At 40.2% G+C, this 143,084-nt stretch overlaps 9 protein-coding genes across 13 annotated transcripts in view; 3 read left to right on the forward strand and 6 right to left on the reverse strand.

The window, feature by feature from the left end:
• Positions 1-286: 286 nt before the first annotated feature.
• LOC309697316 (pleckstrin homology domain-containing family G member 4B-like) lies at positions 287-27,699 on the reverse strand. 2 transcript variants are annotated; one of them, XM_082519155.1, is made up of 25 exons: positions 27,491-27,698; positions 18,762-18,959; positions 16,397-18,629; positions 16,101-16,304; positions 15,014-15,134; positions 14,766-14,859; positions 14,431-14,517; positions 13,587-13,703; positions 13,399-13,497; positions 13,137-13,288; positions 12,579-12,717; positions 11,768-11,890; positions 11,478-11,675; positions 10,560-11,275; positions 9,741-10,187; positions 8,535-8,784; positions 8,328-8,417; positions 6,363-6,689; positions 6,107-6,277; positions 5,773-5,950; positions 5,562-5,678; positions 3,543-3,821; positions 2,976-3,214; positions 2,703-2,765; positions 287-2,373 (listed from the first exon to the last, which is right to left on the reverse strand). In XM_082519155.1, the coding sequence occupies exons 1-24, from the start codon at positions 27,491-27,493 to the stop codon at positions 2,727-2,729; spliced, it is 6,621 nt and encodes a 2,206-aa protein (XP_082375281.1). In that variant the 5' UTR covers positions 27,494-27,698; the 3' UTR covers positions 287-2,373; positions 2,703-2,726. The 2 variants fall into 2 exon arrangements, 1 of the variants encoding a protein (XP_082375281.1); XR_014273789.1 differs by having other exon boundaries at positions 2,355-2,373; positions 3,020-3,214; positions 27,491-27,699.
• An 11,929-nt stretch (positions 27,700-39,628) lies between these two features.
• Positions 39,629-59,564, reverse strand: kif5aa (kinesin family member 5A, a). The gene is made up of 29 exons (XM_082519156.1): positions 58,960-59,564; positions 56,209-56,296; positions 56,045-56,118; positions 55,730-55,834; positions 55,487-55,535; positions 55,300-55,355; positions 55,122-55,209; positions 51,446-51,570; positions 51,186-51,290; positions 50,333-50,481; positions 49,499-49,647; positions 49,155-49,333; positions 48,869-48,937; positions 48,464-48,670; positions 47,038-47,184; positions 46,758-46,946; positions 46,444-46,561; positions 46,268-46,329; positions 45,570-45,679; positions 45,267-45,368; positions 45,075-45,135; positions 44,905-44,976; positions 44,272-44,376; positions 43,781-43,997; positions 43,514-43,688; positions 43,230-43,309; positions 43,024-43,063; positions 42,662-42,747; positions 39,629-42,198 (listed from the first exon to the last, which is right to left on the reverse strand). Exons 1-28 carry the CDS (start codon positions 59,086-59,088, stop codon positions 42,669-42,671), a joined length of 3,129 nt encoding a protein of 1,042 aa, XP_082375282.1. The 5' UTR covers positions 59,089-59,564; the 3' UTR covers positions 39,629-42,198; positions 42,662-42,668.
• Positions 59,565-60,300: 736 nt separating this feature from the next.
• Positions 60,301-78,166, reverse strand: mbd6 (methyl-CpG binding domain protein 6). 3 transcript variants are annotated; one of them, XM_082519621.1, is made up of 13 exons: positions 77,436-78,166; positions 76,585-76,802; positions 75,456-75,589; positions 73,591-73,693; positions 72,963-73,134; positions 68,828-71,254; positions 67,134-68,143; positions 66,494-66,602; positions 66,198-66,343; positions 64,661-65,428; positions 64,417-64,469; positions 64,173-64,239; positions 60,301-62,136 (listed from the first exon to the last, which is right to left on the reverse strand). In XM_082519621.1, exons 3-13 carry the CDS (start codon positions 75,569-75,571, stop codon positions 62,065-62,067), a joined length of 5,043 nt encoding a protein of 1,680 aa, XP_082375747.1. In that variant the 5' UTR covers positions 75,572-75,589; positions 76,585-76,802; positions 77,436-78,166; the 3' UTR covers positions 60,301-62,064. The 3 variants fall into 3 exon arrangements, with proteins under 3 accessions (XP_082375747.1, XP_082375746.1, XP_082375745.1); XM_082519620.1 differs by having other exon boundaries at positions 60,302-62,136; positions 72,954-73,134; positions 77,771-78,109; XM_082519619.1 differs by having other exon boundaries at positions 60,302-62,136; positions 72,954-73,134; positions 77,436-78,109.
• Positions 78,167-78,489: 323 nt separating this feature from the next.
• stac3 (SH3 and cysteine rich domain 3) lies at positions 78,490-85,060 on the forward strand. Its single transcript, XM_082518831.1, has 13 exons — positions 78,490-78,801; positions 79,458-79,498; positions 79,959-80,037; positions 80,458-80,611; positions 80,721-80,818; positions 80,952-81,012; positions 82,628-82,725; positions 83,073-83,142; positions 83,234-83,283; positions 83,415-83,497; positions 83,623-83,674; positions 83,762-83,899; positions 84,450-85,060. The coding sequence occupies exons 2-13, from the start codon at positions 79,491-79,493 to the stop codon at positions 84,555-84,557; spliced, it is 999 nt and encodes a 332-aa protein (XP_082374957.1). The 5' UTR covers positions 78,490-78,801; positions 79,458-79,490; the 3' UTR covers positions 84,558-85,060.
• A 17,503-nt stretch (positions 85,061-102,563) lies between these two features.
• On the reverse strand, positions 102,564-105,363 carry LOC309697754 (E3 SUMO-protein ligase ZBED1-like). Its single transcript, XM_082519865.1, has 3 exons — positions 103,910-105,363; positions 103,462-103,612; positions 102,564-103,356 (listed from the first exon to the last, which is right to left on the reverse strand). The coding sequence occupies exons 1-3, from the start codon at positions 105,178-105,180 to the stop codon at positions 102,910-102,912; spliced, it is 1,869 nt and encodes a 622-aa protein (XP_082375991.1). The 5' UTR covers positions 105,181-105,363; the 3' UTR covers positions 102,564-102,909.
• A 1,903-nt stretch (positions 105,364-107,266) lies between these two features.
• On the forward strand, positions 107,267-113,059 carry LOC309697154 (neurexophilin-2-like; the record flags this gene model as incomplete). Its single annotated transcript, XM_082518834.1, has 2 exons — positions 107,267-107,344; positions 112,137-113,059. 2 exons carry the CDS (start codon positions 107,267-107,269, stop codon positions 112,959-112,961), a joined length of 903 nt encoding a protein of 300 aa, XP_082374960.1. The 3' UTR covers positions 112,962-113,059.
• A 419-nt stretch (positions 113,060-113,478) lies between these two features.
• On the forward strand, positions 113,479-121,674 carry LOC309696571 (serine hydroxymethyltransferase, mitochondrial-like). 2 transcript variants are annotated; one of them, XM_082517844.1, is made up of 12 exons: positions 113,479-113,611; positions 114,578-114,781; positions 116,876-116,955; positions 117,579-117,779; positions 117,946-118,027; positions 118,134-118,256; positions 118,440-118,579; positions 118,714-118,876; positions 119,039-119,138; positions 119,555-119,710; positions 120,046-120,153; positions 120,403-121,674. In XM_082517844.1, the coding sequence occupies exons 1-12, from the start codon at positions 113,579-113,581 to the stop codon at positions 120,528-120,530; spliced, it is 1,518 nt and encodes a 505-aa protein (XP_082373970.1). In that variant the 5' UTR covers positions 113,479-113,578; the 3' UTR covers positions 120,531-121,674. The 2 variants fall into 2 exon arrangements, with proteins under 2 accessions (XP_082373970.1, XP_082373969.1); XM_082517843.1 differs by having other exon boundaries at positions 113,493-113,611; positions 114,617-114,781.
• A 4,764-nt stretch (positions 121,675-126,438) lies between these two features.
• On the reverse strand, positions 126,439-132,098 carry ndufa4l2a (NDUFA4 mitochondrial complex associated like 2a). The gene is made up of 4 exons (XM_082520141.1): positions 131,888-132,098; positions 128,496-128,581; positions 127,733-127,793; positions 126,439-127,633 (listed from the first exon to the last, which is right to left on the reverse strand). Exons 1-4 carry the CDS (start codon positions 131,930-131,932, stop codon positions 127,577-127,579), a joined length of 249 nt encoding a protein of 82 aa, XP_082376267.1. The 5' UTR covers positions 131,933-132,098; the 3' UTR covers positions 126,439-127,576.
• A 6,149-nt stretch (positions 132,099-138,247) lies between these two features.
• The window catches only part of actr5 (actin related protein 5), a 6,041-nt gene continuing 1,204 nt past the window's right edge, over positions 138,248-143,084 (reverse strand). Inside the window, exons 4-9 of the mRNA XM_082517573.1 lie at positions 142,689-142,906; positions 141,982-142,146; positions 141,467-141,571; positions 141,099-141,238; positions 140,753-140,885; positions 138,248-139,657 (exon numbers count right to left, since the gene is read on the reverse strand). Of these exons, the coding sequence (XP_082373699.1) occupies positions 139,337-139,657; positions 140,753-140,885; positions 141,099-141,238; positions 141,467-141,571; positions 141,982-142,146; positions 142,689-142,906 (1,082 nt within the window). The 3' untranslated portion in view covers positions 138,248-139,336. The remainder of the gene's footprint in view (positions 139,658-140,752; positions 140,886-141,098; positions 141,239-141,466; positions 141,572-141,981; positions 142,147-142,688; positions 142,907-143,084) is intronic.

Consider the following 143,084-nt stretch of genomic DNA (forward strand, 5'->3'; position numbering starts at 1 on the left):
AACTTAATCGGGACGCCCCCATCTGTCTGCTCCTCACATCAGTAACTCTGTTTTTAGTTATGAAGGTCAGAGAGACAACACTCCTTCCTTTTTTGTGAACTTTCATTCTGCATCTAGCATTGTGACAGACTCTCTTCACGACCTAAACCAGTAAATCATGTGTTAAAACAAACAGTGCTAACTCAGCAAAGTAATAGCAATTAGGCTCAGTTGATGTGAGTAAATAATTACACTACTACTTACTCACTAAATTTAAAGATAAAAACAAAAACAAGTTTTCCCCAAATCATTTACATCATATATTAATTTATTGTTGAACATAAAAGTATAAATTACATTTTACAATGTAAAACAGGAACACATCCCACTGACTTTTCAAATTAAGGGTAGGTAATTACAACACCAACTTTTGTTTGTTTGTTTTTAGCTCAGTAACATTAGGTTATATAAAAGCACTGATGAGGTTTTCCTCATGTTGCTTACAGGTCAGATGGTCAATATGAAATGGCTTTTGTAAAAACAACAAACAGACAAAACAGAAGACCACGGCTGAAACATAACATTAAAAAAAATCTAGTTTTTGCAAAATTATACTGTCATCAGAATATATCATGCACGTATGTAGGTAGCACAGTAAGTGTCTGTATCTGTGAGGATGTTGTGTGTGTAATAAGGAAGGGCTGCATTTCCTCTCTTTGCTCCTCACATGACTGAGTCGTTTAGACCTTAATTCAGGGTGGAAAGAAACAACACAACCCTACTGACCTTGAATAGGAAAAATTAAGAAACAGAACTAATTTACATCAACAAATAAAAAGTATAAAAGAAAGCAAGTCAGCACAAAGGAAAGGGATACAGATGCACAAAAGGTGAGTGCCATGAAAAACAAACATGCAAACCAAAGGCTACTGTGTTACTGCCTTAGCTTTTCCTGTCATGATTTGTATACTCTTTATATTTACATAGAATAACAAAACTTAGAAAATCATGACACTCATCACCGGTACCTTTAAAGAAAACACATTTAAAAATGTGTTTTAATGGTCGTTTTCATAAAGAGAAACTTGGTACATGGAGCAGATGTAACGCTTAGTGGACCCTAGACGGTAAGTGGTTTCTGCTTGCAAGATTAAGGCCTTATTCTATTCACTGCTTATTATGAAGTAGCTTTTCTTGCTTCCCTGCACACACACAGTCATTTAAATCAAGATATGAAAACACACGAGTGACTAGTCTCTCCGTACAGATACATCGGTGGGTGGAGGATTACTAAGAAACTTAGAGGCATACAGGTAAAAAGCATCAGTTTAAAAATACAGTGGCAGTAAAAGGACCCTCAAAAGGTTACAGTACAGAAGAAACAGAAATGTATTTACGAGTGTTATTTACTGTAGATTAATTAAATTAATTTTATATTTCAATCCATACAGTATCCACATTTCTCAGTTTATCCCCATTCATGTTAAGCCTGAGTTTCCAAGTAGTACTGGGCTCTGTGCGAGCGTATTGGCAGAACAATGTGGTTAAGCTGGCAAAAATACATGATTGCGATTTACTTCCTAAGCAATGCTTTGACTTTGACAAAAGAAAAAAAAAAGCATTAAATACTCTAGATTGGAGTGGTTTATACATGCTGCTCTGGTGTTTGTCTCACATGAGCTGCTACCTTTCAAGACAGCCATAAATAAAACATTATCTCTATGATCCCTGTTAATCAACAATTGTACAAGCTGTACAGGATAGAAGATCATACAAATCATATTTTAAAAAGTATGCAGTCATAGAATGCCTCCTTGCTATCTGGTCACCCCAAGGGGCTCTTTTATAACACAGCCTCCAGACATCAGCAGAAAAGACAAATCACACTTTAAAATATATATTAGTTATATTTCATGACATGAGAATGTTTTTCTGGAATTTTTGGTGACCTAATGTGAGGCAGCAGGTATAATTATTCCTATTCAACTGCATATTTTTGCTATGGTTTTAATCCACCACAGCTGTAACAGCAGATACCTGGTTCTTTATAAAGGTAAAACCTGCATTGGGGGGCATTAGGACGACTCTGATGGGCAAAAAGACTAGGCACACCTCGTATCACATATCTGATTGTGTTTATTAAAAAACTCCCACTGATGGCGCTACGTTTCACACTTCATGATGAATGTGTGACATCAGCATCACAGCCTTATCTTCTTCATATGATCAAATTTACCACATTTGAGTGACTGAGGTATGACACATGCAAAAGCAAACCCCAAACGCCTCTAAAATGACAAAGTCTGGTTGTACATAATATTTTTCATTCTGATAGTTCATCCATCTCTGCTGGGTGACCGCAGCAGGACTGACCAGCCTGAGTTGAAGTCCAATCTGTAAAAATATTAAAAGCACATATTATTCTGAATGCTGTGCCACTGATATAACCACATCTGTCACTATTTCTTTAAGAAGTGTCCTTAGGCTTCAAAGACTATTAAATGACCAACATAAGGTTAGCTGCTGTTATTCAAATTTAAAGGTTTAACAACAGAAAGTTTTATGGTGTATGTCTTTCAAGCTAGGGCTTGGTTTCGTAATTTTTTAAGGAATTTTAAATGCTGTCCCCCCCGTGTATATGCACTACCACATACACATGAATAGTATCCTTTTTTAATATAAAAAAACACAGAAAAATGACATAAATGTAGAATTTAACCTGCCTTTCTTCTGCTGGGGATTCAATATTAAACTTCTGTTGATTTTCCAATTATAAGTGCATCACCCTGCAAAACAAGAAACCACTCAAATATATTAGCATGTAATAAAAAAGTCAAAACATAACTGCATAACTTAAGTTCTTAATGACACTGAATCGTCATGTTGGAAAACTGCTGCATCAGACCTGCTAATGAACTGAGCTACAAAAACAACCTGAGAAACGCTGAGACCATAATTTTCAGCTCATTTACTAATTCACCAGGTTACACCTTCACCTGCACTTGAGAATTAGCCAGATGAGGAGGTTTGGGAGCTACACCTGGCTTCTTTCTGGTAGCTGTCGGTGAGCTGCTTCGCCTCAGGCTGGGTGTCCGACAGGTCTGTGGGTGGGTCTGTGAATTCTGAGATACACAGGAGGAGTCGTCCACTATTTCGCCACTGATGGCAGACAGACAGCTGTGCTCCGAGCTGCTGAAGAGATTCGTGCACTCCTCAGAAGACTCGGTGCTGTCCACTACACGGAAAGAAAACAGGTTTTTTGACATCAAACTGATATAAGTTAACATTTCATAGTGATGTTCAAGAAAAAAATAGAAACCTAGTAAAGATCGCACTGCAGTTTTTCACACTGCTGTGCCACTAGATTGGGCCAAACTAAAAGATAAACTTAAACCCTCCAGTGGATTTAAATATAACTACTGCTCTATGTTAGGATAATCACCATATGATTAGTTCTGATTTATCATTTAGTCATTTACTGTTTGAATACTAGTAAGTTAAAAAGTCAGCAGCAAACAAACACGTCTCTCTATAGGGAACAAAAAACCTTAAAATAAACTCACTCAGTGGATGGCGATCATTGCACTGCTCATAGTTAAGGTGATGTTGATGTAGGTGATGATTGTTGAGTTCATTGTCAGTCACAGCGTCAGGGGAGGAGCAGACAGCTGGATTGGCATCCACGCCCTGCGACAGGTTCCCGGGATGTCCGGCAGGGGGCAGTGAGCCACGGCCGGATGAGGAAGACGATTGGCTGAGGGTGGTGGAGGTGGTGCTGCCAGACCCAATGGAGTGAGGTCGGGGATAGTCTAAACCCCTGTGTGAACAACACGCCACAGGGACTGACGACATACATAGATATTAATGAGACAATAATGGGCTTGATTAGTGAGCAATGAGGACTGTTGAAGTACATGCACATGAAAAAGTATTCTCTCCGTAGCTGGATTAGTGGGCTTTACCAAATGTCAGGGCAATCAATAAAATCAGTGCTATAAAAATTTGTTTATAATAATAATGGATTGCATTTATATACCGCTTTTCGAGACCCTCAAAGCGCTTTATAACACGTTTAGTACAACAAAGACCAAACTGATGCACAGCCCCCCATTCCCCAAAATTATCTGTGATGTGATAGAACAAGAAGAATGAAATGATATGCAATTGATTAAAAACAATTCATTAAAGAATTTTATAAAAATACAAAAAAGTAGTTTTTGAGAGTATTTCAGCGCTTCCTCAATTATAATAGCTTTTGTTTGATGTGCTCTTTGTAAGTGATACATGCACAGTGGAGGAAATAATCATTTGATCCACTACAAACCAGCCAGATTTGTGGTTCCCACAGATTACAATCAGTGTATTCATCAGTTAATTACAGATACTCCTGATCTCAAATTGTTATGTGTATAAAGCTCTCCTCTCCACCACCATGGGCGAGACCAAAGAGCTGGCAAAGGACATCAGGGACAAGATTGCAGGCCTGCTGGCTGGAATGGACTACAAGACAATCAACAAGAATCTTAGTGAGAAGATGACAACTGCTGGTGTGACTGTTTGGAAATGGAAGAAATACAAATGACAATCAGTTGCGCTTAGTCTGCAGCTCCATGCAGGATCTTGCTTCATTAGGTGGGAGTGATAATGAGAAAGGTGGTGGATTAGTCCAAACTACAATGGAGGATCTGAAGGCAGTTGGGCAGAACAAGCCCATTTTATGTAAATGACTCAATGGGCGTAAAATCTTTGACACACCCCATACCATACCCATACTGTCGGGCTAAAGAAGCATGTTAAGGTCGTGGAGTGGCCTAGCCAGTCACAGACCTCAGCCATATACAAAATCTGTTGACAGCCAAGAAAGATAAAGGATTAAGAGTTTCTGTAAAGAGGATTGGGCCAAAATCCTGATATGTGTGCAAACTTGGTGACCAACTACCATCTTACTGCTGTGGTTGCCAACAAAGGTTTCTCCAGCAAGTGCTAAAGCTTTGCTTGGGGATCAAATACTTATTTTATTCAATGACATGACATGAGACTGTTCACTTACAAATTCTTACAAATTCAGCAAGGGATCAATTAATTATTTCCCCCACAGTAAGTTAAAGTTTTTCAAATAACACGTAAAGTGCCTTTATTGTCACATTTAACTTAAATATGTTTCAGGACACAGCCCTTGATCAGATTTCCTGTATCCAGGGGATCTTTACTAGTGTAAAGATTCCAATTGGAATGTTACACTTTGGTGGTGTTACACCAATTGCAAGCATATCAGCTGTGGAAAAGGAATGATGTTTTTTGGTTTTTTTGCAATGGATTATAGTGATTTTCAACTCAATTAATTCCTAACCATCCCCAGAGCCATGACACAATAATAATTACAACCTAATGTCAACCTCAAGCCTTTTGGGAGGGTTAAATGGATGAATTAAATGTTAAACTTTTAATTAACTGAAAAAACTAAAACTATAGTACAAAGGGTGGAAATAACACCAAGACTGCAAGAGAACTCTGAATTGTTATGTTATATCTGATAGATGAAGTGGAATTTAGTTTAAAATGTTGTATGTGCAGCTCCTTACTTCTGTCGGTAACAACACAGCTGACAGCTCGGTCACAAATTGCAGCATCACTGGGTTGAATATCCATGAATGGCTTGCGGTCCATTCCCATGAATACCCTCTCCTGCATGCGCATTTCTGGAACAAAACGTAGATTCACAATATGTTTTTAAACCTGTGAAGCACCGTGCACTGGGTCAAATGCTAAATAAAGACAGTATGTTGTCACAACCTCTACTATGAGCAGCCTGATCCCAGAGTATCCTCTCCAGGTCTGTGGTCCAGGCTTTCTTCACCTCCACGCTTGAGGCTCTCAGAGTGTAGGTGTCCTCACTTTTTCTCCTCCGGAACCAGATCTCAAAACACAGAGCGCTCATAGCAGAGTTATGAGTCATCCCAATGTCATTTGTCTGAAGAAGAAAATAGAAAGAGATGTAGAAATTTCTCATCCTGGAGGATTCAAGCAGCATTGACATGTAATTCCTTGTAAATTGTGTTTTAAGGTTCAAAAAGGGTTGACTGTTTAGGTTCTGACAACCCTTTGATGAGCAAGGACATGTGCAGACCTTGAATGACTGCTTGTAGATGTACACGTCGTTTCCGATGTCCGTCTTCTTGGTCTTGCTGAAGAGAATCAGATCTTCAAAGAGGAAGACGCGGCGGACACATTTCTTCTTCCTGAAGAAAACCGTGAACTCATCCTGGCGAATCAGCTGGCCTTGTTCTTTCAAATTCACCTGACAGAAAAAAGGGGACGCAACTGTCACTGTCATGCAACAACTGTAATTTAAGTTGACCCGGCCTCCCGTTTTAAAATCTTACATCACAATCCTGAATGGCATCCATGGTGAGTAAATCGTTGCCATGACGCATCTGAAATCGAATCAGAGCTGCGGCAGCCTGGATCTCGGCCCTCTCCCGCTCCCTCTCACTGCTCGTCAGGTCAGGCACATACACAGCTGGGCCGGACACGCTTTGCGCGCATATATTAGAAGTGCACAGTGCATCCTGGATTATATCTTTTGGCCTGTATGAGCCAGCCAAAGCTAACATGTCCTGGAGCAGAAGGCTGTACTTGCTAATTCTCTGGATAGGGCGCAGAAGGTAGGATGAAAGGTCCATCATGTCTCCCAGCTCCTGCTGCTTCTTCTGTGAAGGAACAAAAAAGGTAGAGCGTAAGTCTAAAAAGTAAAAGCATGGCACAAACACTCCTACTGTAGCTGTTGGACAATGGTGGGAGCTGTTCTTATATACCTTGGAAGGGTGCATTATTAAACATACTGCTACCCCTACGCTTCCTAGAAAATGCACTTATGGTACAAGTTTGAATATCCTAGGTGCCTAGGTTCCTTCTTGAGTTACCGCAAACACCAGATTTTCAGAAAACTCTGAAACTTTCAAAAGCCCCGATCGTGAGATCGAGGTCACACAGATTAGAATTTGTTTTTACCAGGTGCATCTATCATATCTAGGGATGGGTACCGGTGTCCGGTGCCTTGATGGCACCGGTTCTGACATAAACGGTAGTAACCAGACCGAAAAGCAGCGCACATTTCGGTGCTTTATTTCGGTGCTTTTTTTTCCTGAGCTGTGATACACTTCTAGCCAATCATTTTACGTTTCCGAGGATAGTAGGCGGGGCCAGGTACGTACGTTCTGTTAGAGCAGAGCTACAGATTAAAAATGCCCAAGGCAAAGCGGTCAAAAGTCTGGCTGTACTTCACAGCAAAATATGCAAACTCAGCAGCTTGCAACAAGTGCTTTAAGCTGATACTGTCAAAGGAGGTAACACCAAGAATCCGATTAAACAGCTGGCGACGCATAGCGGTTTTTTTTTAAAAGCCGAGAAATGCGTGGTATTTGATAGCTTGCTGCGAGACCTCACACCGTGCACGTCGGGTGGGTTGCCAGTTATCGGACCCGGAGCAACATCCCCCAAAAACCCGAAGAATAGAGTCCTGGCCCCTAGCCCTGCCAGTGTAGCAGAAATGATGAGGATGATGATGCAGCAGCAGCCGTTCTTCTCTGCGTGAGTAGCTTAATGTTGTTCGTGTGTAATTTACGTTGAGTAGGCTAACCACGTTATTACATTAATGCATGTAAGGTGAACTAGCAAACATCATCATAGCTACATGCGGCTGTCTTCTTGTTTGATGGCAGATACTCCCTTCACCCTGCCAAAAAGGCTAAAATGACCAAAGAAAAAGTGGAAAACAGTTAAACATGAGAGGTTTTTGGACAAAGTTTGTGTTTTTTCCATTGATTAAGCACTGCTTCCAGCCAAGAGTGATACCATATATGCCACATAGCTGCAGAAAAGGCACACATTGTTATCTTTTTACAAAAAAAACCAGCTGAACATGAGAGGTTTTTGGACAAAGTTTGTGTTCTCCATTCTTTAAGCACCGGTTCGAGCACCGTTTAAGCACCGGCACCGTTTCAAAAGTACCGATTTGGCACCGGTATCGGATAAAACCTAAACGATACCCATCCCTAATCGTATCGATTTGAAAATCCTACAGTGCCTCATTCTTGATTTATCATGTTCACATAGTTGGGTCTCCACACCTCCCTTCCACCTGCCAGTAACGGGGTAAGTGGGTAACAACAATAGCCCATCAGCCCCTTCAGCTGAGGGGTAAAACGTTGTCTGTGGAATACTTTTAATCACTCAGCTCTTTTAGAGTTGTAAGTTAGAGTTATAATAAATACAGTAAATCTCCTTTACATCATTAAGTTAGAAAACTGCTTTAAAAGTTTTTCATTGACAGGAAGACGTAAATTAACCTTGAAGATGTCATGGGGACGGTGCAGGATCAGGGCATCTGATTGAGGTTTGTTCTTGCTGTACAAAGCATATAGACCAAAACTCTCACTCTGTGGAAAAATACAGTTTAATGTAAAGTGAAAATTTTTTCTGAGAAGAAGTAAAAACATTATGTAGAATAAATATTGTATGAAAAAGTATAACGCAGTCACAGAGTTGTTACTCACGTGTCTGAGAAAGCAGCGGGCCATCATCGCAGGCTCCCTTGGACAGGCCTCCAGCTCTGGCAGGAAATAGTGGCTGTGGAAATCATAAAGCTTCTCCAGGTTGCCAAAGATGACCCCTCGCTTGCCCCTGAGGTCCTGGGGGATGTCTAGTCTGTCCATTAGGGGGAGGTAGTGGGTGAGGATGTAGCCTAAGGAGCGGACATACTCCCTCTCTGTGAACACCAACTCCTCCATGACACGCTGCAGCCTCCTGGTGACAGGAGGATATAATCATACAAAATATTCTAAACAAATGTTAACATGCTCAGGTAAAAAAAAAAGTGCAGACATCTTCTGATAACTACAGTACTGTGTAAAAGTCTTTGACCGGCCCTTATTTTTTTTATATTTTCCTACAAATATAGGTAAAGGTGCAGCGGTTTATTGTAATGTGCAAACATAAATGGGAATACAGTATATAAGGCAAAATCTGTGTGTACAGTTCTGAGGTTGAAAGGTTGAAAGTGTTTTCTTTTTCGGATGTTGGCTGCCTTTTGTTTTATTCTCTGTCAAGATGACCTCACACTGCTTCAATAATGTTGAGTTATCATAATGAATGATTGTGTACCAGTGTGTTAGTTATTAAAAAAATACAACAAACTTCTTTGAAGAAAAATACAAAGAAATGAGAGGTGGTCCAAGACTTTTTCACAGTACTGTACATTCTCGTTGTTACGCTTATCATCAGCTATCTTTCCCATTTCAGATAGATACATTATTATTTTGCTTCCGTCACGTATATAGTAAGAAAAAAAAAGCCAGCATTTGTGAATTATGGAAACAACCCGCTGGGCACAGATAAATATTTACACCACGAACCTACATTTTTCCCCCAACTTCTTCTGCATTGGGTTAAATGTAAATTTATTGCAAACAAAGTTTCTCAGCACAGTATTTAAGATATTCGAAATTTCCAGTGAGGTAATAGCAGCACTGATAGTCTGTGCTCAGTAAGCCCGTTCCATCAATCCATGACACAAAGATGGAAAAAACAGAGGGAAAGTGAACAGACAGTACCTGTAGCTCTTCATTGCCAGCTTAGAGACAGAAAAGAGTGCATGAAAGACTCACATGAGCCACATAAGATGAGCCAAATTAAAGTTAATCATCAAATATTACTTATTCTCTATAGGCCATAATGATTTCACCCACACACAGAAGACTTACAGGGCGCGGCTGGCACTCCCATGTGGACTCTCTAAACAACAGGTCCCCTCATTCCTCCCAGTGGGCAGGCTGGAGTGTTTGCAGCATGAAGTCCCTTTACCCCCCACAGTCCCGTGGTCGCTCATGCAGGAGTCTTCTGAGCAGAAGCTCCCATGGCGGGAGATCTGAAACTTCTGAGCTTCTTGGAGGATTCGACAAGACGGCTGACCATGGTGGGAACAAGATGATGGGGTTCGAACTCTCTGCTCTGGAGGAGTAGATGATCCTGCTTTTGCCACTCGTGTGGTACATGAGTCCTGACTCGCTGACCTCACCCCAAAACCCCGTCCCCATGGAAACCATTGGCAGCCGACAGTGTGGGATTGAGACAGAGCGGCAGTGTCTCTCTCGCTCCTAGCTCTGCTTATTTGTCTCCTCTTCACCTCTCTTTCTGTTCTCCTTTCTGACCTGTATAAAAATGACACAGAGACACTGTTACTACTTCTGTAGCACAGCCATGCTACAGAAAACCAACTCAAAACTGCCTTTAAGGTTCTTAATCATCTTAAATGTTTATTCAGATCCATAAATCTTTATTTTTTATGCCAGCGGAGATCCAAAACACTTTTTGTATTTTTTGTTTAAATTTTGTATACCATGACATAATGCACAGGGCATCTACAATTACTATAATTGGATTATAATTATTATTACACAGAGAAATTCTCCCAAATATTACAAATATTATCTAACAGAAGAGTGTGAGACTTGCTTTGGAAATCAAAGTGAGTTAAATATTTAATAAGAGGGATGGATAGACAACCAAAGAAATTATTTTACCTATGAGGAGATTGTGGAGCGACCTTTGACCCCTGGTAAATTCCAGCCTCACTGTAATCCTCAGGTTTAACGATGATGTTACAGCAGGCTACAGCTGTTGAATTAGCGCAGTTGTTGCCCAGGATCGGTCTTCTCTTTCCTAAATCCACCGCTCCTGACATGATGCTTTCCCACTGCGGATGCCGAGGCCCAGGGGTTGATTGTACCACCAAATTATGGCTGCCGGGAGAAGCTGTCTGAACATTAGTGCTCACCACGTCAACAAAATGACCTTCACACCAGCTGCTAGAATCTGGTTGCTGGTGATAAACCTCATCCACATTCTGCATCCTCTCCTGAAGCTGTTGCCGGGCTTCCTGACTTCTCAGCCAGGCAAAGTTCCAGACACGCATCCCCCGGGAGCCCTGCAGGAAGCTGGCCTGTGCCTTTACCTCCTGGAATTTCTCCGGGCTGAACTGTTGGAACCTGTCATGGAAAGCCTGGAGGATGGAGCTGTCGGTGCATGAGGGGGAAACACCGGTGGTGGTTGGCTGTGAGCCTTGCTCTGTATGGATGTCAAACTGACAAAGGGATGCAATGTTTGGACTAGAGTCTTGGTTTTGGAGCAGAGTGTCTCTTTGTTTAACCTGTGAGGCGCTTTCAAGGTCCTGCACTGCATGGATTCTGGACTGACACTGGTCCAGGTAATCAATGCATTCACTGGACAGTGCTGTAGCCTGTTTATAAAAGAAATGTCTATTTAAATAAAAGTAAATGAAAAAGACTTCTTACTACTTTTTAAAAAACGAGTAGTTCTAACCTAGAAAGTCAGATGTTAAAAAATGCAAAGTACAGGATAAAAAGTATGAAAGTTTGGGGTTCCCAAACAGGCAAAACATGCAGTATGAGAGCAACAAGCGACAAGTATCAAATACAAACCTGCTCACAAAAATCGCACACGTTGACCATGATCTGCAGCTCTCTGCCACACGCCTCTGCTCGGCATAGGAAGTCCTCCAGGCCTGACTTGAAGGTACAGACAAAATCCCTGAACGCCTCAGTCTCTGGGTAGGAGATCCCTCTCTGCTGAAGCCGCTCGGCCTCTGACACCAAAGACATGGCGTGGTGCCGTCGGTCCTGCAGGGGGACAGAAAGAGAGACTCAGAGAGCTGCACAAACAAACACAAATACAGGGAGAGTGGCAATCACAAATAAAATCTTAGACTGACATTAGCTTCAATTAGGAAACCAGTGAAGATGTTGAGGATCTGCTCCATTCTGTCTCCAGAGTCCTCCACTGACTCTGCCTCCAACAAATGGTGCTCTCCCTCCTCATTAAACCACTGCTGAATCTACATAGGGGTGGAGACACAAAAGTTATGTATTTGGTAATGTAGCATATAAGAAAACTGAATATGTGCAGACTCCAGTGTGTGCATATGCATATGCATATTCAGCTGCAACTAAACTGAATGTGCTGCTTTTCATTTCTCAGTTAAAAGCAGCACTGAGTTAATTAAAATGTTTTAGTGTCTAGTTTTTTTTTGTTGTTCATTCGCATTATAACACAAAGAGAGCAGGAATAAAATATAAACTGTTTGCATATTACCTGTTTATATAAATATATATATATGTATATATAATATGTATGCATATATACATATATATATATATACACACTGAGGTGTGTATATATATATATATCAACTTAGAGCATAAATAAGTTACCATCAGTGCCTGATTTAAATTTGTAATGAAGTGATATTAAAAGCCACAAACTAGAGGAAATCTTGCACAAGCCCTCGTTTTTTCTTTTTAACACTATATTCTATATGATCAATTACAGCTAAATTATACTTTCAATTTATTTACACACAAAAATCCTGAAATTCTACACTTCAATACAGCCACCTAATTCCTTGCTGAATCAGTGGCCTTTTGTGATGTCAGGATCACAGGACCTACACCAACTTTAGTCTAAAAATACCTTTTCAAATAAGAAACCTTTAACCTTAGTAAACAGAACATCAGTCAACGTACCTGTGTGAAGTGCCCCTCCATCTCTCTGAGTTGGAGCAGGTACTCCAGGTGCTCCAGCGACACGTTGGACCGCTGCACGAGGACGTGAGCCTGCTCCTCAACGTGGTTGTACAGACCTGTCACTGAGTCCACTGCATCACTGTATTGAGGAAAACGTAACATCAAAGGCTTCACAAAGAAGTTGATAAAAGTAGTGAATGTCATTTTAAACATTTCAGTGTACTCCAGCACCCCCACTGAAGATGAGACCACACTTTTAATGTAACTTACCTGAAAAGATAAAGGCCAGCACCTACTCAAAGTGTAGGAAAACACTTACTTATAAATGAATCAGTGTGTCTGGCCTCATGTTCTTTCCTGTACCTGTTGTTTCATATTCAATAAACTACGGCAAATGTGATGTTAAGATGACACTTTGCTATTCTAACAATGTTTAATTGCCAGTTATAGAAAGATACTGACACTTGTTGTTTCACAGCAAAACCTGAATCAGACTGTAGGACAACAGCTGGGATTTTCTACACTTGCAAACATAGCATTAGGATGATTCGTGGTTACCTAAAGTCCTCACAGTGGGGGTATTTGAGGTCGCTCTGCTTCCTTAGCCTAGCCAGGATAGCTCCACCCTCTCTCTGCAGGCTGACCAATCGGCTGTCCTCCAGAACATCCCTCATCAGAGTCCTCTGGTCTATCATGCACTGCTGCACACCCTGTTACATAAAGACCAAACAAAGAAGTAGTTACTGAGGAGAAGGTAACCTCAATTTCCAAGGTCCAAATAACAAAATGAAAAACCAGTCAAAGGCAAGTGTTCAAGTACCTGTACAGTATCTGTCCTGCGGGGCTCCTCGAGCTTGCTGATGGCTCTCAGGAGCAGGCTGGAGGCCACATGCAGATCGTAGACAAATGGGAAGAGTTTCTGCAGAACAAAAGATGTGGCTAAGCAGTGAAAAGGCAGACAGTCATGGACAAATGGAAACAGTTAATATCATAATGTGACGGCCTCACCTGATGTAGCTCCTTCCAGTCAACGTTACCACGAGACAGTGTCCCATCCAGGTGTGAACTCAGCTGACTCACCTCCACCAGCTTCAGCAACGATTTAACTGATGTCACTATATCAGTCTGTCAAATTACCAGGAACATATTTAAGTCATTACTCAGTATTTAACCACAGGAGATTGTTCACTTATCACCTTTAGCAGACACATTGTAGATCTTTATGTAATCTGGTTTATTAAATCCTTCAAATTCTACATTTTTTGCTTTCATTTTAACTAATTAGTGCACGGACAAAACTGGAACTTTGGACCTCTCGTTGTGTTTGCTGGTATTTGATTTAGATGATTGTCCTTATAAGATCAACAGCAGATCGTTTTGATCTATTTAGTTTTGTAATTAGTTCATCTTATACACCGCTGAAAACAAAACATCTGATAAAGAAAACTTATCTTTGATTAAAGACCTGTTCTTTCCTTCAACAGCTGATAGTCATGCAATATGACATATTTTACTCTCTTAACAAAATATTTAGCTGTTGCTAGTTGCAAACACATATAGGAGATTAGATTTCATTCACAAAAGAAAGAAATTGTCTTCTGGGGAACAGGACTGTAAATGCAAAGAGTCTCAAGATGTAAGATATTTGCATGGCTAGACACACATGCTTTTGCACTCTTAGAAATAATGCATAATATATACATATATGGCATGTAATACATACACACAGATGTTCAGTGAGCTGGATTAGCGTTTGTGCTGAGCTGATTCTGCCCCCTGGGCCTAATGTTTAACTCCCCTGCTTTACGAGGGCTTTCTTTTAAAAATGGATGTAAAGAGTGAAAAAGCTGACCTGTATCCCTGGACACCTTTCTGGTCTGAAGTTGTTCTCTTTGTCCACCAGCATAACCAAACTGCTCACTGCTTGAGGGCGCTGCTCCTGCAAGGATTTAACACTCCACTGAGCTAATCATGACAAATAAATCAACAGATGTATACTGAAAACTAATGTCATCTCTTGCTCTCTTGCAAACAAGCAGGGTGCTGATGCATTTTAGGACTTGATCTTTCACCCAGTATTTATGATCTGCAAACAGGAGCACTCAGCCAGAGATTAACACATAAAACATCAATTACCTGTGATCAGCTGTAGCAAGCTGTAATAAGGAAAGTTTGTTTGCTTCATACCTGAAGAGTCATCAAAGCTTTATAGAGGTGCGGCTGAGGATTAGTTTTCCTCGCATCGAACACTAGTGTCATCCCACTGTCTCTGATTTCTGTCCTACAAAAACAAACATTCCAACTAGCACACAGTATTTCCACAAATAAAACAGAGACAACCACATAAATGAGAAAACTCCTGCTTTCCAGCAGGTCTGTGAATGCAGAGAGGGTCTATTTTAAGTGTTTGGTTGAATGATTTATTCATTTCTTACCTGGTAATAGAGTGGAAGTAGAGCAGCATCTGGAAGATCTCCTGGCTTGTTACAGCTGTTCGCCATCCCGGGTGGTCACCATACAGTTCAACTACTGCCCTGCCCGTCCTGTCTCTGCCGCCTGGAGGGGTAAGAGAAAGGAGAGATGAGGATAAAAATAAAAATAAAATATGTTGCATACGCAGGAGGGTTTTCACAAACGAGCTGATATATTTTCAAAAGTTTAAAAGTGAGAAAAACTTTGCAAAATAATACTGCAGCTGACAAAATAGTGAGGACCAAAGTCTAGAATAATAATAATCAAAAAAGAGAGAAGCAAACAGATGGTTCAATGTTTTCTAGGTACAATGCATAGTAGTGAAGGCTTCTATTAGGAGTAATGGGTTACGCAGCAGTGTTCATATTTAAGATTTCATCATTGCATAATGACCTCTAACTACAGGTCAGTAGAGTCGCCTGCTTCACATTTACATGAGGAGTCCAACAACACATTGCAGCAACCAAAGACAAACAAACTAGACCCGAGCAAGGTCATTCACATTTTCCTGTAGAATTCACTTGGTTGAATTCTGAAACCACAGAATTCATTCTGTTAGATGCCTCCAAGTTAAACACAACACTTTATAAGTGAATTTCACAGCAAATGTTGCAAAGCAAATGTTTTCTATGAGCGCAAAAACAATAAAATATTTATTTTCATAAATAAATAAAATCACAGATACAGACTCTCACACTGAAATAATGTCATATATTAGATAGCAGATGAGATTTTTATATTGATGCTTTTACACTGCAGCTCTGAACCTTTCTAGACTTTATCCAACAGAGGTGCAGTCAGGTCATTAAGCAGTCTGATGTGTAACTGCACCCAACAGTCTAGTAAAGCCACAGCTAGCTACTGGACTTCTGGTGTGCCGCATACTGCATGCTGTACTCAGAGAGCATACTTGCATAAGGCCAGTGGAGTATTTTTTACAGTGGTATTTGTGAGAAAGAGCAACAATGTTCCAAGATGATTCTTCAATCAGTGCACATGGATATTAATGGATAGCTTTTTATTTTATTTATTGTATATCAAATTGATTACCTGTAAGTGATGCTACTCCCAGATAGAGGGGGTGGGCTCCGGGGTCTGGAGATCCTAGAGGTAAGTGGTCAGGTCTAGGACGAACAGAGGGAGGCCGGGAGGTCTTCTGTGTCCCTGCCACTAGAGGTGTATCTGTCTGTGATGGTTTCTGTGTTTGCTGGCTGTTTCTACTAGTTATGGAAGCGCTGCCAGGCTGATCACCATCTGAACAAAGTTTGAAAACAAAATAAAATGAACCTAACAACACCAAAATGACCGCAAAGACAACTACAGAGAAGAATGACTTAAGTATGTACCTAGAACAGCCATGTTCCTCCTGTTGATCTTTGGTGAAACTAATCTGAAGGCGGTGCTGTTTTTACATTTAACCACATGCAGCTGGGGAATCTCTGCACAGGAGTTGCTATTTTCTTTCCTCCTGACATTTTTACCATCGACGATAACCAGTTCACACTTCTCTGAGGTGTCCACAACAGCAGTGGAGAGGGATGAACACCTTTTATTCGATGTGCATACTTGTGTGTTTTGTGATGCTGTGAAAGGGCTCCCCGCAGAACTTGTTCTGTTTGGCAGCTGCTCGCAGGGTTTGAGGGTCACGTGCTTCCCAGAAATTTCATTCGAACTAAATAGTAATCCGTGGTGTTTGGTGGAGACACGTGACTGTCCATTTGAGCTCGACTGAGCTTTAGCGTTAGTCATCTGTGTTTCTACTGTTGAATTTGTTCCATTCACATTGTGTGTACTGCCATAGGCAGAGTTTACATCCAGTGGTTCCCTAAATGGCACTGTGGTCCTATCATATGTCTGCTCTGGTAGCTCACCAAAGTGACAAGCATTTATTCCCCTGTAATCCATACAGGGGGTGATGTTTATATCTCCTGGTTTCCAATACGGAGCTGTGTCATATTCTCCCGACTCCTTACAAACAGCTTGAGGACGGTGGTTTTGCATCCCAGAGTCACCATACATTCTTTGAAAATTAAAACACAGATCCCTTGTTTCATTCTCAAGTGGCCCCTGTCTGTTTTTACACAGTGAGAAATCACCATCCTCCTCCACCACAGCTAATGCAGCTCCTTTCTCTTTCTCCTTTCCAAATGTGACGGGATTTTGCAGCGCAGCCTGGTAGGAGTCCCTGTATCGACACCTCAGCTCCTGAGCCCTGGAAACCTTTCCGCCCTGTTTTCTTCTCATGCATGGAGTACAGGGTTTCTCTGAGAAATGCACAGTCCGGATACACTCAGAGGGATCAGTGAAGTCAGAGTGAGGGTGGTGAGGCTGGGAAGGACTGAAAGTGGATGGAGGTCCTTTTTCTGCAGACTCGTTGGGTCTAAGATGACTTTGCGTTTGAGGTTTTGCAGGTAGCTGCACTGGTGCTTGCCACTGTGTGGGAGGTGGCATCCGTGTTGCCGTCTGCCCTTGTGTTTGCCTGTGTGAATCCTGTGGCTGGATTTGTGCAGGTCTCTGCAGATATCTCTGCATTTGTCCCTGAATTTGTGCATGTGGTTGGATTTGTGCCTCTGATTTTTGTTTTTCTTCTTTAATTGACTGAGCTCTACCGAAAAGCATAGTGGCTTGAAGGATATCAATATATTCCCCTTCTGCACCAACAATGGGTGCTGGCTCACCTCTACTGGTATCTTGAAGGTTTCTATCTTTACCTTTATCTTGCGCTGTGATTTCAGCACCCTTATCTTGACCTTTGCATACAATTAGATCAGTATTCGTAGGGGTCCACGTATCTGAAACAGTGCTTGGTCTTGTGCTTGTACCTTTCCCAGTAAAGCGGCTATCCCACGTGTTAGGGGACACCCAACCTAAAGGCTTAGGCTCTGATTCAGTCTCTGTAACTCTGATCAGCCTTGACGAAGAAGCAGCACTAACATCAACCAAGCAAAGCGACACAGCAATACCGTGCTTTGCTGGACATATTCTGGTCTCCACGGAGAAGGGAGAGGGATGTGAAGAAGATGTTAAAACTGAATTTTGAATGGTTAGAGGAAGCAGTTTGAGTGCAGATTCCTTTGAAGGAATAAGTGGTAAAGATTGATTAGATGAAGAATTAGAAAGAGGTGAAAGGAGAGGAAGCGGAGATGGCAAAGCAGGATATGAGCGAGGAGCAGAGGCCATACTACTCCTAGCACTGTGTGGCCTGTCGGCAAATTCAGGCACGGCCACCCGTTCCCATGGTAACCTCACCACGCCCTGCTCTGTGGCAAGCAGGCATCGGCTGAGAGGCGTTCCCTGGCGGCCGTTGTTGAGCTCATCTAACCAGTCGAGGCTGAATATGCAAGGATAGGAAGTTTCAGGAATTGGGGTTTCCTCTACTAATTCCTCCAATAACTCCTCGTCTTCCAGGAGGCTGCAAACCACGATGCGAGCTGATTGGTCACAGAATGGTGCCACCTGGAGATAAAAATCACCCGGCTGAAGTAGCACTGGGTCGATGGGAGCAAGATGGACGACAACTTGGTCACATAAGCACAGAGGCCAGCCCTCATAGACGAAAAGAACACCAGAGTATGGAGCCTAAAGGGGACAGGACATGGGCAACAGAAAGAAGTGTACTCAGTATTCTGCTCTATATTAACAAAAGTGCTGAATGTACATAAAAGTCTCTTTAGCTTAGCATCCCACTGGGGTTTACAAACAATGACTTACACATGCAGCCTGCTGCACGGTGTCTAAGATGTGCTTGGCTGGGACCAGAAAGTCCAGCAAGCACCGAAGGGCGTCTCCCTGATAATGATTGTCGATGACTTGGAAGAGCTGGCTGAGAAGCGTGGGGGCGGTGGCCTCAAAGGGCGGGAACAGCACAGACAGAAGGTTTTGGATGGATCCCTCGAGAGAATCAAAGTTCTGGAAACATAAGAGAGAGCAGAAAGCTACAGATGTTACTTAGCAACAAGTTTTTGAAACTTCATACCACTGATTTCCCGAATTACATCATGATGTCAGTGACAAAAAAAATAATCAAACACCTCCATCATTTTTACATATATTCATTCAGCTGCTTAGAAGTTGAACCTTAGTGCAGGCAATCAATATTTCATTCTCAATTTAAAAATAAAATTTTAAACTTTTTTGATTTTTATCATCTGAAATCATATTTAGACTAAATCTGTGCTAGCCAGTATTTCTAACCTTTGAGATGCTGGGATTCTTGCTTGATAACTGATTAATAAAATATTCTGACAGTCAACTGATCAATTTATCAGGTATCGAAACTGTGACTTCACGTTAACCGCATAAAATATTTACTTAGTGCAGTGCAAAGTAATACTAAACAGCAGTAAAGCAGGAGTCAGCTGCTTCCATCTGCCTGTTGTCCACAGTAAATTACAGAGGCCTTGTCCTCATGCTCACAGAACAGCTTCACAAACACACAAACACCTCAGGCTCATCAATGAATATCGAGGCAGCCGGCCTGACAACAAACATCCAAGCAAACATAGTGTGTGATGCCTGGTCCCGAGGTTCACAGGCCTCCTGGTTTATAGTTTCACATTCCCTTTGACCTGAACTCATGGCCCACTACCCACTTTTAGGCCCTTCTTTATTTAGACCAGCAAAGGCCACAGCACCAGACCTCTGGGGTTCACATACAGTATATACACGTACATGGGGGCTATATGGCTTAGAAGAAAAGTGATGTGTGAATCTCCATGCAGAAGTTGGATCTTATTACAGCTGGATATAGTGAGCATAGTTGTTTTGCCAGAAAGAAAAAAGCACATTTTCATACATGCCAAACCAGAATGTAAAAGTCACTGTCCACTGCATATTTTCATTAAGATTATTTACCACTCAGCTCAAAGATTCAAAGCTGGAGTGACAGACATGGATAAGCAGAGATGGAGACATAGACGTGTTTTGGTGTGATGAATTAGCGCCTCTGACACTGATACTTGCTCGCTGTCTCGTGTTCAAACCAATTCAGTTCAGTTGTATTTTTATATAGTGCCAAATCACAACAACAGTGGCCTCAAGGCCCTTTAAGTTGTAAAGTAAAGACCCTACAATAATACAGAAAATCCCCCCAAAATTAGATGACCTACCATGAGGAAGCACTTAACAGTGGGAAGGAAAATCTCCCTTTTAACAGGAAGAAACCTCCACCAGAATGAGGCTCGGGGATTGGCCACCATGTAAATGAGAACAGGCAAGAGATATCATGTGTTCTGTATCTTTTTCTTGCCACTTCTATGAAGGGCTGTGCGGCACTTTTGGTCTTCATTAAGCAGTTTAACGCATTCATATTTGCATTTTCTCAAAAGTGACTTTTTCAGTTCTATGCATAACGTGCCTAAAGGTTTCATCTTATTTTATTTTTTTGCTGCTGCCTGTTCTCATTTACCATGTGGCCATCTACCCTCTTCATCTCATCCCCTTACATTATCATCCAAGGAACGCTGGAATCTCCACCAGTCCATAGCGCCTACAGCTTCAGAAACAACACTGTGACTCAGAGCTGTTTAGTCAGCTTTGACACATCCTGCTGGGATACAACACAACAATGGCTACTGGGGTAAAAAGAAAGAAAAGGATAAGGGGGTGTTTAAAAAAAGTGGTGGTGGGTGCTAAATGAGAGAAGATATGGATGGGTACAGACTGAAGCGCTTTATGAAGTGTAAGCAAATTCAGCTCATAGCACATACATTTTAAATGAAGGGTTTTCCTGTCTTAATCACCAAGAAAAGCACACCAGCTTCATCAACTCTTAAATGATGCCAGTGAAAGGGTATGCTGGTGTGGAGGTCTATATACAAGCCTCTGATTCAAGCTGTGCCTGCACTGCTGGTGATGGGTAAGCTGTGAGAAGCAGGACAAATCACCATTTACTGCATGTGCACCAACAAAGATGCCTATTTAAGCAATTTTTAAAATGCGTGTTTTTTAACTTATGTGTTTACTGGTTAGCCTGCCACCAGTATGCGGCGTATTAGCGGACTGCGCAGGCATGTCTCTCTGGCTAGGCAGATTCACATGGCTCTATATACACACCCGGATCTTTCTCACTCAGCCACTGAAATAAATAACGAGGCTCACATTACTGTGGATAAGATGTCCCAGTGCTGGAGCTGAGGACAGTTTGAATATTTATGTCCAGTATCATTATGAAGCAGAAATAGTCCTTGAACATTCCTGATGTCAAGGAGGTTCCTGTCTGGACAAAAAGAAGATACTTAACACTAAAGAATGAAAAGAGTGCACAGTGACATCCCTGTAGTCCATGTGCTTCTTGGGGAATTTTTCCTTTTTCATCAGTAGTCTCTGGTGGCAAGGGACAAGAAATGAAGAACAAGGGAATACAATGCACCAAAGGTCTAGGGTTGGATTTGAACCAAGGACAATGCGATTACATGCTGTCCCTCTTTGATCCCTAAACTAGGACACCAGCATGATCCCAACTGTGCCATTGTATGAAAATCCAGTTTAAAAAAAAGAGTGTCCAGATTGGATCATTAATATCCATTATTCCTGCTGACTGACATAAACAAACTATTTCTTGGAATGAATGAAAACATGCAGATATTTATTCTTAGGTTCAGCGCAATGACTTTAAGGAATACAGAAATTGAAAATCAACAAGAAAATGTTGTATTTGTGAACACTGACATCCTTGGAAAATTTATTTGAATCTTTTCTTGTTATTAACACAGTCAACTATTAACACTATTATCATTATCCACTCAAATATAAATTTTTTTGTGATACATTATAAGCAAAGAGCCTGAGAACTATGTGAATCCCAACAAGTCCGGCGTCTCTGATAGCAAAACCTCAAAGTCTCTGCAGACACTGACACGACCTCTAAATAAGCATTAAAAGAATCAATTTCCTGTGTTTATGTCTGCGGTTATTCATCGAAGCTGATATACACAGATTCTCTTCTGGATTGCACGAACTATTTAAAATGGTTTTAGTGCTGCCAGTTATAAGAAGTGCTGTGGGAGAAATGTGGATTCCTGTCTATTCCCAACAAGAAGGAGATCTTTCATTCCAATTCATTATTAGAGCTCCTGGAGATGCTGTGAAACTGTGTTTTTTAAAGAGGCGTCACCACTACAACAGATAACTAAACATATAATTTTCCAGCTGCCTAAGCAGCGGTCAGAACGAGTCATGTGTGGCTCCATTCATGGCTAAGTGTAAGTGTATCATATTTGATACATGAGTTTTTGAGACTTCTATATCATCACAGGGGATTTTTCCCCCCCTGATACAGTGGGCCACATTCATGTAATATGCCAAGAAAACATTTCTGTCACACCTTAAACTGTGTTTGAAAGTGAAAATTAAATCAAAATTTGGCAGCTCAGTTAATTATGCCTACAGGGAAAAATTAATTACTGCACAACTTCATTATTATTATTATGCTTTAATATGCAATGTTTACCTTCTGTTGCATCTTCTGCAGTACAAAGCATTGATATGCACTGAGTCCACTCTGTGGAGAAAACATTTGGGCTAGCTGAAAGTGTCCTCGTGTTATGCCTCAGCAGAGGACAAAGCTGAGAAAGCAGGAAAGCTCAGTAATGGGATCTTTAACCAGCTGGAACAATCTTAAGTGATACTAGATGCTGAATCAGTGACAAACTGAGGTCAGTAAATTCTTATTGACACCACAGTCATATTCTCCTGTACATAGTCTGTGACTTGCTGTGGAGAATTGACAACATTTAAGCGTGTACTTGACCGACGGAAAAGGGGGGACTCTCCACTCCAGGTTAGGGACGAGTTAAGATAAGATAAGATAACCTTTATTAGTCCCACACGTGGCCCAAGTTGAGGAGTTTAAGTATTTCGGAGTCTTGTTCATGGTTGAGGAGAGAGGAGAGTGGGAGATCGACAGATGGATTGATGCCGAAATTAAATGAAAGAACAAGATTGCAGATACAAGCCCTGGAAATTAGCTTTCTGAGGGGTGGCTGGCCTCTCCCCTAGAGATAGGGTGAGGAGGTTGGCCATCCGGGAGAGACTCAGAGGCCACTACTCCAAATCGAAAGGAGTCAGTTGAGATGGTTCGGGTATCTGACGAGGATGCCTCCTGGGATCCTCTTGGGTGAGGTTTTCCAGGCATGTCCCACTGGTAGGAGGCCCCGGGGCAGACCCAGAGATTTTATCTCTCGGTTGGCCTGGGAACGCCTTTGTGTTACCCCAGACAAAACTGGAGGAGGTGGCCGGGGAGAGGGAGGTCTGGGCTTCTCTGCTTAGGCTGCTGCCCACGCAACGCAGCCCCGGATAAGCAGAAGAAGATGGATGGGTGTATTTAACAATAAACATTTACCAATGGTTCACAAAGAAAAGCTTTTCACCTCACCATTCGTAATTTTAGAAATTTCCAACTCTCCAGGCAGCTGAATCCTGTCTATCTGGTTGTCAGCTGACCGTCCATCAGGAGGGGAATTTTCTTGGATTTCTTTCTCATTGTATGTAGTTGTGTGCTTTCTGTGTGTTTCTTTACAGCAGGAAGGGCTCCCTTGCTCACGTCACGCTATGATAAAATTGTCTTCAGTCTGCAGCTCTGTTGACCCATTCACTGAAAATAACAAACCAGTGAATGATGACAAAAACACTCAGGCTGACCAACAGATGCTTTTAAAGAAAGGCAACCTGACATATTTAGTCATTTTAAGGACAATTCAATTGTGCTGTAAATAGATTAGCGCTGACGCAGAAGCTGTGCCGTGACACACCACCAGAACAATCGATGGCACACAGCAGAGGCTCAAACCAGCCATGGGAAAAAATGTGAGGTCATGAATGTAAGTGTCCTTGTGAAAGCAGTTCCCTTTAAATAGAACTATTTTCTTTCTTTGTTTTTTAAATTATGATAAATTAACTTTTATCTTTCAGCAATGACCTGCAACTGAAAATCTTGCAAATCTGTGAAACTGAAATTGACTGTTGACAACGTCTCCATTTGAAATTACCGATGCACGTAAATCTGCCAAAAGTCTGAAGAGCATGTCTTTGCTTTTTAAATAATTGGATGCTCACGTTTAGACTGTAGCTGCTCTGGACTGCTGTTGTCTCGTACAAAACAGGAAGTTATTCCTGCTGCACAAAAGCATCTCTTGGTCTTTTTTAGAACATTTGTTTGCATTAATAATTTATTATCTGATGCTATTTACAGCTTGGGAATCTGAAGCAGAAAAAGAGTTTACTCAGAGAAAATGTACCAAATTCCATCCTTTGTCAGAGCAGCCTGACTTTTAGGAGTAAATGGACGTACCTAAAAGGTAAACTGTTGAACCTTTTAGTGTAAAAGCTGCACCTTGACACTAAAAGGTACAAGGAAAAGAAAAGCTAACTTTTTTATTATATATATATATATATATATATATATATATATATATATATATATATATATATATATATATATACACACACACACACACACACACACACACACACACACACACAGGTTCTTTTACCTAGTGTGACATATCGTTCCTCTCTACCTCAACACACAGTGACACCTGAGCTGAAGCACAATGAGATTAATGAGAAAAACACAGCCTTAAAGGAATCACAATACACGACCACTACGGCATCGAGATGGCCAGACATCATATTTACTAGCCCTCACCGGGATCAGCAAATCGGACCTTGTGGAGGGCAAACACCAATCATGACAGCCTTGATAAGCAGGATGGCATGAAGGTGGCTGTAAAAGTAGCAGTCAGGAGGCAGCGAGACCTGTGTTTAAGTCATTAAAAACACGTCAGGGGTTTATGAATGAGCTGAGACTTTAAGCATGTCCTTAAACTCATCGCAAGTGAGTTGACGTGTCTGTGCTGTGTGCACATGAGGTGTGTTATTATATCAAAGTGTGGCTTAGCATTCACTGACACACTCGTCTCATCTGTAATTAGCTCACAGCTGCGCTTAATGTAACTCACACCAGCAGATTTCATAACAAACATCCAGAAATGACCACACAGAGAAAGAACCACCTGTCCTCAGACATCCTGGTGAACTTCTATCGCTGCACCATCGAGAGCATCCTGACCAACTGTATAACAGTCTGGTACGGGAACTGCTCTGCCTCGGACCGGAAGGCATTGCAGAGGATTGTGAAAACTGCCCAGCGCATCGCTGGAGCACCACTTCCTGCCATAAAGGACATCTACAGGAAGCGGTGTCTGAAAAGGGCTGGGAAAATCATCAAAGACCCCAGTCACCCATCACATGGACTCTTCACCCTCCTGCCCTCTGGGAGGCGCTACAGGAGCCTCCGGACTAAGACCACCAGGTACCGGAACAGCTTCTTCCCCAAAGCTGTCAGACTCCTGAACTCTGCCTCCTGACATCTGACCCACGTTAACACATGGACTGGACATACACACACCCACAACCACCTACACACACACACACACACACACACACACACACACACACACACACACACACACACACACACACACACACACACACACACAATGGACAACTGTACCCTCAAACACACAATAATAACATGGACTGAACCACCACTCACAACCACTAGCACTTTATATAGCCTCTTAACTGCACTACTGTATAGTTCTGTGTAAATAATCATACGATAATTTTTAATTCTACAAGTGTTTACAACTTGCATAGTTCCCATTTCTGTATAGCTGTATATCTCATATTTCTGTATAGTTCTTTACTTCATATTCTGTATAGTTTTTCATATTTATATCCTGTTCATAGCCTGTACATAGCTTGTACTCACTACAGCCTGTACATACTTATAGTTATAGCATATTCATCACATACTTCATACCATGTACATATTACATACCATAATAGACCCATTTCTGTAATATACTTACATATCTATATTATTGCTAATATATATTGTAATATATCTATATCACTAAAGCACTTCTGGATGGATGCAAACTGCATTTTGTTGCCCTGTAGCTGTGACATATGCAATGACAATAAAGTTGAATTCTATTCTATTCTATTCTGTTCTATTCTAAAACAGGTGAAAACATGGATGAACCACACTGAACATTAAAACACACAATGCCAAATTAAACCCAAAGATTTCTTTCACATATGCAGAACAAACATCTGAAGACTTAATGGGACTTAATGTGTGTGTGTGTGTGTGTGTGTGTGTGTGTGTGTGTGTGTGTGTGTGTGTGTGTGCAGCTCTGCCGATGTTCAGACAAATTTGGGGCAACATGCTCAGAGTTTCTGTCAGTTAGTGGTCTTTTAGTATCATCAGTAATGTTTTTGTGTTTATAGCCAAAGCAACACATACAAGTGGGCTACCCAGGTAAAGGTGTGGTGCTGATTTGTAGTTTTGCAAACAGAGTTGTTGAACTGACTGTTACGTATTTTCCATTGAGTCACCAGGACAGGACAAGACGTCTTTCAGCTGAGAGAAAAAAGATGCTCTGTGTAACCTGGTCAACACAGGAACAAATACCCAAACATTGAGGTCACTCCTTAAACAGGAATAGTCGGGTTAATGGACTCTGGCTTCAACGACATGGCAAAAATGCAGGAAAGAGGGCGGGAAAATCACAGTAGTACACACACACATATATGCAGAGGCCTGCCAAATAAAACCTACAGGAGAGCTGGGCGGGCATTTTAAAATTCAGCTCTCTGCATAACATCCGTGCTGTTGGTCTGTGCCAAACTAAATCCACTTTAGAAACTGGACACACCCTCTCTCCAGCCCAGGTAGAGACGTGACAACGCTCATTCATTTACTTCTGCTTACAAGACATGCAAGCTGAGACTCTTACATTATCCCATCGCACCTCTGAGGTTCAAAAGATCTGCTGTCTGCTCTCTCGGTGCTCGCATGACTCACATCTCACATACCAGTGAGTGGAAGGAGGCAGATACAGTGGCTGGTTTGTGAAATCTGCCTTAATGCTCAGTAACCTGAGACCTTCACCTTGAGTCGAAACACGGAGGCAGAGCGGCAGCCAGTGCATGCTATGGGAGCTATGCTATACGTTAGACACACTCAGAGCACATGCATGTTACAGCATAAAGGGCTACTTGTCAGGACATAATAAATATGTAACTTGGCGATACTACTTAAAAACGAGACATTGCTCTACCTATCTACATGTCTATCTATATGTGAGGAGAGAAAACCGTATGTGTTTCATTTCAACTCTGTTAAAAAGGAAAATATACTAGAGTTGCTACCAGCAGTCATTTAGCTGATTAAATCTTTTGATAACCAATTTATAATCCAAAGATTTACAAGTGAAAAATTGAGAAACGCAGCAAATCTTCACATATTAGACCCTGGAAACAACTCATCTTCATCAGCGCTTAGGTAGAGTGCATAAAACATTTAAGATTAATTCTTCACATGTTCACTCTGGATGAGAAACAGCACACACAGCAGACTCTCACATTACCATCTTCCTTTCTGGGTTCTGCCTTTTCTGGTTGTCACAACATCGGCAATTTCTGAGATAATCCAAAAGGAACGGGAATCGTCTACAAAGCTGCTGCTCCCGCACGCTGTCTGCTGAACCAAAATAAAATCCATTCTGCACAGACACTCGTTCACAGCTGAGTGGCTCAGGACAACCTCAAGCAAGCTGGATGAGCATTGGTCAAGTATTCAGCTGGTCCACACGCAGCCTGTGATTTGTCCTGTTATCGCTCCCTCTCTCTCTCTCTCAGCGCAAACTGTGTTTTCTGCATCTGTTTTTCCGTCTCTGTGTTTGTTCTCTGCCTCTTGCGGCACCTCAAGTGCTGGCCGTTATGTTCCAGGTTAGTCTGCGTGAGGAAACATGGCCAAACACGAGAAGCGGTGAGAGAGCAAGAGCGAGTTGCTGTTTCCTACTTTTCCTCTGTGGTATTTGTGACACACACTCACTAACACACACAGACAGAAAGAGAGAGTGAGCAAGAGAGGGCTCAATATCACAGTCATAATTGGCTTATAATACCAAAGAGGAACTTGATCCTTGATGCCACCCAGCCACTGTCAGTCGAAACCAAAAGACACGGGACATGTGTGCATGTGTGTGTCTGTGTGCGAAATACACTTCTGTAAGTACTCACTGGGAGACTAAAAGCTGATAGTACTTTTATTACTGATATTACTTTTATTTTAAGAAGAGCAAAATCACCTAATAACTCTTGGAAACTTTACACTTGATATCATATGATTAATACTGATACAGTAACAAAAGCATTAAGATCAATTATAAGACGCTGGTGGGGCTTTCAGCTTATCTTTTGAGGAAAAATCATTCCTACCGTTCTCTGTACATCATTTTGTATTATATCTTCATGCAGCAGTGTTTCTTAGATTTATAGATTTAAAGTATGCAAATCATTTATTAATGCAGTTTTCGCTACTCTCTTATATAACGTCAGTCAGATGTACACAACGCTTTGCCTGTGGCCGCTGAATCACCACCGCCTCACTCCACATATGACAAGACCATCCTAAGGACAAACTACGAGATAAGATGTGACAATGTGAAATGAAAAATATAGGAAGATAAGAAAAATTTCAATTAGTGCAACAACGGAAGGTGACAACAATGATTGCTCTTTGAGATCAGGGAGATAAATACAACATTGTGATTAATGGATATTTAAAAACATGTCATTGCATTCAAAGGCAAATCACAACACACAGCTTAAACCACAGTTTACACTGAGACACTCATGTGGATCTTCAGACTCATATAGTACCGAGACATTTTGGCGAGGGGAGTTGAAACTAACAAGACAGAGAACAGAGAACAGTGAAGACATGAGGAGGAAAGTGGAAAAGGCAATGCTACTAGGTGACATACCATGTTGGCAGCAGCTGTCGGGAAATGGTAGCAAGAATATCTCACACGTGTATGTCTGACCTGCTTGTCAAAGCTGAGACAAAGAGTGACAGAGAGAGACGGGGACAGTGAAATCTCTCTCTCGCTGTCTCACCCAGAGTGTGAGGCAGCGCATTCCTTTTTCAGCACTTGGCTCACTTCATCAGAAGGCCACAACCTGGGTTACAATTAGTGTGCAGCACAGACAAAGGACTCACTCACTCAGTGAAATGTTGTTTGCTTCGCTATACACTTGCGGCCACTTCATTAGTTACACCTTGATAGCACCAGGTTGAACCTCCTTTAGTCTTCAGAATCATTTTCATTTTTCATGGAGCAGATTAAATAAGACATTCTCACAAATGTTGGTCCAATGGATACAACAGTATAACACAGATGTCAGCTGCACCACCACCACTCATCAGACCTGGCAATATTTTTACAACTGTCCAATTCTGATGAGCCCAGGTGGAATATCGCCTCAGTTTCCTGTTCTTAGCTGACACTGCTGTTGCCCCCCTCTGCTTCAAGGTTTGCATTTTGTGGATTTAGAGATGCTCTTCTGTAACAAGTGGTTATTTGAGATACTGTTTCCTTCCTATCAGCTCGAAGCATCAACGAGGCATATTCGCCCACAGGGATGGACTGGCAATCTGTCATACTGGACATTTTCCCTGTGGGCCGACACACTTTTGGGCTGATCGATCGGCCTGAAGAGCCGCTGTGCTCTGGCAGCAGCCCATTTGTTCATTTTCATTACTGACACTGGATTGCCCAATCAGATCTCTTAATGCGACAGGCTACACCTCTGTTTGCTCAGGCAGCTTGTAGAAAAAGTTTAGTGTGGAAGAAGTGGCAAAAAATGGAGCCGAAAAGCTGAGAGGAAACAATAGTCAAATTAACCGACATGTTAGCTGCCAGTACTGCTGCACTGTGAACAGCCACAACTCCTCACACTCACAAGAGGCTGCTGCTGCTGCTAGCACCAGCTGTGGAGCAGTGAGGAAGATTAAATTAACATGGTAAGAAAATGATGGAGGAACATAATTAAAAAGGGAGAGGTTCAACAAATCAGGTAACACAAATGACTGATTTAACTATGAGCCACTGTTAATAGCTAAAGTGTAGCTTTTAATTATTGTCACACGCTGAGGTGTAACTAAGAAATGATCCAACAACAACTGTATCAACCTGATTAAACCCTGTTTCAATATCTATAATCCAACAAAAGGAGATAAATACAGAGTATGCGTACGCTTTATATATAATCAAGAGTCAAATCATAGACGTGAAGTTTCAAAGGTGAATAGCGCTACCACAGTGCTATCCAGCAGCTAGTTTGAGTAATCATGGTGGGACGATTTTTTTTTGTCCCAGTCTTGTCCTGTTCACCCAGAGAACTGGTGCTCACTGGATATTTTGTCTTTTTTGTACATTTCCCTGTAAACATAACTAAATGCATTGAGTTGCTGCCATTTGATTGGCTAATTAAATATTTGTATTGATGAGGAGTTAAACAGGTGTACCTAAAAAAGTGGACATGAATATATATATATATATATATATATATATATATATATATATATATATATATATATATATATATATATATACATATATATATATAGTTTTTTTTTTTTGTTTGTTTTTTTTAATCAGAACTCCAGCACACTGAATTCCAACATGTAGAAAGCAAAGAGAAGCAACAAATCCTCACACGTGACTTCAGTGGAACAGTTATTCATTTTATGTCAAATTAAGTGAAAAACATTTAGCACAAGCTGTACTAAAAGCAGGGCGTCATCTTCACTGTCTTAAAAATTGTCAAACCAGTCCTCATGTATGCAATGCAAGCGGATACACTGCTCAGAAGCAAAGAGTGCCAATGCGTAACCACAGGAATCTAAGAGAACATCGGCTGTATCTTAGCCTGCAACAGAACAGCTTGTTCACCATAGCTATCGGAGTGCAGCGTGCCCTGTGCTTCAGCTCCAACAGATCAAGTGTTGTGATGTTATTTTGTTTTTGTTGTCGTACATTTGAGCTATCATTGTTGTCCTCATGATCTACCCCTTGCTCTCTGTCTCGCTCCCTCTGCTGTTCCTTCCAGCTCCATTAATGCACCCACTCTACTGGGAGACAGAAGGAATGTGCAAAAGTCAAAAAAGGACACTGAAAGAAAGATAGGCAGAATGGGGGGAAGTGGCACAGAGGAGCTATGAGGGATAAAAAAAAACATGCGTGTGTACATGTGTGTGTGTCAGCATGTCTGTGGCATTAGGCTTGAACAGAGTGAGCATGTCCTAGCCAGAGGAGAGAAGTCGTTGAATCAACTGGTCGCAACCAAGGCCTTGTCGCCCTTGTCCTCATCTCTCCGTCTCCCTCTCTCTCTTTTTCCTCACTCTCTCCCTCAAAATCCCCTCCGCTCATTCAGCAATGCATATTACAAACAGGACATTTTACTTAATCCTGAATCTCTCCCCCTCCTCCCGGGCTTCTTTGTCAGGGCACCATTGTGAATTAGAATAACAGAACCGGCTTTAAAATAAAATTCTACATCAAGTGCATAGCGTTTGCAACCAGGAAATGGCAGGTGAGTCTGAACTAGAGTTAGTAGATATTTTCATTTGACAGACTTTCATAGTTTATAGTGAGCTTGTAATATGTGGGCTGGATATTCAAGGTTTGATGTGTGACATCTCCCATGAGATAAGACATACCACAAAGAGCATTTGCACCTTGTACTTGGTTTAGCCTGACATCTTTCTACTCAGTCATCCTCACTGCAAATGTCTGTGCAATACTAACAGCTGCACACACAAAATCAAACAAGCTTGTCACTCCAAATGTAACGCTCGTTTTCTGTACTTGGAAGCAGCGCTATCAGTGTCAGCATATTTGAAAAAAACAATTTTTTAAACGTGTGTGTGTTCAGAATGGAATGCCGTGTTTAGAGGCCGCTAATCCCAAGCAGGGACGGAAACAAATGTACCTCAAGCTTTAGCCTTCTATTTTTGCCTCCAGTATCCTCAGCACTTCAAACATGCATCGTCCCAGGCTCTGGCTTGGGCAGCTAACACCTCATTACCATTCTGTAAAGCAGTTAACATCGCTGGACATGGATTTCCTCCAATGAGTAAGTCGGGGTCAGAGGTTCGTATAAACTAAATTTTTTGGTGACTAAAACAAACGTAAAACAAAAATAAAGTGTGTTAAGCTAAAGAGGGAGTGCATTTATAATCATCAAATGAGGCGTTTAATTTAGCAGATGTTCTTTTAGGATATAAATATGTCTTGTTAATTCAGAAAAAAAGGGGAATTTTTGTCAGGTGAATACATTGAGCTTTCATATTTTAGACACTGAAGTTTTCTATTTTTTTTTCTTTTTTAAGCTATTTAAACACACTTTATTACATCTAATGATCAAAAACATATGTGCATCAGTAAAAGGCACTAAAAAAAACTATCTCTGAAGTGAAATGAAGAATCTGGAAGTTTTATTCTCACAACACAGTCTGAGCAAGCAACTGAACACCTGTCACCAAAATTACGCAAGTTATAACTTACCAGGCTCCCAATTTCTTCATGTTTCAGTTTAGCAGTATTATTGAAGATATGACGACAGAACTAAAGTACCCACAGCATCACACGAAATGCTATTATAGTCTCTCAGCTCTATGAGTAAAGCTGATATAAGAAAAGAAAAGAAAAAACATGAGACTGAAACTCACATTCAGACTGCTTTCATTCCTTGGGTGTGTTTTCATCTGTATTCTGTGGTTGGTGGAGCAGCAACAAACTGGCAAAAAACCCTATGGTTTATCGGCTGCAAAAGCTCACTTAACCACCAAAACAGATTATTGAATCCAAAGTGCAAGGGCCTTAAGATGAAGCATCCGAAACATAAACCATTGGAAACAAAAATAAAATCCCCGATCTCTTTACAAGCTGAAATCCCAATTATTTGGTTCACTTCCCTTTTGTATTGATTATTTCACTTAGATGTACCATAAATGCTTCAACAGAGGGGTATTTTGTGCTTACCTTTATATTTGCATATTTCTGAGTACTGTAGTACTTGAGGCCCATGCATTTTCTAGCTTTAGGTCAGTTCTTCTTGGTAAAACAACTCTAGAGGTGTGCTAGACAAAGATGGTGCAGAAAGGTTCAACAGGAGGACAGATTTTACTGTTATGAGGTGCTTGTATCACAAAAACTGGTCTGTTTTCTACTGGATGCTAATGTTGTAGCACCTCAACCATGTTAAAGTCTAAACCATGCAAAACACTGAGCTACAGAAAAACTGAAAAGCCTCAGAGATCTAGGTTAATTCAACAATTGCTTGCAAGAGACTGCTCTGGGCTGAGACAGATGGAGTGACCCAGTTGGGGAGAGAAAAATCTCCATCGTCTTTGTCATCCCTCTGACTGTGTGACTCCTCTCTGTGTCCTCTGGAGCCGACCCCATCAGTCACCATGAAATGACACAAATTACCACGAGCTGTTAGTGTCAGTCACAATGAACTGTGAGGACTTTTTTTTCTTATTGTTTACATAGCAGCAGAACAACCAAACAAAAAAGCCAGCATGGCATAAGAAGCTGGAAAATTAAAGAAAATAATCAACAAAGGAAAATAAAAGCAATGAAAAGGGGAAAAGGGGGTTCATATCCTTCCTATTCTGTTATTAAATTTGTAATCTCCAAACTAAACAAGATCAGTGTACAGCCTTGACTTAGCTTTCCTGCTTGGCAACGTTTTAAGGACTTTACATCTAGTCATGCGGTACACGTCCCCCAACCTTGCTCTAATACTGACTTCCACATGATTCACATACTGTGCTGACTTTCACTGTTAAGTCACCAATGACACACAGCTGAGATGCAGATGGACACGTACCTGTTGTGCATTTTTCTGAAGCTTCACTTAAGAAACGCCTAATGGACTTGGTGCAGTCGTTTGTCATTAATGTCAAAATCAAAAGGAAAAATCATTTTCTTTCTTTGTTTCCTGCTTTCAGCAGAGCCTGCTAGTTTCCACCAAACAGCAGCTGATTACACACAAGAGGGGTACTGAGCTCGTCAAATACAGCATTTCTTTGTAAGACAGCACAGAAGTGTAAATTATACTAAAATATAGACAATGTAATTTATATAGCATCTGCGACTTCCCCAATAAGGAGCAACAAGTCAGAGTTTTGTAAAGTCATGTGCAAGTTACAGATGACTTTCTGGTCTGGGATCCTTAGAAGGAAAAAAGAACTAAAGGAAATCATTTAAAGCTTTTTTTTGTATTCTTCTTGTTTTGTCTTATTGTTGATGTGTTTTCAGCTGCACAGGTTTGTATAGAAACAACCAGCTTTTCTTTAATTGTATATAACTGTGTGATTTCATCATGATTGTTGTTCAATTCTTTCTTATTATCAAATAACTTGTATAGAGGATTATTTTTATTTTATTTTAGTAATATGCCAAAATTTAATCAATGTTAATGCAACAACTGGGAGAAAAAACAATGTGTGACATCACTATCAGATAAAACACACATTAACTCCCAGTGATGGTATCAAGATCTCTGTGTGATTCAAAAAACAAAATAAAAATAAAAAAACAGCTGTGAATTTAGGATATTCACCTTTTCAGATCATCAAACAAATTTTAATATTAGACAAAGATGACTCAAATAAATACAAACTGCATGCAAAATGCAGTTTTTAAATGATGATTTCATTTATTAAGGGGTCACATCAGAGGGTTTTAAGGCATGAACTGCCTTTTTAAGGCCATGCCAAAGCATCTCAGATTTCTGTCAGGACTTTGACTAGACCACTCTGAAATCTTCATTTCATTCTTTTTGAGTCCTTCACAGGTGGACTTGCTGCTGTGTTTGAGATCATTGTCCTGCACCAGAACCCAACTGTGCTTGAGCTTCAGGGGATAAACTAATGAGCAGGCCATCTACTGATCGGAAGGTTGGTGGTTCAATTCCTGGCTTCTCCTAGTCTGCATGGCAAATATCCTTGGGCAGGATACCAACCCCAAGTTGCTCTCTGATGCATCCATCCATGCAGTATGAATGTGTGTGTGAATATTAGTTAGAAAGCACTAAGAAAATGTGCTGGTGTAAATGGGTGAATGCACAAGTTGTGTAAAGCGCTTTGAGTACTCAGAAGAGGCTCTTGTCTCGTCAGTCCACAGAATTTTTTGCCAAAAGTCTTGAAAATCACCAAGATGTTTTGCGCAAAGGTGAGCCGAGCTTTTGTGTTTTTTTTGGGCAGCACTGGTTTTCTCCTTGCATCTCTTCCATGGATGCCATTTTTGCCCAGTCTCTTTATTCAATCATGAACTCTGACCTAAACTGAGACAATGAGGCCTACACTTCTGTAGAGTTTGTTCAGGGTTCTTTTGTGACCTCCTGAATGAGTCGTTGATGTGTTCCTGGAGTAATTTTGGTGTATCAGCTGGGAAGGGTCACCATTGTTCCAAGTTTTCTCCATTTGTAGATAATGGCTCTTCGCTGGAGTCCCAAAGCATTAGAAATGGCTTTATAAGGCTTTCCAGACTGACAGACATCAATAACTATTTTTGTCAGCTGTTCTTGAGTTTCTTTATATTGTGACATGGTGTGATGCTTTTGCTGGCCCAGGCTTGATTACTGCTTTTGTTGCAGTAATCAAGCCAGGATGTAGATTATGAAAATAAACTCTGCTTCCAAAAAAGAATCTGGTTAATCACAGTTAATTCGGAATTTAACAAGAGTGTAATTACTTTTTCACATTGGGCCAAGTTGCACAGTTTTTGTCCCCTCAAAAAATTAATAATTTAAAAACTGCATTGTGTATTTACTTGGGCTACATTGGTCTAATATTAAAACCTGTGACAAATATGCAAAAAACTAAATAACAAAGAAATAAGGAAGGGACAAATACTTTTTCACTGCACTGTAAAAACTGTGCAAGTTGAGCTCTGTATGCAATTGTAACTGCTGGTGGTCATCCTTGTAAAGACAAGGGAAATTTCCCATGCTCCTTTTTGACTAGGCCAGCACATACATAGATGTTTATAGGGTATAATTCATCTCACATACCCAAAGATCGGAAATAGCATAAAAACCTCAAAATATGGGTTAGTATATCTGGAAATACTTTTTTACTCTGGGTCCAGCACTCACTCAGGAGAAAAACCTCCAAAACCGAGATTTCTACAAGTCATCGCAATAATAAAGGACAATTTACAACCCCAAATATCTACTATATATCAAAAGTAAAAGCAAACAAGAGTGCATCACATTTCAAGCTTTTTTCTGCTTTCCTTGGAAGCACTTAAAGGGTAAATGCCACAGAGTGGTACAAAGACACACACAGAGATTAAACACATGAGACAGGTGACGCTGACCCAACACAAACAAACTGAAACCCTTGAGGTAGGAGCCAGGTGGTAAGTGCTAGCAGGGTGGCGGAGAACCTTGAAACAGGCCCGAGAACAGCATCTAGAGGTCAGTACAGGGAGTACACCTGCACTCGGAGGAGACAAACAAACCTCCACAGCAGCTGGTTAAACAACACACGAGCACTCAAAAACCTCCGGCCTCTTATTTATAACCTCGCCCACACAGCAAAGAAGAAGACCCCGAGCAGGGAAGACGCAGCCACGCAGACAGACAGTAACAGCTGGTTACAGGCCACAGCGTTCAGGTTGGAGTTGGAGTAACACTGAGAGAGCTGGTTAGTGGTTACTGAATGTTTAACCTATAACAGGCCTATTCCACAGCAGTGATTTTAATATGAAAAGTAGATAAACACACGTGTTACTAATGATGTTAATGAAGGTTTGCACTATTTTGGTACAAATCCCTGTACCTATAATATCACTGGTAACTACTATTTTATGTGAAAATGTATGCTGTGAAAAAGTTTTCCATCGAAAAATAATGATTAGCATCCACTGCAGATTTGCAGTTCAACAAAATAATGTTCTGAATGAAAGCAAAGATCTTCTGTGCGAATGATTGCGATTTAATTTAAATTAATTCTTTGTTCAGTTCTTTAGTTCAGTTCAGCTGGCTTACACCAGATGATAAACAAATGCAGGCTGATCCAAGTAACTGAAATATTTGGTATTGATAGTGAAAAATTTCATTGGGCCCCGTTTCATCATCTTTACGTTGCTTTGACGAGTGACAAAGATGATGAAAATGCAACAAATGCATTTATTAAAAATTTTAAAATAATGTGTATGTAAGAGTTCAGGCTTTTCACAAATCACTTCTTTAGTAACAAATCTGCCTAAACTTGAGTTGCAAAGGCTACTATCGAGTATCAGCCCTTTGAAGAGGAGTAGTCTTCTAAGATGCTAATTTTGATTCATGAGTGACACTCATCCTGTGTCTGTGTGTCATCACACCATCAGTTTTAAGCTTATGTAACTGCACCCCCAGAACAAACAGCTAGGGAGGTTATCAGTGCCTCCTGAGCTTCTGATTCAAAGAATTCAAAATAATAATAATAATAATAATAATAATAATAATAATAATAATAATAATAATAATTTGTTTAACACACTTCAGTCGGCTATATACTGATCTTGAAAGAAAGTATCGATCCTATTGCGCTAATATCGATCCATACCAAAGGCACTGTTGGTATCTATACTATCAATACTTGGATCGAGCGGTTCACCTCTAGTACTTAAGTATGTTCAAAAATAAGACGTAGCCTATGCATTTATGAGCAGTGCTTATAAGCTTAACCTGTTTCTGTGTGATTAAATTATATCCAATTATTGACTGAGCTCAAACTCAAACGTCTTCTTGGTGACCCTCGAAGAGCAACACACTGCACTCCATGCAAACATCTGCTTAGGTCAAATAAATCTTCAAACTATTTAGACGATTTTGGAATCAAAATTGTGATACGTGCAGATTTAGGTAAAGTCACCCAGACCTATAACGTAGAACATAGCTAACATTATGAATTTGAGCTCTGACTGTATCTGAAACTGAAGTTTTATTGCGCGTGTGAATGCTGCTCGCCAAAGGGTAAAATAGTATTTACTCAGCTTGACACCATCAGGCGAAAAGTCCATTAGTCACTACTGTGCTAACTTCAGAGTTCAACCAATTCATTTCATTGTGGCATTCTGTCTGCTTCTTCATTTTGAGATTAACTAAATTACTAACAGGATATATTAACCAGGCTATTAACCAGAGAAAAAAAATAACTTAACGAATGTGGTGCTTTGTACCTTGTGGGTCGGGGTCGCTCAGCTTGTCCAGCCTGCGGTGTTGAACCTGTGAGTTGTCTCTCTGTCGGTGTCTCTGCGTATCCTCCTGGAGGTGTGGAGGGTTCCTGCCGGTTCCTGTTGACCGGGTCAGTAGCGCACGGTCCTCCTGGTGCTTCAATCTCAACTGATCCACAGGGGAGCGAGAACACGCAGCGGGCACGCGCACAGGGTAGCTGGGAATGAGAAGTGGGAAGGAAAAAAAAGATTCTCTGCGCAGCACTTGTCCACAATGGCTGTGGATGGTTTTAGTCCTTATAAGGATAATCAATCGATGAAATTTAGAATTGATTTTATTTTTCATGCACACAAGCAGTCGTCAAAAAAGAGAAATGAAATGCAAAACAAGCATTTAATGAAATACCTTCAATTAACATGAGAATTTATCTTTTTATTTCACAAGGCGATTTATAGATCGTGTATAATACTAATCCCGATCTTTTCTCTCTCTCTCTCCCTTATCCCACTATGTGCTGTGGTAAGTCCCTTTCGTGATGTCATTTGAAAATTCATTTCCTCTTTAGGTCAGAGGTTGTAGAGGACCCAGCACGCATGCACACACCAACAGCAGCACTCCCCCCACAGTTTTGGTAAATGGCCTGCATTTGTATAGCGCTTTACTCAGTCCCTAAGGACCCCAAAGCGCTTTACACTACATTCAGTCATTCACCCATTAGTTTTCCCACTAAACGGTGAAAATATCACAAATGATAATAACAATAAAAAAAAACCTTTATTCCACAAACTGAAACAAGTAAAAAGCGCACTGAGTAATTGTTTACCATTGGATTTCCCAGATTAAAGTGCACTTTAATCTTATGTGATCTGGTGCAGATAAAAGTCACTTCACCATCAACTGAAGGTGTATTATTATAAGGACATCTCTCTCTCTCTCTCTCTCTCTCTCTCTCTCTCTCACGCACCCCGCAGTACAGTCTGAAGATGCTTCACATGCCACTGCTGTTTACATCACTGCTTCCTTTCTCGTGGGAAAGATGAACAGCAGCTTATTATAAGAGTCCACAAAGGAAGTTTCTCTGCACAGTGAGCTTCCATCACTTGAACAGAATTTGACAAATGTGTGTGAAGCCGGGTTCATACGGAGAATATCATCTAAACGACAATACAGTCGTTAGCGAATTGATCTATACTGACTTTACCATGACTCCACTGAGCATGGTTTTGGTGTTAGAGGATATCAGTGCTTCTCCACTTTTTTCCAACTTCCAAACGTCATTTTCATATCATTGTTTTTGGCAGAGGATCCTTCCACAGTGACTTCATTTCCTCTTCAGGTCAGAAACAACTCAAAGTAACATCAACCCATCTCAGTTTTCACACAGAACAGTGAAAAAACAAGTTGCTTTTCATTCCCCTTTAAAGATCCGTTTCCACCCACTAGGTGGCGCCATTTTCGTCTGTCAGTGTGGGACTGCCTCACACGCTTCCCAAACCCAAATGACTCGCTCCGACACACTCCTTTCTACAAGTTTATTGAACTTTTTACTACAACACATACAATATAGCATAGTGATGAGTCGATATATACAGAGATGTTTGCCCGGTGATTCTTCACATATTCATGTTGACGCTACACTATAGGCATACAGAAATAAATAAAACAAACATTTGTCTGAACAAAGAGCGTGCGCATTTCTTTTGCATCTTACTATGTCATCTGCACGCTATTGTACTTACAGGATTAACAATATATAGCACATGTATTTAGATATGTTCAAATCAGATAACAGGTAACAATATAGTACACACTCCCCTCTAAATTCTGATTTATTACACTTAAAACATGATGTCCAATAGAGGGTCCACAGTAGGGTCTGACCAGGAGATTATTACATTTTGAATGTAATGTGTGAGAAAAGAGATGTTGTATGTACAATTCTGTTATGTTAGAGTAAGATTTATCTTTTAATCCCCTTCCTTTGCTTAGCTTTCACTAGGACAAACGGATCTGATTGTTTATCAGCAGTCATATAGTTTTAAGTCTAGGGTTAGGAGGAAGACAATGGGGCTGGACCACGGTAGCTATGATTGGGAATGTGAAGCCCTGAGATGTTGTTAATGCCGGTAAAAGCATCAGGCTGAGTGGTGCTGTCACGAATGATCACAAACATGAGAAAGATTAGGGATCGCATAAATGAGAACACTCCTGCTTGGATATTTTACATTGGGAATAAATCTGGTTATATTAAAAAAACAAAAAAAAAAACATAAATAAATTAAAATAAAATGTAGGATTAATTACCCTGTAAAGTGTGACACCAGATTCACTTTAATCCCTTTTATTCTGCTAAAAGCATAAAATCAAACTAACATTTTCAGTTTTTACTGGTTTTATTCAGCGATTCACCTTCATGCAAAAACATCCACTTGTCCGTTACACGCCAAAGCAACGCTGCTTTCTTCCATCCTGATTGGCTGGTCAGGATTTCTCACAGAAGACTAACAGCACAACCTGTCAAAGTGCTCCAGACTGGTGGCTGCTCAGCTGGAGACTCACCTGCAAAACCTCCCCAACTGCTGGATTTTTGAAACAAAAATGAACCACTAAATAGAATCCATGGATTTGCCAAATGTTGATATGTTTTCACATCACGTTTAGAGATCCGAATTCAAACAAGGCCTGTAGAACTTTAAATTAGAAGATGTAAACAGCATCTTAATCTAAATGATTTTTGCGAGCCCCTATTTTAGCCCAGCTCTGATCCTGTGACAAGATGGAGACAGAAAATGGGCATGAATGGAAGAGATAACGACAGCTCTGATCAGACATTTCAATCTACTTACAGGTGGGGTTTTCTAAAGTTGCAACTTTCTGTAGAAACTCTAAGATCCGTCCTCATTCTGCATTTGCAAGGATGATATCTTATCATAAAGTTATAAGTTTATATAATAAGCAGCTCTAGAGGTAGTAGTTACAAATGTTTGCAGAGAATGTGTGTGAGTTTGATCATGAGAAGTCAATTCATATTAAGGCTTGGTTAGAAGACTCATAAAGTTTGACGTGGGGAAGGGGCCACATTAAATGGAACGTGGGCATCATTATCCAGAATGAAAAAGTGCATCAAAAGACTCCAACCTCATTGTATCCAAGCATTTACAAAAGGATTTCTCACTACAGACGGTTTGATTGAGCTGGGTTTCCCCTCACGTATTTTTTCTCTACTCATCTCTTACCTTAAAAGAAAGGATCCAGGTATCATTTTTGCAATATAATGTGTTTAAAACACAATGACAACATCAAAAAAACGTCTTGGACTCAGATTTTGTTATCAAAAGATAACCTAAAGCTCTGAAACCACAATCAGGATTAATGGAAACCCGCTCTCTCTTTCTGACATCTGTCGAAGTCGATCAGACTTGACTCGCAGCATACCAGCTCCCCGAATGGACTCATGACACAGGCAAAGATTGGAAAGCTAACCCGCTAAGTGACATGCACGCAGTGTGTGAGTCTTCTGTTACAAGCTGGTGTTGCATACTATACTCTTATTTATGACAGAGAAAAAGGTCATGTCTGCCTACAGTATGTCATCCATATGATGCCCTTAAGAAGATGTGTGCAGGGAGTGGGGAAGGCTGTGCATTCACACAAACAGTTGCTGGTCAAAAACCTCTACTGGAGTATACGGCACTATTATTTACAACATGTGTGTACTAACTGATCAGATATGGGGTCAGCCCCGTTTCAGTTCAACCACCCCGAGAGGTGATCAGCATCAGTGGCATGTGTTGAAAAATTGATTGCCTGGGGGCGTTCCTTGATTAAAAATATCGGATTTAATCCTGATTGAACTGAAAAGGACCGGACCCCAAACCTGAGGGCAAGTGTTCACCATTGGAGCAGGAAAGGGCTTCAACTAATTAGAAGACTACAGGGCTACAGATCTTGGTTGTCATCATTATCGGTGATGCAGTGCAGGGTTGAGGGGGCCAGGCTGCATGCAAATGGGAGGGGGAGGGTCCGGTGGACGGGTACAGTGTTTGGTCATCTTCTGCAAAGAGACAGTAACAGGAAGTTAGAGTTCAGAGAAACAGAAGTCAATTCAAAGCTCTACTGATGATTAGGAACTAACTTTTAGGAATTTTTGCCATTAAAGCACATTTGTTGTGTTTGTTTGAACACATTAGATCAATATGATTATCATCTATTGTGCATCTGCAACCTATTATACAAACAGTAAAATAAACTTGTAGACTGATTTTCTCAGCTATGATACTCAGGTTTTACCCTATCTACAGTGGTGGACTAGTTAGGAAGCACGTGCAGTTGTAGCAAGGAGGCCATATGCTGACATTTCCTCCTTTTTCTAGGATTATTTTATCATAATCCCTCAAAAATACAGTATACTGATGAGGCTTTGAGTTATGACTGTTAAGGTAGGGGATTTGAGAATGAAGTGTCAGCGAGTGTCTGCAGAAAATTGTGTTTATGACTCAGTAGACTTTGTTAGTTACCAAGGTATTAACTTGCAGCAGTCTCCTGCTGAATCATGTAGTGCCTGTTTGAATCATCCACCTCGCTGCCACAGTGAACTTCACTCCTGTTAACGCAGATACACAAAAACAACACTGCATAACCAAATATATATCATCCTTATGTACCATTTATCACTCCAACTGGTTCATCCAACAATCCACAAAAATCCACATTAAGTTAATTTGTGATTCTGGCCCAGTGTAAAGCTGGGATGCACAGTAGCCATCCTGTACTCGATAAGAGGTTAAGAAAATGGATTGCACTCAAACTGCACACACAATTAAATAAAAATAAGTAAAGCAGCCAAACTAACAAGAGAAACTGCGACTGATGTCCTCACCTGTTATCATTAATGTCTCTGCCTTCACTGATGCTGTTACCTGTTGGAAACAAGACATAGTTTTATCAGTTTGTTTGCAGTAGCATAAAAAATAAGAAAAACTGAGCTGCTGACAATATTTGTATTGTGTTAAAGCACAACTACCAGAAGTGCCATAGTAGGTGCAGGCAAACACACACACACACACACATTTAGATTGTACTTACCGTTGTCAATGTTGAGTGGGTAGGATTCCAGTATGTCCCCATTATATCTTCCTGCTCTGTAGCCCAGTGCTGTGGAAACTCTGTGGAAAACCCCACAGAAGAAACCATAGAGATGCACAATTATACATTTGGCCACACATTCAGCAGCAAACTTGAACAAAACAGGATGCTTCATTTTTAAGATCAATGCAGATTCTCAGTGACCTTAAAAATCAATCATAATAATGTGTGTTTACTATCTACTATCTGCCTGGAAAAGATGAAGAAAACTGATTTAAACCCACGTGTTGTTCTGGACAGAGTTGGGATTGCAGCTGACACTGGTGGACTGCTGTGGTGTCACGTTACTCTGGAAGAGGGCATTGCTGTAGGTGTTGGCGTGTTCAGTAGCACGGATGTAGGCGTAGAACGGGTTGGTGGGAGAGCAAACGGTCAGCTGTTTTGGTCTCACTGGCTTAGCTGTCGGGATGAAAAAACGATGTAAGACAGGGTACAGCTGCAAGGAAACTGGGTCACTGGGCTGCAGAATTAAGCATCAAGAAGTGCAGTACCGATCTGTGCTGCATGGGGACGCCTCATGGCATTCTTTGCCCTCATTGCATCTTTGATGCGGTCAACCTCCTGCTGGTAGCGACGGCGGTCCATCATGGCGCCCTCTTTGGCATCCCTCAGTGCAGTCTCCAGGGCCTTAACTCTCTCAGCAGTAGACCGAAGACGTTTCTCCAGCTTTGGAAGCTCACAGCGCAGATCTGCATTGTCACGAACCAGCTGGAGAGAATTTTCAGTCTGATTAATTCATTCACAAACTGTGCCTTTTGGACATAACACAGTTCTGTGTATTCAAAATCGCATTCTATGCTATATGCATTAAGTTTCTGTACAAGAATGTGCAGCTTGTGCAGGATTTTAATTATCTTCCAAAACTGCTTTGTGGCTAAGAATCAAACCACCACAACCGCAACTGAGATCTAATCCAAGCCCGTCTGCAGCGCAGGTTTGCATCAGTAAAACTTGTAACTGCTCTCATTTCTGGGTCATTCACCTGTTTGTGAACCTTTGTAAGCTGGTCCAAGTTATTCTCAAGAAAGGAAATCTTCTGCTTCTGGGTGCAAGACCCCCCGCTATCATCAGGTTCCATTTCGGAACTCTGCAGAGGAAAACAAAAAATGGAGGCAAAGGGTGAGATTTTATTTTGTCCCAAATGGCTGTAATACCTGCAGGGGTTAAGGCAGGCTGACAGAAGTTTTTCATTTAAATTTTAGTTAATCTACTGCTAAAAGAAGAGCTTAAAATTGGGTTTGAAGCTGTCTGATCTCAGCTCTCTGCAGGCCTTTTGTCCCAGCTGTTCTGCTTTTTTAAAAGCTTAAGAATTTTTTTTAATCAGTACAAACTTTAGTCGGAAAATTTACATGATCTGACCAAAAACATGAACAGTTCATTCCGTATGGCGACACCCAATATTGATTGTTTGACTAAATGCTTGTGTCTAGTTTTACCCAGAAAGGACATTTCTTCATGCAACATATCAAATATTGAAGGGGATTAGAGGGATTAAGGATGCTATTGTTTTTCCTACTCAGGTTTAGCAGGCAATATTAAGGTCACAGACCTCTTAAAACCCTCTTAGCGTGTTTTTAAAAAAAGAATTCCTTTCATTTATTACTCGATGCCTTACTTTTTTAACTCGCGACGTGAGGTCTTGAACGAACAGCTTGCGCAGGTTGTGGAGGGTCTGGAGTTCGCGGGCCTGGATGACAGACAGATGGAGAGGAGGTTAGATAGGTAGACATCTGTGGATGATGTGAAATATGAAGCAGAGAGGTAGTGATAGTCTGTTTTACTCACGACAGTCTCCTCCAGACCCTTCAAGTCCTGTTTGGTCTGCTCATGGCGCTCGTGCAGGAATCTGACAGAAAAAGCAGAAGCATCATTAAAGATAAGAATAAGTCTTATCTTTATCATAACAAATCATATTGATGTATTGTTTTGAGTGCACTTTATAGGAATCTGAGAACAAAATGACCCCTGAACACTTACGAGAGCTCCTCCAGGCGTTCGCTCTTGGTACTGTCCTGGCTCTTCAGGCGTTCGAAGTCAGCGCGGATCTGAGCCAGCTCCAGTTCCAGTTTGGAGTTACGACTGCATGCATGAGGTATAAAAACACAAACAAGAAAAAAAACACATGTTCAGAGACAGCAAGACAAACAGGAAACAGCATTAAAATACTTCATCAATACACACCAAACTGAATTGTTTTAACTGTCATCTTTAACAGTGTTAGCATGTAAGGAATAAGAAATAAAAAACATGTATGTAAAACAAATAAAGAGGACTACAGACTCATTGAGATCATCAATAATCCTCTGCTTCTCATTGATCTCATCCCGCAGGCGGGCCAGCTGCTTGTGGTGGAGACCACGGTGGGACTCTCCCTGATGACGAGGAGCTTTCTGGAAAAGGAAAAACAAAAAAGGAAGAGCGCCTCTTTAAAGATGCTGACCTATAAAATCTCACACTTTCAAAAAGAATGTGTTAAAATCCTGCACACACTGTTTGTGTCATTCACACATGTTGTGTTAAACTGTGCCCTAAATATGGTTTAAATAAAAGACAGAAAGAAAGAAAGAAAGAAAGAAAGAAAGAAAGAAAGAAAGAAAGAAAGAAAGAAAGAAAGAAAGAAAGAAAGAAAGAAAGAAATGAGACCACTGACAAACAACATGTGTTATATTGTCATTATTGTGCTGCTGTCTTCAATTGGGACATCATTGCCCTTAACTAGATATGCTGATGATTAAGGACAAAAAGTAACACATCTGTTCTGAGAGTGCAATATTTACTTCAATCACCTTTGCATTAAAAACTGAAAATGAGCAAAAAGTCTCTGTTAAGCACAGTGAGCGCGGTCACCATAATAGATCCCACTAAAAGTCCCAAAATACCAGGTCAGACTGGAATAATACTTTGAATGTGTACTGGACCCAATGTCAGAAATGTACTCACTGCTCTGCATTAAATTCTTTTCTAAGGAGGCTTCTTACCTTCACATTTCCATCCTCAGTCTCACCCTTCTCTCCATCCTTCTCCTCAAGCAGGGAGTTATCTTATAGAAGCATAAAATAACAAATTCAACCAGTATGAGCAATTTCAGCAAAGGTTTTAGTCACATATTAATATTTTTACACCATGATTTTCTGTGTGTGTGTTTCTGTGTTACCCTGGTCTTGCAGCTTGGCCAGCTCCTCGCTCAGGGAGTCGTGGCTCTCCTCCAGCTGTCTCTTCTTCTGCTCCACACTCTGCATGTACTCTGTCAGAGAGCGGATCTTTGCCTCATGCTGTAAAAAGACAAGTGTCGCCCCACCCCAGGACATCAGAGACATAATAACTCAATCTCTGCTAACAAGAACAGATATCTTAGATATATTATTTTCTACATTCTGTCTGTTTCTTTTTATCTCACGCCCACATATGTTCTCATAAATCATCAATTTCATTCTATTTTGTGATGCCTCATCATAGCCTATCTCTTACCTGAGAGATAAGGAGCTGGCAGGAGGAAAGCTCCCTTCCAGTCTCTTCCATCTTGCGGTGGCACTCCAGCTGCATGTTCTCCAGCTGACGGCAACGCTTCACCATGCTCTTCACCTCCGACTTGATCTTGCTGATGTAGAGGCGGGCCACAGTGAACTCCTCCTCGATTGCACCACTGATCTCCACTGGCTAAGAGTGAAAATGAAAGCAATATTTTGTTAACAAGAATTTCTCCGTCGGTGCTTGATACTCTAAATGAAACCTCTGTGATCGTGCTCACCAGCTTTATCTCCCCATTACCCACGATGGAGCTGAACTCGCTGAGGTCCCTCATCAGCCCGTTGAGGACCTCAGCTATGCGTTTGCGCTGCTGACCGCTCACCTCCTGCATACGAGACAGCTCTGCCTCCAGCTCCATCAGACTGGCCTGTAAAATAAAAGAAGGTGAGCACCTAAGGAGAACTAAAGCCTTTTAATTGCATCTGGACCTTCATTAAAAATACACAAATGAAAAATCAGCAGACTGGCTGAAAAACTTTGGGAGAAAGTCAAGATTAAGATTAAGATTTACTGTATGAGAGGAATACTAATGAGTCATACTCAAGACCACAGAGCTCTAAACTTATCGTATTGCTGTGGTGCCGCCTACTGTTTAGTGTGAGATACATTAAGGTCCATAAATACTTGGATAATGACTCAATGTTATTATGATCAGGATGTGATTGAAGTGCAGGCTTTCAGCTTAAATTTACCTAGTTCAACAAAAGCATTGCGTTTACTTTTTAGGAATTACAGCCATTTTTATCCAGTCCCCCACTTTCAGAGGCTCAGAAGTAATTGGACAAACTAAAATCATTTTAAACCAAAGCATTGTTTTTAATAATTGGATGAAAATCATTTCCAGCCAATCACCAAATGCTGTGTTTCCTTCCTTGAGATGCTCTGTCAGGTCTTTACTGCAGCTTCACCTTCAGCTGCTGCTTCGGGTCATTATCCATTTGTATTGTGAAAGGCTGTCCAATCACCAGAGAGTATAGGCCTGTAGACTTTTGGATTCATTCTGCTACAGATATCAGCAGTCACATGATCAATAAACACTAGCGACCTGGTTCCACTGGCAGTCATAGCATTGGCCTCAGAGAGAATATGATGTGGCCTGAATCACAAGTTTGTTTCTCTCCTTCATACTTTAACTGATGGTTAATTTCATGAGTTTTCAGCCTAATTATGGCCTTCTTTACTTGCACTAAAAGCTCTCGGGACCTCGTATTGAGAGTTCCAGTGAAAAGCTATAAAATGTAATTCAACACTTGGAATCAGCGCCATATATTTAATCAGAAAAGTGAATAATGAGGGACTAGGCTTTGAAAAGGGGGTACTGTTAGTTTTTTTAAACTCTTGGCATTGAAGTTGAAAGTCTGCACTTTAGTGCCAACTAGGTTATTTAATTTTACATCTACTATGGTGATGTACAGAGAATAATTACAAAAATTATTTCACTGTTCAAAATCTTTTAGATTTAGAAATCAAACCATTTTTGACTCCTATACAACTGCAGTGTTTTCCCCTCACAGTGCTGCTACAACAGGTGCTTGTCTCTGCAGTGCAATGAGGAAGCAAGCGGATCCTTCTGGTCCACCTCCTGTTTCTGAATTCAGACACCGTTCTGTTTGTCTCAGTAAATCTGTCGCACTCCAAACATTTACCATTTTCTGGGACAGTTGCTCAGCCAGCAGCTGGTTTTGCAGCCCCTTCTCCTCCACTTCCTGGCTCTTCTGGTCATAGTTGATGGCTAGTTCCTCCAGAGCTTGCAGCACCTCCTTCACCTCAGCCTTGGCGCAGTCGCTCTCCACCTGCAGCCTGCCGAGTTCAGCCTGGACTTTGTCCCCATCACCCCTGGATGAGGCCAGAAGCTGAAGAATGGGAGGTAATAAAAAGAATGGGAGATAACAAGGAAGATAGAGGCAAATGTGGGCATTAAGGTAAGATCTTAGAAAGAAAACAAGCTGCTTAAAGCTTAAATTTTAGAATTAACAAGTATCCTCACACTCACAGCATGCGCACTCATACAGTGTGGATATGTTTGTGTGACTGAGTTTGTGTGATCTCACCTCATCCTGGTCCAGCATCTGCTGCTTCAGTTTCTCCACCAGCTGGCACTGAAGGTTGATCTCATCATCCTGCACACACATGATGGTATCATAAACACAAAAAGTCCATACTCTGTCACTTGGATGTCTCCAATATATAAATCAATAATTAAACATTAAATGGAAGTGAACAGGACCCCGAAAACATTTTGTTTCAATTATAAAATGTACACCATTGTTTTTACCATGCAGGTAGTAACAACAAGCAACAGAATGAAGGCACTGTGTGAGGAATGTATGCAAGAACCTTATCATCCAGCTGCTTATACAGCTTGCGTATCTCCTCCTCATACTTCTGCCGCTCCTCCTCAGAAATGCGAACCACAATGGAGGAGGTGTCATTGTCCAAAATGGGACGCTCCTCCACAGACTCGATACGGGTCACTATTTCCGATGTAGTCCTCTCAGTCTCGGGCACATCTTCTCCTAAATGGTAGGAAAAAGTGAACAAAGAAGACACATTACAATGTTGCACTTTAGTTTGTAATGTCAGCACAGAAGAGTTGGAGGTACGCAGCCTTGAAGTCCCCACCCCACACACACACCCCCACACCCCACCCGTGACCCACCAACACCTATATTTGTTCTAACCGTTTCTCCAGCGGTTGAGCTCCGACTCGAGCTTCTGAATGGTCTCCTTCAGGGTCTTGTTCTTCTCCTTCTCCTTCTCATATTTCCTCTTCCACTGCTCTGCTGTCAGCTCCAGGTTGATTGAGGCGGTGTTCCTGATGGTCTTGGCACTGTGAGAAAGAAAGGGCTGATTATGTTATGTTCAACAGTCCTACTGAGTCCAAAAACTGTCCAAAAACTCAGCTTTACCGTTGTAATATGACCCCAAGGTAACATGAAACTTAACAGTCACAAAAAGCAAATAATGCTTCACATTTTTTTTAAAATATCAGGTAATAATTTGGTCTTCAGATCCTTCCTTGGCTTTGTGGAATAAAAACAAATGTACAAGAGCCACATCAGTAGGTATCTGAGACTGTATTGTTTTTTTAGGTCATGCTCAAAATAGTTTGTTGCCCTGATTTTAAAGGATAATCTTCCCTGCTGAAAAATGTGACAACACATAAACACAGTATAAACACATAGTTTACCTGCTATTTTAGGAGTTAAATTATCATATTTACCTGTTATTTTATCTGTCCCTCTACTCCTTGCTGAACCTGAGATTGGACTATTTAACTATCATGTGTAAATCTACATTTGAAGTCAAGCATGAATATCATATCAAGTAGGTTAAGATAAAAACATGTTGCTGAAATCATGTTTTCCAGCGCTGCTTTTGAAGGGTTAATGTTGTATAACTACACTACTTCATGCTAAAAAATATGTCTGCATGTGAAGAAGCAAAACACATTTTAGTGGTTTAGAAATAAACATCTAACATGACGTGTGATTTAAATCCACAGAGGCATCTACCGTTGTCCAAACATCAGAGTTGACTTGGTCTCAGTATCGTTGTAGCTGGAGGGAGAGCAGCAGATGAACATGGTGGTGCGACAGTTACCGCCGAGGGAGTCCTGCAGGATGCGGGTCATTTTGCTGTCACGGTACGGCACGTGAGTTTTCTACAGGACAGAGTAGGGATGATGAGAAAGGGTGATTAGAAGAAAAGAGAAAAAGATCAAGAGAAAACCGAGCAACATAAAGCAAAGGAACTGCCAGAACACTGCTTCATTTACTTTTGCTTCTTGATTTAATTTTAATCGTGCAAAAATTCATCAGCATAAATTCAGCAAACATTGCCCCTCAGCTTTTGGATTCTTAACCAGGACTGGAACTGCTTTTTAACGTGCCAGATTGGTTGTGCCATATCCAACTACTCTGAAAATTAGCAGGCATAGTTTTGGCATTTCATGGCCAAATCTGGTGAGCTGGCAGGAATGAAAGAGAAAAATCATGAGTGTGGGTACTGAGCAGGTCAACAGGCAGACAGTTGGTGTCCATGTGTGTTAGAAATGAGGTAAACAAAACACTTTATAATGTAGAGAGTGAATTACACATGTTTCAGTTTATTTAAAGTCACTAAATTCTAGAATAAAAATAAGGTTCACTGGTGGAAAACCTAATTATTCTTCTCTGTATTTAAATTTCAGTTTAATTTACTCCTTAAATATAAATCGTTCTTCTATGTTCCTAAAAAAGTTTAACATCGAAGTCAAAGGAGCAGGAGCCCAGCTTAAAAATACAAATCCTTTACTGTAAATCACAAACTGTTATTTTTGAGGCACACCGTCCCATGGAGATAGTGGAAAGAGTGAAAGTAGCTCACCGTGCCCTCAGCCAAGGCAGAGATGACATTTCCGAGAGCCGAGAGAGACTTGTTGATGTTTTTAGCCTCATCCAGGACGGCACCTGCAGCTCCGGTCTTACTGACCTGGATTAAAGAAAAACAGGGAGCGAATGAAATCAAAGAACGGAGAATGTGATGGAAAAACAGGCTTACTCATTACCTAAAACTGCAATGTAAACAAAGAATAATGTAAAATAATCACACAATAGTCATTACAAGCATTTACAAGTCTTTCATACCTTCTCACTGCCAGCCAGATCCACCAGGTACAGTTTTCCACACAGCTTCTGCTCCGTCTCCACGTGCTCCTGCTTGATGTTGATCAGGAAGATGCTGTGGCTACGAGAGCTGTGCTCATTCATGTCTACACAAACAACGACAACACAACATTCAGAGAAACATCCATTTTCTTCCGCTTATCCAATTCAGAGTCACAGGAGGGCTAGAGCCTAACACAGAGAGACAGCCAACCAGTCACACTCACAACTACGACCAACTGAGAATCAACAGTTAACCAAACTACACTAACTACAACTAACTGAGTCTATTAAGTAGAAATGCAGAAAATGGAATAAACAAAGGTCCTAGAATTGATTTTTTTTATCTATTTAATAACTACAATACTGTGACTCATCCTTTCTGCTGATGGAAGACTATTACACTTCAGTCCTAATCATGCTTTAATGACCAACAACATGAATTTAAAAAATGTGGCTTCTAGATTTTTATCCAACATTTTGTTCAAAAGTTGTCTTTGTACCAAGAAAAAATGTGTATTATGTGCTATATGTTATTATAACACAGCAACTCAGTCAAGGAATAATACTTTTGTGTTTTACACGATGGCTACTATGATATAAACCCCATTTTAGACAACTGAGTGCCACTAAAGTCACCGCAAAGGAACCCATCAGTAACACTGCAGGACTAAGAATGAACAGTTATTTAAAAACTACCTTGTCAAAACCAAGCATGACCCAGAACCCAAGCTCATCACTGACTGCTGAGTCAAGAATTTGTTGGTGATAATTAATATAGCCCGAATTTACAAACAATGGGCAAAAAAGTTCTGGTAATTTTGTATACTGTATACTAAATTTGTATATTGTCTTCTCAGGCTGACTTCGCTTCAGGCATTTCAGTGCATTTCATTCTCTAGGGCTCATCTCTTTATTTTTTAAATAACCAATCAATAAAGAATAATTCAGGGGTGGATCTTAAATCTTTCACATTTTGTCAACCAGACCAGCCATCACTGCAGGACAGTGGTATCAGCATTTCACAGAGAACAGGCATCAAACAGCACTGATCTAAAAGCTTCTCGCCTCTCAGACGGAGTTCAGGTTTCTCTGCAGATGATATCTGAGGGCATGAGCTCAGCGCAGTGCTGAGTGTCGGCCCATCCAACTGTTATCAGCACACCGTTCTGCAGCACAGTGAGTCAGCAGCCATCGACAGGAAGCAGACAACACTGTGGTGCTCAGCATCACAGGCTATAGTAAGTCCTGTCCACTGCTGTTTCCACCCAGGCTGTTTTACAGGACAAATTGGTATAAATGATCATTTTCACCCTTTAAGACTAGTGGACACACTATATTTTGCTATGACTGATGTCTACATTCTTTTCATTTAAAGTGCCTCATAAGGAAATTTGCTGATTATCTCTCCCTCAAACAACCAATAATAAACAACAATAGAAAGTCCACACACTATTTTAACTTGTACTATGTACTGCTGTTATTAAGCTGCTTGAGGATGCTACATAGATAAGATTTAAAAAATGAGGAAAAAACAAGTTTTTGTCACTTTTTGTTTGAGTGGAGGAACTCTTCTGACAGAGCGCAAGCTGCAGGTCAGTGGAAAGTGTGTGTGTCGGGTCAGACAGTGTTTTATTAGCCTGTCTGCTAAGAGACTGCTCACAGATCAGCTCAAAGGATGGATGACTGAAGCCGTCGATACTATGGAAAAAGCAAGAAACTAGCTTTTTGACATGTACTCCCTGGTTTTATATTGGCAGCTTAAAATGATTTAAACCGTTTGAATGGAGAGACTTTGCATTTTGAAACAAAGGATGAGAAAAGGCTTATAGAGCAGGGCAGCACAACTTTTTGTTCTGCATCAGACTATTGATTTGTTTTTTCATGGAGGTTTTTAAGTCCATTTGCTACATTATCACCCCAACAAACAGCCTTCAGCTTTATTGACTTTCCAGAAGCTTTGGACGTCTCAGGGCTCTATAAAGTGGCCCAAGATGCTTACCTCTGTATTAGCATTGAAAATGAGTGAATTAGATTTCTGGAATATTTTACCATGTTTGCAATCTGTGATAACTGCATACACAGACCTCTTATATTACTGTTTTTACAGGAATTATCATTTAACTGAATTTTTTCAGTTAGATGATAGAAAGTCTGGGTTTTTTTACCCTTTTTTTCATTTGTTTTATCACATGGCATATTTAATTTATTTTATGATGAATGGGACTTTTTACTCTGACCTATTTTCATATTCTTGCTACACTACCTACATGCTGAGATCATCAGATTACTATTTAAAAGAAGGCTGACTGCAGTTAATTAAAGGCACACACTAGGAAGGAGGAATGTTAAAAAAAGACAGAACAGCAGATTAAAATGTGAACGAATTTGTATTCTTCCACATCACTAGATAAAGTGTTTTTGACCAGAGTACAGCTCAATTAACTTTATAATATCGGTTTAACTGATATTCTCTGTTTTAAAAAAAAAAAGCACTAAGATTGGAAAAATGTTGGCAAATGTTCTCCTGAAAAGTTGGAAATGATCACTTCTAAACTTCAAGTATTCCATTTTAACAAAACAAGATGGCTGCTTTTTTAGTCCACGCTGTCTCCCAGATTTTTTCACATTTACAGCAAACTAATGGATCAGCATACAAAGGTACTGCTTTATTTCTGAACTACAGACGATCTGCAGTAGGTGGTAGCTTAAAAATCCATTTCAATCACTTTGCAGAAAAGCCCATTTTCAAAAGATTTCACAGAAAGACTTTGTGTGTACTAACACACACACACACACACACACACACACACACACACACACACACACACTGAGGCACGAAATGCATTAACTCTGAATGGCGGAGATCTGTGCAGGCTGAGATTTATAAGTGTGAAGCAGTGCTGATGTTTTTTGTTTGACACAGAATCCCAAAGCAGATCTGACCTCATTCTTTTTTTTTTAGTCTGCAGTGGAGTTCAGCTCTGAGTCAGCACACAACCCACAGAAAAGCAAAACACACACACACACACACACACACACACACACACACACACACACACACACACACACACACACACAGTTGTGATTTTTTGGAGCGATATTTATCAGCAGGGTTTCTTTATTATTGTAATATTGCTCGGTAAAAATCTATACTGCTAAATATTTAAGACATACTTACAATCCTGCAGAAAACCAATTAAATTTACAGGAGGAGCAAAGTGCAGCAGCTCCTGATGCTTGTTATGACTTTATTAAAATAAATTTTTTCTTTCCCAATTTGTTATTGTCATACAAACCACTTCATCTCTCACAATTGCATCACATTATGAAATGCATATAACAGAACCTCATTTCTGCGAAAATGAGTGAGGCTTTTTGTGATAATGCACAATAACATGCTGATTACATAACACATTAACAGGCCACATGAACTCAGCTGCCATCTCATGCATCACTAACAAGTCCTGAGAGCTAATATTAGCAACAGTGAGAAACTAGAACTGGTATTCTGGTACGGAGCAGTAAGAAATCAGAAACGTTACAGAGTAAACATTCAGATTTGTCTTTTTGTTACAGTATTATATATAAAAATTATGGGGGGAAAACATCAGTCAGGACTGTACTACTCATCTGTAACGCAAAGATAAAGACTCACTAGTCACAGCAACGTGGCGGTTATTTTTGCCCTCATCAATCACATCCATAACTTCATCAGGGCTTGAAACGAAGCGCTCAGTGCATCCCTAAGGACAGGAGAGGAGAGGAATAGGAGACAAGCATATTATCATTTACCTGATGCAGCCCATGAACAGATATTCAGGTAGGACACCTACCTTCACATATGGCACCCTGTTCTTATCCTCATGAACAGACAGGTTGGTCTTTGTCACTAAAAAGTAAATAAAGGAAAATCAATGACTTTTTTGGAGGATCTTTTAGAGCAAACAAAAAATGCTGCACTGGTTAATCACAGTGGTAAATCAAAATAAATTGACGTGAGTTATTTATTCTAATACTAACCGTCCAGGAGATCACGGATTTTATCCATATAGATCTCAAAGTAGGAAACCTGTTGGAGAAGAAAAAAAAGTTTCCTCATATGGGAAAAAAAACCTTTAAGTGAATTATTGTTTGAAGCGGGTTTTCACCCTGCAGAAAATCACTTATTAAAAGAAGGCATGTCCAAACAAAGCATAGCACAGTGAAACAAAAACATAAACATAATACAAGATAAGACATCAACGCATGTAACAAATGTGACACCTTGATGTGGAATTCAAGGTTTTCATCCATGGCAAAGATGTGATTGAAAATGTCCTCGGCGATGCGAGGAATGATACCCATCTGGTGAGGGTCGTGCAGCTTGCCCTGCAACAGGAAATTGTGCATGTAATTACATGTGAGACACAGCCACACAGTAAATTCTAGTTTGATATATTTCCTTCATTATAATAATGCCTTTAAATTTCCATAAATTCTCTGGTAAATCACCATCCATAAGAGGGAAAATGGGTATGTAACAAAGAATCAGCATAATAGCCCAATGCTCAAAAAAATGAACATTAAAAGAAAATTTACCTCCATAGTGTGAGTCTTCCCGGAGGAGGTTTGTCCATATGCGAAGATAGTGCCATTGTATCCACACAGCACATCTATAAGCAAGAAAAAACAAGAAAATGAGGTTACGCAACATGCGTTCACTAATTTGAAGAATTGTAATTTATTTAGCAGCTCATCCATACCTTTCACGATCTGCTTGGCACAGGTGTTGTAGACTTGCTCCTGGGTGGTGTTGGTTGGAAACACCCGATCAAACGCATAGGACTTTCCCTGCATAGACAAGGAACAAGAACAAACAGATCATAAAATCCTACTGAAGTACAACTAATGGTTCAAATGAATGCATCCTTTGTTCCCGACCAAGCATTAAGGAAGAATGATGGTGCATTAAAACATAAAAACTTTAATAAGAGTTGCTTTTTCCATGACATTATCCATACTATAACTGGGCCACATCTGTGAAGGAATGTTCTAAATTACTCACGTACAAATTAGATAACAGAGTCACCGAGTGCTGAGGTGCATAGTGCTTAAAAGTCTCTAACACTCTGGAGGTTTGGAGCAGTTACTAAGTCATTAATATCAGCACAAAACTGTGTGCCAGGAGCTTCGTGGGTTTCCATTGGCCGATCAGGTCCTGTAGGTGTACGTGTGTAAATCAAAGGTGAAACAGAGTCTGAAATGCAATTGTGTAAAAATGCCTCTTGGTGGATGTAAAATAGTCAGAGACATATTTCATCCTTGATGTAGCATCTTCATATTACTGGCTGGGCGTACTGAAATGCTTCATTTCTAGCATCATGCTGTATATTGTACTACATACGAAAACTAAAATGTAAATATGAAAACTTCTAAGTGGGTTAAGTACTAAATTAATTCTTGGTTGGATACAGCAAATTTCTTAACAGCTGACGATTACAGTTGACAGTTTAATGTTTGAACAGACCAAGGCTAGCTGTTTCGCCTCCAGCCTCAGCATCGACCTGCTAAATGGAACAAAACTCTAGTTAATAATTCCAGTTTAATTGCTGAAAGTGATAAATGCTCAGAGTTTGCTGCCCGGTAACAGAGATTCATCACACTCTGAAACAGAAAACAGGAGCATATCTTATGGCTTATTATAAAGGTATTAAATAAATGCAAGCATAAAATCTAATGATGAACAGGTAGCTGGACACAATGTAAAAAAACAAGGGACAAAAATCATCCAAATGAAGCTCATATCCTGTTTATACAAGTCTAAAATTGAGTCTGTATTTTGTATTTTTTAAATGTTGTCCTCATGATAGATCGGTTCCTCCTAAAATCCACAGTCACTGTGTGAGACACTGACGAGTGACTCAGCCCAGACAGGCACGGCTGCAGAAACCAGGCTAATAAAACCCTGAATGTCACCATCCCATCTGAGGCAGAGTCCACAAAGCAACGCAGAATGATGCTGCCAGAACATGAGCCGTAGAAAATGTCATTAACAAATTGACTCATCTGCAGACCACCCCCACGCCAGCATGATTGAACAGAGAGACAATTCAGTCCCGGGATGAGGGAGGTTGGGAGGGATGAAGGAGGCACACAAAGAGGCATAAAAATGGAGATGGGAGGACAAATGGAGATGAGCATTGAGACAGTAACGACAAAAGACTGAGAGAAAAACACCAAAGCGGGATGAGATAGTTGATAAAGCCAGAATGGGAGGCACAAAAAAAGGTGCAGCCAGAAAGGAGATAAAGCAGGTCAGTCAGAGATGCCTGAGCTCACTGAATGATTATTGATCATCTCTATGGGCAATTAGAGGGATCAGTTTCTGGCTCTACTGCATCATGCTGAGGGGAGAGAGGAAGGTCAGGATGAGATATTTCCATTACTGGTAGACATGATTTCAACATGATTCCTCCCTCTGCATATTAGATACGTCATTTGTACTTTAATTAAAATACTAAAACTACATAAATACATTGAAAAAGCACAAATATTTCTTTGAAGTCAGCGTGTCGTATACTGAATATGGCAGACAGTTAACTTTCTAGTTTCCAGTGGTTTCTTTAAACTATGTAATTTTCATTAGACATTCAAGCAGTGTTGTTGCAGGCACAAGGCATAAGATGACATTGTTGGATATAAAAAATAATTTTAGGACATATTTTTTGTTTGTTTAACCTCAATAAAAAAAAATTGAAAACAGCAAATGAGAGATATGCGGCTTGTTCAGGTTTGGTTCCACCCAACAACCCTTCATCTGTCTTCTAAGCTGAAACATCTACTGCTTCGAGCATCTGCTGAGTAATAAACACAACAGAAATTAATTCAGTCTTGTGTTTTGCATATAAACAGGCCACGTTTTCTACTTCAGCACAGCAAAAGAAAAAAATGATAAAAAATAAGAATAGAAACATTTTAAATCAATAAATAAAATGAAAAGCAAAGATGATTCTGGGCAATACTTTACATTTATTTCCCATTTATATACAGGTAACAGTTTAACAATTAAGGGCTCTTATATCTCCCATGCAGGAAAATAACTACCGGTATATAGGAAAATAACTAAAATGTGTATGTCATATACAGTTTGGAACATGTTATATAACCATCTATGCCTCTTTATAAATGTACCATAAAATGTTTAATGATGGTAAACTAAAGTAAGCATGATGATGGGCCTGATGTGTGTCATTCATAAGCTGCACGGTGCAGTCCTCAGTCAGCTGATGTAGGAGGCCAGAGTGCGCATTTAATCAATATTAGCTACATAAAAGCCATGTGTACTTGTTATGCTAGGTGAAAAGACAATTTAAGGGTAAAAAAGGAGGGGGGTCCCCGTTCCTCCCCTGAATATTGTGTTTTCCTGCTGATCTACAACCCAAACAGATGGGCCGGGCTGATGATTTATTGATGGAGGGCCTTCCTGCACAACAAAGCGGCTTCTTTTTACTCACCCCGACGACGACGGTGTCATCTCCTTGGAATTTGGGTAGGAACTGGTCCCCACGTAAAATCTCCGACTGATTTAGAGGACGAAAGCGACACAGCACTTTTATGTTGCATTCCGCTGGGGCATCGGCCATTGCGCAGATTCAAGGTGGAGGATGCTGCTTTCTGCTGAGAGGAAAGATGCTGCTGACGCTGGAGGCGATTAGATCTTGGGCCTGATCTGTGCGTCTGAATAAGCTCTGAGTGATGCGCGCAGGATCCGGTCCTTTTATATCGAGGCGGCTCTGAGGATGGCGGATAGGTCGGCCTGTTTCTTACCCTCAGAGAGACGATAATAAATTTATGCGCAGCTGGACGGGTTTTCGTGTCGCAGTGAGGCGGCCAAGCTAAATTGGATGTCAAGGCGCAAAACAACCCCCTACATCATTAAAACAATGAGCTCTGAAGCGAATCGATTGCCCCTGCTTGTTTGTTTCTCGCTCGTCGGTTCCTTTTGTGTTGTTTCGTCCTTTCCCGTGCAGGGGCGGCGGTGGGTGTGCGTCTGGCCGGTTGAAGGTGAGATGCTGCTGGAAGGGCAGTGAGGTAAAGCTGCTGCTTGATCGCCCTCCTTTGGTCGCCACAGCGCCTCCTATCTGTAATCCGAGGAAGGGCGTGGTCTGCATCCGCCTCTTTAAAGTGGTACCCACAGCCTCAGCATCACCAAGGCCCAAGGTGAGGCGTCACATCTGAACAGAGGATCGAGGAATAACTTTGTTATCATATACATCACAAATAGTCGTTGGCTCTCATCCAAGGAATGACTGTACTGCTTGGAAAGCCATATGAAACCATTTGGGGAAGAGAGATTATTGATTAAGGGATGATTAGGCTTCAGCTTAAAGTGGCATTACAGGCCAGGGTGATGCAGCAATATGTCAAGACAGCACATTGAATGTCAGAAACCTGTAATTAACACTGAAAATACAACTACTATGGAGTTGGGTTTTAGTATCATAAAATATGGGCTGTCTGCAGAAACACAGGAACCATCTATATGAGCTATTTGCAGGGTTCTGGTATTGTGCAAACAGACTGAAATTGAACTGTGGGTTTTCTTTTAGAGTGGTCACGTATGTTGCTTATGTATATATATATATTTTTTTTTTCTATGTTTATGTTACATCTATCTATCTCTAGAATTTTTTAAAGGACATTAAGAAAGTCTTTCCAAAAAATTCAGCAAAAAATTCTGATTTCTCACTATAACGAGGGCAGGACTGTGTGTGCGACCTGAAGGAATATTTAAACACATATCATATTCAAATATTCAGAACACAAATCAGCACAAGGTACATGTATTTTTTGTAAATAGTTTAATATTAAATAAAAAACGACTCCCATATAAAAAAAAGAAAGCTACAGTCCACAATTTAATCGTCTTTTTTTAACATAAGTATTGAAAGCAAGGGGTAGAATGAGAAAAATACTTAATTACAATTCCCAGAAAAAATTCACAATTCATTGTTTTCTCTCATCTGTCTCTAACAATATAAAATCAAAATAAAACACATTAACTGTACATATGTACAAATCTCCAAGTGTAGAAATTGCATAATCTGCTTTCTTTTTCACTTTTCTTTATTCTTTTTTTGTTATTTTATTTTAAATACAGCTAGAGATGCCAGTACTCTCAGGGGCAGGGCAGTGTGTGGAGGAGAGTTCAAACAGTGACGGGGGAGACAGAGCAAGGATATCACTCCAAATCCACAGTAACACACGGACTCAACAGATCCACATAAGACATTATCGCTCTCTGTGTTATAAGTATTCCAGCCATCCATTCATCCAATCAAAGGACATACAGTACTTTCTGTAAACACCTGGTTCCTGTTGAACTTCAAAATTAAGCCTCTTTATTTTTTTATTTTTTTTTAAATAGACTTATCTCTTGCCTGGGTCTCATCCCATGTAAGTCACCAGAGCTACATGTAATTCTTCACAGCGTCAAGTAACACAGCATCTGAAATGTAAATGGGTTGTCAAATTATGACAAACGACACTCGTGAGTTGCACTAGATTTGTTGCCGGTTTTGCAATTTTTACAAACATCAGTATGGTTAGTCACTGGGAACCCTGGAGCATTGCAAAATGATTCAAGGTTGTACAAAACAACTTCAAATTAACGTTTTCTGTTGGTTTAACATGGAAACCAATACATCTCACATGATATGTGAAATTATATTCAATGAAAAACTTTCCTGTTTGTAATCAGCCACTGATATAAACTACCTAAGAAACCTGATTGAGTAAACCACACTAGTTCCTTGGTTTATCCCACATAAAGATTATATCATACTTTGAAAAAAAGGGGGAGAAAAAGTCAAGTTTCTTTCCTTCCTGTAGTCTCTTTCAGCACCGCCTGAAAACCTGGAACATTTCTCTAAAATACAAGCACAAAGAGACGTTCATCTTACTAAAAAGACAAAGTCTCACTGAAATGAAAAACGTCCTGACAGTGGGGGGCTCAGCAACAGCACTGTTGTCCAACACACACACACACACACACACACACACACACACACACACACACACACACACACACACACACACACACACACACACACACACACACACACACACACACACACACACACACACACACACACACACACACACACACACACACTTTCAACAGAGAGCATCGTTCAAGTAGATGGGCTTCGTCCTGACTCACAGTAACACACTGATGAGAAGAAAACATTACTCGTTTGTTATTTTCATGTTTTCTCATTAATATAATTCTAACACAAACCTAATTGAAAGATCATTGTTCACAATGTAACGCAACCATTATTTTGTGACCTAAGAGAAAACACAAGTGAAAAAAGTATCCACAAAATCTCTCTTCATGTTTTTCACCTTTTGAAATAAACTCAGACTAGATCTTTCTCCTATCTGTTCATAGTGGTTGCCATAACAATGGTTGACATGACAGCATCATATTAGTGCAGTTGATTTTTTTTTTAAGGTCTAAAACAGTAGTGATGAGGTTGGAGAGATGGAGGGGTATACAGAGGCATCTGGTTGCCTTTCATTGGTGAACAGCTCTGAATGATGGCACCCTCCACCAATCACTGCCTTTGAGACCTGGCGCCTCGTCGCCGCCTGCCGCGCACTGACCTCTCAGGCTTCAGCAGTGCTGTCTGGAACGAGATAGAGTGTGAGAGAAGAGTCACATCAGGCTCATATCTTTGCAGCTGCCAGTGGTGGAATGACTTTGCACTGCAGTCAGAACTGCACAATCATTGAGAAGACTCATAGCACCAAACAGAAACTGCTCCCTTCAGCAAATCCTTTACACTGAATCCTGCACAGCAAGCTTGCACAACCCAAGCCCCCCTCATGTCTTGACATTATATTATCTGATATTATATGACATAATGTGATATCATTAAAAGGCCCTAACACCAGAGTGCTGAATATTTTTCTTAAATGCTGGTTGTTAGTGGCATTTCTTGTGCCGCATTGTCATTAATGTGGTATTTCTACACTTCAAGGATGAAAAAATTAAAATACTTTGATTCACTGCACACCACCTATCTGATGCTATGAAGATGTCAAATAGCATTATATTAGCTTCATTGTTCTTTACACCCATGCTAGCAGCTTTGAGAGGAGTCAAAGGATTTTAACGGTACCATTAGGTCTGTGTGATATGACCAAAATCTCATATCCCGATTTAACACATCTATTGTTCCGACAACGATATAAATCACAAAAATGTAAAAATTTTCTGTAAAGTCTGTGAATCTCGGGCAGCTCGACTTACGTAAAGTGTTTTTAGCTGGGAGTCATGTACCTGAAGTCAAATGTTTGAACCAATGCATGAATCTATACATTTTTAGACATAAGTTCTGTGTATTTATTACACAGCGTGCTGCGGGGAAAAGCCTGTTCTAACGTTTGAGTCTAAGGTTTATTTTTTAGCACCTGACGGCTCTTTGTTGCTTCTCATCCGTAAACACTTTGCATACTCTTTCACATGATTCACTTTATATTGAAACGTCTCAACAGGATCTTGAGCTTTATTGTGAAAGGTTTATGTGGAAAATAAACAAGCGGACGGCGGAGCCACGCGATGGTTTTACCGTTGTTGTTGCTAACAACAACGCATAAAAACAGTTGCCTGTCTGTCCGTAGTGTGGTTATATTAAATATAAGAGAAAGAGAGCATTTGACGAAATTAATATAGCCACTACAGTGACTATCAAAACGATGAAAAAACATTGCCGTAAACAGCTTATTTTGCGACACCACGAAACAAACAATAGCGTAATATGAAAGATTTTCATATTGTCATCCGATATATCGTTATATCGAACAGCCCTGGGTACCATGACTCTGTGATGAATGCTTATCGATCAATGGTTCTTTACTCATTATATAGTTTTACTTTATTACATTTTGTATTCACTCATATTATAGTGCCTCTCTTCCATTCTTTACCTAACAAAACAAAACTGAATACATGATTTACTTTTATGCCATTTCTTCTGTGTGGTTTTGAGTGCCTATTCCACAGTATACAGACTTTAGGCAAGAAAAGATATAGTGTATGATTAAGTTTTATTCGAGGTGTCGAAAGATTGTTTGTGTTTCCAGCCTTACATACAAATGATGTTTGGCAACGAGCACTGTTACCATAAACTCTATTGAAGTCAAATCTCACTTCAAAGTAAATGACTTAATGTTCGTGGAGATCAGTTTGTGAGATCAAATGTCTAAGATAGCATCAATAAACAGGAAATCTATTACTTTGTTTCTGCAGTACTCAGAGAAGAAATAAAAATATAACACCTTGTTGATACTTGGGTCTGATTAGGCCTCTGGACCCACTTGTTACCCGGTTTCAGGTTTCCCTACAGACTGTTTTAACAAGTACATGTGTCAGTGCTGCCAACTCAACAGCTGTTGATGGATTTTCACCAGAAGCCATGCATGTTAACCTCAAAGTGTGTTAACATGCAAGTCACATATAGTCAATTAAAACATGCCAAACTGTGGAAAGGTAACAGCAACAGCAAATACCAACAGCTGGGGGAAAACAAGGGCCGTCTTTAAGACTGCAAAGAGTCTGACTAAGAACATTTGAATAGAACTGGTGAGAGGTAAACAACAACCAGCCCTTCTGCTAAAGAACAATAAATCCATAAGTCATCGAGAGGGAGACAAGTCTTACTGTAGCCTTGGTTTCCTCTAGTGCTGTAGCATCCACGTCTCTGAAGTCTTCTAACACATTCTGAAGCCTGATAAAGTAAGAAACGCATTAGTATGCACTACAGTATGCCAAATACACCTGACAGGACAGTTATTATAGAACTGCATGTGGGAGACACTCTGATTTTTACTGGAAATTGAATTATCCAGGCAACTTTCTGTATCGAGTACAACTGAGAAATTAACCATCTTAAAAGGAGTCTTACGTTTGTTTCCTTTTCCTTCCTCTTCTGGCTCCAGCCGCTGCTCCTGCTTGGTCCTTTGTGTAACCAGAAATCATGTTACAAGGTTATTATGATTAAATCATGCATCATTGTTTTACATTTCAGCTACTTAAATTCATCAAAAGCCTATAACCAACCATTGTTAAAGTCCACATTCTGGTGTCTAAAAGAAGCAAAAACATTTTTGCCTTTGAGTATAAAGGAAACAGAAGACTTGGGCACTCACCATTCCCTGTTCAGAGTGCAGCAATGTCCCAGTTGTCTCTTCAGTGGGCCTACTATTGCATCCATCCCCAGGACTGAGATACCCTACTTGGGGAAGATGCCCCTGCCTATCCACACCTGGATCTACATAAGGGCACATAGATGCAGCAGGCCCAGCACAGTCTGTCTTGGCCTCCTCCAAGTATATAGGTGGAAGAGGAGGTTCTGGGTGAGTATGTCCCTCTACCATAACTGGTTTCCTTTGTAAGGGGGACACAGACCCATCTTCAGTGGGTTTGGGTGTCCCTTGGGCTGGAGAATGGGCTGCTGCTTCCAGACTAAGTCGGGATAAGTCTGGGTTGCGTAGGGAACAAGCCCGCCGTGGGCTAAGGGAAACTGGGGCACTTGCCTGTGGCAGAGTTGGGACAGTTGTGGACGGTGTATGGTGCTCCACAGGAAAAGAAACTGGAGGTAAGGCACAGAAGGGTGAAGTGGGGTCAGATGGCCCCAAATGGGCCCCATCTTCCTGCTCTTTAGCACTGACTTGAAGAAAAGAGGTATAAATCGTGTCCATAAAAGAAGTATAAGGATCAATGACAGATCTGCCCTCAGATCCTCGCTGAGAGCCTGGAGTGGATTCTTGGGCAGGAGCTGGAGCTAGAGCTGGAACAGGACTTGGGATCACTTCAGGAGTGATTTGACTGGCTGGTATGTCTTCCTGTGGGGCAGGGCTTTGCACTTCCTGCAAGGATACTGGCTTCTCTCCCTCTGAGGCTGGAGCAAGGTTCAGCTAGAGGAGCAAAAAGAAAACGATATGTTAAGTAACTTTCAAAGATCCAGAAAGTATTAGAGAATTAAAAATGTGTTTTCTCTTTGTTGCAAAATTGCCTAAAATTATATAATCCTCCATTTATATATGAACATTCAACTTTAGATTGTCTTTATATTTCCTTAAAGCATCCAGGAGGAAAACAAATCTAAATCTTTCAACATCTGATGATGCTGAATTCAGTCAGTACAATGTAACACTTGTCTGAGCGTGGATTTAATTTTTCACTTACAACCCCCCCCCCCCCCCCCCAAAAAAACAAACTATTTTTACACGCTTCCAGATCAAAACACAACAGGGCTTTTTTAAAATAAATGATAACATCTGTAAAGTATTGATGCAATATGAGAAGAACTCAGATGTGAAGCTTTATGACACAGATGTTGCAGCGGATATAATCTGCAGCTGCTATAACTGAAACATTACAGCCATTCCCAGAGAAAAGTTAGTGTCTTAACTTTTTGGACACCATAGTTCACTGAAGAAAAGAAAAAACAACAACATATTTTTAGTGAATCTAGGAAACACCATTTCTCAAATTGTGGCACATTATTTTGTGCAGCACATATGCATTCACATTCACCCACTTAGGATTTTCTTAACAAATGCAACATGGTGTTTGCAGCCAGAGGAAGGTTATTATGGAAAACAGCAAATCCTTAACACTAGTATGTACAGTAAAGAAAGGATAAAAATGCTGTGTTCTCCAGACTTCATGCTAGGTATGTACCTGTATGTTGTTGAGTAAGTTGATTGCTCCATCATGGCCCTGTAGCAGTGGCATCCCCAAAGCAGAGGCCTGGACTGGTGGTAGAAGAATGGAACCAGCTCCAATCCCCACAATGTTATGGAGGCCTGTGAGGCCAGGAAGATCTCCTATAAAGCAAAAATTACACTAATACACAGTGTATAAAAAATACTGCAATAGAGTCCCTGCAGAGTTTAAAGTTTAACACTGAAAGGAAAATAATATTTATTCCTAAAACAATGAGAAAGACATATAACACAGGGTGTGTGCGAACTCACCTAATATAGCAGAGTTCAGCAAAGTGGGGAGTAACTGTTGGAGGATGGGGTTGTCCTTGCTTTGAAGAGATACGGGTATGAGCGTGTCAACACCAGCATCTGTGGGTACCTGAAGTGGATATAAAGGTTTGGGGGTTTCAGACAATGAATTATAAAATAAATAAAGTATGGCTGAAAAAACCAGGAGACATAAATTCTTCACATATATTAACTTAGTATTTCAGTATAAAAAAAAAACTAAACAAAAAAAGTTTTGGAGAATGCACACATTGCATTTTTGCAAAGGCTGAAAGGAACACCTCCCACTCCTCACACATTATCATCATCATCATCATCATCATTATTGCGTTTCTTCTTTTAGTTACTGTTGAGTGTTTTTTCTATGTTCATATATTTGAACTATAAACAGGATGAAAAACTATCCATTCATGCCACATGCCAATGGGTACATTAAAACAGTAACCAAAACCAATTGTAAAGTGTGAGGGTTTTATTATAAAGCAGGGTAGCAAAAAAGGAAAGAAATTTGGGAAACTAATACAGTAAAAAACAATGGAGGAGTTAAGGAAATGAGTTTAGTTTTTCCAAGGGAAACTAGGATGACCTCAGAGGAAAGAGCTATAGGAAATCGGGAGCGTACCTGAGGTTGGGTATGTTGGGTTTGCTGTGCAGGAGCTAATTGGGTATTGGGAGGCGGGTGGAGCTCAGCAGAGCTCAGGGCAGCAGTGAGCAAGGCAGGGCTGAGGGGCAGGAAGGCTGCAGAGGGAGGAGGAAGAGTGGCGGGAATGAGTAGAGACTGAAGGGCTTGGATAGAGCCTTCAGCTCCTGCAGGAATAGGAAGGAGGCCCTGAGTGACCTCCAAGAGCCCTGGCCCAGTTAGGGTTGATGGGTCCAGCAGGCCAGAGGTCTTATCCAGACTGAGGCCCTCTAATGTAGTAGAGATCTGCTGTGACTGCTGAATAGGAACTTCCAAGCTGACCTGGCTCAACTGACCCAGCGCAGATAGAGGTAACAAGGAAGCCTGCTGTTGCAACAAGGAGGCCATTAGCAGAGCATGAAGGTTGGGTTTTTCTGTCAAATCAGCCTCCTGCACTGCAGAAGGGGCTGACGCTGGGGCTGGAAGTGGATTCAGCAGCCCTAAAAGGTTCAGAGGGAACTCCCCTTGGGCACCACTCAACAGGGGCAACAAGGGAAACAGATGATTGTTGTTAATCTGCAGTTGCTTTTGTTGTTGGTCTTGGTGTTGCTGCTGTGCATCTTCTTGCTGTGTTATCAGTAACTGCTGCTGTTGCTGCTCTGACTGCTGGTCTGACAGATTATGTGGTGGCTGCGGTGCAACACTGGCAGGAGGTACTTGTGCATGTTGTCCTCCCAACCAAAGGCCCCCTAGGGGCAATGAAGCCAGGACTGTGGGGTCCAGGACAGATGGTACTCCTCCTGTAGACGACAGCAGCTGGAGCAGCTGCTCTTGGTTCATGAAGGGAAAGGCCTCTGCCAGACTTAAAGGAGTGGCTGAGTCACCTACAGCTGAAGGGTTAGGAGGACTGTGATTCTCTCCTTGACGAGAGGAGCTAGTGAGCCCGGGACTGGTGGCTGGAGGTTTGGTCAATGTGAAGATCTTTGGGTCCCCAAATTCAGACTCCTCCGTTCCTGTGGGAAAAACAACAATTATTTAAATCTGTTTAAAGTGACTAATCATTCAACACATTTTTATATGGATCTCGTGCTGGATGGTATGCATCAGTTATATCAGTTATCACTCTGATTCAGAGCAACAAGAAAAAAAAATAATGCACCCCTTGTTCTTGACATATATTGCTCAAAAAAATAAGGAACCATTTGTTTATCACAGTATAACCAAGCGGTTAAAATTTAGGGATATCAATCTCTCCAGTTAGACAGCATAAACCAATGGAGGAACAAAAGGACCAAGTCCAGTGCCCCACAGACTGTCAGAAAGAGACTCTAGAAGCATGAGGTCCCTACCATCCTTTAGCAGGACCACCAGAGAACACGACAACTGGCAGACCTGCCACTGGTGCCATTTTCTTTTCACAATGGTTGCCACTTCTTAACTGGACAGATTGATATTCCTGAAGTTTAACCGGCATGTTTTACTGTGATGCTCCCTTATTTGTGTATTTATTATCTTGTGTAGAATAATCTGTAAAGCCCATTTAAAGGGGGAATTCAGCTACAAATACAACTCACATTAAAAATAAGAATGACAAAAACAAAGCTGATGTCTATATGTGTAGACAACCAAATTAATTCAATAAAAATTACAAGTTTAGGCTGTACTTGTAAAACTAAAACCATGAATAACATCCTCACCTGCAGTTTGATTTCCTGGGGAAGACGTCTCAACATCAGAGGTATGGCTGGAAGAGTTGCCCTCCCCTTGGGGAACATTAGAAGATGCTGCGAGAATGGCCAGGACGTGGTTGCTAAGATCTAGAGGCTTTGGGGAAGTGGATACCCCTACAGGAACACTGCCTTGAGGATGACTAAGGTCCACTGACGTAGGTTCGTTCTTACTAATAATCTCTCTTGTGACAGTGCCCTGAGGTGAGGCAACCTGTAAAGATGAATGGGAAGCAGGATCTACTGAAAGAATGTGATTATCGGTTCGTTGATGCTTGCCAAAGGGAGATGGGGGTGTCTGCTGAGATGGGCTGCTGCTGTTGTGGAAATCTGAGTTTGGTAACACTTTGCACGAAGAATCTTTTTGAAGAGGAGTTGACTTAGTGGACTGACGATGAAGATGAGACTGCGCTGATGTGAACTGAGAGGAGGGGGGAGGAGGAGACAGTGGCTGTGGACTCAACGGGGGAGAATTAGTGTTATCTGTTCGGCAAGGTGACCGAGTCGACGAGTCCCTGACATTAGACTGATGGGTTGGAGATGAAGGTGACTGCTTGGGGCTCTGTTTATTAGTGTGTCCACCTCCTTCAACAGACACAGATCCAGACTGAGCTAAGGCAGAGCTGGATGCTGAGACTGTGGCCTGCGCATTCTGCAAACTGAGCAGGTGTAACAGGGCAGACAAAGGCTGGGTTGGAGGATCCAAGCCAAGAGGGGTGGCTGTGGGTGTCGGTCCTGTAGTGAAGTCCAGGGCCTCATTTGGGCGCAGAGGCCTGGAAAGCTGTGCCGTCTGTCGAGGAGCAGGGAACCTGGGCATCTGCCCAGAGAGGAGTTGATGATGGTTATCCAACATGATGGCATTCTGATTCTGCACAGCTGAGGTAGAGGAAGAATGCAAGGAGGAGGAGGGGAATGAAGTGGACGAGGAGGAAAGATTGATAACTGTAGCAGAAACAGCATCTTCTGGTGGGGTCTTCCGCAGCCCATTACAGAGCTGCTTGGTGTCTGTTAGCATGCTGAGGACTGTGGGAGATCGACGCTGCCGCTTCCTATACGATGTGTTACGCTCTGCTGATTGTGGCAGATGGGACGAGGAGGAAGCCAGGGACTGGACCAGAGAGTGGGATGGAGGAAAGAAAACAGTCGAGGCTGCTGCAAGGGAGGGATGGGGAAGCCTAGAAGAAGCAATGGAGGAGGGAGAGTGGCTGTTATGTAAAGTGCTGTTTGTTACCTTTGATGCCTGTTGCTGCTGTGCCTCTTTCAGGACCTCCAGAGAAGAGGCCAAGCTCACTGCATTGCTGGCCACATTTGACCTCTGGCCCTGGGTTATCTGGTTAGCCAGCTGAGCCTTGGCAGCTGCAGAGAGGAGGCTACTCGCAGGGAAAGAAGCTGGATGTGGCAGCTTGCCCTGATGGCTATGGTGGTGGTTCAGATATGGCCCCAGAGGTAAACTAGAGGGCCCTGCAGAGTTCAACCCAAACACTTGTGATCCTGCAGTGGAGGTTGGAGTCTTTGAGGACTTTGAGGAAAGACCATGAGGGTTACTACTGCTTTGGTTGGTCAGTAAGGAGGGATTATTAGGGTTTAGGAGGTGGTGATTATTAGTGCTGCTATTGCCTGAGTTCTTGAACTGCTCCAAGATGTCTTCCAGCTTGTATTTGGGAAGCTGGGGGCTGGGGTTTGGAGAGCCACTGGGAAGTGGGGAGTGTGGAGAGGAAGAGGTGGATTTCCTTCTCTGAGGCAAGTTATTTCCCATCAGCGTTCCTCCTGCTGCTGGTAAGCCTCCTCCCTGCTCAGACAGAGAGGATGGAGAAGCTGATGGGTGGCAGGAGCGCTGGTGTGGAGACATAGACATGTTATGGACAGAGGGAGAGAGGGAGGGTGGGGTAGAACCTCCCACAATTACAACATGAGGATGATGAGGGTGAGTCTGTGTTCCTCTTCCTCCTCCACCAAGGGTAACAGGGGACGAGGGGGGAGGTGAAGAGAGGGGTCCTAGCCGAGGAGAAACAGGAGTCTCTGGGGTTTTAGGTGTTCTTTGACTTTGACTTTTGCTTTGAGGAGTGGGAGTACAGGGTGACCTCTGGGGGGTGCTGTACGCTGGAAATGAGCTGGAGGAAGAACTGGAGGATGCTGAGAAAGCAGGATGGTGAAGTCTTCTCAAGGCATCTAGTGGATAGTGAGAGTTTGTGGCTGGGTGAAGGACAGAGGAGGAGCCATTGTAAGGATAAATAAAATGGTGAGAGGATTTAGGACTGGTGCAGGGGTTTGGGTGAAGGTTGTTCTGGGGTCGAGCTGGGACTGGATGGAGTTTGGGACAGAAAATGCCACGGTCCTCTTCTTCACGCTCTGTGGATTCGCCCTTTGTATCACGACCGTCCACCCGATTGCTCATCTCTGGAAGTGGGAACAAAAAATACAGCTTGTTACTCAATTTTCCCGAGCCCACTAAATGGTTTACAGAGTAATTATTGTGAAAGACAAGTCTGGCATAATTTCTTGTCCCTTTAATGTCTGAACTGTGATATAATTGCCAGAAAATTCTTTTTTAAGGAATGTTTATTGAACAGTCTGACAAAAAAAAAATATATATATATATATAAATTTGCATCACTTTTAATTCGTAAATTTTTTACATCTGTCAATTTTGTGCAATTTAATTGCTTAAAAAAGTATTGTGAGATTTATTTAGGTTTTTCGATACATTTGTTGTTAAAGGCTGTAAGAAGCATTTAAACAACCAATTTTTAGTAATTGAGGTAAATGGTGTGAAATTTGTTTTTTTCTAAAAATCAAACATTGAAATTATAACTAATATGTGAAAAAGAACATTTTACTTTTGTTATCCAATGGTTGCTGAATAATCGGAATGGAGGCCAAGCTATGCAATACAAAAATATCCCAAAACCAATTAAAATTAATAATAATCTAGAGAAAAGCGAGCAGTTATCTAACCAACCAAAATGAGAGAATTATGCACAGATGTGCATTAATGAAGGAATATAACTGCACAGAGTGCATAGGAAAGGCCTGGTTCAACAGTTGCTCCTCACCACCCCATGTGGCTCTCCAACTTGTCGTGTATACAAGGAGTGGTAACACTAATAACACCATACTAAAATATCCAGTTCACATGACTTGAGTCAGAGCAGCTCTACCCATTCAAATAATTCCTATTTTACCCAAATTTTTAACAGAATTGAAGAGAGTTGTGTCTCAACACTGATTTTTACCAAAATACAAACAGTTTTTGGGTGGAAATAAGATACAATAAACTCGAGGAAACAAAGCACGCCAGAACTGGAAATCTTCATTTTCCTAAATCTCTTCTGTTCTTAGGGTGAAAGGACATCAATACTACAGCAGTTTGAATTCTGTGTGGCTGACAGCTGCTGCATTCAACAACACAAATGCAGATCTACAAGAAACAAATTTCCTTTCAAACTACACCTACCAGCCCCCACAGGATTTCCGGCAGTCACTGGCTACTCATGCAGATGGTCAAATCCACTCCCACATGCATCTCACAGTCAAACACATGTGATCCATAATATGGATGCAAAATTATGTGTGTAAGTCTGTGGCTTAAAGTGTAATAAATTGCATCGAAACATTGTGGATTCTGTTAGAGTTTCTCTGATATTCTACTAATCGAAACAGAGTGCAAGAGAGTAGAATGGTGAGCTAGAAGGAACTGGATTTGAAGGCTGACTTGAAGACACTTTATTAATAACAGCCTCTTAATTTCATAAATGAAATTTCATCTTTAATTGGTTCTACGATCATGGTAATACTTATCATGTATTCTCATGTAGAAATGTGTGCAAAGTCCTTTACCTGATGTTACTGCCGTGCACACAACACTGTCAACATTAAAGGCTGTGAGGGGAACCTGTCAACATCGTCCATAGAGACTTTATTCAAAGAAAAATTAAAACCCAGCATTTTCTGATTTTCAGCTTTTCTTTTTAAGGAAATATGTAGAAATTAAGAAAAAAGTATCACTCAAATGTTTATGTTTTTTTATTAGATATTATCTAAGAGCAAACTGATAAATGAGTACCATGTCTCAAACCTACTGCATGTCATTGCTCACCTTGGTTACCTGGATGATGAAAGCTGGCAAAGGGCAGCTGTGAAGCCTGCATACTCCGACACAGGGCAGCCATTGCCACCACTTTCCTGCGATGATTACAGAGTTTGGTCATGTCCTGCTCTGCTTTGCCCAGTGGCTGGCTGTGCTGTTCCACCTTCACACCCACTGTGAAGTTGAAAACCTGCACAACAGCAAAAAGGAGGATTAGAACAAATTCAGACAAAACTTTATGGAGAATATGTAAATAGATTTTCTCTGTACTTTTATGTAACTGTTACACAGTAGTTTTTGCTTCTCTTAAGTATGTGAGGTTCTGTTTTGGTCAGGATGACGTAAATTTTGTTATCAGAGGGTGAAAGCGAGACCCTGTGCAGACATCTGTGTCCCAATCAATTTGTTGTGACTACTTGAACAGACAAATCTAACTAGACATGCTTCCTATAAGTATTCTCCATGCCAACTAGGAAAAATGTACAACAGCTGCTTAGCTGTGATCCACAAGTATATTTGTGACACAAGAATGAGAGTGAGATTAACACCACAGAGCTTACTGAATCTAAAACTCTGTTGTGTATTGCCAAACCTTACTAGAAACACACAAATCAACAGCACAAACAAACTGACAGACTGACAACACCTTGTTGATGATGAGAGGACACTCGAGGCCACATTTGCAGGTGCCATCAGTCATCAGATAGGTCTTGACCTCTTCCAGATTGGACAGGGTTGTGCCACTGGGACTACAGGAAGAAGGCAGAGAGAAACTGTAACAAATGAGACACAGTTAAAGCACAAACTCTGCCCTGGCTCTGAACCTAACACCAGCCAGTGCAAAATGTCAGAAAAATGCAACTATGCGTAGGGTGTAAAGGGGTGGACAATGATGTATGACAGGAGTTGTTCAAGGCCAGAAGAAAATTGAGCGTGACACATAATCGCAAGGCATAGCAGCCACAGAAGGAATTTTTCCTTTCAAGAATCATTTGTAGGCAGCATTATGGTGCAACTGAGCCAAATCAATTTGAGCTCAAGCTAAAGCTGCAGCTCTCAGAGCAGAGACATGTATACTGTTCATTCTAGGAAAGCGTTTGCCAACCTTTAATATCAACAAAGTCATTCATGAACAACTTATGGGAGACCAGCCATTTATGGGTCTACATCCATACTAGCCACTGGTAGTGAGGTTCAGCAAAACTAGGAGTAAGGTCTCAGCTGATAAACATAAACTACTTGTGCATTTTTCAATTCCATCATAACATTCATGCAGTTTGTGTTTTTTTTCCTGGTTAGAGCCATGGGGAGCTAATGGAGAAGGGCAAGAGAGCTACATGCTTGAGACTCCCAGTCAATGAGTAAAAGTTTCCCTGCTGACTGTACAAATGTGCAGAAGATAATTATGAAAAAAGGTTTGATTCAATCCAGTTCAATGAGAGAAACCACTAGTGTCATTTGCAAACACTGCTGACCCATACGAGAGTCTGAAGGACACAAATCCACTCCTGTGGTGCTTCTACACCTGTAAAATGCACAAACTGGCCCAATAATTAAAAAATATTCCATGGAGAATTGGCAACATATAGCACAACCTCCTCTGAAGCGTTAAGTCTCAATCAGGGTATATCTAACAAAAAGCAAAGTTTCAGAGTCTTGCTCCAGGGCTGGGGTGTCTGGCATTAGATAGGTTACTAGTTAGTAATGCAGGTTATGGCTAACATTAAAATGAACAGTTTAAAAAATAAATAAAAAATGAACAGTTAATTTCAGCCAAGTTTCTTTCCAACTCAGTGGCTAATAATGAGTAATACAAAATTTCATATTTACAATGTCACATTTTATGTCTAAATTCAAGCGTGATCCAAACCACTGCTCAACAAAAATATTGTTATCCAAATGGAAATACTTTTTTCTCTGCCTCAGCTGCCCAGTATTTTAAGGCAAAGGGAATCCTTTCACAGCAAAAGAAGAGGGCAAGTGTGGAGTGGAGCACAACTGCAGTAAATCTAAGAAGTCTTTAGGTGATCTTCAGGATGAACGACTGATAACAAAGAAAAAAGTATGTTTCTCTTTGGTAGAAACAACATAATATATATAAAAAGCCTAAATCTGTCACTTGCTTTTGAGCCCCCACTAAGACCTAGTATGCTTGAAAACACAAGTATTTAAAACCACCAGAATAAGAATAAATAGAACCAGAATAAGTGCTCACCAGAATAAATAGAACATTATAATTAACACATTTAATTTTACTCACTTTGCACTGCCTAAAAGTGCATAAAACATTTTCTTGTCTTCTTTGTTGTCTATAGCTAGAAACAAACTTCAAAAAAACTAATCCAAAACCGCAGTCATCCTGCCAGGTAACATCCCCCAAAATATGTTTGCAAAACCAGTACTGTCATTTTTCAAGAATACATTATGTAACAATTATTCAGTGGTGTGCTTTCAAAACCTGTTGCCCAACTATTAAAAATCAGCAAGTTCATGTGTGTGGAACCAACGTACCTGACATAGAGTACCTGCCCTCCTTCCACTCTCCTCTGCCAGCCGATGGGGACGTGTATTGCAGTGGTGTGGACCCCATCCTTGTCCCCACTGACAGTATCACTGCCTCCCATCATTTTGTAGCCTGCCAGCACCTTGAAAAGCAGGAAGTGTTAACACATCTTGTCTTTTAACATAAGGAGGGGGGTAACATGAAGGTATCATGTAGTAACAGTTCAGCCTGTCGAGAGTGGACCCAGGGACTGTGCTGCTAACAAAATTTTAACCATTGTGGTATCCCCTACTGCACAACTTTACTTAAACACAAAGAGAAATCCAATGCTAAATACTCTTATAGGGGGGAAACAGTTGTTTAGTCTCAGCATCTACTTTAGGTTTCAAGCCATCTATCCTCCCCCCTCATCCTGCTATCTCTACATTATACGGGTTGTCAAGGGTGTCTATACTAAAGCCTCTATGAACCAGATGCTTACTCATCCCCAACCCTTTCATCTGGGACTTGTTGGAGTCTAACCAGAAAAATAGTTCAATTTTTCATGCTTATGCTACAATAAATTTTGCTCATCTCTTCTGAAAGAGCTTTCCTCATTTAACTGTATATTGTGCACGTATCAGGGAAGTTCACTAAGCCTGAGTGAGTCACTGAAAAAAGTAAACACACAAAAGATGAGTGAATCTTTCTGCAGTAAAGATTTTGCAATCATTAATGTTTTATTTCAAGCAACCTGCATGCTTAATGTTGAGGTCACATTCAGCTTATTACACAACATCAAATATCAATCTCGGATATCAAACATTACAAAATGTACCCTATGCATGGTGATGAAATCAGCCAAGATCTGAACTAAAGTAAGCAGCATGAACATGGGAAGCACTGCAAATTAATTCCACTCTACTAATTCAGCATCATTTCCTTTACTTTTTAGCTGTCATCTGTGTGTCGAAAAGTTCTGGGAAAGTACCCAGCAGTTTCTTTTCTTATGTCTGTGATGAAGATAATACAAGCCCCTAGAGAATGAATGTGATGTAAACATGTTGAAAAGGGGGAGTGGCCACAGCAAAAGAACGGTTTTTGGTTTATTATCAATGTAAAAGTAATACCAAGACAAACAAAAAGAAAGTTGCATACCTTGTCATCTTTGGGAAGCCAGGATCTGTTTTGGCTAGAGTATCCACTGTCCAGTGTACATGCTGGTGGGTTAGAAGCACACTGCCAGTAAAACCTGACTTGCCCAAACACCTCGACTTTCTTCAGCTATGAGGCAGATCCCTCTCTTGAAGGATGACTTCTGCAGATTTATTAGTTCAGTTCACATCAGAGTAGGGATGTGGGTGAAGGTGGAGAGCCTGCAAAGAAAGGTGGAGGTGGATTATGTAATCTGGCAGCGACCCCCGCGGTAAAGACATCGTGCAACAAACCTATTCTGTAACTGATATGATCTAAGCGTGTTTGAAAAACGACGACATCAGATGTATTAGTCTTCCCCAGAAGAACTTCAGAGTAAGCTCTGGCTGCTTTGAAGTAGAAGGGTGTGTTTGCCTAGGCCCGTAGTTTACTCAGTGTTTAGCGACAGTATAAGCAGCTGCAACAACCAACTCCGAAGCGAACACGCTGGCACATGAAAGAGCAATTAATATAGCTCTGAACTGAAGTATCCTTTTTTTCTTAATTTTGTATCATAAATAGCGTAAAGTATGAAAAAAAAACATCCCACAAAGTACACGGCTCATACACGGCAGCTAGCGTCCAGGCTAACAGCTAAGCTAGCAAGCCACCCTACTTTGTACTGTGTTGTCGTGACAGCTGTCAGGCGCACAAAACACTCCAATACAAAACTCTTGCCCGTTAGCTGCAGTAACAACACACGACCCATGCACAATACCGCGTTGTGAAAAAACCTCTTATAAATCGGATACCTACATCACACTTTACTTATTGATATCCGTTAGCTAACGTCAATATTAGCAGGTCCTACCAACCTTTTCTCTGCGTCAGGCTCTGTGTTGGCGAAGTTTTGGAGTCTTGGCTTTTCTGGCTCGCGGGAGAATCAAGAGTTAGCTGGCTAGCAAACGGGCTAGCCAGATAATGTTTTGAAAACGGCTGATACTTTAATAAATGAGCGCAAAATAAGTCACTGTGTAATCCAATTCCCGTAGCGGTGTGCGCATTCAGCTCTCAGCATTCATACAACGTCTGCCAGTCCGACTTAAAAACAAAGGGCAATAACGCTTCATTTTACTGCGCCTGGGATCTCGGAGCTAACGCTGCAACCAGCTAGGCTAGCTAGCCAGTCAGCTAACTGACTGAAATTTACTTGATTGTGGAGTGTCCCGACAAGACTGAAGGCTGTCCCGCTCCCGGTCTGCAGCTATCCAGCCGTTGCTTTGCTTTCTCTTCTGCTAAACCGTGGAGCTTTCAGGTATATTCCCACAACCATAACGGCCCATGTAATCCCCAATTCACAGTTGCCCACTGTTTTTTTTTTTTCTCACAAATTCCGAGCAAAAAATAATGGAGTTTTTACTGTTGAGCATGCGCATTAGACGCTTAAGGAATATTGTACCCGACATGCAACGGGACCTTTGTAGTGTTCCAGACAGACCTGAATGAAGCTGTGTTCAGCTCCTTGACAGAGGACATGATAATGACAGAATAATAACATGTGTTCACTTGACAATAGTGGATTCACTTCCGCCTGTCTACACTGCATTTGTGGCCCACATCACGAATTTTATATGAAAAGTTAAACATACTCTAGGCATATATATATATATATATATATATATATATATATATATATATATATATATATATATATATATAGTAAAACATAGTAAGGGGCATATCATAATAATTCATATGCACACAGATACAGCATGATATGGAAAAAATATGTTTATTATAAAGGCCACCGGCATTGTTAATTTGAACAAGTGGGACAAGGGGAAAGAGATGTATTGAAGACAGAAGGAGAAATTGTATCTGATTTCCCCCCGTCATCGGTGCTCAGTCCAAGGTCCTCAGCTGTTGCAAAGTGTCAGCTTGACATAGGACCGCTAAGCCTGGCATGCACACAAGCACACACCCAAAATCATAGATACACATCTCCAGATATACACTCAAACTACAACCTAAAGTCACTTTGGAAAATATCTAAAAAACACAGAGGGACCAGACTTTTTGACAGCCCAGCATCCCGAGGGCCCGAAGTGAAGCTGCTTTGTAACATACTGACCATACAGGGCTCTGGTCATTGCCAGCAGGTGAAAACCCATTCACTGAGATTTTGCCAGCACAACGGATTTATGATTTCTTCAGTGCGATCTGTACAAATTTAGACAAAAGGTAGGCCAATACTGTAGTTTAAAGAATGTTTTTAATGAAAAAATGTTTGTGCATGACCTGTGTTATAATCACTCAGTTTATTTGAATTAATTTGAGTGAAGTTCCATTAGTTTTAAAACACGAGCTAAACAACCCCAACTCTGAGATTATCTCTGTCACTTTACAAACTCAGATTTTTTTTATTTCCATAACATTTTTTTTATTTTTTGTTGCTTTTTTCCAGGCTGACAGAGGCAGCCAAATTTAGCTGTGATGAGATTAAATTTCACAACCCTAGAATAGTATAGAAGACGAGCACATTCTAACACTGCGTGGATATGCAAGTGCATGTAGCGTTCACACAGACACAGGAATATATTTTCTATTGTATTACCACATTTGATACTTCTTAAATACATTTTTAATCAAAACCAAATGCAGGCTTATTTTCTGATATTTCTTTCAACTTCCCTCTAAGAAGTTCAGAAATGTGTATTTAACTTTTCAGTAGCACCTACTTTGAAAACAATTTGACATAATAGTGGATATGGGCTAAGTATTTCAAAGTTTTGAGTAAACAAATAATTAGTAATACATTCTCTCATGATATAACTTTTATTAAATTGTCTCATAATCTTTTGGGGGGAAAAAACAACACCTAACTCTTTACTTTCTAGGTGGAGGTGAACTAACGCTGTCTACATCAAACCATGGAGCCGTAAGTATAATTCTTAAAATCAATATACTCGCCTCTTGATACTCATTTTATTGGCTTAGTTGTAGCACTTGTTTACCATTTAAGTCTTAATTCCATTTCCTGTTTACTAAATACTGCACTAGCCCATGCCATAAAAATATTCTAGAGCATCATGTCTAAAGCAGCTCTATGTCCACTTGAAAGAATGTGCGGCAAGGATATCCTTAAACAAATTGAGTCTTATATTGCCATGATTCTACTATTTTAAGGTGGAATGGCAGTTTCACTTTTACTTGTGTTTGGTTTTTTTAAAGATTGTTTATATGCAAAACCTTGTTCCTCACTTTATATGCTTACATGTTCCTTTAGAATTAAAAGTGATCATAATGTTGAGAATAAACAAAATAACTATCTATAGCCGCACCAGTTAACCTCACTCATGGCTGAGTGTGTTTTTTCTTTGTGTGTGTGTGTGTGTTAGGGACGATGACAAAAACTCTGTGGATATCCATGACAACCCCCCAGCTCCTGACAATGTAGTGAGGGAGGACGGAGACACTGTGAGTGACAGCACCATGTCAACCCCCCGCCATTAGCAGTGCAATTCTTGGGCTGTTTAAAATAGCCACCAACTGGGACATGGTTGCAGTGCAGCATCAGCTGGAAACAATATGAGCTTAAGTGTCCCTGTCTTATACAACCTTATGGAAAAAAACTGAGCACTGCTGGCTGATCTGGATTAGTCATCGAAATGTTATTCACTAGGTCCTGAAAAGCTAAATGTAAGACAGAGATCAGGTACCAGCTGATAAACAAACAAGGCAAGACACTAATGTAATACTTTACAACACTGTGTGACATTGACACTGGCAGCTCAGTATGTTTAACATTTAAAAACTTTAATAACAACTTATATAACAACTCTATCACATCTTTGTTGTTGGGTTTTTTTGTCTGACATATGTCCCTTGGGTCTGTAGGTCTATTTCATATATGAGGAGGAAGTGGAGGTGGAGGAGAAGGAACCAGAACCTCCTTTAGAGCTTGTCCGGGTCAATGACAAACCCCACAAATTCAAGGACCACTACTGCAAGAAGCCCAAGTTTTGTGACGTCTGCGCTCGCATGATAGTCTGTAAGTGCTGTTTTTTTATATTAATGATATAAATAATCAATCATCATATAATCCCATAGGTATTTGTTCTAAAAATTGAGACTGTTAATTTTGGTTCCTCATCTTTCAGTGAACAACAAATTTTGCCTGAGATGCAAAAACTGTAAGACCAACATCCACCACTCATGTCAGTCGTATGTTGAGTTTCAGAGGTGTTTTGGCAAAATTGTGAGTTTGCTGATGTGCACTGAATATGAAACTATATTTGTAACATCTGCAGTTTCCTTTTACTGCCCTTGAGAGTGAGAGAGATATATTTTTTAAAACTTTTTTAAAAAACTTTTTTTCTTCTTTCCTGTAGCCGCCTGGATTCAGAAGGGCCTACAGCTCCCCTCTGTACAGCAGTGACCAACCAGACCCAAGTGAGTCCACTGAATCTGGAACGGCAATATATCTCTTGTGTATATAAATTTCTTAACCTTAAATTCAAGGCTGCTATCGCAAAGGAAACTAAGCACGGTGTCTGCATTTTCTCTTTAGCAACACTTGCAGTCATTATATTTAACAAGCTGCATTTAAAGATTTTTAAACTTAAATGTGCTTGAAATGATTAATTTAATGACAGCAAAATTTAAAAAGAAAAACATTTTTAAAGGACAGTGCAAAGCAGACGTTCAAGCAACATTCTGACCTTTGTGTTGGGAAATAATATTTCTTAGAAAAACAGCAGAATGTGTTGTGTCACTATAACCCTGATCCTTTTATCCCAGTGCGTCATACATTTAGTTAACACTAAAATAAAATAAAAAAAACAAGTAAAGTGAAACAGCAAACACTTGTTTGGTTATTTTCCCTCCATAATTCACATTCACTTACCTTCACTTTGTTATTTCCCCTGGTCCTCCGTGCAGCAACTGAAGTGGCTCCAACTACTAAATATCAGTGATTTAATAAGAAGAAGAATTTATCACGATGGTCACGGTAATTTTAGCATTTTAATTCTTTGGTTTGTTCTTGTTCCAGGGGGAAATGATTGTACAGTATACACCCTTAGTGACTTGAAAAAAACAATAATTGTGTACACAAGTTTATAATCTATAATCTATACAGGGGTCAAAAGTATACATGTGGTCTCAAATATATACATACAACCCCACTAAAAATTGGTTCAGTGTCTCTCAGCAAGGTATAACCTGACCAGAAAAAATGGTAGTCATCAACGAGCTTCTGACATAATGATACACTTGACCATTCATCTTGGCAGAATTAGTATAAATTTGTTGGCTTCCTGCTATCCAACCAGCCATGTTTCAACCATCTAGCTGTTGATTTGAGGTGAATTTGAAGAATTTGTAGGTAGTCCTCCTTGTTCATTATTCCGGCCGCTTTGTACACTATAACAGTACCACTGGCAGCAAAACAGCCCCAAAGCATGATGCTACTACCACCATGCTTAACAGTTGGTACAGTGTCCTTAGGTCTGAAAGCTTCACCTTTACTCCTCCAAAAATACCACTTGTCATTGTGGCCAAATAGTTATATCTTTGTCTTGTCTGATCATAACATTTTTCTCCAGGAGGCATTTGACTTGTCCATGTGGGCTGCTGCAAATCTTGACCAAGCTTGAAAGTGGTGTTTTTGGAGCAGAGGTTTCTTTCTTGGTCAACACCCACTCCGTCCAGAGTGATGTAAAAGTTACTACACTGTGGACAGTGACACTGGTATTTGAACAGTTTCAAGTTCATGGCAGGCTTGAATCTTAGTGGTTCCTGGGTTCCTTCACTCTTCTGCAGGTGACATTCGAGTCTTCTTCCAGATCTCGGCAATCTGGTGACACATTTGAATAACTTATGTACAATTGTTTGAACTGATGATCTTGGAATCTGCATATGTTTAGAAATATCTGAATGAGTAAATATAGTTTTCCTTTTTAGATTAACTCTTCGGGATCTTGAAAACATAGACTAGTCAATCTAGTGCAGTGTAGCAATTCTTATACTCCATGTTGATTTTGTGTTTATCCCTGTCCTTAACCAGACAACCCAAACCGGAACGACCCAGTTTTCGACACCCTGCGGGTTGGCGTCATCATGGCAAATAAGGAGCGTAAGAAGAATGAAAATGATAAGAAAAATGTAAGCATTTATAATAATCTTAATCAAAACATAAAATCTATGAATTTCAACAGTTTTCAGGGACTGACTCACTACAAACAAAATAAATACAATTTATGTAATCAAGAAAATGCAGTGTTTGAAATCATTTTAAGAACAGATTTCATGTTTTATATATAAAATATGAGATCAGTGCTGGTTTTTTTTTAAACTTTTTATTTTGTACTATTTCCAATTTTATAGTACATGCAAACAAAAATATGAAAAAAGAACACAAAAGAAACAAACTAAAAGAAATAAAGGACACCTAATCTGTGGAAGAGGGGAATCAGTGATCAGTGCTGTTTTAACACTGCTGTGTCCTCTAGATGATGATGATGATGGAAGAGGAGGAAGAGGAGAACCAACAGCCCAAAGAGAATGAGGAGGGAGGAGAAGGTAGAGTTAAAGCAAGAGCTTATCTCTGTGGTGTAAAATATGCAAGTTAGTCATAAAAGATATGATTGTGTGATGTCTGATACTCAAACAGGGAAGCCTGATGATAAAAAAGAGAAAGGAGGAGACAAAGCAGATGACAAGGTAAGCAGTCGATTATTTCATACATGTAACGCTTTGTTGCTAAGTAGCACCATACGTGCATGTTTTGTTTTTAATTTAAATTTAATAACATTTGCCATATAAATTAGCATCCATGCTTTTTTTGTCCCTAGACTAAAGGCACTTTCTCCCAGTCCCACTATTACCTGGCTCTCTACCGCTTCAAGGCCATTGAGAAAGATGACCTTGACTTTCAGTAAGAAAATCACAATCAAATCTGAACACTAATGAATAATTATTTCTATTTTGTTAAATTTAATCAACTTTCAGTTTTAATATAAAGCCAGTGACAAAAGCACTTACTGAGAATGTGTTTACTAGCCCTGGTGATCGGATCACAGTGTTGGATGACTCCAATGAAGAGTGGTGGAGAGTGAGTTAAAGTTCTTAGAGGTTTACAAATGCTGTTTCAGTTTGTGCTATTGATGATGAGTACACAAATTCTGCTCTGTGTTGTCAGGGAAAGATGGGAGAGAAGTCCGGCTACTTCCCCGCCAACTACCTCATAAAAGTCCGAGCATCAGAAAGAGTTTACAAGGTGACGCGCTCCTTTGTGGGAAACAGAGAGATGGGACAAATTACACTTAAGAAAGACCAGGTAACTTCAGTATGTGTGTGTGTGTGTGGTTTAAGGAGCTTGGAAAGAAAAGCATCTGGGATCTTTAAGTTTCCTTGAAGATGTTACACCTCTCATCTGAGAAGCTTCTTCAGTTCTAAGAGCAATTGGTATGGAGTCCCATATTTTAGGATCAACAGGGGGTCTGTGACCCTCTTGGGGACACTCCCATAGGGCTTAAAATCTGGAACGCTTTCCTTTCCAACCTCTTTAGACTACGATGACCTGGATGACTGAGAACCTTCACAGACAGGTATGTGTGTGTGTGTGTGTGTGTGCGCGCGCGCGCGCGCGCACGCACGCACACACACACATAAGATAGTGCATTTTCTTTTCTGCAAAAAAGTGTGTAAAACCACTTGAATTAAAGTCAAAAGTCTGCACTTCAATACATTTCTATTGTTTGATTTGAAATCCACTGTGTTTTTGTACAAAGATGTGTCTTTTATAAATTATGACCCAAATTGTAAATCAAAGTTCTTTGTCTTTATAATAAAAAGGTTGCTTAATCTGTTGTCACTCTGTGTTTCAGATTGTGGTGAAGAAAGGAGATGAGAAAGGCGGCTACTTGAAGGTCAGCACTGGACGCAAGCTGGGCTACTTCCCTGCCGATCTGCTGCAGGAGATCACTGTGACTTAATCAACCTGATATGAAATGGAAAATCCATTGCATAATAACGAAAAGTATTAGCGAGAACTGGAGGTCCTGATTTTCTACATTTACTACTAATAGAAAAGCTAAATATAGCTGTGCCTTTGACATAATGGTTTAAAAGTCATTTTCACTAATGCCTGCAATGAAGAAACATTTAGCTGATTTATTGGTTTTGCTGTGAACGGCGTAGTTATGCAAGTGTTTGATTTAATTTAAAGTTTGAAAAGAGCAAAATTTTCTTTGATTGGATTTGTAAATAATTTCACATGTATGACTCTGAAAACCTTAACCAAGATAAGAAAAAATCTGTGTAAAAAAACATCAGTGCTATACATTAAATTGTTTAGTGTGTTTGCACCATTTAATACAATTAAGTGGGTGTAATGCTTGTAGTGCCTAAAGAATTAAACCAAAAATGCTCTTAAGAACTGTCTGTGATGCTTTCTTTAAAATGTAGAAAATAAAACCTCATCTGAGAATAAATGGTATATTTATTTTTTCTATGGCTTGTATTCTGTATTAGTTTGCCGTGAAGTGACCATTTCCGAAAACAAGGGGTAGTCAGCAGCAATGACTCTTCCCTGAAGTCATGTGCCATTAAAAATCCATCAATCAAAATTTTTTATAAGCAGTTTCATAAAGAAACTTTTTTCCTCAGTGAAAATATTATTTTTTTATTTATATTTACTGCATCATATCATTTAATCACAATTACTAAAAGGAAGCTTTTTGGTGGCACATAAGTTAAAGAGAGCGTTACACTTCAAGACAGAAAGCCTAACTTTTACATATAAAAATAAATATTTTTACAGATAAAGACTTTTATGGGATTACCAAATCCAGATAAAGAAGTGCTCTTAATATGACCTAACATGTCTCCTACAGACCTCTCACACCCTTGTTTACTGTAAGTTTGGTCAGTGCAGCGCTAAGGGCCTGGGTGCACATAATCACAGACGAAAGAGATGGGTCATCTTGGCATCCTGAATGTGTTACTTCCTCAGTTTGCTCCAGGATTTTGACTATAGCCTCTGTTAAATCAACTGATGCTAAGACATACCCACAAAGATCCATCTGTGCACACTCTGCTCCTGTATCTCTGAGTTTAGCTTGTCAGTTTGTCAGTATTGGTAATTTGCCTGGCAGCACTGTCTACACTAACCACAACATGACACCCTTCAGTAGCACCTGTCACTATTCTGATGCATCCATTATTAGGGACGAAGAGCTCAACAGTAAATCTGCGTGGAGCCATGCTCTGCCACTATTCAACAAATGTCCTGCAGCTGTTGCAAGACTTCTATAGGAGTGTGAACTCTTTGAGGAACCTTCATACTGAGCAATGCACTGATAGGCTTGTGTATACCATATCCACCCCCTGACAATCCAAGACAGGTAGGAGTCAGCTGAGAATTTTATCTTCCAATTATTAATGTGCAACTCACAAAACTGCCTTCGGTGCTCCCAGGGTCCGCTTTCCTTTTTGTTTACACTCTGGTGCAGTTCTCTTGAGACTTTGTATCTGAAGTGAATGCATGTGTGGAGCATTTAGTGAGGTGTGAGTTTGCATAATCATTTGTTCTCCACAAATGGATATGGAAAAGGTCTGTGCAAAGCATCATCAGAGATGCTGATATAGTGCCAGAAAAGTGATTTCTGTAATTGGCAAAAAATTGACTGACTGTATTTAAACTGTTGTGACTTGTTGGTGTATAATTTCTCAAACATATGTCAAACATATGGCTCATGAATGATATCATGTGATATATGATATAGCAAACAACACTATTGTCACAAGGTAGAAACTGCAAGTTTGTGGCAACGTGACTTTTACATATCCTTTATTTACCCAGCTAAAAAGTCTCTTTGACATTAAAAATGTCTGTTTTTAGGAGAGATCCAGCCAATACGGCAGCAGAAATCGCAAGAAATATAACATACTAGGTCTATAAAGATATTTTATAACCTAGATGATATTTGCGTAACAGGTAATTTCCTTACTTTATAGTTGATACCTTCGTAAATCCCCGCTTGAGTACAGCCTATCTACCAATGTAAGCAGCTATATGAGACGTAAAAACAAACACCGGAAGTCACGTTTTGCACAACACTGTGACTCCCTCACCTCTGCTCAGTCCTCTTATAAACCCTGCATCAACATTAGTTCTAGTAAAATCTTTCCAGATGGCGCTCTCATTATTCCGCTGCCCCGCGTGCTGTGTGTGAAATCAGCACAACTGTCACAGTCATTAAAAACTTCAGCTTTTACAGTATCAGTTGCAACCATGACTGTCCTCGGTTGAGGGATTCAAACTTCTCAACAGCAGGAATAAAGGTCCGCGTGTAGACGCTCGCGCTCTTTTACGTCGCGCACTGTTTACATTTAATCTACAAACAGATTTAAATAAATGTACTCTCGTTAACTTGTGCTTATAAGGGAGCAGCCATTTAGTTCCGTTTGCCGTCCCCTTTCTTCGGATTTTATTTGTTGTTGGAAACCCGCTTCTATGCGCACTGCTGCCGACCAGCGGACGGAGAGAGAAAGAAGCGGATAGTTTGTTTTTTCTCTTCCGAACTCTTTCATGGCATGCATTTTTAATTTCTCGTTGCTATTTGTGCTGATTGGGACCCGATGAATGGAAAAACAAAGAATTATCTTTCACCTGATATAGTTTCTGAGAAAAATGATATCCACATATGAGGACATTCTTTTTAAATTTTGATAGAACACTAAGTCACAAAAGTGCAAAACTCTTTATTTTCCTGAGTACAAAAACAAAATGAGAAACAACAACTGTGCCCCTTTCAGCAATATGGCTTATTTGAAGTGCCGCTAACAGTTGCAGGAAGACGTATGTCTGTTACAAAGGTGAAAAAATGAACAGTAAAAGACTTCTGAACATGGAACACGAAACATTTCGTTCCAAAACTGCTACTTAAAACTCCCCCCCCCGTGGGAACATGTTTACACCTATGTGTGTAAAATTTAGTATTGTGGTCTAGACAACCCAAAATGTGATGTCCACAGGTTAAATTTTTTTTAAAGCTCTAACATCCACTGTGAGGCGATAGTTAGAAAATATCGTAAGCAGATACTAGCAAAGCTGTGCAGTGATTGCATTGTGTCACATCATTCTTTTACTTCGTGTGTGTTCATATTGGGAGTGGAGAGAGTGGACAGTTTCCGGTACCTAGGTGTACACATAACTCAGGATCTGTCATGGTCCTGTCACATTAACACCCTGTTTAAGAAATCTCACGAGCCTCTCCTCAGAAGGCTTGGAGACTTCCATCTGCCACTGAGGGTGCTTAAGAACTTCCATCGAGAGCATCCTGACGGGAAGCATTTGCACCTGGTTTGGAAACAGCAGCAAGCAGGACAGACGAGATCTGCAAAGAGTGGTGCGCTCGGCCGATCAGATCTTACTGACCTGCTGTCCGTCTACACCAAGCGGTGCAAGAACAAAACCAGGAAGATTATGATGCACCTCTCCCATCCCAACAATGGACTTTTCTCACTGTTGAGGTCTGGGAAGCGCTTCTGCTCCCTTAAGGCCAAACCAGAGAGAATGAAGAGGAGCTTCTTCCCCCAGGCTATTTGGGCCCTGTACCAGGTGTAGGACTGGTCTCTCATACACACGGTCATTGCACGCACCCTGTTATTTGCACACTGATTATAATTTATCTCTTAAATCGTTAATTGCACATTCTTTTTTACTGTTAATTTTATCTTGTGCTTTTGTTTTATTGTTCTTAGAATTTGTTGTTTCTAATCATTACATTTTATCATAAAATGTAAACTGTAAACTCTACTGTCGTTTAATAATCGGGCATTGCACAGTAATAAGCATTTCACCACATGTCACAATGTGAGGTTGTGTGCGCGACAAACAAACTCTGTAATTGGTGCATTCGTCGCATATTGGTAATTCTGAAGACACGCTTTGAGTTTCTGGAACATTACGCTGAAGTGACAAAGTATTATTTTTAACATATAGAAGAAGCCCCGCAAACGCAGGGCATCAAAAAATTGAGTAAAACTCTTGTTGTTCCTCTCCACGGAAATCTTTAGTAAAAGGCGAAAGATTTATACGATCTGAAGAGAAACAAGAGTGCTGACGAGATTTCGGCTACGTGAATGACCTCATTTCTCCCACTGGCATAATCACTTACGGTTTACTCAAACAAACTACTGAGTTTATCTTTGATGCGCAAAGATAAACCTTTACTGTAAATATCCCTAATACATGCACCAGAAAGTTATTGAGGGCGACAGATAAATGTGAAATACTTATTCTGCTGCTTTGCGCGTGGCATTGTGGTATTCCCACAATGCCACGCGCATTGTGGAGACCCCGCCCCCTGTGTTTTGTTAAGCATCTCAACAATGGCTAAATATCTTGTTTTTCTTTTAAAACATCAGGTGACTCTTGAATAAAAGAATCAATAGTCTCTGAATGGTGTAACATTTATTTATATGTTTATCGGAGTCTATTATGAAACTGCTGCTGAGTTTCAATAAAGTACAGTTTTATAAATAGAGAAGAGCTGCCCTTGACACAACTTCCTGTATCACAGGGGCGTTTCTGGGGGTGACCAACTGATTTATTTATTTGTACTTGTATGTTTTGTCAGTGACCTTAGGACTATTGTGATGCTGAAGGCAGATTAAAGCCCAACTTAGGGATTCTTTAAGTGATTCCACAACGCACTGTTACTGTAACACATGACACTTTATTAAAGTGGATGAAACAGGAATACATGAAAACAGCACTGCAGGACAGTCAATCAGTGAACTTGATTATGAACGTAATGCAAGGGGCTTTACAAAATCAACTGTGTACAGTCAAAAGTGCCTGTCAGATATGCTGTAATCATACACGTTACCATCAACAATATCATTGTGAATGTTAAATGAATGTCACTTAAAGAAACTTTACAACGAGCAACATATACTGACAATAGCCATACACGGGTAAATGTGTTGTAAATGGAAATGCAGTAAACCTGCCTAGTATGACATTAAATATACGATACACTTACTACTTCATATATCTCACATCGTTTGTAACGAGACGCCGAAAGCACCACCCTCTGCTCGAAGAAGCTTTTGTGCGTGAGTGAAGGCAGCGACTCGGCTGAGCAGGTCCTGTGGAGGTTTGGTGAAGACCATACTTCTCACCCGGCCTGCTGACGAGGTGCAGGGGCATGTGGATTTATAACACGATATTCTAGTGTCGCCATCATCAGTTGTAGCCACTGAAAAGACTAGAAATGGGCGTAATACATTAGATGTTGGTTAGCGCGCAGCTAACATTTACCATAAAGTAAAAGGCTTAAATGAGCTATTCAGCCTCGTGTAATTTCAGTTAAATCCAGTAGCGTCTTAGAGTTAATAATTCACCGTAAACGTAAAAGAAATGCCAGTTTCCAGAAAAACTCCGGAGTTGCCGGTGTTGTGCCAAAAAGTGATTGTCTGCCAAAAACTGATTTCCGGTATTTGCCAAAAAGCGATTGCTCATATTTAAAGTGCTATAAGTAACTTGTTGGGCTATAATATGTTAAACATATGTCAAATGCATCCCTTATGGATGACATAAAGTCATCTTGAGCCACAAACAACATTCGTGTAACAAGATACAAGCCGCAATCAGTTTTTGGCAGCGACTTTTATATAACCTTTATTTATGCAGTAAAAAAAATCTCATTAACATTAAAAATGTATTTTGTAAGAGTAAGTTGCCCAACAGGACAGCAGAAATGGCAGCAAATATTACAATAGTTCTGTAAAAATATTTTAAGTGGGGATAAAGGACCGGATTGGTTATAATGTAAGTACAAGTTGTAAAGATACTTAAAAAACAGATAATTTTTTAATTCTTTATGTAACCCCTTTGTATCCCCTGTTCACCGAAGTCTATTTACGAACATACGTAAAGATATTACACATAAAAAATACACAGAAACACTGGAAATCAGTTTTTGGCAGACAATCACTTTTTGGCACAACACCGGCTGCTTCGCTATCCCGCTGCGGGTTGTTATTTTGGTGACGCAACTTCCGTCGACAGAAGATTGGTAGTCTACAGTGGGATTCAGCGCTTCACCTCAGACCCCGGGCCAATGAAAAGACGTAACCGTCTACAGCCACTGTAGACTTTGCGCTACCGTAGACACGGAGCGAACAGGGCTTTGTGTCGGCTCTGACAGACGCATACTTGCAAAACTGTGCAGTGTGTGCATTATGCCACATCATTGCTTTACTTAGTGTTTATCCTAGTGGTCATAGTGGTGCATTACAGCTGACACAGTGACTGCTTAACCTTATAACTATGGCTCTCTCCTTTAACATTATAAGAGAATCGCACTAATGCAAAGCATCGTTAAATTAATTCGGACTGTTATTGTTCCACTGCACAGAAAATTTTAATAATACGCAAAATATCTACACAATCTGAAGATAAATAAAATTGCCAACAAAACCACGGCTAAGAGAATGACGCCATTTCGCGCAATGGTATGATCACTTAAAGTTTACTCAAAAAAATTGAGTTTATCTTTGATACGTAAAGACAAACCTTTACTACAAATATCCATAATACATGCACTACAAATTTATTGGGGGTGACAAATAAAGCTGCTCTGCGTGCATGGCATTGTGGGAATATGGAGACCCCGCCCCCTGTGTCTTTTAAACGCTTCTTCAGTTTAAAACATGATGGGACTCTTGAATAAAATAATCAACGGTCTCTGAATGGTGTAATATTGAGTTCCATGTTTGTCTGACTATCGTGAAACTGCTACCGAGTTTCAAGTTTTATAAATAGAGGAGAGCTACCGTTGTCGTTACTTCCCGTATCACGTGGGCGTTCCTGGGAGTGACCTTCATCCAACTACTGTAGAAACCCAAATCTTACTTATGTAGCATTTACTTTTTTTTTTACATGGAAAACAAGCCCCACAAACGCAGGGCATCAAAAAATTGAGTAAAACTCTTGTTGTTCCTCTCCACGGAAATCTTTAGTAAAAGGCGAAAGATTTATACGATCTGAAGAGAAACAAGAGTGCTGGCGAGTACATGGCTAAGAGAATGACCCCATTTCTCCCACTGGTATGATCACTTACGGTTTACGCAAAAAAAAAAGAAGAGTTGACTTTATCATTGATACGCGAAGATAAACTTTTACTACAAATATCACCAGCACAAGCAGCACATAGGTGTTGTGGAAGACAAGATGCATGTGAACTACTTACACTAACTGCTTTGCGCGCATGGCATTGTGGGAATACGGAGACCCCGCCTCCTGCGTTTTGTTAGACGCCTCAACGGTGAAAATTTATCTGGGTTTTCCTTTAAAACATGACGTGACTCTTGAATAAAAGAATCAGCAGTCTCTGAATGGTGTAACACGAATTTCCATGTTTATTTTAGTCCATCGTGAAACTGCTGCCGAGTTTCAATAAAGTCCATATTGGAGGATTGGTACATAAATACGGTCGGCATAAAGAGGCACACGATAAAAGGCCTTACTGACAGTTTACATTGGGAGTAATGCAACAAGTTTCAGATATTATATTTACTTCTTTTAACATTGAAAAAGAAGCCCCACAAATATGGGGCATCAAAAAATTGAGTAAAACTCTTTTTGTTCCGCTCCACGGAAATCTTTAGTAAAAGGCGAAAGATTTATACGATCTGAAGAGAAACAAGAGTGCTGGCGAGTGCATGGCTAAGAGAATGACCCCATTTCTCCCACTGGTATGATCACTTATGGTTTACGCAAAAAAACAACCCAAAAACCCGACATTTTATTTGATGAAAAAAGGTAACGTTTTACTGCAAACATCACTGACATATACACCACAAAGCTGTTGTGCGTGACAGATAAATGTGAACTACTTATTCTAAAACTGCTATGTGCGCATGGCATTGTGGGAAACTTGGGAGACTTGTTAACTAGGACAGAGCTGTCTCTCACTGTTGCAAAAATGAATGGAGGTCTGTGGAGCTGTACCCCAGATAAGTAGGCAGCTTTTTAAAAAAAAATTAAAACATGACGTGATTCTTGAATAAAAGCGTGAATCAACAGTCTCTGAATAGTGTAAAGTAGATTTCTATATTTATCTGGGTCCCACAAATAACTAATGAGGAATTTAAAAAATATGAGGATTTTTCACTTAAAATTACATATTTATCCAATATTCCAGTCCCTGTTGGATTTATCATTTTCTTATGGATGCAAATGTCTAACACTCACCAAGTAGAGCTGGAGGAAATCAATCCAAATCTTGAGAATTTTAAAACCAATGCTGGAATCGGTGTCCGATCAATGCATGCATGCATGAGAGGACAGATGCTTTATGGCCAGCCCACTGAATTGTGTTCAATTTTAATTTTATTGGAAATGAAACTAAATATAGGCTACCTCAGAAATTAAATATGAAAAGTGTCTGGACACTTTATAACACTGTTATAGTATCAGACTAATACTAGCACAATTGGACCGATAGTGTAGACCAGGGTTGGCTGTCACATTGCTTGTTTTTGTGGATTTCACACATGTTTGCAGTGGTCAATTTGTGGAAAACAGACAAAACTTTGGAGGAAGGAAGTATTTTGTTATTTTGATGGGTGAAAAAAAACATTTCATGCTGTTTTTGTATCGAAAGACAAGACACAATTTTAGTCCTTTAAAATATAGACACTTATTAAAAAGCTGATATTAATCGCTTTGATATTAATCCACCTCTCACTATCTGGTTAAAGCCATGTGGTAATGTTTAACAAGAGGTCAGTCTGAGATAGTTGTCTTACTAGTTTTTGGATTGGTTGTCACACGTGACTAACAAGCCTCTGAGCATGACAAATGATTTTGCGGGTAGGCATTTAAAAGCAGTGATATTTTTGTTTCTTTGTTCTCTGAATGGTTTGTTTTGAGTCATTCATCAATAGCCAGGTCAAGAAAGTATGGTTTTGTTGTGTTGTCTGCCCAAACTAAGCTCACAAAGCTTGTGTCTGTGAAGGTTCTCAGTCATCCAGGTCATCGTAGTCAAAGGAGCTTGCAAAGAAAAGCGTCTGGACTTCTTTAAGTTACTTATCTCTGTATCTCTGACATTTCAGGGGCATACTGTACATAACTGACTTGTGTGACTCTGAGGTATAGGACTGCTAGCTAAAGACTCGCAACCTCAAAATGGAAATCTCAGTTAGTTTCCTTACCTGGATGATCGAGCATGGATCAACCTTAAAAAGTACAAGAGTTCAGAGTCAGTTTGATATTGATGTCGTGGATTTTTAGACTGATCTGTTTGCACTGGCTTGCTGGCTATTGCTCAAGTTAGAAAATCTTGCACAAAACACTGCTTGTCTTCTTAAAGATGCAGGAAACCTCTCTCTATTTTTAATGATGTCAGTGATACATCTCATCAACACTGAGACATGAATGTGGAATCGCTTCTCAGTAGAATTTGTAACTGCATTTTAAAGCACTGTAAATTCCTAATTTCACTGCTCATACATCGAATAATTCACTGATTTATAGTCATAGTTTAATTTAAGTAACATTAGGTGGAGTCCATTTCTAAACTTTCTGATGTCTCTATCTGAAAAAATGAAATACAAAGTTACGCATAATTTCTCTTCAATCTCTACTGAAACCCAACTGATAATTATAGGGACCACCAACATGGCCTGTCACAAAGTGTCAGTGTGTTGTTAATAGTTAATTATTTTTGTAACAATTAACTGCAAAAATAGAAGGTATAGGTGTTTTGAGCTATACCTTCAACTTCAATTTAATGAAGGAGTGGTTATTGAAAGATGTTTCAGTGATCATTAGTTCACACAAAGAGTGAAAATTGTGACAACCAAGCCCGATCTAGCATACTTCACTGCACTAGATACTGCTGTTTGCTTCAGTGTTATATATCAGAGATTCAAACTCGTTTTAGATTGTGGGCCACATACAGCCCACTTAAGATCAAAAAAGTGCATAAAACGTTTGGGTGACTGATGAATGTCAAAACTTTAACTCAAAACTTTTACATGCTCATTGCACAGATTGTTCTGTAGTTGTAAAATATAATAAGTACTTGCTTAATTTACTTAATATTTGAAAAATATCAACTTTCCTGATTGTTTATCTGCTAATTAATCACTTTGATGTGGTATGAAAGGCAATGAGGTTTGGCAGTCTCAATAAGTCAGAAAAGCTGCTAAATGTATTAAAATGTCATAAGTATATAATGCATGCACCTATTCTCAGAAATCACAACAGTGCACTAGCCAAGAATTCTCTGTCTACGGTGCAATTAACTATTTGTTTATTAAACAGATCACAAGCCCCACAAACGGAGGGAATCAAAAAATTGAGTAAAACTCTTGTTGTTCCTCTCCACGGAAATCTTTAGTAAAAGGCGAAAGATTTATACGATCTGAAGAGAAACAAGAGTGCTGGCGAGTACATGGCTAAGAGAATGACCCCATTTCTCCCACTGGTATGATCACTTACGGTTTACGCAAAAAAAAAAAAGTTGAATTTATCATTGATACGCGAAGATAAACTTTTACTACAAATATCACCAGCACAAGCAGCACATAGGTGTTGTGGAAGACAAGATGCATGTGAACTACTTACACTAACTGCTTTGCGCGCATGGCATTGTGGGAATACGGAGACCCCCGCCTCCTGCGTTTTGTTAGACGCCTCAACGGTGAAAATTTATCTGGGTTTTCCTTTAAAACATGACGTGACTCTTGAATAAAAGAATCAGCAGTCTCTGAATGGTGTAACACGAATTTCCATGTTTATCTTAGTCCATCGTGAAACTGCTGCCGAGTTTCAATAAAGTCCATATTGGAGGATTGGTACATAAATACGGTCGGCATAAAGAGGCACACGATAAAAGGCCTTACTGACAGTTTACATTGGGAGTAATGCAACAAGTTTCAGATATTACATTTACTTCTTTTAACATTGAAAAAGAAGCCCCACAAATATGGGGCATCAAAAAATTGAGTAAAACTCTTGTTGTTCCGCTCCACGGAAATCTTTAGTAAAAGGCGAAAGATTTATACGATCTGAAGAGAAACAAGAGTGCTGGCGAGTGCATGGCTAAGAGAATGACCCCATTTCTCCCACTGGTATGATCACTTATGGTTTACGCAAAAAACAACCCAAAAACCCGACATTTTATTTGATGAAAAAAGGTAAAGTTTTACTACAAACATCACTGACATATGCACCACAAAGCTGTTGTGCGTGACAGATAAATGTGAACTACTTATTCTAAAACTGCTATGTGCGCATGGCATTGTGGGAAACTTGGGAGACTTGTTAACTAGGACAGAGCTGTCTCTCACTGTTGCAAAAATGAATGGAGGTCTGTGGAGCTGTACCCCAGATAAGTAGGCAGCTTTTTAAAAAAAAAAATTAAAACATGACGTGATTCTTGAATAAAAGCGTGAATCAACAGTCTCTGAATAGTGTAAAGTAGATTTCTATATTTATCTGGGTCCCACAAATAACTAATGAGGAATTTAAAAAATATGAGGATTTTTCACTTAAAATTACATATTTATCCAATATTCCAATCCCTGTTGTATTTATCATTTTCTTATGGATGCAAATGTCTAACACTCACCAAGTAGAGCTGGAGGGAATCAATCCAAATCCTGAGAATTTTAAAACCAATGCTGGAATCGGTGTCCGATCAATGCATGCATGCATGAGAGGACAGATGCTTTATGGCCAGCCCACTGAATTGTGTTCAATTTTAATTTTATTGGAAATGAAACTAAATATAGGCTACCTCAGAAATTAAATATGAAAAGTGTCTGGACATAATAACCTTTTTGTGTTGATGGTTGAGTCAATTGTATATATAAACTCTCCAGACCATCACAGACTACAGGACCACCAAACCCTCCCCCGCATCCTCTGATGTCTCCTTCCTCAACGAGCTCAACAACTTTTATGCTCGTTTTGAGCGAGGGAACCCCACAACCACAACCAAAGCAGACATGACGCCAGACCACCAACCTATGACTCTCTCCCCCACCGATGTAGGAGCGGTGCTGAGCAGGATCAATGTCCACAAGGCTGCAGGCCCTGATGGCATCCCCGGGCGTGTTCTCAGAGCGTGTTCTGGGGAGCTTGCAGGAGTGCTCACAGACATATTCAATCTGTCCTTGGCCCACGCTGTGGTACCGGCCTGCTTCAAATCCACCTCCATCGTCCCGATACCCAAAAACTCCAATCCATCTTGCCTCAATGATTACCGCCCAGTAGCACTCACCCCCATCATCACTAAGAGCTTAGAGCACACTTCAAATCCTGTCTCCCCCCCACCCTGGACCCCCACCAATTCGCATACCGCCGGAACAGGAGCACAGAGGATGCAGTCTCCATCGCAATGCACTCTGTCCTCTCACACCTGGACAACAACAACACCTACGCCAGAATGCTGTTTATAGACTTCAGTTCAGCATTCAATACAATCCACCCCTCACAACTCATCAGGAAACTGACAGACCTGGGTATCAGTTCCCTCATCTGCAAATGGTTACTGGACTTCCTGACCAACCGCCCCCAACATGTCCGGCTGGATAACCGCTGCTCATCTACCATCACAATGAACACCGGTGTACCACAAGGCTGTGTGATGAGCCCTTTCCTCTACTCCCTCTTCACCCACGACTGCAGACCTGCTGATGGTTCCAACACCATCATTAAGTTTGCAGATGACACCACGGTGATTGGCCTCATCAGTGACAACGATGAGGCCGCCTACAGGGAGGAGGTGGATCGTCTGGCTGAGTGGTGCGACAGAAACAACCTGCTGCTTAACACCGAGAAGACCAAGGAGCTCATCGTGGACTACAGGAGGAATGCTGACCCACATCCACCCATCCACATTAAGGGGACGGCTGTGGAGCGTGTGAGCAGCTTCAAGTTCCTGGGAGTCCACATCTCCGAGGATCTCACCTGGACGACCAACTGCTCCAAGCTGGTCAAGAAGGCTCACCAGCGCCTCTTCTTCTTGAGGACTCTGAGGAAGAACCACCTGTCCTCAGACATCCTGGTGAACTTCTATCGCTGCACCATCGAGAGCATCCTGACCAACTGTATAACAGTCTGGTACGGGAACTGCTCTGCCTCGGACCGGAAGGCGTTGCAGAGGGTCGTGAAAACTGCCCAGCGCATCGCCGGAGCACCACTTCCTGCCATAAAAGACATCTACAGGAAGCGGTGTCTGAAAAGGGCTGGGAAAATCATCAAAGACCCCAGTCACCCATCACATGGACTCTTCACCCTCCTGCCCTCTGGGAGGCGCCACAGGAGCCTCCAGACCACCAGCTTCTTCCCCACAGCTGTCAGACTCCTGAACTCTGCCTCCTGACATCTGACCCACGTTAAACTCATGGACTGAACATACACACACCCACAATGAGCAACTGTACCCTCAAACACAATAATAACATGGACTGAACCACCACTCACAACCACTAGCACTTTATATAGCCTCTGTAGAAACTATCTACACCCTCACTTATCTTAACTGCACTACTGTATAGCTCTGTGTAAATAATCATTCTGTACATTCGATAATTTTTAATCCTACAACTGTTTACAACTTGCATAGTTCCCATTTCTGTATAGCTGTATATCCCAGATTCTGTAAAGTTATTTATTTCATATTCTGTATAGTTTTTCATATTTATATCCTGTTCATATCCTGTACATAGCTTGTACTCACTACAGCCTGTACATACTTATAGTTATAGAATATTCACAACATACTTCATACCGTGTACATTATAACATACCATAATAGACCCATTTCTGTGATATACTCACATATCTATATTATTGCTAATATATATTGTAATATATCTATATCACTAAAGCACTTCTGGATGGATGCAAACTGCATTTCGTTGCCCTGTACCTGTGCATGTGCAATGACAATAAAGTTGAATTCTAATTCTAATTCTAATTCTAAAATACATTTTGAGGGGCATACTATAACAACACTGTTATAGTATCAGACTAATACTAGCACGATTGGACCGATAGTGTAGACCAGGGTTGGCTGTCACATTGCTTGTTGTTGTGGATTTCACACATGTTTGCAGTGGTCAATTTGTGGAAAACAGACAAAACTTTGGAGGAAGGAAGTATTTTGTTATTTTGATGGGTGAAAAAAAAATTTCATGCTGTTTTTGTATCGAAAGACAAGACACAATTTTAGTCCTTTAAAATATAGACACTTATTAAAAAGCTGATATTAATTGCTTTGATATTAATCCACCTCTCACTATCTGGTTAAAGCCATGTGGTAATGTTTAACAAGAGGTCAGTCTGGGATGGTTGTCTTACTAGTTTTTGGATTGGTTGTCACACGTGACTAACAAGCCTCTGAGCATGACAAATGATTTTGCGGGTAGGCATTTAAAAGCAGTGATATTTTTGTTTCTTTGTTCTCTGAATGGTTTGTTTTGAGTCATTCATCAATAGCCAGCTCAAGAAAGTATGGTTTTGTTGTGTTGTCTGCCCAAACTAAGCTCACAAAGCTTGTGTCTGTGAAGGTTCTCAGTCATCCAGGTCATCGTAGTCAAAGGAGCTTGCAAAGAAAAGTGTCTGGACTTCTTTAAGTTACTTATCTCTGTATCTCTGGCATTTCAGGGGCATACATAACTGACTTGTGTGACTCTGAGGTATAGGACTGCTAGCTAAAGACTCGCAACCTCAAAATGGAAATCTCAGTTAGTTTCCTTACCTGGATGATCGAGCATGGATCAACCTTAAAAAGTACAAGAGTTCAGAGTCAGTTTGATATTGATGTCGTGGATTTTTAGACTGATCTGTTTGCACTGGCTTGCTGGCTATTGCTCAAGTTAGAAAATCTTGCACAAAACACTGCTTGTCTTCTTAAAGATGCAGGAAACCTCTCTCTATTTTTAATGATGTCAGTGATACATCTCATCAACACTGAGACATGAATGTGGAATCGCTTCTCAGTAGAATTTGTAACTGCATTTTAAAGCACTGTAAATTCCTAATTTCACTGCTCATACATCGAATAATTCACTGATTTATAGTCATAGTTTAATTTAAGTAACATTAGGTGGAGTCCATTTCTAAACTTTCTGATGTCTCTATCTGAAAAAATGAAATACAAAGTTACGCATAATTTCTCTTCAATCTCTACTGAAACCCAACTGATAATTATAGGGACCACCAACATGGCCTGTCACAAAGTGTCAGTGTGTTGTTAATAGTTAATTATTTTTGTAACAATTAACTGCAAAAATAGAAGGTATAGATGTTTTGAGCTATACCTTCAACTTCAATTTAATGAAGGAGTGGTTATTGAAAGATGTTTCAGTGATCATTAGTTCACACAAAGAGTGAAAATTGTGACAACCAAGCCCGATCTAGCATACTTCACTGCACTAGATACTGCTGTTTGCTTCAGTGTTATATATCAGAGATTCAAACTCGTTTTAGATTGTGGGCCACATACAGCCCACTTAAGATCAAAAAAGTGCATAAAACGTTTGGGTGACTGATGAATGTCAAAACTTTAACTCAAAACTTTTACATGCTCATTGCACAGATTGTTCTGTAGTTGTAAAATATAATAAGTACTTGCTTAATTTACTTAATATTTGAAAAATATCAACTTTCCTGATTGTTTATCTGCTAATTAATCACTTTGATGTGGTATGAAAGGCAATGAGGTTTGGCAGTCTCAATAAGTCAGAAAAGCTGCTAAATGTATTAAAATGTCATAAGTATATAATGCATGAACCTATTCTCAGAAATCACAACAGTGCACTAGCCAAGAATTCTCTGTCTACGGTGCAATTAACTATTTGTTTTTTAAACAGATCACAAGCCCCACAAACGCAGGGAATCAAAAAATTGAGTAAAACTCTTGTTGTTCCTCTCCACGGAAATCTTTAGTAAAAGGCGAAAGATTTATACGATCTGAAGAGAAACAAGAGTGCTGGCGAGTACATGGCTAAGAGAATGACCCCATTTCTCCCACTGGTATGATCACTTACGGTTTACGCAAAAAAAAAAAGTTGAATTTATCATTGATACGCGAAGATAAACTTTTACTACAAATATCACCAGCACAAGCAGCACATAGGTGTTGTGGAAGACAAGATGCATGTGAACTACTTACACTAACTGCTTTGCGCGCATGGCATTGTGGGAATACGGAGACCCCCGCCTCCTGCGTTTTGTTAGACGCCTCAACGGTGAAAATTTATCTGGGTTTTCCTTTAAAACATGACGTGACTCTTGAATAAAAGAATCAGCAGTCTCTGAATGGTGTAACACGAATTTCCATGTTTATCTTAGTCCATCGTGAAACTGCTGCCGAGTTTCAATAAAGTCCATATTGGAGGATTGGTACATAAATACGGTCGGCATAAAGAGGCACACGATAAAAGGCCTTACTGACAGTTTACATTGGGAGTAATGCAACAAGTTTCAGATATTACATTTACTTCTTTTAACATTGAAAAAGAAGCCCCACAAATATGGGGCATCAAAAAATTGAGTAAAACTCTTGTTGTTCCGCTCCACGGAAATCTTTAGTAAAAGGCGAAAGATTTATACGATCTGAAGAGAAACAAGAGTGCTGTCGAGTGCATGGCTAAGAGAATGACCCCATTTCTCCCACTGGTATGATCACTTATGGTTTACGCAAAAAAACAACCCAAAAACCCGACATTTTATTTGATGAAAAAAGGTAAAGTTTTACTACAAACATCACTAACATATGCACCACAAAGCTGTTGTGGGTCACAGATAAATGTGAACTACTTATTTTAAAGTAGCTTTGCGCTCATGGCATTGTGGGAAATATGGACAAACATTTTGTTACAGGGCAAGCAATAAGAGCAATCTCTGAATTGTCCACTAGATGGCGGTATGATATCTCATTTTGACGGCATCCACATTTTTAAGACATCTATGTTATCATCTACATGATCCTAACGCTAACCCGAACCTATAACCTATTTATTTATTTGTTTGTTTATCTAAAGTTGACCCTTCCAAGTCTTGGCAATCAGTGCACACAGAAACATCCCTGTAACAGACAGCATCAGAAATGTTTTTTTCCAACATTTTTCCCCAAACCTTTTGCTTGTCTCTAAGGAGCAATGATGACTTCGATCTCACGTGGTCAGTGAGAGAAGGGATCTCTCATAGACATTATAATTAAAACAAAACAGCTACTTTAATCCTCAACACTTCAAAAGTAATACACATACATATTTTCTAGCAGCCATATACTGTATATATTTTTTTAAAAGATAAAAACATAGCCTATGTCACAAACTGTTTTGAAGCCCTGAGTTCAACTCTTTGGCTTCCATCTTGGGTTTTTAAAACTGGACGTGATGATCGACAGAGATATAAAACTGATTGCATGCTCATTTTACATGCACGTGGGACCATCATATGTCAAATCATCCTGCGCTGAACAACACTTGAGAACAGTGACTGTCCCCATGAGCTCTCCGGCAAAGTTTTTATTCTGATCGATCCGAAATCAAATGTGAAATCGGGACATTTTCTCGTCGACTTCAATACAATCAAACTTCTTTTGCAACCAGTGAATTCGCCCCCTGCTGGCCGTTATAAAGAAGGTAGATCAGGGTCATTTTGCATAGTGGGCCACATACAGTTCACTTTGAGCTAAAGTGAGCTAAACTTAGGGCTGGGAATCGTCACTGATTTCTAGAATCGATTCGATTCCGATTCACAAGGTCCCGAATCGATTCGATCCACGATTCGATTCAATTCGATTCGATTCGATTTTGAATCAGTCCGAAATATTATTATATGAACCATAATATATATAAAATTATGATAATTCACCTTGTATATGTACTGTCAAAAGAACCCTCTAAGCCTTGTGAATGAATTACATAAATTTCAAAATTAAGAACAGATACTAAAGCAGTTAAATAATGTAATTTTTAATTAACATTAGTATATATATTTTTTCATACATACATTTCAAGTGGATCAGGGATCCAGTGCAAATAGAACACATCTTTTGTAAACATCAGTAAAACCTCAGAGAAATAGTTTTGCTGTTAGTGTCTCACACAGCTTTTCTGAAATCCACTATTGTGTTTTGGAGACACACAGTATAACACAGCATGTACAAGTGAACTGACAGAAACTGACCGATCAGAAAATGAAAAACTGCCTTTTAAAATACTTCAAAAAATGAAAACATATTGAACAGTATTGTAAAACCTCTGTGAAACTAATGCAATTTAGCCTTATTTATAACTACCCTCTCACTTCTTTGAGACTGTAAGGTTTTTCTGCAAGAAGAGAAGCTGGTCTACATGTTGTGGAGTCAGGCAGCTCCTTTGTGCGGTAACAATGTCACCAGCAGTTGAAAACACTCGTTCAGAAGGAACACTGGTCCCAGGTATGGAAAGATACTGCTTTGCTTGTAGAGCCAAGAGAGGATACTCCCTTTCATGGTCCCTCCACCAGATCAAAGGATCCTCAGAAAGTGCAACAGGCTCAACGCCCCTGTATCGATTCACTTCTTCCTTTGCCTTCTGAGTTGGTGTTTTCTGTGGTGCTGTGGTTTTTGTTGAGTAGGCTGGCCCAAGGAGAAAAATTAATGCAGAGTCCTTTGACCTCTTAATTGGAGGGGCATAATCCACTTCATCAACACCACCAAGAGAGATGTCAGGGACAGTTTCCTCAGATGTGTCACCATCAGACTGTCGCTGTAGAAAAATGAAAACTTAATTAATAAAGAAATTACTATTTATATTCTAACTCGAGTAGTGCAAAAAAACCAATAATTTTTTGTTTTTGTTTCTGTAACTCACAATAGCTGTGTCCACGTTCTCCAAACCTGCTGCTTCCAACACCAACTGAGAGAATGTGTTGTTACAGGTCTCTTTGGACAAGAATGGCAGGGCCTTAAAGCGAGGATCTAATGCTGATGCAATGTAGAGCTTGTCCTTTAGGGCCACATATCTTGAAAAGAGATTTTGCACATTTAACTCAGTTTATTATGTTGGATATACATGTGCATGGTTACATACACTCATGCAAGATCAGAAACATTAATATACGACTTTGTTTCCATAATTTATATATAAACATCTATAGATAGATAGATATAAAATCAAAAGGCCTATTACTAGACAAGAGGGCTTAACTAACATTTTTATAATATATAGATTTTTTCACTATAATAAGAATTTTCATGTAATACATGCATCCATACAGTTACACTCATTCATGGCATATACACACAATTCATAAACATACCTTGACTTCAAGTTGTCGTATACAGCAGTCTTGAGGTCTTTAATCAGTGAGGAGTCATGAGAGACACTGATCATCTTCTCCAGCAGCTGTGCATGCAGAGGTGCAATGATGGAAAGGGTCGGGGACTTTTCTTCAGACATAACCAGTGTGGCTGCTTTCAGCGGCTTCAGAGCTTTCACTATATCTTCTCCATCAGTTATGTCAGCCTCTGTAAGACTACAGAGATTATTGTCATTTCTCCTCACTTCAGGTGAGAGTAGAGCTGCAGAGATTGCTGGTTGTTGCTCTAGGAAGCGTTCCAGCATCTCCAATGTGCTGTTCCATCTGGTCACCCCATCAGTCACCAGCTTATGGGCAGGTAGATTCAGTATCTTTTGCTTCTCTTTAAGCTTGCGACTTGCAACAGTGCTGCGATGAAAAAAGGATGCTATGCGTCTCACTCGGCCAAGCAGCTGCGCAACAGCTGGAACTTTCAGTCCTGCTTGTGAAGCTAAATTGAGTGTGTGGGCAAAACAACCAATGTGCAACCAGCCCGTTATTTCTACAGCTCGCACCATATTTGCAGCATTGTCAGTTACGATGACTGGATTTTTGTTTGTAAGCTCCCATTCTTCGATTGCTTTGAACATAATTTCAGATAAATTAGCTGCTGTGTGGCTTGCTTCGGTGGTTCTTGTCTGTAAGACATGAGACACGAGTCTCCACTCCTGGTCGATATGGTGTGAGGTGATAGTCAGGTAGTTATCTGTTGCTCTGGATGTCCAGCTGTCACAGGTTATAGCGACTCTCTCTGCTGACTTGAGTGAGGCTGTAACATCGTGTTTCACTTTTTCATACATGTTTGGGATTACCACTTCACTCAAATGTTTGCGTGATGGTAAAACATAGCGTGGTTCTAGCGTATTAATGAGGTTTTGGAAGCCATCATTTTCAACAACGCTGTACGGACGTATATCTTTACATATGAAAGTTGCCACAGACTGGGTTATTTTTTGGGCACGTGGAGAAGTGGATTCAAACTTCACTTCAAATGCCTTTTCGAGTGAGCGTTGCTTGGTGTCGGCCGTTTTTGCTAGCAGGATATCTGGATGATGCCTCGTTAAATGATTTCTGAGATTTGTGGTATTTCCACAGTGCTTTACCTCCATTTTGCACATCTTACATACGGCTTTGCTTTTGTCCGGCTCTTCACTGTCTTCACAGTTCTTAAATCCAAAGTGTTGCCAGACATCTGCCTTTAGGCTCGGTGGCACATTCCCGGGAGTAGCCATGATGGTTCATGCGTCCAGGTCAATTAACTCTCGCGTGACTTCCTCATGTTAACCGCTTGCAAATTTCATACGCGGCAAACTACATATGTATAAAAAAAAAATCGATTTCCGGATTTAATGAATCGATATCGTTTTATTCCAGTTAGAATCGATTTTAATCGATGAATCGATTTTTTAAACCCACCCCTAGCTAAACTGCATGATCAATGTGTAAAATTACAGTTAGAAAAATTGTTAATTTACTTTAAAGTTTAAAAATAACAGACTATGCTATAATTACGATGATAAATAGCCAAGCATAGTTATTAATAGTATAGCTGAAAAACTTTCTGACCATTCATTTAATAATTTATCTGTTAATTATTGCTTTGATGTAGAATGGAAGGTAGTGGGGGTGGGCAGTCTTTATCAATAGAAAAAGCTGTACAAATGAATGAAATTGTAGTTAAAGTTTAACAATGTATGCTCTCCTTCACATTTTCTAAAGTTGGGCCAGATTCTTCACCTGGCCAAGTTTAGCCCCCGGGCCTTATGTTTGACACCCCCAAAGCTGATTTATTGTTTTATTTTTCAGACTTGGAGTCATAAAACTACTAAGAATTGGCACTTCTGGTTACATTGGTCCAAAGTCACTGGATTTTCAGTTAGATGCCTGTGGTTAACACAAACTTTATCTCCTACAAAATAAAATACATTGGTGCGGTAAATCATTAAATATCCATCCTTCCATTTTCTTTCACTTATCTAGTAAGTAAATATCTCACTTGTAAATTTTGAAGTCATTAAAATGCTGATAGTTAGCAGTTTATTTCCGGTAAATGGATTTTGAGGAAAAAGAAAGAAAGAAAAATGTGGCTTTAATTTGTGGAGAACATGTTGCTGAAAAACACATTTTACCTATGATGAGTTTTATGTCATGCAAAGCCTATTTGCATGTGTGTGTGTGTGTGTGTGTGTGTGTGTGTGTGTGTGTGTGTGTGTGTGTGTGTGTGTGTGTGTTTTGTGAGCAATTGTAACTTCTTATCTTTGTCTACAAAACAAAAAGATACATGTAAAGGTCAGCTTAGGGACTATATTTAAAATACTTCAGAATGCTAATCCCCTTCACATTACCACATTTTTTGCTGCCACAGAAACACTGACCACATGTAAAAACTCACTAACTGTGAATACGACACAAACACCGGCTGTAGAAATGCCCTCAAGGAAAGCAGTGGCTCAATCTTCATGGCTTACATTTTCTCTAATCCTACCTGCTTTAGTGAGATTTTTATGTCAAATCACAAAATTACTTTAAACTAACTATTAAACCTAAGTTGATTTAACTCACACTCAAAGCAGCAAGCGAACATATGCTTTCAAAGTTAAACCAGTTTAAAATGCAGGTGCTCTTTCACACTCATCGTTATCTGTCAAGTGGAAGAACTAGTGTGGAGGTGCTCGAACAGATGGAGCGCGGTGGGTTTGTGCATTTATACAAAATCTAATTTTGGTTCTTTATTCAGTTTAGGTAGCTGGTTACTGCTCGCAGTGATTCTGTGGCTTAAAGTTTCACTGCGGCACTGAATCTCATCAGTTGTCAGTAATTTTTCACAATCCCCGGAGAGCGCCCTCGTCATTTCTGTCAGCCTCCCTGTGGCTGTGCGGGGACAGGGAGGGCTGTCAAACTGTGCCTGCCCGAGAGCGCCTGGGTTGATGAGTCATAATAAGGGCTGTCCAGGTGGTGAAAATGAGGCTGTGTGAGTGTGTGTGTGTGTGTGTGTACATTTACAGTACATTAAATTTGTTCTCCTCTTATGGATGCTATACTTTATTATAAATTTTTGATCACGTCAAGTCAGTTGTACATATGTGTGTGTGTGTCTTGGGGGCTAGAGAGAGAAGGAAAAACAGAGTAAGAGAGAGAGAGAGAACAGGAGTCAGTGGGAGGGAGAGGAGAGGCGAGCAGAGCGGAGTGTTCACTCCATTTCTTGGGGATTTTCGAGTCTCTCACTGCGGATTGTCTCCTCTTCTTTAGAAGTGAAAGTCGACTTTAACTCCGTTAATCATTCGGGCAGATTGCCTGTAACAAAGTCCCACTCTCTGGATGGAGAAAGGCTGCTGCAAAATGAGGGCTTTGTGTTTGAACTTTGCCATCACCTGTCTGTGGCTTCTTCCTTCATCAGTGAGTAGACTGCAGACAGCCTTTGCACCAAGTGCATGAAGAGTTACTTCCATTCAGATTTCCTGTAAATGTGTACCATTGATTATTAGCGATCAGTACGTTATAATCAAATTTATGTGCTGCTTGATTTCTGCCACTCATTCTGAGATTACAGCACTGTTGCAGAATAAGACATGGACTGTCAAAATTATCCCAAACATCACTGTAGTTTTAAAAGGTAACAAGTAACTTGCCATGGGATTTTAAGAAGTAGAAAAGAGTTTAAATGACTTGGTAAAGACTTCATGGGATTTGCTGTTTTGAGAATATTGTGAGAAAAAAAAATCAGAGACCTGTTCATTTTTAGGAATGAGAAACGGTGTCTTGCTCTGATGTGATTCGCTTTGTTACTTTCAAACTTAAGACCGAAGACGTTTTCATTGTGTGAAATTGTACTAGGACTTGATTAAAGTGGAATCTTTTGTTAGATAAAGTTCAGGAAGGATGAATATATATACCGCTTTCACATTTTAAATTTGTTCCAGTCCCATGGTGTCTAATTCTCTTTCAAGCGTAGTTGTAATTTAATCTGCGCCCCTTTCTTTAATTCAACTTTCTCATGCTGCACGAGCAGCAGACTGCATCATCTGCATCTCTGGTATTTAAGATGTCAAGTGCAAACCCTCAAAGCAACCTCATTTTGTGCTTTATTGCTTGAACTAAATGAGTGCACGGGCTTTGTCAGTCTGAAGAAGTTTCATCACCCTGGGGCTTAAAAACATTCAAACTTATTTTTCTTTTCTTTTTTTCTTCTTGGTTAAGCCGTTAAAAAAAAACAACCCAAAAAACTGACACATTAAGGAACTTTTTAGCCAGTGGCAAGAATTCTATCTCTCTGTCCTTAAAAAAAGCAAACACTCCTCCCAGGCTTTTCAGTTGCTTTTCAGTTTTTACTTTTTTTTTTGCTTCTGCAGGTACTTTTACACACGTGTTGTGCTCAGTTGCAGTCACTGAGCCAGTGACATTGCTGTCACACTGTGGGCTCCAATTAGGGCAGGTGAGAACAGCACGTAGCTGGAGCTTTGGGTTTGTAACAATAGGCGCAGCTGGAGCGCACTTGGTTAGGGGAGGAAGGCAGAGATTGGCACACAGGGATGAGGTGGTTGGGGGGGGGATGAGAATCCTGCTTGTTTGAGTAAAATAATGATATCCTGGGAGCTGTTTATTCAGAAATCTAGGTGAGATTAGCCCTAAGCCTCCATCTGCCTCTGACACATTATGGCAAAAACAGAAATCAAGTCCTAAACAGTGAATGTGAACAACTCATGTCCCTAGAGGCGTAAAAAAAATCTTGTCCCATCACCCACAGAGCATCCACCATTACACCTAAGCTAAAGTAAGTGTTTATATAAAAAGAGAAGTGTCCAATTAGTTTTTATCCTAAACTCATTGTGCAAAATTGGTGTTATATACTTTTTGTATATACAGTTTGCATACTGAGACGTAGCTTCACGTGTCAGCCATGCAGAGCAAATGTGTTACATAAACATCACTTGATTTATTGGGATTTGTGTATTTTAATAGACACAACAGCAGGTGGTTGCCTGGCTTATGATAAGCTGCTTCATCAGTATGAAGACGTATTTAGTTTTCATGGTCACACTCTTATATTTTTGGAGTGCTATTTCTTTTTTAAACCCAAGAGGGACATTCAAGTGGAGTTAATTACCGTATTTCTCTGTGTTAATGATGTCTTCAGTTCTGCGTGAGCTGTGCATGAAATGTGGCGCTATCACAGAAGCCAAAATATTTAACATTAAAGCAATTAGTGGCAACAGATTGGTTTTTAGTTCCTGTAAAATATATTTGGAGTGTTTCTCCGGTACAGTGGAGTCAACACTGTAAGAGGCAGCTTAATGTATCATTTTGATGTGGTGTATTTTTTTCATATAATCTGCAGGCTGTTCACCCATACTGTTTCATCAGATTTGACTTCAGGGGAAAGGCCAGGGAGCGTAGATACCTTTATACAATCTATTTCCCGAAAAAGGGACAAAATAGGACAGTAGAAGGAAGGAGGACAATGTGGGTGGAAGTGATGAATACAACGAACAAAACATGAAGTCGTAAGCTCTTACCTAACAAGATGCATTCAGGTGAAAGCTTAATCCCTTATTCATTTCAAGAAGCTGTCCAAATCAATCCAAGATTAGAAGCTGGGATATTTAAGGTAATGAAGAGGAGGAGGAGGAAAAAGGTTAAAGATTTTTTAGTCTTTTTGAGACCACTGAGACATATTTGGCACAGAAGGAGCTCAATATGGAAATGTGCCTGAAACAGATGCATATTTTTCATATTTTCATACATTTATTATTTTATTGATTCTTCAGCAGCCACGTTTCTCTCTATCTCAAGCATATTGATTAATCAGCCTATAGACGGTCCATTACCAAGGTCGTGCAGAAACGACGATTGAAAGTTTTAAAGGGGGAGTGAGAGAGGACGAACGGACGGGCAAATTAAAACGTGTTAATGGCAACAAGAACGGGACTGTGTTTGTTTGTGGTGTGGGTGTGTGCATGTTCCTCATTACTGTAGTCCTTGCCTGAAGGAGATAACCTATTGATCACAGTCAATTTCAAGACGTTCTCAGTGCGAGGGCCCGCAACACTCAAGAATAATTATTTAAATCGATTATGTGCTGCCTTATAGTGCAGCTACAGTCAAGCTGTCCTTCCTTTGTGGTCATCCAGGTGGTCAAGGGCAGTTTTGCTCTTCATCTTTCTTGTCACTTTCTGCAGTCCAACAACAAAATCGTGTGACTTTTTTACTGTCGTTTTTTTTGCTGTAGTTAATGGTGACAATGTTGACAACCCCAGAGTTGTTTTGGGTTACAGTCGATATTATAAAGTTCTTGTAGTTGTCTGTGAGCATTGGTGGATATGAGTTTCATTTGGTGCTTTTAAGAGTTGTTTTATTAGTATAACAAAACACAAAAGTAGTTTGCGGCTAATCAAAGAGGTTCGATTTTAGGATTTGGGTCTCTCTTTCTTTTTCTGCCTCTCTTTGATATATCAGTATCTACGCCAGTATCAAAAAGCTGGATGAAATTTTACATGTGGTGCTTACTGAATTCAAAATAAATAAAAAGATAAATAAAAAACAAGGCAACGTGTCTTTTCACTACTTGGCAAATCGGCCAATTACAACACAAATTTGGGGGATTTTTTTCCTAACAGGGACTGTTTCTTCAGTTAAAACAATCTACAAAATGTTATATTCTGTAGTGTTTATGGAAAAATGGTGTGCAAAAGCACAACACTGTGGCCAAATTCCATTTGTCTCCATTGTTTTGAAACTGCACCGGAGATCTCAAAAACTGGCATCTCAGTGTTTAATGCAAAGTAAAATGCATATATATATATATATATAAACACACACATACATATATATATATATTACCCCTATGGATACACAGTTGTGGTGAGATGTTTAGACTCATCATGGGCATAAATGTCATGGTAATGTGGGGCTTGTAATGATTTCTTTGAACTGTTCTTTTTCCAGGGTGGAATGATCGTACAGCAAACATCTGTAATGGTTTAAGAAAAATAAATAAGTATGTACACAAGTTTTAATTTATTTTGGACAACAAGCTTCTAGCATAATTCTGGCTGGATATTTGACCAATCTTCATTTAAACAAGGTTGTTTAATGGCATGGAGCTTTTAAGCAGGGTCTACACATTTTAAACGGGACTGAGGTTGTGGCTTTGGCACGGCCATTCCAGAAACATAATGGGCCATTTCTAAACAGCTACAAATTTGAGGATAATCGGTTTAATGTAAGAAAAATTATTAGGATGTGTTACCACTTTGTCAAAGTGTGAAAGAACACCCAAGCTGTCCCCTCAGATGAGATGAAATTGGTTAGGATGTTCAGGAATAACCAGGTAACCACCATGGAAATTTTACATTTCCACTTTTAGGCTTGACTAAGATTGCAGATACTCACACAGACAAGTCAAATGGCTTCTGGAGAAAATTTTAATGGTCGATAATTCAAAGATTGACCTGTGTGGTTACAATGACAAGAGGTTGTTGGAGGAGTTAGGGCGAGGTTCTAAGACCACTGTACCTGTTGTCAAGCATGGTGGTGGTCACATAATGCCCTGGGTCTGTTCTGCTCCCATTGGTACTGGTATATTGCACACGGTAGATGGAATAATGAAGAAGGGGTCTCTCCGAATACTTCAACTTCACCTCAAATCAACAGCTTGGACACAACTGCATGTCCGAGTTGGACAATGATTTCAAACATCTCAAAAACATGATAAAGCAGGCTAACAATAAGCTTCTGGAATGGCATTCCCAAAGTACAAATCTCAATCCTATTGGGAATTTGTGGACTATGCTTCAAAGAAGCCAAGTAGAGTGTTCAAATATCCTGCAAGAATGATGCCAGACACATGTTGGTGGCTACCAATAGTGTTTGGTCTAGGTGAAACTTACTAAGACATTTAACCAAATGTTAGTGGGGTTTATGCATGCTTTTGAGCTTAGATAAAATTCAAAACATTTCAGACTTGTGAAGCTAATTCTTGTTTTATTTTTTTAAGTCATTAAATATGTATGTTGTACAATCCCTGGAAAAAGAACAGTTCACTAAAACCCCAAAGCCCCATGACATTTATGCCCATAGTGACTGTTAACTTCTGAGCACAGCTGTATGTAAGCTGACAAATAAGCTATATCTTGCAACAATGGATGAAGAACATTTTCAAAATTCACTATTTTATACTTTTTTTCCACAGGTCCAAGAGATATCCAAGAAACTGGAATTCCAAAGCCAAGAGTGGGGTGAGGCGGAAGGAGGAAGAGAAGGTGCTGGTGGAGCAGCACTGAAAGTTAAACATATCTCCAAAGATTTACAGATCATCTCCACCAAACATAAAACACCTGCTTATGGCTCGCTTGGCCCATACGGTTGGCCTCAGAACTTCTCACAAGCCCTGGATCAGTATCTGTATCGTCCTCCTCCCAAATCCAAACCTCCAGCTAAAACTTCCCCAAAGGCCAAAAAGATCCTGGGCTGGGGGGATTTTTACTTTAATGTGAAAACAGTGAAATTTAGCCTCTTGGTGACAGGGAAGATTGTGGATCACATCAATGGAACATTCAGCGTCTACTTCCGCCACAATTCATCCCGTCTGGGGAACATATCTGTCAGCATCGTTCCACCTTCCAAAGCTGTGGGATGGGAGGTTCTTGATCCTGCATCTCAGAGTGTTCACACTAAAAACTCAGTACTGCTCCCAGATCTGATGTCCCAGTTGCCAAGCCCTCCTCAGTCCACCAGCTCCACTCCTCCCGAACAGCAGAAGCAGCAGCAGGACATGATGATGGTGACTGAACTCAACTGCCGGATCGAGTACCAGAGAACCAACCGGTCCAAGAAGACCAAGCCCTGCATGTACGACCCAGGCCAGACATGCTACTCAGAAAACACCCAGTCCCAGGCAGCCTGGATCTGTGCCAAACCATTTAAGGTTATATGCATCTTCATCGCCTTCACTGGCACAGATTACAGACTGGTGCAGAAAGTTTGCCCTGAGCAGAACCAGCAACACTTTGGGTGACAAATTCTGAGATATGATACACTGACTTCTCACTTGTCCTTCAAACATCCTTCAGAATCATATGTTCAGTTTTCCAAACACCTTCAACATAAAGATACATCGTCAGCCTGTCAGTGAATGCAGATTGAGTCAAAACTTGTATTGTCTTTTTTAAGGATTTAAGTTTTGTGTAAGCTTTGTGTTGTCTGAAAGCACACTCATTAAAACATTAACGCTGATTTTGAATTTGTGTTTAAAACTTTTGCCTCACGATTATGCATTAATTAAGGTTTCCATCCAAAATTTGACTTGTATTCTTATTTTTTTTTACTTAAAAAATAATGATAATATTGTATATGTATCTATGTTTAAGGACAGAATCACATGTAGGTTTTCTTTTAAAGCACAGACTGACTTCAGCTAATGTTTTTACTATGAAAATGTTTCTATGCCTGTTTGTTTTATGGAAGTTTCCTATTCAAAGAACTCACAGAGCGAGATGAAAGGGATTATTTACTGTAGTCATTATTATCAGTGACACAAAGTACACGTCCGGTATCTGGCTACATCCAGTACTGATTTTACTTTCACCCTTTGCACCTGGGAAGTTTTCTGTTTTTCCCTCAGCTGTTGCAGACATGCTCTCTCTGACGTTAAGGCAAAGATTACAGGTGAGTACGTTTTGTTTTTTTAAATTACGTGCACTTATATCTGCTTCAGGAGACCCTTTTTCTGCATGTAAGAGTAGTTGTAAATAAGTCACTTATAACTGTAAGTAGGCCAGCTTGTCACTAAACGTCAACCCTGATAAAAATGTCTGGTTTGAAGATTTTTTCTTTGTATTTTTCGGTCCAAAAGAGAAACACACACTGCTGTCCCAGTTTATTTATTTATTTTGCTGAAAGAAAGTTGACTGCACAGTCTGCACTTTATGCAAGACTTACTATACTCAACACAGCGAATACAAAAGATGAAAGGAGACTTACTTTAACATATATTTATGCTTCAACAGTAATCTGTCTATTAGGCCAAAGTAACACATAGTTGCATAACTATCATGCAGGCACAAGCTGGTTTCAACAAACAAGCCCCTCCATGTCTGACCAGCCCACACGCAGTACATTTTTCAAGTCCAAGGTTTTCCATAACTGCTCCATTGAATAACACATTTGGGGGGGTTTTGTGGGGGTTTTTTTTACTGCCTTTCATTTAATGGGTTGTTTAGAACATCAAAAGCCACATTATTCTAACTCCCTTGTTTACAAACCCCAAGTGCAAAGTATTATCATTTTGAGGGATGAAAGTATTTGTGCACAGGCTTACTCTTCATCAGGGTTTCAAAAGACACCAAAGGATGAAAAAGAACCCCCCACCAGAAACTTTTTTTTTTACACTCTGCAGAGCATTTAAAGCACAATGGAGAGTTGCATCGCACCCCGTGACTTGGTATTTGTGCCTTCAAGAGGTTTTTATTAACTTCTCTGAGCAGTTTAGAACAGCAGGTCGCAAGAAATGTAACACAGTCGCCCCAGGCTGCTTACTAGTGAACAGCTTTAAAATCATTATTCAAAAAGTGTACATTTATTCAGTGACTGAAATCATTCCTGTGTGTTCATCCACTACCCCCCACGCTGCAGCCCCTTTTTCTCAGTGCTTCAGCATGTTTGGGCCAACAGAGGCAGATGACTGCAAAATCTTGCAGAAGACACCTCAGCAACAGCAGCAGCAGCGATGGGTGGACAGGACAGGAGAGCCTGGCTCAGGATGACCCAGAGATGTGGAGACTCCTACAGCAGGAGAAGGACAGGCAGTGTCGGGGACTGGAGCTCATCGCATCAGAGGTCAGACCCCATTTAGATGAAAGAGAAGAAAATGTGATCAAAGTACCATAAGGAGATTAAATAAAAGAGGAAAAACATGAAAGCTAAATCTTCAGTAAATCTTGATTGGAAAAACAACACGTTATATGTATGATTCCCCTCAGCAGCCTGCTGCTGAGGGGAATCAAAAGTGGCTGTTTAAATGTTTGCTCTGTGTATTGCGTCACACATAATCTCTGTGCAAAATTAGTTCTGGAAAAAGAGGTGTGACAGGTAAACTGTGCTGTTCATTGTTAAATTAAAATAAAATAAAAGCAACTAGAATTGCCGGCATTAAACTGTGATTTCACAGAGTACCTGCTGTAATCTAGAATGACAGTTTCAAGTGCAAGTCTTATGGAAATGTGCTGTTCACTGTAAAATACAAGCTTTACAGTGAAATACTGTCAGCTGTTTGACTAGCATAAAATTATTATGTAACTTGTTGCTATTCTACTCCTAGAAACACATTTATAAAAATCCTGGTGCGTTAAAAAATCTCAAAACACCCAGAAAATCACTCACTGCTAGAGTTTTGGTCATGGTGGCTCAATAACCACATCACTCATGCACAGCCAGCAATCAAAATATAACTTATTGATATGAACTAAAATATTAAAAGTCCTGTGTGTATTTATGTTCAACAGAGACAAAAAATTAGTGGTGATAATCTAGTTTAGCACCGGCACCGGCATCAAAGGCACCGGCATTTACAGAGCTCAAAGAACACTACAGTCATATGCGAATTTCCTGTATTTTTACAGCTTTTTTTATATAGTGAACAATATTTAAAAAATAAGAATTTTAATTTTCCTCCTACTTGATTGTTCAATAGATGATGTCAGCCAAAAATAAATACTGGGGTAATGAGTCTATGGGCTTACATTTAACATTAAGACCTCATTTTTTGGTCAGCCAGGATAAAAATCGGTTTTGCGACGCAAAATTCATGAAAGAGCTGCAGACTCCACAGACTTACAGTAAAATACTCCACTGAGTTTGGGCTGAAAGATGTTTTGTTCTTCACAGAGGAGCACATTTGTCAGCAGTGAAATCTCAAGTCATCAGAGTTGTAGTTTCCAGAATTTTACTGTTTTCTTCAGCATTCACCGAGATTTCCGATGCACCCCACCAACTCCTTTTAAGTCAGTTATTTTGACTAAGTGGAAGCTGTGGGAAAAGACGGGAGCTTTTATTCTTTTATTCTCCACCAATTATGCATCCACAGAACTATCACTCACGATGACATCTGAAAGGTTTAATCTTCTTTTACATGTGCTATCAGTCATTTGCCGCTCTGAGCCAACTCCCAGAGGAGAGACCCTGCTTTTTTTTCATCTTCAGGAACATAGTCAAATGATCCCATTAGGTTCCCCCCACTGATTTCTTTCACTGATCCCCACATTTAAAGCTGAGACAGAGAAGGAGGAGCGATCGTGTATGTGTGTGTTTGTGTGTGTTTGTGTGTGTCAAGATAGTGTTTCAAAATGTCATGGAAAGAGATTTATGTCACTTGGGGGACTAGTTTTAAACCCCACTGGAATGATTGAGGGATCCCTGAACAGTGACAGGTTTAGTAAAATAACAACCCAGAGGGGGCGGCTGAGGAGGACAGAGAAAGAGAAAGCGAAAGACAGTGAGAGAAGATAAGCTGAAATGTGAGTGGGAGAAAAAAAGACTGAGACAGGGAAAAAAATTCATTTACATTCATTTCCTTTTTCCGCAGCTCCATCTCTTTTCTGACATTTGACACCGTGCTGAACTTTGCAAGGATTCAGTACTAGTTAGATTCTTCTATATTCAGCCCTCAGCATCACTATAGTACCTCTAATGCACTCTAATTTCTTTAAATAATCAAATATGGCTCATTTGTAGCTTATACAATAGGCTGTTAAAAGCATCTGCTCCATTTTTGTTGCAATAAGTATTTGCAAAACAGTCGTCCTTCTGAAGATAAATAAAAGCTATATCTGGTTAAAAAAAAAAAACAGGTTATATTTGGTGACAGACTTCTGAAAATATAAGTAAGATAAAAATTTACTGCAGGTTTTGATGCTTTTTTGTTTGTCCCTCCAGAACTTCTGCAGTCGTGCAGCTTTGGAGGCACAGGGCTCCTGTCTGAACAACAAATACTCTGAGGGATACCCAGGACAAAGGTAATAAGCATCGCCTACTTTAAACATATATTGATTTAGTCATTAAAACTATTTTCAGAAGCCAGCACATGAAGCTTATAAAATTTCATTTAAAGGCAAATGGACTTTAAAACAAAAAGGTTTGCATTTCTTTTCCCAGCATAATTCAGGGCTGTTCACATAGCATATAGCAATATAATCCAGCTCAACACAAACTAAAAGTGCACAAAGTATATTAAAGGACAGTGACATGATATAGAGTGATATGACAGCATACGATGCAATACAGTCTGTTGAATATGATATGATTGAATGCAAAAGAAAGCAATACTATGATACTATACGATGTAATAAAATCTGATGTGATACACAACAGTGATCAGTGTTATCCATCATAGTACAGTTTCAGTAAGAAACAATAACATATAGCCAAATAAATGGAACAATACATTACGACACCCCATGATATGACAGAATACAAAGTTTGAAGATGTGATAGGATACATAAGGGTACTGCATGATTCAGTACACATGATTTGTTGCAAAATTATACAGTTATCGTACAATATGATAAATTACAATATGAAGTGTGTGCGTTACAATAACATGAGATGATTCTATGTTTCTTTTTTTGTTTTTGTCAGATACTACGGAGGTGCAGAGATTGTCGACCAGATCGAGCTGCTGTGTCAGAAGCGAGCGCTCTCGGTCTTTGGTCTGGATCCCAATCTGTGGGGCGTTAATGTTCAGCCATACTCTGGATCCCCTGCTAACTTTGCAGCCTACACCTCTGTGCTGCAGCCTCATGACCGCATCATGGGCCTGGATCTGCCTGATGGGGGACAGTGAGTCAATATGTCAAAGTTCATTCATGCTAGACATGCTCAAGCAGAGGATATTTCCATTCCCATAATAACATTTTATACAGAGCTTTTTGTCCACCCTGCACCTGCTCATCTTCTGCCCACGTGCGCTCTGTTATAATTATATATTTTGTCCTTCACATTTCAGCCTTACCCACGGCTACATGTCAGACAACAAAAGAGTCTCAGCCACCTCTATTTACTTTGAATCGATGCCTTACAAAGTGGATGTAAGTAGTATTCAAACAGAATTAAGGTTTCAAACCTGTGATCCATTTAAAGACATAAGAAAGTGTAAGCTGTTCTCTCTACCCCCTGTTCCTGAATCCCCCTCAGCCCCAAACAGGTCTCATAGATTATGACCAGCTGGAGAAGACTGCTCGCCTTTTTAGACCCAGACTTATCATAGCAGGAACCAGCGCCTACGCTCGTCTCATCGACTACTCTCGCATGAAGAAGGTGCTTCATTTAATAATGTTTACGAGAAGGTGTCTCAGAAACTTCCAACAGCTGTTAACTCTACCACAAATCAGATTACTGAGTTACTGAAGCGTGATGAGATACTTGGACATTTAAAGAAAAGCTGAGAAAGTAACAGGATTTCAGGTTTGTGGGGTTCATGTTGAGCTGTGTGTCTTTTAGTTGTGTGCGGAGCTGAGTGCCTACCTGCTGGCAGATATGGCTCATATTAGTGGCCTGGTGGCTGCAGGAGCTGTTCCCTCTCCTTTTGAGCACGCTGACCTTGTGACTTCCACCACCCATAAGTCCTTGCGTGGAGCAAGGTTAGGATCTGAGCCCTAATATGAATTAATTTTAATAAGTGTGTTGATAGTTGCCTATTCAGGTAAGAGCTTTATACATGTGATTCTGCACATGTCCAGCTAAGCACATTTGGTGTCCTTTCTCTGCTCTGCAGGGCTGGCCTGATCTTCTACCGGAAAGGTGTGAGGTCCGTGGATAAGAAAGGCAGGGAAGTCCTTTATGACCTCCAGGACAGAGTGAACTTTGCTGTGTTTCCATCACTTCAGGGAGGACCTCACAACCATGCCATTGCTGGGGTGGCTGTCGCCCTCAAACAGGTCAAGATGTGTATTTTAATCTTTAATGTTCAATAATAGCCCACAAATTCAATTAAAGGGGAAATCCTCAGACAGAACATCAGCGTAGGTCGAGTAGGTCTGGATTTGGAGTATCTGAATACAATCTTATTCTCTCACACGACATGATTTCTGCTTCTGCAGGCTTCCACTCCCATGTTCAAGAGATACATCCATCAAGTGCTGCTGAACACCAAAGCCATGGCCAATGCTTTGTTTAAGAAAGGCTACACTTTGGTGTCAGGTGCTGAGTGAGTCTATGATGTTGAAATTGTATATTTTTGCATTAAAAACAAATTATTTCATACAAATTAAAATAAACGACAAATGCTTTTGTTTTCTTTCTCTGACTATGAAATTAGACTCAGCATTTATACGAGCAGTGCATTTCTACCTCTCCAGTGCCTGATGCAATTGCTTTTGGATCACTTTGCATTTGCTTCAGCCTCATTTGCATTCTGTTTTTAAAACTTTGGAAAAGTTCACTTAAGCTTCACTTGACAGTTGAATGGAAAAAAAACAGTGAGTAATATTTTACTGTAGCAGCTGCACGTCTCCTCATTGTCTCCAGGAAAGACTTGATGAGAATTTCACCATCAGAAACATTTCCTCAAATACAGATCTTATAGATCTATCCTCCTCCTCTATCCACCTTCTCAGGTGGAACAGACAACCACCTGGTTTTGGTTGATCTTCGACCTCGTGGTATGGATGGTGCTCGAGCTGAGAGGGTCCTAGAGCTGGTGTCAATCACGGCCAACAAGAACACCTGTCCTGGAGATAAGAGCGCCCTCACTCCAGGAGGACTTCGACTTGGTACTCGCTTTAATAGAAGTGCAGCTTGTGCAGAATGTGTTGCAAAATTTAGTAATCTAGGAAAGAGTTACAGGAGTGGAGCTACTTTGGACAGACTCTGTCAGCCACTCTGTCATTCTGCCCGTATGGCAGCAGACCCTTTCTTCTCTCTCGGAGTGTCTGACTCTGTGATGTGTCTGTGTTTCCTGCTACATGTCACTGTATCTGTAGTTCTTATCACCAGACCATCATTCAGTATGTCACCATGTACCTCAAACCAACCCTCTCTTTATGAACTATTGACAACAATCAAACCATTTAATCTAACGATTGTTTTATCTGTCACTTTCTTACAGGAGCTCCAGCTCTGACCTCTCGGCAGTTTAAGGAGGCAGATTTTGAAAAAGTTGTGGAGTTGATTGATGAAGGGATTCAGATTGCACTGGACGTGAAGAAGAAGACCGGTGAGGGAGTTTCGTCTAAACCTGTGATTCATCCAGTGGGAGTGGTGGTGTTTGGGGTTTTGTGTACAGCAGATTCACCATGCTGACATGTTGTTTGCTTACATAGATTACTAGTGCTCGAATATGTGTTCAGCATTCATTATTTCTCTTGCAGCTAAGGACTGTGGATCATTTATTAGCTGTGAGTAGGGTTCAGGAAACAAGCAAAAAGAATAAATGCAATTTTTTTGCCTTTCTGTCTCCAAACAGGAAACCTGGCTAGCTTCAAGTCATTTCTGCTGGAGGACCAAGATACAGTGTCACGCATCACAGAGCTCCGCCAGCGGGTGGAGCTATTCGCCAGGCCCTTCCCCATGCCGGGATTTACTGACCATTAGAAAAAACTCAGACAAACAAGCTGTAATGCAGAGTGTTACACTTTGTTTTGTTTTTTAGACATACATATAATGCATATAATAATATAATAATTTGGTAAAAAACAAACAAACATCAGTTTAAATTGATCAGAGTGCAACAATACAGCATGGCATTTCTACATTAACTGGAAGCATTAAAATTACCAGCTGAGCTGAAAAATGTAACATAGTAACAGATATTGATATGGACAGAAATGCCAGGTGAGGTGAATGCATTAAAAATAAATGATAAAAGTCACAACTCGTTAAAAAATGACTCTAAGGAGGTTGGAAAGAAAGCAACTCAGCTTCTCAGCTCAGCTCCAAGAGACTTCTTCAGTTCTAACTCTGCATTTCTAAGTAGCATGTAAACATTCATTATGTATAACATTGTACTAATGCAGACATTTAAAATGTCTTCATAGGAGAATGTGTATGTTTTAAAAGGTAATGTAAACTACTGCAGTGTTCTTATAGAGTGTTATAAATAACTACTACATACACTGCAGTTTATTGCTAATCTGTGCTAAGTTACATTCAAGTGGATACTATTAACTTCTGTTTCATTGTATCAGCGATCAATTTAGTGGAACAATTTATTATATACATTGACTATAAAGGATCTAAAGTGATTTGATTTGTTACTAGCTTGCAGTGATAGGTGGATAGTAGTGATTATATTCATAAAAATGGTATTCAATAGGACTAGAGTGTAAATGGTACACAGCAATGGACCTAAATTGTGAGTTAACAGCACTCTGGAATTTGCTTTCGCCTTCTTGTCAGGACTGTTGTTTGCTGCCCAAACACCAGAAGGACCCTTATGCTTTCGGGTATTTTTGGCATTTGGTTGCTAAGTCTGCTTTAGAGCTTTTACTGACTTCAGGCTTTGTTCTGCACTCTGGGAAACTTGCAGCAGCTGTGTTGGGAATTGAGCACAGGTTCAGTTTACATCCACAGATCCACTAACATGAATAGAAAACAGTAAAGTAGCACAGGCGTTTCAAAACAAGGCTTCAGATTTGTGTGTATGTGTGTGTGTCTAATGTAATAGTAGCTTTTGTAGTTTTACTTTGACTTCTATAGAAATAATTTCTGAGGAATGTATAACATGAATATGCATCTTTTAAACTGCAATAAAACTGATGCTGAATATTTACATGTTAAATTTTCTATGGTTTTTTTTTGCATGTATTTTTTTTACCTGCTGCTGAGTTGCATGTCACCGAGCAGTTGATGATTTATGTGTGTTATCCCAAGAGGGAGGAGCATCTTCAGATTCTGTAAACACTGATCCATGTTAAGCTGCTGGAATTTCCTCTGCTCATGTCCTCTCACTGTTTACTTCTGGGAATAGTCAAGAAAAAGAAAATAAAAAGTAGTCCCCAAACAGTGTCAGCGGATCACAGCTTCAGGTTCACAAAAGGAAAAAACAACTTTGGATCATTTGATTTGTTTCCGTAGTACTTTAGATGTCTGAATTGTTTGGTTTGACTTCCTCTCTCAGTTGGACGTTGATATTTTTTCTATTGAATAAGGTATTTCATGATATGATTGGGTCCAAAATTTGTTGGAGGAACAAAAATTATTTTTGTAGTTTTGTCTCCGTAAACCACAACTGAGCAAATTAAGGTTTGACTGTGCAGTTCAGACTTTCAAATAAATAACAGAAGTATCACATTAACATGCTACTATTTTTATAGAACATTACAGCCCATTTTCTGAAGCTCAAAAGTACTAGGACAAACTAACATAATTTTAAATACAAGAATTGTTTTATATATTGGGATGAAAATCTTTTGCAGTCAGTGACTGCATGAAGTCTTGAAGCTGACATCACAGAATACTGTGTTTCCTCCCTTGAGATGCTCTCCTACGTGTTTACTGCAGCTGCCTTCAGCGACAGCTAGTTTGAGGGTTTCTCTGCCTTCAGCTTTGTCTTCAGGTGACTGACTTGGTCATTGAAGAATATCCCATTTATTTATTTTGTGAAACCTGTGCAGCTTCTTGCTTTGGATCATTATCCATTTGCACCGTGAGGTGCTGGGCCATCAGTTTTGCAGCACTTGAGCAGCAAGTATAGCCCTGTTCACGTCACGCCTTTTGGAAGTTGGCAAAAGCATCTCAATTTGAGCCTGGATTTTCACCTAATTTGTTGTCCCCAGTCTTTTTCTTATTGTTGAATCATGCACTCTGATCTTAACTCAGACAAGTGAGGCCTGCAGATCTTTAGATGTTGTTCTAGGTTCTTTTTTGACCTCCTGGATGAATCGTCAAAAAAAAAAAAGAAATCTGCAAAATCTTTTAGCTTACTTCACTTTGTCAAACAGTTTCTATTTAAGTGATTTCTTGGTTCAACAGATCTTGCAGTATAGCAGCAATTTTGAAGTCCTATCCTAGCTTTTGGAAATTTGACATAATGAGCATGGCACGGAACGTGACTGGGAAACTGAGTGAAACTGTAGGCCTATATGACAGTGACAGGTGAATTACAGATTAGGGTTATCCTAAAAGCCTTATTGTGGGACCGTGAATTAAAAAAGAAAGTTTATGTTTTAATAATTAAGACCTGAAATTAGCAGTTGAAACCATAAACTCATCAGGAAATTATTTACTGAGGACATGGATCAAAGGAGCAGTAGAGCAGCATCCCTCAGGTATGCAGCCTCTTCGAATCAGACACTACATCCAGTTTTTACACACGGTCTGTGTCCATTAACCCCTGCCACAGCATCCAAAACTAGTAGTTCCTTTTACTTTTTGTATTCCCACAGAACCGTGTTTAACAGCGTTACACACAGACTCACAAGGTGCTGGACACATCACCATAGCTGCTCGTGACAAAAGCAACCAGGATGTTAACATAGATAAACATAAAAGTTGTTATTTAATTTATATTAAGGCGTCATTGAGTGTTTTAAAGGCACCTATAAAAATATATATTATTATCATTGTTATTTATTTTAGAAATACTGTTGCCTTATGTCGTTGCATAATTCTAGTAAACACTGACACCTTATAAAATACTTGACAAGATGAGAGCATTATGTAACACCAGAATCCTTGACTATCTTTATTAAACCTTCAGACCTTCCATTTTTGTTTATTTAAAAGCTTCCTCTCCCACTGTTTCTCTGCAGTAACATCTTTACCCCCCATAGACACATAAAAAGAGCTTGCCTCCTCTTTCTGTCTCTCTGGGCTGAGAGGATATTTCATTTTTGATGTATTTATTTATTATTCTGTGAGGATTTCCCCTGAGACACTGAGTGCTTTGTAAAGCAGCACTAAATTAGCATCAAACACGAAGCGCTGCTGCTGCCTATTGGAGCATTAAATATTTAATTTACCAACAAACTGAATGGACTTTTGTTTTGAGTCAGTCGTGTCTTCCAGTGTTTTGGATGAAGTTCATTGCTTCAGTTTCTGCCAGAGGAATGTGTGCCCTCCACAGAGACCAGGCAGCAGATTCACAGGTTAAAGGTCAGGGATGTTCTCAGCTCTGTCGTCAGAAAAGACACACAAACAAACCCAAGGACGCACAGACACATGCACACACGGAGGACCACAACACAAAAATAACAGCTCATCTGCTTCATCTCCGTGCCTCTTTCTCATGACCTGACAGCTCCTGTGGGTTTGCGCGAAACCGTTTGACCCCCTCATGTTCTGTCGTCCTAGCTCTCCTTACTGCCACAGCCGTCCTTGTGATGTTCACAAGGAGGAGAATTTTTTGATGTTCACTATTCTTCTTTCAGATGGTATTTTTTTGTTTGTTTGACTGTTTGTAAAATTATCTTTTTTATAAATGAGACTGACCTTCAGCCAAAACACCAAGAGATCCGCCCCCAAAAACGATCACGTTTGTAATTCGTGTACGCTTGAGTAAGAAGGGCGTTCTCCTAAACGTTCCTTCAGTTTGTGTTCATTTTACTTTTCTCTGCTTATAAAAAACAACAAACATACATAAAGTAGAGATGAAGAGGCGTTCCGCATGAGCCTAAAATCTGAATTTGTTTTTTTCCTGTTTATATTTCAGTCTGTATGTTTGTTCACCCACCATCCACTACTTTAGGAGACAGATGTGAATATGAATATTCTTAATACTTTAATGCTGCACTTTACACTGTGCAAAAACATCCAATATTCCAATTAAATGTGAAAATTGTGGTTTTATTGTGTGTTTATTCCTTTTTTTTTTTCATTGTTCTTGTTGATTGTAAGATTACTTGGTTTTGTTTTAGCATATTTAGCATATTCGGTGATGCAGAAGCCCAAGAAAGTTTATTTAACTGAACAAAAATTGCTTCTGTTTGCAATATGGAAAGCATACTAAATGTATTACCTTGTTTTAGATTAAGTCATTGTGATTTATGTGTAAGCTAATGTAATTTAATTTCTTTATATTTTGCTTCCAAAGAGCCAGGCTTTCCTGTAATCTTTTAAAGTTGTCTTGAGCAACAGTGCTCCAAGCTTTCTGAAGGTCTTTCAGATTTTTTCTTTGGACATTGGCTGCTTTTTCACTCAGTTTTAGTCCAGTCTTCTATTTATTAAGTGACTTAATACTGACATATGAATTATTCATGTGTAAAAAATGCACCTAACTCACAGGATGAACCAATGTTGTATCTACACATAACAGGAAACTTGGCAATTGTTAGGAACTTTACTAGCAGCCTGTCTCAGAAACAACTAATTTGTTCCCATTTCTCAAAGTTTGACAGGCATAAAATAGTATTTCTGCACCAACGAGGTGATTCAAAAATAGCTATTAGCTGAAAACTTGGAATATCTCAGCCTGCTGTGCGATATGCCTTCAAAATTGTGAAGGAAATGGACAAGAGGAGGACAAAAGAAGAAGTGGTCGGCAGGTAAACAGTATCTGATAGTCATGTCCTTAAAAAACAGGAAAGTAAATCCAGCAAAGACCTGGCACAGGACCTGAACGACAACAGTGAGTGTTTACAGCCATCTGTAAAAAACAGTGGAGCTCTGTTATAGTTTGGAGATGCATATCAGTCAGAGTTTTGGGGGATCTTGTACAAGAAAGGTATCGTCAGATTTTGGTCTATCATGCAGTACAATGTAGAACCCACCTGATTGTCAGCAGCTTCATTTTTCAGCATGATCCCAAATATGTTGCCAGTACAGTAAAAGCATACCTGGATAGAAAAACACACAATGTATTGGCCTCCCCATTGACCTCAACATTACTGAAGGTATCTGGGGAGGCCAATCATCTTGACAGAGAACAAACCAAAAGGGACCAATCATCCAAAGAAGAGCTTTGGATGCCCTTCAAGAGAAGGAGAGAACGATTCCTGAAGACTACTAAAAGAAATTATTGGAAAGCTGCCTAAAACAGTTCAGTCTGTGTTGAAGAACAAAGGTGGTCATACCAGATATTGACTAGCTTGGAAGAACTGTGCAGACTGTTTTTATATTTTATGTATGTTTGCACCTATTCCCAGCAAAACACAAAGAAACGAGAGGTAAATTAAGACTTTTTCATGTCCTATATATTAATGGAAAATAAGATGGTGTGTGTAGGACACGTGCACAGGTTATACATCAAAGTCTTTCAGGGGGAGGACTGTTGAGCGTCCTGCCTTGGCTGTCATTCATCAAAGACGGTGAGCTCCTGTCACACACACTGGTACACACGGATAAACACAAATACAAAATGCAACCACACACATTAAATGCAGTTGTAAAAACACTAATCAGGCTGCAGAGTGACAGCTGCATTGCCAACAGATGGATCGGTTCCATCAGAGTTACTGAATGCGTAGGTGTGGAAAAAGATCGGTATCTGGCTCCGTTCGGTGCAGGTGTTTGAGGAAAGTCACCTGTGTATGCGCTGGAAAGTGCAGAGTGACAACAAAGGCTCTTCTAAACACAAATAACACTTTATTTATTGAAAGAATTCAGCAAAGTTGATGCATCTCATCTTTTTTCATAACTTACACAGTCATCGCTGAATTTAGTGGCTGCTAAACCTACAATCATGTGACAGTTATGAAGGAATACATGCAGTCTGGTCACACTAATATGACCTTCACTGTGATGCAGCACAGCAGGCCAGTGTCATGTTATGAAAAGCTGGTGCAATTAAAGCTCCTCACTTGCACAAATAATGAGGAAAACAAAAAAATCAGCAACAGAGGAAGAGTGTATACAGAAGTTTGAAATACAACCTTCAGGAAGTGAAAACCACAGCAAAAAGCAGTACAAAGCATTTACAGGCTTCATCTCCTCATTTTACTTTTATGATCAATCATTTCTAGATATAGAATAGTTGACTTTTTCTTCTTATTAAAGGCAACTCAGTTGATTTCTGTCCAACACATAAAACAGATCTACCCAACCCTTATACTACTCGTGTGTTTACATATAAATATTTGAATACCATGAAACCTTCTCAAACAGACCAATATGATGGGCTTGTATTTGTGATTACAATTGTCTGAACATGCAAAACCATTGTTCCGGTGCCAGCAATGTGTTGCCAGACATATGATAAAGGCTGAGTTTGTGCATATATGTGGAAACAAGCCTGTTTTTCTATCATGCATATGGGCCTTCAGGATTGATTGACCGACAATCCCGGTCACATTAACCAGGTCACCAGCAGCTCTGCAAACATCACACAGAATCAGAGACACTAAAGGCGCATCCTGATCTGGACTCTGTTTCCCCCGTCTGCAGCGTATTTATAATATTTATGTCCAAAATGCTAACTATAAGTAACTTGACTAGATGTAAATATTCCATGTGATTTTATTACACAAGTAATTATTTCTGGATTCTTGATTTATTTACATTCAGTTTATCAGTTTATACCAAGTATGTTTTCTTAATGATTATTTCAGATGCATTTTACACAAAATTATTCATTTTTATGAGGCCAAAGAATTTTTTTTTCTTGAGTATAGGAAGGGCAGGGGGGATGAGTCTGACCCAAGATCAGGATCTGTCATCCTTTATGGGTTTTTTTTGTTTTTTAATTACACTCTGGTTTGTGAGACTCAGAAGTCAGGTCCCTCTTTCTTCAGGTTTTTGTAGTCTGTGGTGATGGCCACAAACTGGGGGGGAAAGTAGAAAAAGACTGTGTTTGTGTACGTTGATTTAACAATCAATCGACAGTAAAACACAGTCAGATTAGAGTTCATGTGCTGCCTTACCTTGTACTGGTAAGTCGGGTCAAGTTTATTCCATGGCTCTGGGTTGTTGGTCTTGTCCCAGCTGAAGACACAGAGAAAATTAAATGATTAAATCTGATGAAAAGTTAATCAAGCTCTCTCCTGAGAGCTTTTTTGTTTCATCCCCGCTTTGTTCAACTGGTAAATAGAATAAGAAAGAAGCTAAAGAAACAACAAGACAGTGCTCCATCCCGTGAGGTCTTGTAAAAAGCATTTAGCCATGTCTGCTGTTGTTGGAGTTTCTTATATCAAGCGCTTGGGAAACAGCAGGAGAAGAGAAAGTCCAAGCAAAAAGGATAAGAGTAGGCAGGACTCCGTGTGACAGAAACCATCCTGAAACAAATCCCTCCACTTAGAATGTGAAACATTTATTCATCTCCTCTCCGCACGCCTTTGAATAAATTTTAACAAATGTGCATTTCAGGGTGAAATCAAGCCTATCACAGAAGGACGGCTAAGTCCTTTCTCTGTTTGGAGTCCATCTGTGATCATCCAGTAGGTGGGGACTGGTTGCTCTTTGGAAGTTGCATGCAATTAAAGTGAAAACAAAACTAAACAGATGTGCGAACCTGAGGAAACACAGGGTCTCCCAGCTGTGACACATTTCATTAAAAGATGGTGGGATAATGACTTTTAGCTTGTTGTTTTTTGTCAGTTGAAAAACAGTAATGATAACGAACAATTAAATTATGTTTTTAAAAAGTTCTCACTCGTGATCAAAAGTCAGAAATTTATGTGTGCTTACGTAACATGGGGTCCTCTGGCCAGCCGGATCAGATACACGGATGCTCCGCCCATTCCCAAACAAATGAAGAAGAACTGGGGGATGAGCTACAGAAAAATAAGAATTAGGCTTCTACACATATTTTACACTTAAACCATAAAAGACAACACATTTACGCCTACATGCTAATCTGCACCACACTCTTCACTGGTGTATTGGCAGCTGTACCTTTTGCTGCAAGGCCAAGATGCTGTTTTGTTTTAACATAATGGACGTTTGACTTAAAAAGAAAGAGCTCAGGAAACTCAGGAAAGCTGATAAAATACATTTCAGCCAGATGCATCGTAGACCACCCTGAAGACAGATGAAGACCCCAGGGACTGCCACATCCAGGGCTGATATACAGAGAAGTAATCTGGATATTTTTCTGCCAGCAGCAGTTTGTTTGTCTTATGTGATTTAGAAAAACAGAGCTGGCATTTACTCCCTTCAAATGATCGTTTGGAGCATTATTTCTATTTCGGCTGATTTTTCATTTTTATTTATTTGTCATTCTGCAGTCCTTATTCAAGATAAACTCATACCACCCTGAATATATTCACAAAAATCCATTGTTACCATGTGCACAATAACAGGAAGGGTAGTATAACTTGTCTCTTTGTATGTTACTTTTAGGGAACATGTGGGCTGCGTTGTTCTTTCTTTTGGCATAGAAGTTCACTGGTGACGCTTGATGATTCTTCTTGGTGAAGCCAAATCTTCTTATTCATTTATTTATTTATTTTACACTTCAGCTAACCTGTCATTTTCAGATTTGTCATCACAGCATCCAAGTGTGTTAAATCCCCACCTCCATGACTGAGAATAAAAAAGAAAATCCAGATTTGTCGGTCACAAAAAACAGAAATGTTAAAGGTTGTTAAATAACTATTATCACGATGGGAAGCTGTTAGTCCTTTCCAGCACTGCATCATCTTCAGCCTCGTGACTCCTGACAGTCTGCAAGTCGAATGTCTCAGTAAGAAAAAGCACATTCCTTGAATTTCAAGACAGATGCGGCACATCTTTTTTTTAAGCTAAAGTGAGGCGCGATGTGAGCCAACTTATTCAGCTGTGAGAAACTTTCTTCTAAATTAGCTGTCAGCCTTAAGCAATAGCATCATTTATTCAAAAACAGACACTCGATTTAAAACTGAGTCTATACTTAATATCTGCTGTAACAGAGGTGATCTGAGCAGCTGGCCCACTGAAGCTCAGGGGATTGAGTCTTGGCCTGCTGTTGCTCCGTCACCCTGCATCATCCCAGTGAACGTGCTGACACACATCTGGCGCATGTCTGTGCGTGTTTTATATAATTAAATCTCAGAGGGAAATTTTGTACTTCTGACTTCTCTGTCAGTAACTTCTTTAAAAAAAAAACTTTTGCTGCTGCTTTTACAGAATTTTCTTGTTATTTCAAATTATATGACGTAAATAAAATGACAAACAAATAAATATTTGTTTAAGATAAAACTGTTTAATTCTAGTTTAATGCTGTAAATAAAATTCAAATTTGATGCACTGAGTGTAAAACAACACAAAAAATACAGTAAAAGAAGAAAAGTTTCTGTATTTTTTTATTATTATTTTCATAATGTGTGATTTAGTACTACATAAACCCACCCTCACCTCCGTGTTTTACAGCTGGCACACCAAACCTGCTGAACTCCATCTGGTCCAATAAAACAATGTGTTTTGGTTCACTCCACCAAAACAATGTGCTGCCACTGTTGATTAGACCTAATTCCAAGTCCTCTGGAAAAGCTTTACTTTGCAAGCAGCGATTTTTCTGCTCTGACATCCCCCGTGGAGACTGACTTTATGCAATGAGCTTTACACTGCCTGAGCCGTCACTGAAACACCAATTTTCACAGTTAATCTTTGTGCCAAGTAAGAAGCACTTGCCTGCTTATTTTTTGGATAGTTGAAAGAAATAGTGTGCAGCATGCCATATTATTTATTTCCAATATGGCAACTGTGCCTTGTCTTCCTGGTCCACATTAGCACTGCTGCAAGTGTTTTTCATTTTTACGAAGCCACAGATGCACAAAGGTATTTATTAAGAGGTTAGTGATCACTGATTCTAAGGAACTTCACATGCTGGATTTCCATGTGCCATTTTTTTTCGGGTACAAGAATTTTCTGACATTCACACACTTGTGAAAAGTGTATTTTTGGACACAGTCTGTATAACTGACCCTCAGTCTGTCTTTGTCTTAGTGCTGCCACCACCTATCTGTCTGTCTCATTCTGGTTTTAATCACTGGTTCCATCTCCTCTCTGTCTGTCTCCCTGACTCTCGATCTACTTTCCCATCTGACCAACGATGCATTCATCTGGCTCATTCTCTGTCTGTGGGGCTCAGAGTTTCGGACTCTCTCTAACAGCCTTTCAGTCTCTCCTTCTTTCTGTTTGTTGTAACTTGATCAAGGAGGGTTGTAGAGTCTCACAGGGATTTGCCTCCTGCAGCTCTTCCCTCACTCCCGCTCTCCCTTAGAGTCTGTCTCTCAGTATCTCTGCCTGTCAGGATGATAGACCACATCACGGAGCGCTGGTAGAGTCTCATACGGATTTCTTCCCCGCTGCTTCTCTCTCTCTTCCCTTCTCCTGGGAGGCCAGTGAGAAGAAGTTAAAACTCTGTCACTCCCCTCTCTGACAGCAGAGCCGGTTAAAAACTGCAAAAATAATCCCCTGCCCTGTAGGGACAACTCAAATTTAAAAATTTCTTACTAAACATTTGTGAACTGCTTAGATTTTTGTCAGTTTAGATTTAAGGGGTTTGCGGAAGTCGCTGATGTGTTTTTGATGTCTTAAGCTTCTCAGTTCAGCTTGATTTTGAAACGAGCAACTGGAGCAATTTAACAGACTGAAACAGAGCTAAGATAAGATTAGATGAGACAAAATTAGACTTCTAAACAGACCTGCTGCTTTAACCAGTTCATTTACCTGTTACATACATACACTACTTAGGATGTCATGAAGTTTGCGTTAATACAGGCACTAGAATCAAATCAGTTATGTGCAGCAATTGTTAACATTGGGCAATATTTTCTTTGAGCATAGTCTAAACCAATATATATATAAACCTGTGGGTTTAATACTATTTTAACGAGCTGAAAAAAAAGAACCATCCTAGGATTCAAGTGTTTATCCAACCTCGCTAGTGACAAACTGAGTTTCTAGTGCAGCTTTGGTTTTGTTTCATTCAGTGAAGCATGTTTGAATAATTTCAACACACTAAGCAAAATTTCAGAAATGCAGAGCAGTTGATGGATTTCTATTAAAATGTAAGTTACATGTTAAAAGAAGCTGGACATGGCTTATCAAAATTTGAAACACCTAAAAACTGATCGAGAATTTAAAAGATTACTTACACCGGGGTGCTTCTTAGCATGCTCGACTGCTGCCCGAAACATCATTGCTCCAGTTTACAGTAAATCAGGAACAATGCATGAAAAGAAATGAATTCAGGCCTTTGTTCACAGCAAACACAAGCTTTGCACAGCCGAGCCCAGACGGGATGTAGACCTGTTGCTGGGAGAGGCGGGAGAAGGAGGAGAGAGAGGAGGAGGTCGTTTTACATCTGATTACAGCCACTGCTGTTCCCCTGTTGGGTAATTACACTGTGCTGGACACTGGTTAATAGTTTGTATTTAAACGGAAAAGTTTCGCCCCAGTAAACCGTTATTTGATATCCAGAAAAGAGACATTTGATGCTATCAGGCCATTCAATTAAAAGAAGTAGGGTTGTCTCAGACCTCAGAGGCGTTTTCTCTACCATTTCCCTCACTGTGTTTAAAGACTTGTCGGTCATTTGGGAGCTGACTAAAGGAAATGGAAAACCATTTGAACGCTGTGTCCTTTTAAATGCCATTAGGGAATATGGACCCTTGTCAGATCCACAAAGAGAAGACCCAAGTCCTGAATGAGGATCATTCTTGCGTGAGCGTGTTTTGATCCTGAATAATTAAGTTAACCAAATGTTCGTTTGATTGTTGCTAAAATACAATTTACACAATCTTAATGAAATGCGCTTTTGCGATGTGTCCATATTGCGTGCTCTTTAGCAGCAGATTCTCTGGGCTTGACTTGGCAACCAAAGTCAAGGATGCTCAACCAGCATGTTTGCTTTATTTCAGCACAGTCAGAGAGCTAGATGCACACCAAGTGTGTGAAATGTGGCAACACAGTTTAAGCCATCTAAAAAAAAAGGAAAATCTAAAAAGCAAACATAACCCAGTTTAGTCTGAACACCAGAAGTAACACGTACCCTTCACATTACGGCCGTTGCTGTGATTAAATAAAGGTAAAACCATCAATGAGCAGAGGTCAGGGCGACAACGCTTATCAGCTACACTGTTGCGTTTTAAAGGGTTATTGCACTGATTGACGATGATAGAAGTAGAGCCGCTAACGTACGTGCTCGCTCGCGTAAAATGCACGCTGCCTTTGGTCATCAAAAGAAAATGTCCCAGTCCCAGTCTGCCTAATGGACCCGTGTCTCTGATTCACTGCACTTCAATTTAATTAGAAGTGAAAACAAATACAACTCAATTTAATAAACGATGGCCTCACTTTCAACTCCACAGATGTGTTGTCCCAGATGTCTGTGCTAGATAATAAAGCAGCATAATAAAAGTCGACATGATGAGTGCTGTGGTTAAAACAGGTTTAAATAATTTTCTGTCTACACGTTTTAATTTTTTAAATACTATTTTAGCCTTTTTTTTCTTCTTACAAATGAAAATGGATCATTTGCACAGCTAGACCGACAAGGTTTTTCATAACAGCAGAGATTCATTATAATGACTTCATCGGCCTCAGACAAGGTGCCTGCAAAAGGTAATGAATCCCAGAGTGAGACAGGGCCATGGTCCCTCCTGTGTGTGTGTGTGTGTGTGTGTGTGTGTGTGTGTGTGTGTGTGTGTGTGTGTGTGGTAGTCAGACCTTTTGCAAATTGCAAATGAGTGCCTGGAACTACTCTCAAAGAGACTGTGCGTTCAGTGCCTGTGCTGCTGATGTTGTGGAAACATCAATCTTTTCACACTCTGTGGACTTGTCTTCCTTTCGGGGGCAAAAGTTAAGTGGTTAACAAACAAAAAACTGTAGAATATAAATTAATTATGAATAAATAATTTTTGAAAAAACTTCAATGGTTTTAGTGTCTAGCACAGTTCTCCAGCTAGTTGATTTGGACTGTATAAAACAAATGAACCTGTATAAATCTGCTCACATCAAGATTTGGAAGAGAGTTTATCAAATGTATTTTTTATTTATTTATTTTTTGGTGTTTTGAGTATCGCAATGCAAATCTCTTTTAGTTGAGTTATAATTAGGAGAAGCCAGACGGCTAATATCTGAAAAACTCTCCAACAACAGCTTTATAATAATGAAAGCGTCTAAATTAGGTTTGGGGTTTTAAATTGTAAATGCTAAAAGGGGGTTAAAAATGAGAAATATGACTGTGTTGGGTTTTTTAAATATATCCTCATTCTTTTATACACATCTCTCTTAAGGTCCCGGTACAGCATTTCAGTCATGTTGAGGTCTGGACTTTGACTGGATCATTGCAGCACCTTTATTGCTTCTTTAGCTTTAGCTGTTGGACAGATAGCCTCACATCTGACTGTAGAATACTTATATATTATATACAATATATATATTGTATACAGAGGTGCAATGACTGCAAGGTGCCCAAGATCCAGTGGCTGCAAAACAAGCCTAAATCATCACCCCTCCACCACCATGCTTGGCTGTTGATATGAGGTGTTTGTGCTGACATGTTATTTGGTTTTTGACAAAAATGGTGCTGTTTATTATTAAGACATTGTTCCAGAAGTTGATTTGGAGAGTAGAGACTTTCTCCTGACAACCCTTCCAAGCAAACCACACTTATTCAGTGTTTTTCTAATTATGCTGTCACAAACTTTAATATTTAAAATGCAAACTGAGCCCTGTAGAGTCAGAGATGTATCTCTTGGGTCTGTTTGATTGATTGATTGATTGATTGATTGATTGATTGATTGATTGATTGATTGATTGATTGATTGATTGGCTGGGTTGGGTTGGGTTGGGTTGGTATTGGTTGGTTGGTTGGTTGGTTGGTTGGTTGGTTGGTTAGTTGGTTGGTTTGTTGGTTTTGGTTTGGGGTTGAACAGCCTGACCTTGGGGAGAATATGCTGAGCATTCTCACTGTAGAATGACAGACTTCCCACTGTTTGGAAATTGACTTAAAACCCTTTCCTGATTGATGAGCAACAATTGCTTTTTAAACATTGTTGTTGACTCCTTTCCTCTTTGGCATTGTGTTAAAATAAACATAATGGCTGCAGATGAGCAAACTTTCAAAACTGTTAAAAACTGCTTCAGTAGTGAGGCTCACACTATTTTTGTTTTCACACTTCATTTGTGACTCTGTGACATGTTGTGCTTGTCTGATGTAAAAGTGCTGAGTGTTGCTGACGTATAGCCGTAACTGTCATTTCTGTTTCTTAAAGATAAACAGCTATAGGGATCAGCTGGAACTAGTTTTCTGGCCGTCCACACCCCGAGGATGCAGGGTAGAGCCCCGAGGGATAAAAGTGTGTCTCTGACCTCTTTTCTGATCCATGTGAGATTACGTGTTTGCACTGAGATAAAGCTTTTATGTCTGTGTTTAAATTTCCCTTCAAGGCTGCGCAGTCAGAGAGGCAAATGACAACGATAATCAGTATATACCCAGCGAGCGTTTTACAGCTGATGAGGAGACAGATTCCAAATACCTTTTTTAGTATAAAAGCATGGCCTACTTTTGCCTTCAAAGGCGACTCTGGAAAGTTTGTAGTTCAGTTCAAGTCACTTACAAAGGTGTGAAAAAAGTGACAGGTTTTCACTGAGCAAAAAACTGTTTTAAAACATCCACAAACTTCTCAAAGTGTTCCTGCAGCACAGCCAACTTTCCTCTGTGAAAAATATATAGTATTTTCAAACAAAAAAAGCCTTTAAGATTTTTAAGTAGATAAAAATTCTACTTTTGCATCACACAGTTCCTTGAATAACATATTCACGGGCAACAGAGAAGTGGCTTAAACAGCTGGAATCTTCTTTAAAGGTTACTTATTTGTGCTTTTGAAGTCGGTTACTATATGGCTCCTTTGTCAATAGTATGAATATGAGCTTGCAATAGCCTCTGTTCTTGTGCATAAATACTCCAAATGATTTTAAGTACACTATCCTTACAGTAATTTTATCTACTCACAGACTGTCCATGTTCTCTGTCAGTGCAGGAAATACCAGCTGTGTCAGGGTCAGTCAGCTCCAAATGTTGATGTTATTGTATAGCATCTACATAAAGCTTCTCTGGTTGGACGGCAGCCAACATGTCCGTTGAAGATGACTCATTGAAGTCCCGTTCTGGGAGTCAGGAAACTCGAGACAGTGGTACATGATAGAATTTTTAATGGAGTAATGGATTTAAATTCATGATGTCAATGTGTTTTTACTTTGATTGACCACATTAAATGTTTATTTAGCAAAAATATGAGTCATACCCACAGATTATAAGCGCAGACAGGTCACTTTCTTATAGTGCAATCGTCTGCAGGGAAACCTTGAGTCTTTGCATTCATATTTTTGACACACACCATCTAAACTTGCAGATCAAGTAGACGGGGATCCACTAGGGAATCCTGTTACACTGCAGGAAGTGCTCAAGAAAGGATCAAGGAACACGGCAAAAATCAGGTTGTAGACTTTGACTCCAAACTGCCCAGGTGACATCTAATCAAGCATCTGTGGGAAGCCTCTGAACTATCAGCCAGAAAACCAGGGTTAGATCATCATGTTGGAACAATCATATCACTTCTTTTTTTACCCTTTTAGGCTCATTTAAATCACCTTTTGCGATGTTAACTGAATTTTAAAAGGTTTCTGCAGAAAACCAAAGTGAATTTTAATTGTAAACCGTAACTGTGGGTGCTTATAGGAGCTTGCATTAATGGAGGGGAAGTCTTATTCAAGACAGCCACTGGAGCAGCATGTCAGAGTCAGACTGACGAGCTCCGGGAGGGGGATGAGATACTGAAGTGACATTTGCAGGCAAAAAAAACAAGCCCTATTTAAATGTAGTTGGACTTTAAAATGATAAAGAAGTACATGAACATGTAATGATTATGTGAAACTTCTATTTACAATAATCCATCAGATCCCATATTTTTAGATTCATTTAATGATTTCAGTCATTACGTGTCTCTAAATCAGCAGGTTTAAAGCTGGAGTCACCTTCATGTTTGCATGTGTGTTTACAGTTTAAAAAAAAACGCCATGACTGACGAGAGAGAAGGCAGGAGGAGAGATGGAGGAGCAAGAAAGCATCCCAGACTCACTGTAACCCGGTTTACATCATCCGTAACTATGCCAACAAGACACTCTGCTGACAGGCTATTACATATATCGCAACCATGAAGACCTCTTTGAACGTTGAACTGGCAGGGAAGTGGATAATTTCACTGAGGATCTGTCTGCAATACAACAAGTTTTACACAGAAGCAATAACATAACTGATATTGGCCATCCATTAAGAAAAATAATACCTTTTGGGCATCTGTCACAGCTCCAACTCCAGGTCATTATTTTTTCCTCCCCTTTACAACAGGACTGTGACATGTGCTCTGAGCTGCCTGGCGTTCCTGCTGACCTACAACACTGGAGCTCACAAATAAATCCTCCTAATTGGACACTGGCCAACTTGGTGGCACAAACAGGGTGCAAGACAGAGCAGGCTTGTTTAAGAATACACAAGATCTGCATGGTGTACCTACAGTATCAGCAGCAGTGCTTGACTTGTGCATCACAGCTGTGTGTAGGGTGTACAATAACTGCATCACAGCAGCGAGAAGAATAAGGCCACTGGAGATCCTGACCTCAGAAAACGGTTAGGATTAAAGAGTTTTTTGCATTTTTTAGAATCTCAACTTAGTCAGACATTATTCACCTGCTGTGAATGCTGTGCACTGAATGGTAAGGAGAAGGTAGAGAACATCTGCTGGGTTTTTTCCCCTCAAAATCATTAGGAAAGCCTGGCTGGACTGCAGCGTAGCCATAGAAATAAATCCTGGTTACTAATTTTCACACATAAAAGATTGCCTTGTTTTTGCCCTTTAATCCCTCTAGTTACATTTGAGCCAATTAACCTGCAGTCACTGGCCTGTGTTGGCTCCGATTAGCCAAGTGCAGCCCTGCTGTGGAAACCGGGGGCTATTTTATGAGTGGGGTCGCCACACAGTTGTTTTGGGAAAAGCAGAACGTTCTGAACCTTGAGCACAGTTTAACGCCACATGATGCTATTAGACTTCAGAGGACTGAGAAACAATGCAATGCACACACCCTCCAAGGCAACTCACGGTGTGTCAGACAAGATTCAAAATTTTCAGATGAGTGTGGAGGTATAGATGTATACTCTGTCAACAGCAGACCAGATTCACCTGCTGTCCAACGACTCCATGAGAATAAAGTCCAATCAGTTTTAGCATTAAAGGAAGAATGCTAAAACTGTGGTAAGAATATGTCTCCTTCAGTCTGGCTGATAAGTCGACTTACATAAACTATTAGTACAAAACACTAAATACTGCTTGTAACTGAATAATAGTGAAGCCAGAGTAAGATTTTGTGTTCATTTGTGCCATCTAGTGGTAGAACGATATACTGCAGCACACAATTTTATTTATTTATTTATTTTTGCATTTAAAGAGCCCATCTACTTTTACCCAAAAATATTTTATTACATTGTTCTGGTGGCATTTAGAACAGAATAACTTTATTCTCCACATTAGCAGAAAATTGTGTGTGAGTCATCAAGTCATAAATCAATTCATAAAAAAAATACTGGCAGCACTCAGCCCACAGTCACACAAATGCATACATAAAACTTCAGTACAAATACATCACAGAGTCTTATAACTCAGTATGCTAATTGCTTTTGGCACAAATGATCCCTTATGCACCTTTTGCCTACCTAAAGGCGCCCTGTGAAGTCTTCCTGAGGGCATTAGTTCAAAATAAGAATGTTATGTGGTCTCATGCTCTCTAATCACTTTAACACCCACAACAGTAATTACATGTTCCAGGGTCAAATTACTGGTCAGATTTTCTGTAATCTGTGACTTAGAGCTCAAAAAGGATTCCTCTGATAAAAACCTACAGGACAAAGAATTAAAGCTGGCATGAAAGAAAGTTTCTTTTCCCTAACTTTAGTGAAAACAAAGGCTAGCTGCATGTATAAATAGCACTAGAGGTGTTTGAGGGAATGTGTGTGAGCATTCAGCAAACTGAACATTTAACTAGAAAACAGGAAAAGAAAGGAGAGAAGAAGAAGGGACAGAAGACACGAAATATCAGATTTCTTTGACAATCAAAAGACAGACAACGGTCTCCAAGAGGGGAAATGTTTTTGTTTTGTTTTTTAAAAACACAGACATACAAAATAAAATTATATTTACACAATAATACAAAAAAATACTCTTGGCCTTTAACAACATTCATTTGATCCCTGTTCAATATGAACTCTTGTGATTTCACCAAGAACAGCAGTGTACAATACTCCTGATTCAGTTACAGTTATGCATTTCCCGTCTCTCTCAAGCTCATTTTAGGGGGTTTTTCCCAGCGCCTGGAATTCAAAGACCAAAGCGTTCAGCAGGAGTGACAGCAGCTTTCTGGCGGTTGTTGAAAAAGCACGATCCGAGTCGAGCTGAACGAAAGAGGACAAAGTGAAACCCTTCACTTCATCCTGAAATCATTCCTGAACTTCGGACACGTCGGGGGGGGGGATATCAGAGAGCTTTGCTTCACGTGGTAACCATGGTAACATCAGCAACAGCACTAGTAGAGGAGGAGGGGGTCGGATCTGTCGTAACCATGGTGATGGCAGCAGGACCTTCTGTAGATGCTTGCATTGTAACGGGTGGCTCAGCAGGGCGAGCGGGTTTAGCGATCTTCATGGGAACGAAAGCGTTGGAGGCGCAGTGCTCGCTCAGATACTCGCCTCCTTTCTCCTCGTAGTCCTGTCTGCTGATCCATCCCTCCGACACTGCTCCAGGAGGGTGCTCCAACGCCCAGCCTCGTGCTCCATGCCAGGCATCCAAGGCCGGACAAGACGCCATGGTCACCTATGAAGAAGTTTTAGGTTACCTTCAGATGATCTCAACACTAATCAAAACATCTGAAAGGACCGGAAAGTTTAGCTGGAGTCATTTATCCCATAACGGTTCCCATAACTCACTTCTTTATTTTGAAACAAGCTCTGTTGCTTCATATCTAACTATATGCACTATTTATATGGCTGGCTACTCACTGGACACTTTATTAGGTACACCTTGCTAGTACTGGGTTGGATTCGTTTTCCCCTTTAGAGCTGCCTTAATTCTTCAACCAAGTGCTGGAAACATTCCTCAGGACAGTTTGGTCCATAATGACATGATTTGTCGGCTGTGGGGGCGTTCACTGGATATGTTTTATTTTTCAGACCATTCTCTGTAAACTCTAGTGATGGCTGGGTGGGACAATCTTCAAAATCACTTAAACGTTTTTTCTCCATTCTAATTCTAGGTTTGAACTTCAGTGCCTGCATGCACCGAGTAGCTGCCATGTGATTGGCTGATTAGATATTTGCACTAACAAGCAGTTGAACAGGTGTACCTAACAAAGTGTATGGTGAGTGTACATTAGATCATTTATATTTATGTCACATCCCATGTTGAACTTTAGAAAAATATTTGAGCTGATGACTTTAAAGCAGGAGTGTTGAACTCCAGGCCTCGAGGGCCGGTCTCCTGCAGGTTTTAGATATCACCCTGGGTCAACACACCTGAATCAAGTGATTAGTTCATTACCAGGCCTCTGGAGAACTTCAAGACATATTGAGGAGGTAATTTAGCCATTTAAATCAGCCGTGTTGGATCAAGGACACATCTAAAGCCTGCAGGACACCGGCCCTCGAGGCCTGGAGTTCGACACCTGTGCTTTAAAGAGACGATACAACCTTTTTGTGGCGTTTTGCGTTCCGTTACTATGTTCAAGATTTTTTCCAGAGAAAACACAAAAGCTTAAAGTCCAGGGTTTTACGTCCACCTGAAAGCTCTTGTTTTCTGTTTTTTGTGGTTACTGTTTGAACTATATTAGATTTTTTTGTCCTTATCAAAAAAAGATTTCAGATTTTTTGACAAAGTAAACATAACAGCGTTTTAGGAGAGCACAGGCTGTACCTTGAATTGTGACTGGAAGGGTCTCATGGCCAGCAGTTCTCGCTCTACCCTCTCTTTCATCCCAGGATACTGCATGTTCCCTCCGGTCAGAAATACATTGCTCACTAGCGCCTCCTGCTGCTCTGGAGTGTACCTATTTGTGATTAAAGCATCAAAGTTCACATCATTAACAAAAAAATAAATACCATCAGTAAAAAACTAATAAAAAAATAATAATAAAAGAATGTTTATATAACATAGCATTTTCTGGCTCCTTGTAATAACTTCATCAGGATGAGGTTATGTGTTTATACAACTTCTCTGCATATTCGTGCTTTTGTGTACAACCGTTACATCCCATCATTACCTGGCCAAAACATATTGCAGAGTCTCCATCAGTCCCATCTGCTCCTCTCCAGTCAGCGAAGGCTGGAACAAAATCTCTGGACACCGCAGACGCTCCGTCCCCACAAAGAGCTGGTGGTACTCCGCCATGTTAAACACGGGCTGGAGGAGGAGGAGCGGGGGAAAAAAAGTTCTCCTTCATTAACGTGAAGTTATGACAGTACTGACACCACCACATGTTTCAAATGTTGCAATAGCAAAGTTATGCTCAAAAACTACTGGAAGTTTTTCTACACATTTTGCCACACATGACCGCAGCAGGTATTTCCCTGCACAGCATTAATGAGGCTCTACATGTCTCTGAGACATTCAGGTATCCTGTGCCATTACCTGAACCACATTAGCAGGTTTTTCTGGCAGCGAGTCCTCGGGGAAGTCAGAATCCATCAGTGCCACTCCATCTGTCTCGTCCATCGGCTGTTCCAGCTCTGACACCTGACAGAGAGCCACAGAACAGCCTCAGGCTTTGTGTCAGGAGCACTACATCCACCGCAGCAATCAAGCATAGATGCTGTAGAGCCTCGCAGCACAGTCGTGATAATGACATTTACACCTAATTAATTATTGGATCATTTCAATTTCACTTGTGCTCTGTAGTCATTTTCACTGTAATTTGACAACTTGAGCTCTTATTATTTAGATAACCATCTCATTATAGATACAGTGCTAACACTGTCATATGCTCAGCATTCTTCTATTAACTGTTTTCTACCAAAAAGCAGTTGCAGATTTGTTTATCCAAATACTGATTCAGACACAGAGCCTGGAAATGTGGGCACAGCACATGCAAAAACAAGTCAGTACAACCGAATTCTATTTTTTAAACTTGATGGCAGAACACCTACCTCCGCCTTTCCCTCTGCTCCATCACTGTGCAGCAGCTTCTGTCTACCCTGCTCTACAGCGAGCTGCAATTTGTTGATGTACGACTGCAGCTCCTCGGCTGAATCCATGTTAAGCTCCACCAGACTCTTGTGAAACTGATCCAGCAGGCCGTCCTCCAGCAGCTCCTGCACACACACACACACACACACACACACACAACTCTATGATCAGTAGGTGAAATACTGTTTTATGTGTTTATTACCGAGTGCCAATTTCCATCTTGTCTTCCGTCCTCAGCTGGAACAATCAATCAATCGTCTTTGACTCGCAGTGTAACTGCCAACATATAAATTATGCATTTCTTTTCTGTGACTCTCTTTCGCTCTTGCTTGGTCACCCATAGTGTTGCAAATGATTCCCGCAATCCCAGTGGAAGTGCATTAAATTAATTAAATTTTATCTGCCAATCAGGTGCTATGTTAGAAATCATGTTGTTTGTCAACACTGCACTACCGTTACAACTACTATAAGTATGCATGCATGTACCGGCCTAAAAACAAGATCCAAACCTCCTGATGACAGTTCCATTGAAATATAGAAAGGTAGGCGTTTAAAAAAATGGAAAAAGATGAGAGAAACAAACAGGCTAACTGATAAGACAGGAATCCGCCATCAGAGAGACAACTCTTGTGCTTGTGAACTTTAAAAGGTCCAATAAGGTCCTTGCCTGTACTGCTAAGAGTCTGTCCAGCCTCTCTTGGTCCTGCTGCAGCTTCTCCTCTCGGCGGCGAGCATTAATCTCTTGAAGTCGTCGAAGTTGCTGAGCTCGTCTCTCTTGCCGCTCCTCTACACTCACACAGCCGCCCGGCACCTTACTCGAAAACGGAAGCTGCATACGGTGAACTTCCCGCTCATAAAACTCTGGGCTGCGCCACTTTTCCAGCTCTGCGGAAAACACAGCATAGAGGAAATGCAAAGTCAAGGGGAGGAGAGAGCACATGCATGCACCTCTGTGCTGACTCCTCACTCCTTTTATTCACAGTCATCTGTTTCTCTAGTAGTTCTGAGGAGGAACTCACTGTGTGCAATCTACCGATGTTACTAAAATATTCTTCAGCTATCA

The sequence above is a fragment of the Aulonocara stuartgranti genome (assembly GCF_965226115.1).
Source record: "Aulonocara stuartgranti genome assembly, chromosome: 20".
NCBI lineage: Eukaryota > Metazoa > Chordata > Actinopteri > Cichliformes > Cichlidae > Aulonocara > Aulonocara stuartgranti.

Excerpts from the sequence above, each read along its gene's own strand:
- LOC309697316 (XM_082519155.1), bottom strand. Across the intron at positions 18,630-18,761 it reads CCGTGCAGCAGGCTGCATGT|GCTCCATACTCTGGTGTTCT; the intron begins GTAAGTCATTGT and ends TGTCCCCTTTAG. Across the intron at positions 6,690-8,327 it reads GTCCCCATGACATCTTCAAG|AAGAAGCAGCAGGAGCTGGG; the intron begins GTTAATTTACGT and ends GTTCCTTCACAG.
- kif5aa (XM_082519156.1), bottom strand. The coding sequence starts at position 59,088 with ATGGCCGATGCCCCAGCGGAATGCAACATAAAAGTGCTGTGTCGCTTT. Across the intron at positions 55,356-55,486 it reads AATCCGTGATCTCCTGGACG|TGACAAAGACCAACCTGTCT; the intron begins GTTAGTATTAGA and ends TTTACTTTTTAG. Across the intron at positions 43,064-43,229 it reads CCCACTCAACATTGACAACG|GTAACAGCATCAGTGAAGGC; the intron begins GTAAGTACAATC and ends TGTTTCCAACAG.
- mbd6 (XM_082519620.1), bottom strand. The coding sequence starts at position 75,571 with ATGATGGGAGGCAGTGATACTGTCAGTGGGGACAAGGATGGGGTCCAC. Across the intron at positions 65,429-66,197 it reads ACTTACTCAACAACATACAG|CTGAACCTTGCTCCAGCCTC; the intron begins GTACATACCTAG and ends TTGCTCCTCTAG. Across the intron at positions 64,240-64,416 it reads GGAAGGAAAAGGAAACAAAC|GCTTCAGAATGTGTTAGAAG; the intron begins GTAAGACTCCTT and ends TTACTTTATCAG.
- stac3 (XM_082518831.1), top strand. Across the intron at positions 80,038-80,457 it reads TGAGGGAGGACGGAGACACT|GTCTATTTCATATATGAGGA; the intron begins GTGAGTGACAGC and ends TTGGGTCTGTAG. Across the intron at positions 81,013-82,627 it reads CAGTGACCAACCAGACCCAA|ACAACCCAAACCGGAACGAC; the intron begins GTGAGTCCACTG and ends GTCCTTAACCAG.
- LOC309697754 (XM_082519865.1), bottom strand. The coding sequence starts at position 105,180 with ATGGCTACTCCCGGGAATGTGCCACCGAGCCTAAAGGCAGATGTCTGG. Across the intron at positions 103,613-103,909 it reads TACGACAACTTGAAGTCAAG|ATATGTGGCCCTAAAGGACA; the intron begins GTATGTTTATGA and ends TCTCTTTTCAAG. Across the intron at positions 103,357-103,461 it reads AGAACGTGGACACAGCTATT|CGACAGTCTGATGGTGACAC; the intron begins GTGAGTTACAGA and ends ATTTTTCTACAG.
- LOC309696571 (XM_082517844.1), top strand. The coding sequence starts at position 113,579 with ATGCTCTCTCTGACGTTAAGGCAAAGATTACAG. Across the intron at positions 114,782-116,875 it reads TGGAGCTCATCGCATCAGAG|AACTTCTGCAGTCGTGCAGC; the intron begins GTCAGACCCCAT and ends TTGTCCCTCCAG. Across the intron at positions 120,154-120,402 it reads GGACGTGAAGAAGAAGACCG|GAAACCTGGCTAGCTTCAAG; the intron begins GTGAGGGAGTTT and ends GTCTCCAAACAG.
- ndufa4l2a (XM_082520141.1), bottom strand. The coding sequence starts at position 131,932 with ATGATGTTTCGGGCAGCAGTCGAGCATGCTAAGAAGCACCCCGGT. Across the intron at positions 127,794-128,495 it reads GCCAGAGGACCCCATGTTAC|CTGGGACAAGACCAACAACC; the intron begins GTAAGCACACAT and ends CTGTGTCTTCAG. Across the intron at positions 127,634-127,732 it reads ACCCGACTTACCAGTACAAG|TTTGTGGCCATCACCACAGA; the intron begins GTAAGGCAGCAC and ends TTTCCCCCCCAG.